At 48.8% G+C, this 144,179-nt stretch overlaps 2 protein-coding genes across 2 annotated transcripts; one reads left to right on the plus strand and one right to left on the minus strand.

Annotated features, from left to right (window-relative positions):
* Positions 1–22,204: 22,204 nt before the first annotated feature.
* LOC125431828 (ralBP1-associated Eps domain-containing protein 2-like) lies at positions 22,205–69,676 on the minus strand. The gene is made up of 6 exons (XM_048494980.1): positions 69,618–69,676; positions 66,934–67,011; positions 41,961–42,044; positions 30,013–30,158; positions 26,154–26,259; positions 22,205–25,777 (listed from the first exon to the last, which is right to left on the minus strand). Exons 3-6 carry the CDS (start codon positions 42,042–42,044, stop codon positions 25,709–25,711), a joined length of 405 nt encoding a protein of 134 aa, XP_048350937.1. The 5' UTR covers positions 66,934–67,011; positions 69,618–69,676; the 3' UTR covers positions 22,205–25,708.
* Positions 69,677–98,001: 28,325 nt separating this feature from the next.
* Positions 98,002–124,301, plus strand: LOC125431327 (ralBP1-associated Eps domain-containing protein 2-like). The gene is made up of 10 exons (XM_048494092.1): positions 98,002–98,066; positions 99,565–99,628; positions 100,352–100,494; positions 101,961–102,052; positions 104,088–104,159; positions 107,660–107,729; positions 111,380–111,454; positions 116,144–116,186; positions 118,633–118,769; positions 124,084–124,301. Exons 4-10 carry the CDS (start codon positions 101,987–101,989, stop codon positions 124,299–124,301), a joined length of 681 nt encoding a protein of 226 aa, XP_048350049.1. The 5' UTR covers positions 98,002–98,066; positions 99,565–99,628; positions 100,352–100,494; positions 101,961–101,986.
* The last annotated feature ends 19,878 nt before the right edge of the window (positions 124,302–144,179 follow it).

Raw genomic sequence — 144,179 nt, forward strand, 5'->3', positions numbered from 1 at the left:
TGTCTTATTTGTACACTACAGTAGCCATGTTAAAAGGTTGTTGAACCATGTGAGTCTGAAAAGCCTTCCATATGAGGGTTTTTCTCTGTCTTTCTCATCCCATTTCCTCATGGCCATCTTTGCATTCCTTGCTGCTGGAAGGCTTGAAAAAAATTATTAGTAAATATATCACTATTGTCAATGTTATAGCAATGTGTCTGCTACTTTAAACAATACACACAAAAGGCCCTTTGGCAGGGAAGGAGAATGGTGAATTTGAGAAGATGGGAAGGGAAAATGGCATCAGAAGTTGTTTGGGAGGTCTGATAATATGCACGTTCCTGACCAGACATGAGATCAAAGCAGGTTCTGGAAGCATCAGAACAAAGGGAGGGGAACCACAAAAGAACAATGGCATCATGTGAATGCTCCAATCTACCCCACACCCCTGCTACAGTTTGGGACTAGGTCAAAGTAAATAATCCATGTGGACTCAACCTGATTGTGTATGTGCTATATTCCTCTAATTCCATATTAGCCTGCACCAGAATGTGATGATATGTTTTGAATTTCAGTTCTACAATACTTTCTCTGTTGGCTGTTGTACAAGAGGTATCTCTTGGGTATATGTTCATGCTTTGTTTTCTGCTTTAAAGCATAGGGGGGAAAAACCGCTGAAATCTCAGCCAGCATGCTCAACATTTGTTTGAACTGTGCTTGGAAAGAGTTGTTTTTCCTATCAAATTCTTGGCCTAGTTCAAGAAACAATAACAGGTGCAGATGTGAAGAATTCTTTGTTTACTACCACTGCAGAGTGTTCTGTTGCAGGGATTTACTCACAGGCTTTTTAAAAAATCAGTTATTACCTAAATCAGAGGATGAATTCTCAGATGGCAGAGCCTGCATGGTACAGTCACTGTATGTTCAGGGACTGGGCAGAGAACTTCAAGGAAAGTTACTTTCTTGTGCAACAGGCCTGGACATAATTATGACCTCGGCTGGAAGCCATTTGCATCCCCAACTGTTCTTATAGGCCTTTCTCTCCCTCCCTCATGTAACCACAGAAGAAACAAGCAGCAGAAAACTGGCAAATGAAGTGGTGAGCCAAAGCTCCAGGCTGGTTTTGGAAAATGATTAATGGAGTGGTTTAACAAAGGCAAGATCAACAATCCAAGTGCAGCCAGCCACAGCCTTGTGGATACAGTTGTGATGCAATACAAAAGCAGGACTCTGCAACACAAAGCCTTGGGCAAGGAACCACTTGGAATAGGAGGCCTGTGCAATGTCAGTTGCTCAGTCAGCTGATGGTTTGTGAAGGAATGTGGCCTTTGAAAAACAATTAAGCATCACTGTGGATTAACCCCTCCCTAATCCCAGACACTCGCACTGGTTCCCTGTGCTAGCCTATTGTGAAGCCTCTCTCCCGACTCCTCTAAGCTTGTTGATGCCGAGTAACTTCCAGTCATTTTGGTAAAAATAATAATTAACTTGGTTATGTCCAGGCCTGTTGCACAAGAATTGGATCACCATAAGGGAGTTACACTGCAACTCTAAACAGAACTACAGTGTTCTATGTCCTTCTAAAGCAAGATCTTCAGAGTGTGTTACTCTGTTTAGGATTGTGCTGTTTGTGTTAAAATTTATGCCTAAAGTTCGTGTAGGAGTTTTATTCAGAACCACCATTCAGTTATAGAACTTCTGCAGGGGATTTGGCCTGTTGTTAGGTTTAATAAGGCACAGTGTGTCACTTTAGTGATTGTTTGGAAAAGAAGTGCAGGAAGAAGTGCAGGAGCTATTCCACATTAAAGCTGCTGTTGCATCAAAGAAATGAATACTAGCATCAAACAAGTGAAGATTGCAAGTGACGGAGCTTGAAAGGAACTATTGGGTGGGGAAAGATGGAAAACATTTGGGGAGATTATCCCTCTCACTATTTCACAAGATAGCTTGTTTTAGGGGTTTCATGCTCGCTTAAACTTGAACCTCCATAATCTGGTGCTGTGACATAATTGTGGAGGCTCAAGGCCAGGAGAGGCACAAAGTGCTCTTTGGTGTGTGCACCTCTCACCTTTCATAATAAACGGTCAAGGGCCCAAAGAAAGCCGCTGTCTTCCCTCCATCTGTTTTTCTGTGAACAATACTCAACTGCCTCTCACATTCTGCACCTCCTAAAAGGCAGACTTCATCAAGTACAATGTTTTAAAAATGTAAATGCTAATATTTTTGTATCTTTGGAAATCCTTTGAATTTGCAGAAGCTCCTACATGGTCTTGTTTTGCTGCTGCACTGAAGAGTACTTTACATTCAGCTTGCTATTGAAATATGTGATCGATAGTCAAATTCCTTATCAATAGGGCAGTGAAACAGTGTCCTTAAAATACCACATTGAACCCCCTAGACTGAAAGTTACACACATTGCCTTAAGAAATTTGTTTTAGAAAACAAAAGAAAATAGTCTCCCTTCTGCACATGCAGAATAATGCACTTTCAATCCACTTTCAATGCAGCTGTTCGGAATAGCAAAATCCACTTGCAAACCATTGTGAAAGTGAATTGAAAGTGCATTATTCTGCATGTGTGGAAGGGGCCACAGAGTAGCGGGGAGAATACGATGAAGCTATTACAAAATGCTGCTTCTCCTGAATATGCCTTTAATCAAACTGCAGATCCACTGAAATTAGATAACCAACTTTATACTACATGCTTTAGAAGCATCTAATGAACACACTGATGTGTCACTTATAACAATGCTAATTTAAATGGGATTCTTTCAGGACAGAAAAATTACATGTGCCGGACATCTTGTTTAAATTTGCCCCTCAGCTATGCATGCAATGTAAGTAAGCCAGAAGATCTGTCCCATGAACAGGTGTTATGCCAGAATGCTGGCATCATACACACACATGGACATTTTGCTCCAGTGGCAGCCAAATTGAGATATTGGAATTATGTAGGGTCATATAGATAGTTCTTCTGTACATTCATTTAAATCAGGCCAAACAATGAACAGAGCATACGTTGCAGGCGGAGGAGTGGCCCATCCTGTTTGAATCCTAATTCCCAAAATAATACATCAGACAAATATGTAGTGTGGGTAATAACAACTGGCCATAGCCAAAGAGTTTATTGACAGAAAACACAGGAAAGCAATTTTGGCGCAGCATGGGCGGTGATCCAAGCATCTGGGCAGCCCGAGTGCTGTCCCCAGGGGAAAACAATTTCTCCAGCCCGCCTGCTGGAGGAATCTAACCAAGCGGAAGGTTGGAGTGAGACATACCAGACCGGCGAAGTGCCCATGACTGGAGCCCCTTCTCCATCCCCCACTAGGGGCGCAAGCCTCTTAGCCCCCCGCGGGGCCTTCCAACCGTGGACTTGCTCCACCCCTACCTCTTAAGGGGGTGTAATAACAGGGGAGCTCGCCCAGCTCCCCCTGTCAGCGGATCACCCCCCATGCGCAACCCGCAAATGGCTATGACTAAAGTAAACAATCGACAACACGAAATGTCTGAGAAACAGGGATCGGGTGGGTGGGAAAATCCCTCGCCGTCCGGATGCAGAGTGGCCGGGAGACACGAGGCAGGGCCTTTTATAGGCCCCACTCCCGGCCCACTCTGCTGACGCGCTCTCGCCATCGCGAGAACGCGTCACCATGGCAATCCGGCCCTCTGCGCTTGCGCAGAACAGGGCCGGATCAGCCAGGCCCTCTGCGCATGCGCGGAACGGCCGCACATGCGCAGACGGGCCAGGAAGCCTCCGTCGGGCCCCCTCGTCCCGCCCGCAATGGCGGCCGCGTCTCAGGCGCGGCCGCGCTTTGCAGGCGGAGGAGTGGCCCATCCTGTTTGAATCCTAATTCCCAAAATAATACATCAGACAAATATGTAGTGTGGGTAATAACAACTGGCCATAGCCAAAGAGTTTATTGACAGAAAACACAGGAAAGCAATTTTGGCGCAGCATGGGCGGTGATCCAAGCATCTGGGCAGCCCGAGTGCTGTCCCCAGGGGAAAACAATTTCTCCAGCCCGCCTGCTGGAGGAATCTAACCAAGCGGAAGGTTGGAGTGAGACATACCAGACCGGCGAAGTGCCCATGACTGGAGCCCCTTCTCCATCCCCCACTAGGGGCGCAAGCCTCTTAGCCCCCCGCGGGGCCTTCCAACCGTGGACTTGCTCCACCCCTACCTCTTAAGGAGGTGTAATAACAGGGGAGCTCGCCCAGCTCCCCCTGTCAGCGGATCACCCCCCATGCGCAACCCGCCACAGAGCCGGGACAGAAGGGAAGACCCTTCTCCCGGTTCCCGCCAAATGCCTCCTATGCTTTCAGCCAATCACACAATGCAGTTCTAAGGCTATGCAACCACAAGTCCGTGCCCTGAGGCGATAAATGAACCCCATCCTGTCTAAACAGAGACTCAACCTTTGGTGAAATGTCCCAATGCGGAACCTCCCGCCCCCCCAAACCCCGAACAAAACGCGACGCAGCCCGGCAGATCCTTGCTCTGGCTCCATTCACCCGAAGCGGGTCCAAGGCTCCCCTCCAGACGCGTCTTCCCAACAAGTGAGACCAGCAGATCATCGTTTCCGGTAGCAGGTGGTGAATGGAGTCCAAGTCCGTTAACATTGTTTGTAGCAGCTGTACGCTCCTCACTGCGGGGATGTCGTTCTCTCCCAGCTGTAACACCAACGCGTGGGGAGGCTTGCAGGTTCCTAGCTTGTTCCGCAGGACGGGGAGGAGGTCAGACCAGTGCATGCCTCTTTTGCCAAACCAGAATATCTTGAGTTGTTGGTGCAGGCCAAGGTCCTGACCCCAACTTGAAGCGGCCGCGTGTCTGCCTGCCCAGAAGACGATGCTGTGGCCCACAACCCAAACCACTCTCCGGGACCCTAAAAAATCTGATGAAAGGCGTAGGTTAGACAAGGTTATGTGGCACCAAGACCTACTGTTGCGGAAACGGCCTGATGTATGTTTTGTAGGCTGAGGAGCGCCATCGGCCAACGTCCATGACTCTGCTGGCTGGGGCTCCCAGCCCCGCCACAGTGGACGCTGCCCCGATCCGAAATGAGTGGAGCCCGTAAGATTCAGGGGGGAGGCGCAGGGCGGACAAGCAAAGCCTCAAAACTGCTGCTAGCTGGTAGCGTGACAGATAAGTCCCATCCGCATGTACAAACAAGCCCCCCCCCTTTTGGACGGGCTGCCAAGTAGGCAGTCACATCTTTCACTGGGCAAGGGCCAGGGGCTGTGGAAGCCTGCATAGTGATGCTGGTGCCCTTTGCTTGCTGGTCTGTTTTGGACCGACGCAGCTGGATATGAATAGAGTGCTCGGAGATCCGGACATCCCTGAAGGAAAGGGGTCTGTCACTATTGCCCTCCCTGGAAGCTGAAACGATCTCTCCACTGCGGAATGCCCCAAAAAACGTCAGGCTGAAGGCCGCTTTGAAGAGGCAGGTTTCAAAAGGGGATGTGCACACCTGGGGCAGTTGTGCTGCTATCTGCGCGAGCAAATTCAGGGAAATGGGAAGGCGCCCATCCTTAGTCTTAGGCGCTGCCCGGACCCACCCTTTTATGGCCTGCCTAACCAAAAATGATCCCATGGGGTCCGAGATCCCCGAGGCTTTGCAGTAAAAGGATACCGCTGCCAGGTGCATGCGCATGGTCTTTGGGGATCGCCCTTGCGCATGAAGGAACCCAAGGTACATCAGGAGGGAGGCCTCAGTGACGGTGGGGGCTCCCCTCTCCTTTCGAGACTGCTGGAACGTGAAGAAGGCCTGGATGGCTCCCTGATAGGCTTGCCGCGTTGCAGGAGCCAGTGAGTTCAAAACCCCTTCGACGATTATGGTCTTCCAAGGGCCCAGAGCTCCTGTGGAAAGGGTTCCGGATCCAAGGATGCTCCGGGGGCCAGTTGTCGAAATCTCCCCATCTGGAACCTGGAGAGGGCATCTGCTATGCCATGTTCTACGCCTGGAATGTGCTGGGCCACAAAGGAAATGTTATTTATCAATGAAACCACCACAAACTTCCTCACCAAACGCATAACCCGCTCAGAGCGAGATGACTGCCGGTTGATCACCTTAACCACCGCTTGGTTGTCACACCAGAAGATGACCCTGCTGTTTGCAAAATGCTGACGCCAGAGGTAAAGGGCCACCACTATTGGAAAAAATTCCAGGAAAGTCAAGTCCCTCCCCAGGCCCCCCTCCACCCAGTCTGGGGGCCATCGTTGGGCACACCATTGCCCTTTGAAGTAGACCCCAAACCCAAACGTGCCCGAAGCATCCAAATGCACTTGAAGAGCGGCCTTGGGAGTTACCCGCTCTTGCCACAGTGAAATCCCATTAAAATGTGTGATGAACTCTTGCCAGACCGCCAAGTCATCCTTAATGCCTTTGGTCAGCCGGATATGGTGGTGGGGGGCGGTCACACCTCTAGTGGCATGTGCCAAGCGGGCGCAAAAGGGTCTGCCGGGTGCAACGACCTGGCATGCAAAATTTAGGTGACCCAGCAACTTCTGGATTTCCTTCAAAGTGCATTTGGAGTGTCCCTGCAAGTGAAGTAGCAATGCCCTGATGGTCACCAACTTATCGGGGGGGAGGCTGGATGTGCCCTTTATCGTATCGAATGTTATCCCCAGAAAATTAAGGGAAGTAGAGGGCCCCTCGGTTTTTTCTGCTGCAAGTGGAACTCCCAACTCCTCAGCTAAGGCTTGAAAGCTGTGAAGCCTTTGATGGCATTGCAAAGTGCCTGCCTCCCCCACCAAAAGGAAATCATCTAAATAATATGTGATGTGTGGGCTGGCTGACCGTCCCTTAGCCGCCCATTCCAGAAAGGAACTGAAGGCTTCAAAAGCTGCACAAGCCACAGAGCAGCCCATGGGCATGGCTTTGTCAACAAACCAGTGCCCTTGAAATTTGATGCCTAGCAGACAAAAATCATCTGGATGTATGGGGAGTAACCTGAAGGCGGACTGTATGTCACACTTCGCCATAAGAGCCCCCGGCCCGCATGACCTAATGAGATTGATGGCGTGATCAAAGGATGCATAGCGGACGGTGCAGAGGTCTCGCTCTATGTAATCATTTACGGAGGACCCCCTAGGGTGGGACAAGTGATGAATTAAACGAAACTCTCCTTTGGCCTTCTTGGGCACCATGCCCAAGGGGGACACCCTGAGGTTTAAGAGGGGGGGGGAAGAAAAGGGGCCCGCCATGCGGCCCGCTGCCACTTCCTTTGCTAATTTTGCCTCTACCACCAGGGGCATGTCCCGCGCTGACCTAAGGTTGTCGCAGTCAGTTGCCACCCTGGGGCCTGTGTAAGGAATGCGAAATCCCTGAGAAAACCCTACCCAAAGAAACTTGGCAGCGGGCCGGTTGGGGTAACCGGACAGCAAGATGCGGAGAGTGGGAAGTCTGACCGGGGACATAGCCAGGGTTTCCCAGGGCCCAGGTACTCCCATTTTAAGAGGTGGCAGCTGGTGTGGCTTGGCCCGACCCCCCTCCTCTGGGAGTCTGGTTGCCTGAGGGCCGGGCACCACGAAAGGGCTTTTTGCTCCTAGAGCAGGTTGACTTGGCGTGGGGGCCCAGGCAAATCTCACATGAGTGTTCGAATTTGCACTTTGCCCTGTGGCATCTGCCCATATTAAACTCCCAGCAGACTAGGCGTGCTCCCTCCCCCTTGTGCATAGGCCGTCTTTTAAAAGAGTGACCCTGGGGGCGGGCAAATGGCTGAACAAACATCATCCACGCCTCTTGATTTAGTTTGTCCCAGCGGGCATCGCTGCAGCCGGATGCATCTCTGCGGAACTCCTCATCGTAACTTAGAGCTGCAGCGTCTCCCCCTATAAGGCGAGCCCTCAGCACGTTACACTGATGGGTCGCCAGATGCCAACCCCTTAGGGGGTAAGCTGCTGAAATCAGAGCCATATATTCCCCAAAACCCAGCAAATCCTCAGTTGTCGAAAGCTTCTCATTCCACCTCGCTAATGCCCTTAGGGCTGCCGAGGGAGGGACCCTCTGTGACCCCAACTACAGGAGGCACTCATGGGCGGATAAATTTAAAAATGTCCACAAAATAACCATTGAGGGCCCTGTCCTTGAGTTTACGTGAGAGGTGCTTGCCTGGGGGATGCTTGGTGGGCTTAGCACCACTGAAAGGGACTGGTGGGGGTGGATCTCCCTGCGGGAAGCCCAGGCTACGGTCCCTACGCTCCCCCAATCCTGGGGGAAGCGCTGGGATGGCTGCCGCATCCTCCCAGAATGTCCCCTCCTCAGGAGTCCCCTCATCCCTGAGGAGAGTACCTCCACTTGAAGAAGACGACGGAGAACGGCGCCTGGATGTACGCCGGCGAGACCTCTTTTTTGGCTTCCCACGATGGCGGCCCCGGTTGCTCCCTCCTTCTTCGACTGATGAAGGGCTCGAGTCCCCTCCCTCTTCTTCCTGTGAAGAGACCTCCTCCCCCTGGTCCCCTGCTGGCTGAGATGGGCCCGCTGCTGTAGCAGCGAACGAAGCTGCCACCCCGCTAGATGACGAGCTTCTGGCCAATCTTGCAAATGTGCTCGCTAGGTCACTAAAAATTTGGGCGCTCAGATCAGAAATCCCCGGCTGACTTCCAGGGGTCGGGGCTGGGGCTGCCTCCTGCGCCTGTGGCCTGCTTGCCGATGTGCTTGCCCCCTTCCCCGGGCCTCCTGACCCTCTCTGAGAGCTTCTGGACCGGGCGCCAGAAGGCGTGGGGATGGGCTGCCTGGCCTTGGCCCCCGCTGTGCCCTGTGTGGAGGAATCTTGGTCCCGCCAGGCGGGCGCCTTCCCCGCTGTTGCTCGCCGAGGCCTGCTGTGTAAAGGGGGGTCCCTGCGAGTTCCTGGGGAAGAGCCAGGCTCTGCTCTGTTGGTGGCCACCCCCCGCTGGAGGCTGTAACTCCTGACCTTTAGGGGGCCTGTTTTGCCTGGTCTCAACCCCATGTGGGGTTTTTCTTTTAACACCCCTTCACCGGGTGCCAAGCAATGGTCTAAACAGCAGGGAAAGTGAATGTCAAGGGACTGTATGACTGCCAATCGCGTGGGTAGACCCAAAGGCCTCAGACAATTGGAGCCTGCACGGTATGATGCACTAACTCAGCCAGCTGATAAGGAAAGAGATGGAGATCCCACAAAACAAGGCAAAAGAAAGTTAGTACATAGCGAAGTGCACTGTGAAAAGAAATATTATGAACACCATGCAAAGTGTTTGGTCTGATGTAAAAGGAAATAACTCCAGCTCCCCAGATACGAGTCTGCCGTTTATGTGGAGGGGTGGGGAATCAAACCCTGTTCCCCAGATTAGAGACCACCTGCTCTAAACCACTACACCACGCTGGCTCTCCAAGTTCTGAAAGAACTGTGATTGGACCAAGGTGACCAAGCAGGCTTCCTGTGGTGAATGAGGAAGTACCCCTGACTCTCCAGGTTAGAATCTGGACTCACCTGGAAGTCACCAAAGCACCACTCCTGGATACCACAAAATAAAATTGCCCTAGCCTCCTGAATAGGCATTGGACCCGGGCTCCGTTAGAGAACCCCAATGTGCTGCCTTGTACCCTGGAATTCTGCACACCCACCCCTTTGAAAATCCTGCAGGGGTGGTTTTGCATGGCCTGCCTCTGGACTTCCTTGGTGGTCTCCCATCCAAGGCTAACCAGGGCTAGATGACCCAGCTGGAGTTGGGCTGTAGCAGCCCTAAGGGGAAAAAGGGGGGGGGGGACAGGCAACAAACCCAGTGGAAAGCCTGGTAGCAGTAACCCAGTAGCAGCCCTAAGGAAAAAGGAGGGGGCAGGCCCGTAAGCCTGCGTGGGTGCGCGGCCGCGCGGCCCATCGTCACCGCCGTGAATGCCGAGGGGGGGAGCATATGCCCCATGAAACCCGGGGGTAAAGTCACGCCTCTAAGCGAAGACAGGGTGCCCGGGCTGAGTTCGCTATGCGCCCATGAACGGCGGGGGGTGGCGGCCGCATGGGGCCAGGCAAGCCCCGTGAATCCCGGGGGAAGGCCGCTTGGGCCCCTCCCCCCTGAAAACTTGTCCCTTGCCATACCCAGAAAATCGACGTGAAGATCCCTCGCCGTCCGGATGCAGAGTGGCCGGGAGACACGAGGCAGGGCCTTTTATAGGCCCCACTCCCGGCCCACTCTGCTGACGCGCTCTCGCCATCGCGAGAACGCGTCACCATGGCAATCCGGCCCTCTGCGCTTGCGCAGAACAGGGCCGGATCAGCCAGGCCCTCTGCGCATGCGCGGAACGGCCGCACATGCGCAGACGGGCCAGGAAGCCTCCGTCGGGCCCCCTCGTCCCGCCCGCAATGGCGGCCGCGTCTCAGGCGCGGCCGCGCTTTATGGTCTGTGAAAGGCAAGTAACAGGCCCTTAAATGACAAAGATCTGGTCTACTTTATTAGAAACTGGATTTTGCTGAATGGTGTGTATGAAATCTATAGTAAAAACTCTAAAATGCTATGATTAATACACTTTTGTAAGCCATTGGCACAGTAGAAGAATAGAGCAGGAATTCACAGATCTCTCCTGATACTGAATGGATCCCATTTCACCAGGAAAAGACTAAGTCAGGTGGGGAGAACCATATGCTGTTACAAAAACATCAGATTTATAACTTGTAGGGGAGAAAATAATTTCACCCTTTTTTTTCCTCCTTTGAAATGCCCTGACCATTTACAATTGAGAAGTAGCTGTCAGGTTAGTAACCATTTTCTTTAGCCATTACTGCTGTTAACCTAATGTGGTCTGGTCAACAAAGCACACATTGAAGAGCACAGCCAGAAACAAGGATGTCTGGGATTTGTACAAACTGACAAGAATGGCCAATCAGGGTAGTCAACCCAAGCAAGGTTTTACAGGCATGTCCCATTTTTCTCCATCTCAGAAGTCTACAAGCCAATAGTTATTGCTGGCGTGGCGTTGGGTCCTATACTAAATGACCAAGAGCTGCATAGGTACCAAGAGTTTTCTACCATCTTCTGTCCGATGCAGTATCTTATGCCTCTGAAAAGACACTACAGACAGGTGATTATGTCAGCAAATAATATAGCATCCTCTTATTATTACATATGAAAGTGCTTCTGCACATACATGCTGGCTGGTTTGGATACCACCTGCCATATTTAGCCTAGTATTTTCTAACTCCTTTTCTTGCATTAAAAGTGGAGCTGAGTGTTAACAGTAAGAATTGCCAGTCTTAGCTGAACATTTCCTTTCCCTGTGTCTCTCTACAAGTAATTGATCTGGGCATTTCACTTTGTAATGTGAACAGTGAGCTGCTCTCCTTGCTTGCTGCAGAGGGCCTTCAACAACAGTGAGGATGCAATCAAGAAGCCACTGGCTCAGTCAGAGGAAAGGGGAACCACAGTCAGTTGACTGGATGAATGCAGTTGACTGGATGAATGGCACACAGGTTTATTAGGGGAGAGATGGTCCTTCAGATGCAGAGGTCTCAGGTTTTAAAGGCACAAATCATCAACGTCTTACTTGAAGCTCATAAAGAAACTGGCAACCAACGAAGTTGTTTTAACACCAATGTAGTATGTGCTCACTAACTACTCCAGACAGCAATCAGGCTGCTGCGTTTTGCCCGGGTTGACATTTCTGACATCTTTGATGGCAGCCTTCTATAGAACATCTTACAGTAGTCCAGTCACAAGGCTACAGAAGTATGGATCAGCACAGCCAGGTCAGATGAATCTAATAGAAAGAAGAGCTAATGAACAAGATGTAACTGAAAGAAGGCATTTCTGGTAAAAGCAGCAATTGACTTTTCAAACAGCAAGACTGGCTCCAAAAGAACATAAAAGCTCTTTACCTGATCTGCAAATGATGATTTAACTTCACCGAAGGTAGGCAGATCATTCAACTTGAGTAATATCAGCTTTACCAACCAGCATCCCTTTCATCTTGCCTGAACAGTTTCAGTTTCTATTGTCTTTATCACTTTACCTCAACCTCAAGGTACTCATTCAGGGTAAAGCTACAAGACTAAGGACCACAACAGCAATTTACAGGGGACTAGTTGTCATAGTATTATCAGAATATACCCAGAGCAGAAGAACCTGCCCCTATTTACTAACTGGTAGAAGGCTAGAACAGTGACTCACAAAGAGACACCATGGCCCACCGCACAGGCCCATGGAGTGGCAGGGCGCTGGTGTAAATGACACCAGTGCAGCTCCAGGGCAATTCGCATGCTTGCGTGCAAGCGGCCCAGGAGCGGCTGCAGCCCACGGGGGCACCTTTGCGCAGAGGCACTCCCATTTTTCTTTTGAACTTCCCTGCCCTTCCCTGCGTAGCTCTGCAGGGATGAAAGGACATGCCCCCGTGGCCATGGTAACACCCGGGGGTTAGAGGGTAGGTGGTGTGTCCCTTCCTCCCTGCGGAACTACACAGGGAAGGGAAAGTAAGTTCAAAAGAAAAACGGCAGCCCCTAAAAGTGGCACCGCTGACCCGGTGCCGTTCGCTTGGCACCAGGTGCACAAACGTTTCCCAAAAGACTCGCCACTTTAGCAAGTTATGGAAACACCGTTGTCCCACCGGTTGGGGGTAGAAAGCATGGTGCTGTCCTATTTCAGCGGCAACAACCATGCAAAGTTCTCCCCCAAGCTGGTGTTTTTACTGGCCCTGAACCGACATTTTTTGGCCTGTGCAGAGTGGGCCCATGATTAACATTTTAATCCCTCTTTCTCCTTCTCATATTGCATTGTTTAGTGGATGAAGTTTGTGTGTATGTTTTACTGCATTTTTATTCTATATATTTTACCAGTCTTTATTGCTCTGTAATTCACATTAAGACTGTGACTACATACATAGACAATGAAGCAAGGAAACAAACAAACAAACAAATGAGGATGTGGGGTTTATTTTACTAATCTATCATAATGCCAAAACATACTACTTCAGGAGGGGGGTGGAAAGCTTTTTAAATGGACGATACTTAAAAGCTCGCTTTTAATGGGCAGGATGTGAAATAGTAAAAAGCAGTTAAAATTGGAAATCATTGTTTAAATGAAAGCAACTGGACTCCTTTGAGGCAAAGCCGAGATAAGCAACAGACACAGAAGTGATCTTGTACATGTCATTATCATTAGTATCAATTCTACTTGTCCCCTTAAACTATAAAAGTGTTGTACCCAGCCAAGGACATATTACCAAATAGCCACACCTTAAATTTATGGAAAACCAAATGAAATGGCTGATTGTTTAAACAAACCTGGCACAAAAGCTTTGGAATATTAGGTTACAAGCCTCTTTCTGAATCTAAGAGCTAGAAGAGCATTTTTTTAAAAAAAAGCTCATTTTTGTTTGAGAGAAGTGGGGAAGACAAGGAAAGTATTGTTTGCTCCTGCGCCTGGGAAACTTGAGCACCATATCTTATCATTATTTTTACCCTCTCTTTGGTTTTCTCATAAGTATAGATGACAGAGAAGCTGCATTTTCACCTGCAGACCCTGAACATATGCACTCCATTCATGAGCACTGTAAACACCGCTTTATTGAGGCAAGCCTTTTCAGACTACTCTTTTCTCTTCTCTGACAAGAGGCAATTTGCCAAGATACTTTGCCTAATTTGCATTTCTGGGCATATTGAGAAATAAATTAATAATCTATGAAAAAGCTCATTTGTTCCCCAAGTCTCCAGGTACATTTTTTTTACTAACATCAGAAAAACTACAAGCTCACAACCTGCTCACAGGATGCTTGTGAGCTTCAAACAAATTTCAGAAAACACATTAGAGAGTAGAGATGTGTCTTCACTGGTGGGACTAGGGGGTGCTAGAGGGGGCAGATGGCTTACACACCAGTCACCTTGGTCACATGACTGTTTGCCACTGTAGAGCTGCTTCCATAAATAGGTTTGTTCCAGTTTTGTGTCTAAACTGGAATGGGGGATGGGAAATGTTGGAGCATCAGCGTATCATCTTCTAATCATCCACTGCCTGTGTCTTCTTCTGCTTGTCGTGGTCTTTCCCAAACCTGGTTTGATACAATTTTTTTCAGAAACATACACCTTTCTATGGTCCATTATGCACCATGTATCTGCTGCGTAGCAGGGGCAAATGCCCATCACGGCAAGATTTCTTATATGGATGTATTTCCCTGAGCCCCACTTTCAATTTCTGTTCTCCCCATGCCTAGTGACATCACTTTAAGCACAACTTTAATTTTCTTTGCTGCTAGAGCGAAGGAGGTTTGCCCCAGACATCTTCCCTCTGCCCACCACCAGCCCCATCCACTCCCATGCACATTTTCCCCCTTTCCTGTTTTCAGATGTTTTTACTTCAATTTTTTGTTATTTATTATATTAATATATCAATATAAACAGAGAATCACTGCAAAATCGCTGTCTTTTATTGCATTTGAAAACCAGAAAATGTATGTGTGTGGGGGGAGGAGATATCAGTTCTAGGACATGGTCCCTTTCTTCAGTAGACTGTGGTCCAGGGAATTGCTTTTCTTCTTTGTGTGAGTGTGTGTGTGTGGGGGGGGATATTTTTGGAAAAGGACAGCAATATTGATATAACTGCAATCACAGGTATATTGATATAGCTGAAACCTAAAAGGCTTTAACACAGCTCTTTATATTGCAATTACTGGGTGTGATATCTGTGCCTTTAAGGAGTTGAAGGGTGGAGTAAAGAAAACCAGGAAAAGCAGAGGCCCCTTGAGACTTCAGTGCAGCTACGGAGCAGGCAGTGAATGTCTCCTCAGGTGTAAACAGGTAAATGTGAGGAGACCACACTATAGCCCCTTGTGTAGCTAAGAGCCCTGAGGTAAGTGTTCCATGCATAATTGGCCTCGATGTCCCATTTGCATCAGCACAATTTCCTTGCTCCATTCGCCCACTAATAGAACTCCCTTGTTTTTGCCACCAGAAGGCTTTTAAAAACATCAGTAATGTATTAAGTAGAAGTAGTAAGTTTAACTTGCATTAAGTTGTAGCAGTAAGTTTAACTATTTTAGGTTATCTTAATGTATCTGACATAATACTATATTTTAAAATTGGTAACAGACATTTCATTATACCTTAATGCTTGTCATAAGGCCATACGGAGTTCCCTCCGGGACCCCTTCTGGTTGCCAACCTCGGGCTTTCCCTGCTCGGATCATTGAAACTCCCGGGCCTCACTCCCTGTCCAGGAGTGGGATCTGGCGGGCCAGCAGCTTCAGCCAGGCTTGAACCAAGGCCTACAGCTGGACTCCCAGGGCGCCGCGAGGAAGCGGGGAGGGGAGTGGTGAGCACCCCTGCCAGCCGGGCTGGACTGCTGGCTGTTTCTCCCGCCTCAGCTCCCCTGCCCTCTAATCGAACCACCAACTTCTCTTTTCCCAGTCTTTTCTCCCTAATGTCCCGTCCTTCTCCGGCCCTGGTGGACTTCCCCACTGTAGCCTCTCTCTTGTCCCTTCAATGCTTTTTTTCTCCTGTTTCTCTCCTCTCCCACACACCCACGCACACACCCTCCTTCCTCCTTTCTTCCTTCTCCTCTGTGCTCTTCCTTGTCGCCCTCTCCTCCTCTTCCCTCTTTTATCCCTTCCGCTACCAAGGTTCTGTCAACCGCGATAAAAACCCCGCCTCTGCATCTTAGAATTCTAGCCCGACAGGGCTCAGCTGGTCCCGCTTGGCAGGCTTGGCTCCTCGACGCTGGCGCTTCCTGGTTCCCGAGAGGCTCCCGCCTCGCCTGGCCAGCTGGCGTAGGGTCTCGGGAACGTTTCGGCTTCCCCATCGCCACATGGCTACCGCCCCAGCGCTCCCTGCCTCGGGCCGGGCGCTAGATCGGATTCTCCCCGCTGCACGCCATCCGGTGCGGGGAGCCGCCGGCCGCCACAGGCGTAGGGCGCTGAAGTCCTGGGCTGGACCTTGCCGGCGCCGCTGAGGGCTTTCCCCCCGCCAGCCTGGGCCGCTCCGGGTCAGCGCCGCTGGCCGGGCCGTGAGGGCGCTGAAGTCCGGGAGGGGGGTGGATAACCTCTTCGCGACTCCAGACACACACCCCCTCTCTGAGAGTTCGGATGGCGTCAGGCGAGGTGTCCCACATCGGGAAAGGAAGTCGGCATTCACTTGTTGTCCCCCCGGTCGATGGACGACGGTGAACCTGAACGGAAGCAGAGAGATGTACCACCGTAAGACGCGGGAGTTATGGTCCTTCATATGGCGCATCCATTGTAAGGGTGCATGGTCTGTGACCACGGTAAATGGGTCAGCCTGGCCCAAATAGGAAGCGCAGGTGCTAATAATAGCCCATTTGATTTTATAAAGTTTCCATGTTCACCGTGGTACATTGTTCAGCCGGGTTGCAGTTTGCGGTTAATGAACAGGGATGGGGTGTTCCCATCCCTCCCATTCCCAGCGGTACAGGACCGGCCTCTAAACCCGCCCTGAGGCATCGGGTCTGGGATCTATGAAGGGGCTTGGGGTCCGGGATTCTGCAGGACCGGGCTGTACCTGAGAGCTGCCTTTGGGATCGGTGAAAGGCCTGGTCCTGTGTGGTTCCCCAGTGCACCTGGTTAAGGGGGCGGCTGTTCGAAGTGAGGTCCTGCTATGGGTGCCTGGCGGCAAAAGCTGGCCAATGAATTTCTGCTGTAATAACCCACGCAGGCCCAAGAAGCTGCCAGTAAGCCTTTCTTTTGTCGTGGGTGGTATACTCCATCCAGGGTGCTTTCGTCTTGTCGGGTTAGGGGTTTCAAACGTCCCCAAATTCACATAGCCTAAAGAAGGAGTTCTCGTGGAAACCAACTGCTCTTTCCCCTGGTTGATGGTCAGCCCGGCGCCTGCAATGCTGTCAGTACCCGTTGTAGGTGGACCAGATGTTGGTCCCAGGAGGGGCTGGAAAATCAGAATGTCGCTACGTAAGCTGGGATTTAATCCTTACAGATTATTGGCTTCAGGGGTACCAGACCGCCCCTGCAAGGTGGCTGCGCCCTGCAAGCCAAAGGGCATCACTGGAATTGAAACAAGTCTTGAGGGAGTCGCGAAACGCTGTTTTTTTTCCTGGTCCGGATGTTCTTCATCGGATCTGCCACATCCTTTGGTCAGATCCAGGGCGAGAGGTAGCGGGCTGCTTTCCAGTTGTTGGACCAAATGGTCCTTCGGCGGCATCGGATATGCATCAAACCGAAATGCATCACAAGGACTTCCTGGTAGTCGGCGCAAAACCGATGGACTCCATCAGGGTTTTGGCACCAAGACTCCAGCGGGACTTCAGCCAGGGGACTGCGGGATCTGGTTCTAATGACCCCAACTGGGAGTATCTTGTGTCTACTCCTCCTGTCGTGACCACCTCCCACCGCTGCTGGGATGGGTCTTCCAGGTGCTGCGGCGACTGCCGCCGGGTCAGTAAATACCCCATGCTGTAATGATCGAGTCACTCTCGCCTGGCGGGTCGGTAAGAGGCCTCGAATTGCTGCTGGAGTGAGGGCCTCCAGGGCGCTTATCTGCGCTGGGGTCAATAGGCTATTGAACGGGTGGTTCTCCATTGGGCCCATGTTCGCTCGTTACAAGCCTCCGACGCCAGTTCACCGGGACAGCTCAGGAGCCCTTCCTGGGGTGGTCGGGAGCACCACTCCTTCAAGTTGTTAATATGCAAGGGTTTGCGGCTCCTACGAGAAGGGCCGCATTGCACTTTGTAGGTGAGGGGACCGAGCACGCGGGTTACCTGAAAGGGTCCCTGCCAAGGCGCTGACGTGAGAGCCTGCACCAGATGTCGTTGCACCAGCACCCAATCACCGACTGACAGTTCCCTGGGCCGACAAGAGCGGTCATACCTGCTCTTTTTGTTTTTTAAGGGCGCGATGTTGTGGTGGTTTTGGGCGTTTTCCCTGAGAGCTGCTTCTGTCATTGGTCCCTGTTAAGTTCCTGGAACCAGGGCCTGGCTGTCCCTTTCCGGGTCGGGCAGAACCTCCACCCAAGTGTCCTCCATGGCCTGCAGGATTCCCCGGAGGTTGCGACCATATATCAGTTCAAAGGGGGAAAACCCCAGAGAGGCCTGGGGCGTTTCACGCACGGGTACCAGGGATAGGATTCCACATAGACACACACAATAATAGGACACACACACACAATACTAATAATATCTTCCCACAAAGCAGTGGCTCGCTATGGGCCAATTCTATGGTGGCGGCCACTTAAGGGTTTGGTTAAAGCTGCCCACCAGCCCGGCCCTGGCCTGAGGGGTGACCGACTGCTGTGGAATATCTCACATTAATGCCCAGATTAGCCAGAGCCGCTTAGCGAGCGTGGGCTATGAAGGGGTGCTCTCGGTCAGACAACAGTTCTTTAGGCAAGCCCACATGGGAAAAAGAACTTCACCAAGGTTCTAACCCACCCCTTCGGCCTTCATGGTCCTTAAGGGTATGGCTTCCGGGTAGCGGGTGGCATAATCAACTAGCACTAGCACATAAAGCTGGCTCCCGGGGCTGTTCGAGGTAGTGGCTCCAATAAAGTCCATGGCGCATCCGGCCAAAAGGGACCCCCCTGGCTTAGGCAAGGGAGCTAATGGGAGCTCACAAGGCTGGCCAGCCGTTCACCTGCCGCTGACAGATGTCACAGGACCAGCAGTAGGCCCGGGCGTCCTTGTATAATGAGGGCCAGAAGAAGTGCGCCAGGACCCTTTTATCGTGTTGTTGGCCCCCTGGTGACCAGACCAGACATGGTCATGAGCTTGGGCCAGGACCTGCGCTCGATAGGCCTGAGGCACTAGCAATTGTTTCACTGGTCCTCCCCGACCTGCCACCACCCAGAACCAAACGGTCCCTTCCCTGCCTCTCAATATGCGTAACGGAAGGGTTCTACTGGGTGTTCAGGACCTGTCCCTCACCGCCATCAGCTGGCGCGTAGCAGCCAAGGTGGGGTCTTCCTCCTGGGCCTTCCTGAAATCGAGATCTCTTACCCAGGAAACCCTTTCATCCGGCGGGACTGGCGAACTGTTTGCGCCCGTCGTCGCCTCTGGCTCGTCCCCTTCATCGCAGGTCGGACAAGCCAAGTCGGGTCTGGTCTCCTCCGTGCCCTCCCAGGACACTGCCGCCAGCAAGCCTGCGAAGTCGGGGGCGTCCCGCCCCAGCAGCAGGGGATACGGTAATGTCGGCACGCAGGCTACTTCGAGGGGCCACACCTGGCTTCTCCATTTCAGCGGCAGCCGGATAACGGGGTACGTCTTAGAGTGTCCATGGAAACAGGCCACCCCCACCCGGCGAATGGTCGGTGAGCCGGCCGGCCGGCCGCACTTTGTCCTGAATCATGGACACCGAGCTCCCACTATCTAGGAAGGCTTGCTAGTTCTTTCCCTGCAGGGTCACCCAGAAGGTAGGGCCGGGCGGGTGGGGCTGGAGTCTGCAAGCTATCTCCCACCTCTGTGGTCGTGACTCCATCACCGGGCAATCCCATGGAAATGGCCCCAGTTCCCGCGAGCGAAGGAAGCAGGGTCCCCTTGTCGCTGGGTGGCTAGGGGCAGGCCTCGCCCTCGAGGGACCGGGCTGGGGCCCAAGGGACCAGGCGGGTGGCCCTGGCTCCCCCCCCCCCCAGGGAGGGTGCATGAAGGGCGGCCTCGGCCCCCGTCCAGCCAACCGGGCCCGCCCGGGATTCACTACCGTTCTCGTCCGACGGTCAGCCCTAGGAGTTTCTCTGTCTCCCGGGTCCCGTCCCTCGGCTGACAGGAAACCCTCCATCAGGGCAATGGCGCCCCGCTAATCGCCTTTGGGCTGGGTCCAAGACACCACCCAGGCATGCCTTTGCTTTCTTGGACCTGCAAAATCTGTATGAACTGTTCAAGAACTAGCAGCTCTACCACCCGGCCGAAACCGCTTCTGCGCATGTATTGCAGCCAATTCTGGGCTAAATCCTCCAACTGTCGCTAAGCAAGTACTGCCCAGGTATTGGTCCCTTTTCGAAGGTGTGAGAGCTCGGAAGCGCTTGGGCATGTAGGTCTCCTCGGAGAGATATTGTACCGGGTCCAGGATAGCTTCCTTCAATTTAAAGGCAGAATCGGTGGCCTCCTCGCCGGGTAGAGCCCCATTGCCGCCTGAGCCGGGCCTGTCAAATAGGGGGGTAAGTGATGAGAGCTCCATATTGGCTTTATGTCCCAGCCGGGCGGCCTCTGCCGGGCCCGCCTTCCAAACGCACTCGCCACAAAGCTATCAATATCGTCGTCAGCTGTGAGCTTTGTCATGGGTACCCAAGGGAGCTTCCCCGCTCCTACTCCTGCCCCCGAGGTGCCCAGCTTCTGAGTGAGATCCCGTAAAGCGGCCGTCTGGGCATCCTGCCGCTGTACTAATTCTTTTACTAAGCTGACCTGTGTCTCCTGCTGCAGCTGAGCCATATCTCGGGTCAGCTTGGCCTGGTGCTCAGCCAGCCACTGCCCAAACTGGGCAAAATCCATCCCTTCCATCCCCAGGGGTTCGAGGGTGGGAGCCCTTTTAGAACTTGTCCCCTCGGGAAGGCTGCTCTCCCCGGGCGAGTCATCCCCAGGAGGTCTACCCTCCAATTGCCCTGCTAACCGATGCGCCGGAGCGACCCAGCCAGCAGGACGTGGCAGGTGTGGCCGAGGGCGCAACTCGCTCAGCTGTGAGGTGCCCGCATTCTCCACCACTTTGTCAGGCGCCTCTGGGCGGAGTGCCCTCCGGGACCCTGCTGCTAACCCGGGCTTCCTGCCCGTCTCGACGCTGGAAACTCCGCTCCACTCCCAAGGTCCGGGAGTGGATTCGGCGGGTCAGCCGCTTCAGCCACAGCTTGAACTGGCTGCCCACAGCTGACCCAGGGCGTGCAGGAAGCGGGGGAGGGGGAGTGGTGAAGTTCCCCTGCCAGCCGCTGGACTGCTGGCTGCTTCTCCGCCCTCAGCTCCTGCCCCCTCTAACGAACCACCAACTCTCTCTTTTTCCCAGTCTTTTCTCCCTAATGTCCTGTCCTCTCCTGCCCCAGGACTTCCCCACTGTAGCCTCTCTTGTCCCTTCACGCTTTTTCCTCCTGTTTCTCTCCACACACCCACGCACACCCTCCTTCCCTCCTTCTCCTCTGTGCTCTCTCTCCTTGTCAGCCTCCCTCCTTCTTCCCTTCTTTTTTATCCCTTCCGGGCCAGCTTCAAGCTCTGGTCCGTGATAAAACCTCCCCCCCGCTTCTGCACTTAAGTAGTCCCCACTAGGGCTCAGCTGGTCCGCTTGGCAGGCTTGGCTCTCGACGCCAGCTCCTTGGCTGCCGAGGCTCCCGCCCGCCTCGTCAGCTGGCGAGGGCTCCGGGGAACGTTCCCCCCCCCCCATCGCCATGGCGACCGGCCCCAGAGCGCTCCCGTGCCTCGCCGGCACTGTGACGGGATTCCCCCGCCGGCACGCCGTCCCGAGGTGCGGGGGAAGCGCCGGCCGGCCACAGGCGAGGGCGCGAGTCCGGGGCGGGGGCGGGGACCTTGCCGGGCGCCGGGCTGGCTTTCCCCTCACCAGCCCGGCTGCCTGGCCGCTGGGAAGGCTGGGCTGGTCCGCCGGTGACGGGCGCTGAACTGGGAGGGGGGTGGGGACGTCCCCCGCACCCGGACAATGCTGTAGCAACATATTAATTCAAATTTTGTTTTAAAGCTTCCCCCAAGTCCTCAGGTGGTACGGGAAGGGGAAAATGGCACCAACGATTGCTGGGTCCAGGAAAGTCCAGAGGAAACTACCATCTGGATGCTCCATTGCTGTTGCAGATGTGCCTATATTTGTAGTAGCAATAAAATTAATGTGGAAAACTGTCACTGCAGATTCAGTCTAAATAGGAAACTTCCTGTCCACAGCCCCCTTAGTGGGGTTTGACTAAATGCTGTACAACTCATACTTCATCATTCAAACCCATCCATGTGGTTAATTATCCTGCAGATAAGGGTCTTCTTTTCTAAGACCCACATGAAAAACACTCTTCTTGAGGCATATTTTGTCACTATTGCAGTCACTTTAACTTACCGGAGTAAATGCAGTAAACCTGATTTTCCACTTGGCTCCCTTGTTATACATTGCAGGATGCTCTACTCTGTTTATATCAATCTGATTATATTCCATAAGTCAAGGAATTGTATCTGCAGCTTCCAATAATATCCATTGTCTATCTTGAATGCGTTACCCAATTAATCTCTCTTGGATATTAAAAGACAATTATTTATTTTTGAATGTGCAGAAATGTATATGTATATGTGCATATGTATAGTGTAGCAATATATAATAAGGTTCCAAGTACCATTTTATGAATCAAAGTCAGTAGAAAAGTAAAACATAAACATACAATTTATTTGCTTTTTATGCAAACAAGAGAACAAGGGAAACTCCAAATATATAATTTCTTTTTGTCTTTATCACTTGAGATAATCATGTTTTAACAAAATACATTTTATCTTATTTTGTAGAATACAAGAGGATTGTTATTACTAGTTCCTAATCTGTTTTATATCCCGCAAAATATTTCTTTCAGTATGTGTGAGAGCCTGTGTTGAAGACTAGAGATCTGGCAGTGTTAAATGAACGGCACTTCCTTCCTAAGGCTTTTCAAGAATTGAAGTTTTCACAAGTGCTTTCCATGTTTTGCGAAGAGGTTCACTTTTGGGGGCAAACCCCAAAGCCAGAAATTATTTTCTGTTTATTTATAAATATGACCAAAACAGTCTCATGAGCAGACATTAAATCTGCGTCCTGTGCGTTTTCTAAACACAACCCATTGTTTGTGATGGCAGCAGATGCAAGAAGACTTTACTCTGAACAAAGATAGCAAGTCTCTCCTTCCTTTAGTACAGTTTCCCATATGCTGCTCAAATACATATCAAAACAGGCTCTAAGTAGACTCTGTACGGCCAACACCAAAAATTAAGGCTTTTTAATAATATTCTTTCAACAATGGGTCCTGAATGCATAATTGGGGAACCAGTGTAATTAGGTTACTATTCAGTTCTTGGCCCTCTGGAACACTTATAACTCTTCTCCCACTAAGGAAAGAAAAGGCTTCCATTAGAACCTAATCTGATCTTAAAATTAGAGTTCTTCTTCCATCAGCACTCTCTCATACTTCAGTAGCTTAAAAATTGTGTATCACCAACTCTTTTTGACTTGCAAGAAATCAAGTGCAATCAATTTGATGAGAAGTCTCCCTAAAGTTTACGCTGTTTATACTGGAATAGGTTTCTTAATTAAAATTATGGATATTGTTCCAAAGAATTTCAAGGAATTTTAAAATATATCTAAGCTCACCAAACCTTTCTTGAGCATATTAATATCTGCAGAGGAGCTACAGTTATTGGTTTGTGATGTGTATTCCAATGCATAGGGACCCATGTTGAAACCTTGGCTACTCCCCCTATAAATTTCTGGCAGCAGGAATCGGAAAGAGCACTGCCAGCCTGTGTAGACAGAACAGAGTGACAGAGTTTCACTGAATGCCATTTAGCAGGAAAATGGGGTATAAAGATACAATAATGTTTAACTCTAACAATTACTGCAGCAATTGAATAGGATATTTGAAATATGGGCCCCTTCTGCATACGCAGAATAATGTGTTTTCAATCCACTTTCAGAACTGTTTGCAAGTGGATTTTGCTATTCTGCACAGCTTCAAAGAGCATTGAAAACAGTTTGAAAGTGCATTATTCTGCATGTGCGGAATTGGCCATAGATTCTCAATAGAGTAACTAACATAAAAATGGAATGAGATTATTTCTAAACATGATAGGTATATTATCATAGGTCATCATTATTTTTGGTACTGACTACAGAAAATGATTATAAATAGATGTGAAATACCCAACCATGTAATTTTTTTATATACCTGACTTTGAAACAGACTTAATGTGGTCATTTTAGATAGTTTTCTTTTATACTTCCAGACTTCTCTTCAAATACATTTTATAACCGTTAGCCAAAACATTGCTTCTTGCCAGCTTTAAATATTTGCATTGATGAAGTTCACACTACACATTTATGTGAAACTTTACATAAACCCCAAATTTGATATTGTTTCAGTAATGCATATCATTTTCCTTTAAAAGTCCCCATAGTTCAGCCTATAGCCATATTACAAATGCAAAATTTTTGCAACACAAGATTTAGATGCTGTGAGTCTATCCTAAAACATTTACTCTCATGGTTAAATTCAATCTCAAGTAATTATGCTTTTATCAAAACAATTAAGACTTTTGTTATATGAAAACTGAAGCAGTGAATCTCACAGGCCTTCTTTGCCAATCTAGTAGTAATTAGTAACATCTTCTGATTTCTGGATTTATACTTGCAAAAGAAGAATAGTGAAATATGGAATATTTTAAAGAAAGGGAGGAATTATGGATGATGTGATATGAATGCTACATTTTGTGATGATGCACAATAACCTATGAAGAATGCCAAACTGTATAAATGTTAAGACTAGCCAGAATATATATTTTGCTTATTATCAGAATAGTCTCCATATGCCAATAAAAAAGTATTATATATTTTGGGTAGAATCCAAAGTTAGACAAACTATTAAGGCAGTATACAAACAAAACTTTATGTCTGCTTACCCAAATGAAGTCACACTGAGTTCAGTAGGACTTCCTAGGACCAACTGTGGTAACTGAACATGGGGACTTCATAGGGAGAATTTCAGTTTTCAGGACATAAAGAAAGTACAGTTTTTCAAGTAAATATGTTTTTTACTGACAGATAGCATAGAGGGAATTCTGACTGCCAACTTTCCTTGTTGGTTATATCTTACAGAACAAGCAATCAAAAATGCAATTGTCATAACCAGTAGGTGTCTAAGGTTTAGATTTAAATTTTGCATTACTTGATAGCATTTACTCTGTAAAATATAAAATACTGCATTGGGGCACAATTCACAAAGCCAGCCATGCTGATAGAGAACACAATTGTATCAGCATGCTGTGGGGGGGAGGATGTTCTCTATCAATAGCAGCATAAGCCCTGCATTTGATCACTCTCAAGATAACAAGGTTGCATACTGCAACAGCATGGAGAGCACCAAATGAATGCCAGAGCCAAGGCATTGCAAATGCCAATGCAAACAGATTAACCCTATGAACTTAAGCTACAGGGATAAATGTGCCTCATATCACAACATGGCTTTTTAGTGTTTTAACATGCAAAACTTTGCATCCAATCAGAACAGCAACAAAGGGCCCTGATCCAGATAGTGAATCTTGAGTCACCCCATTCCTGTCAACACCAATGGCAACTAATGGAGAAGGACATAGGTGTACTGATGGATAACATAGGCAGGGAGCCAGGGAATTGGGACAGCTTTTAGAGGAAAGAATGTGTATGTCATACCTTCATAGTGAGGCACTGCACTTACGTTATCAATAAGGTACATAAAGCATACAGATTTCTGAAGATGCTACTTAAAATTATCCTAAAACTAGAGAGACCTTGAAAAACTGCAGGCATTTATGGAATGACTTTCCAGTATAAATTTATATATAAACAAATTTTCTGAAAGTCCCCTGCCAAAAAAAACCCTGCATATAAATCAAAAATAAGAGAAATAAATAACAAAATGGTAATGACAGAGATGGTTTCTGACTGTTTCATTCCTGATTTCATAGGCATGAGGTTTAACATTCAGACTGTGTACCTTTTTCCACCTGCAAGATAAACTGGTACAAAAAAATGCAAAAGAAATCTGGCCATTATTGTTCCCTCATGATGTTGCCTTTGCAAAGATATTATGCCAATATGTGACGCTGATATAGTCTAGGATTCCTGGCATAAATGTTCTGGTGCGGACTGTCATAAAACAGTGACAGGTCGGAGCTGCTCCAACTGGGTCTCCAAGGCAGTTCGTTCTTTGTGAACTTCCTAGAGAATGCAACAGATGCAAAACAATTACAGTACAGAAACAAACATGAAACTTCTCAAGTTGAAGATTTATGAATTCTGCTGATACAACTACTCTGTAGTTAATACAGAATATGTATTTTTCCCCAAAGAATATAACAGATGGCTTTGCAAAATCTTGGCTTCTTAAGTGTATCAGGATTACAATACAGTACAATCCTAAACAGAGTTACACCTGTTTAACTTCACCAGAGTTAATGGGTGTAGAAAAGAAGTGGGATTCAGTCCACTGAGATTCAGATACTTCAGAATATTAACACTGCAATACGTTAAACAGGCTCCATCAGATACTTAATAGAGAATGGAAATCTTCCATTGATTAAAGTGCATTCCTTACCTTTAGCTGCTGCTGGAGTTCACTGTTTAACCTAGCGAGAACTGCATTGGCTTCTTTGTTTTTTCGAATAGCTGTCTGAATAGCTTTCTTCTGTTTTGATGACTGTCTGCAAAGAAAACCACTTTCAGTCAGCAGGGCCATTTATTGACATAAGGACATGTGATGCCCACTTTTAACACTTTTAAAGAATGAGTAAAAATCAACACTTAAACAGTCACTACTGTGAACAGAAATGAGGACTGATGAAAACAAATGTGTGCTACTTAATATATTGGGTTTCTTTTTTAAAAAAAATCCATTTATATTCCGCCTTCCCCAGTAGGGCTCAGGGCGGCGAACAACACATAACCATAAAAACAATATAAATACACAAACCTGATAAAAACAATAAAAACAATGCACATGGAGGCCAGACGTAACATTCAGGTCAGGTCGGCTGGCCAAATGCCTGGCGGAAAAGCTCTGTCTTGCAGGTCCTGTTGACAGGGGCGTACGTAGGCAAACTGGCGCCCGGGGACAAAACCTGAGTTTGGCGCCCCCCCCCCCCCGCCTGGCGTATGGGCGGCCACCCTCCCCCACCATGACCAAACAATGATTTTTGTACCAGCTCACAAAACACCTCCCACTCCCATCAAAACATACATAGCTCTCTCCCCACCAACTGTTTTCCTAATTTCCTAATCACAACAACCCTATGAAGTAGGTTGTTAGCCTGAAAAACAACTCCAAAAAAGCCAGTGCAAGAGTGGGTATTAAGCATGTAAATCTCTCTACAAATCACCCCAGCAAAACATTTACTCAAACAAATGTCAGCATCATCTCTCACAAAACACCTCCAGTGGAATCCACCCCCCCAAAACAGCATCACTTTTCCAATGAGTGTTTTAAACTAGAGGGAGCTCAGATTCTTCTTTTTAAATCCATCTTAAAAGGGGAGAATCTGGGGACCCCATTAAAACAAATTAGAAAGTGATTAACTATTTAGTGGATTCTCCACCACCCTGAAACAACATCACTTTTTTTGAGGATTAAAGATTCAGATGAAAACAAATAGCAGATTTGGCTGGAATCTGGAGCAGAATTTGGGCACATTGAACAAAAATTGTCCAATTATTTCCTGCCCAAATATGAACATAATCGCTTGAATACAAGGTATTTGGAGTTTTTGGGGGGTATTTTTATGGTGTTTTGGCCTGGCAGGCAGCGCATTTGTAAAAGCTAAGCGGCACCATGATTTCAGGGCATCATCCAGAGACTGCCCTGATGATACCACCCTGGTTTGGCGATGTTTGGTTCAGGGGCAGCAAAGTTATGGATGCCCAAATGGAATGCCCCCCCCATCTCCCATTGTTTTCAATGGGAACTAACCTGCCTGAGATGGGGGCTACCCATTTGAGGGAACCATAACTTTGAAGTCCCTATGAAGCATCAACTTCACCAAACTTGGATGGCATCATAAGAATAGTTATCAGATGATACCCTGAATTTTTTGGTGTCACTAGCTTTAAAAATACATCCCTTCCAGGCACCCCAAGAAATTTTGCTCCTAAGATTCTTTGTTTTGCAGTGACTTTGCTCCATTGTAGCTAATAGAGGAATTTCTGAGGCAAGCTGCACATTTTTTTTGAAGATAGAGGTAATGCCAGACTTTCAAGGGTGGCTCCAAGAGGCCTTGAGTAATAGCACCCAAGCTTGCGTGAGCTTCTAGCTTCCTGGGAGTGTGGGGGGGAGTTGAGAGAGTTCTGAAGAGAACTCAGCCCACAGGCTGTCATGTACAGGAGCGAGGGAAACAAAATAAGCCTTTTGAGGCCCCATAAGGTGAACCCCAAGCAAGGTCCTACAGAACCTGGATGCTATTACCAGGAGGCCCTCCCTGGAGACACCCTGAAAGTCTGGTGCCTCTGTCTTCCAAAATGTGCAGCCTGCCTACACACACTCCAGAAATTCCCCATTGGCTACAATGGAGGCAAAATCACTGCACAAACAAAAGAATCTTGGGCAAATTTCTTGGGATGCCTGGAAGGGATGTATTTTTAAAGCTAGTGACACCAAATTTTTGGAGAGTATCATATGTTAACTATTCTTATGATGCCACCCAAGTTTTGGGTGAAGATATGTTCAGGGGGGGACCAAAGTTATGGTTCCTCAAATGGGTAACCCCATCTCCCTGTTGAGCTCCCATTGAAAACAATGAGGATGAGAGGGCACCCCTTTGAGGTCCATAAACTTTGCTGCCCCTAGACAAACATCCTGAAATTTGGGTGGCATCATCAGGATAGTCTCTGGATGGTACCCTGAAATTTTGGTGCCGCTAGCCTTAAAAACGCGCCCCCTGCAGGCCGGAACGTGAAAAAAACACTTTAAAAATTAAAAATCACACAAACGACCCTGAAATGTTGGCGCCCCCCCCACGTGACCAAATGGGGGCGCCCGGGGACAAAGGGTACCCCCTGTCCCTAGGCAGGAACGCCACTGCCTGTTGAAAACCTGTATTTACTGTAGGTTAATCCTTTTTTACAGTACTCTCCTTAAGATCAGTGTAATGGAGATTCTCTGATCCAACTGTACAGCCAAAGTAGTAGATAACATTGTACATTGTAGTTAACTTTGCATGCACTTTGCATGCAACACAGCAAGGAAAGTATAGGTGCTACGCATTTGCACTTTTCCCTTTTGCTGCTTCTTTAAAACATGCAAATGAGCCATAAATTATGGTGTCAGAAACTAAAACAGAACTTCCTACATATGATCCAGTGGACTTTGTACATCCCATCTATTCCACTTTTAAGAATCAAATGTGTTCGCAATTTTTTGTCTTTAAAGAAAATAAAGAAAAAAATGAGGAAAATACAGACTAGGTAAGCAGAATTATTTCTGAAAGAAAGCATTTTTGGCTTTTTGTAAAGTGTAAGAGGTTCTTCAATGACAAGGAGGTCCAAGACAGCTGCATTTTCTAAAAACAGTGGAAAGTCGCTCATATAAAGCTCAGTTTGCTTTTTTCTCTAAAACAACTTGATCTGTGGAGCAGAACTCCAGTGCTGTTTCTGAGTATCTCCCAAGTCCCTTCTTTTCCTTCTCCCACTTCTTTCAATACTCTACCGGGAAGAAACAAACAGAGCATGCCTTCTTGACTATTAACATTCTCAAAATAGAACTAAATTGTTATAGTAATGGTAAATAATGCCTATTTTGAAAAAGTCACCCAGCTCCCCTAGCAACAATGTTCCCCTTTCTGATCCTTGAAGAATCTTGGAGAAAGTTCCAACCTTCTACACTCTTTGCCAGAAAACACATACTTCAGGAGGGTGTGACTTCCATAATTACTTTTTAGGCTTCTGCATGGATTAGAAAGCTATTTGTTCTCTGAACAGATTCAACAGGCAGGAAGCTATTTCTGTATTGTTCTGAATTAGCTCTAAGAAAAAAAACACTTCTAACAACTGGAAATCATGGACCAAGAGACTGGGAGGGAAATGGAGTTCCTCTGTTAAGTCTCCCGCCAGAGTCTAGATCTTCTGTCCACATCCATGCCATGGATTAACCTTCATTTACAGAGCTGCCACTTAATCTTGCCAACAGAGAAGGATATTTTGAAATCGGATATTCTTTTAAATGCTCTGTGTGCTTTAAAGGAGTAGCATGAAAAATTGAGCAGGTGAGTTACACATGCTATTTCCATATCTTGTGCTTATCCAGTTATCCAGTGCTTATCCCACAACAAAATAGTGAGCAACACTACCCCACACCATTCTGTTAGAATATGTGAAACAGCCACTCTATGGCAGCACACTCTATGGCAGCACAAGGCCCAGATTTATCCCAGTTTTTTTTAATGTAACCCAAAATATTCCTTCTTTACTTTGAGATTGAGTGATGGGGCTTGATGGCAACCAAGGAAGATGCCACACTTTTAGTGGGAGAAAGTTCCGGATTCTCCAGCATCTGGCCTTCAGGTCGGAATTTTCTGCGGATTGGTTTTGAGGGTGGCTGAGTAAGCAAAACCTCCTGTGAAGAGGAAAAGAAAAGAATATTTATTCTCAATGATCTGTAAGATTCCAATCCAGAAGGTTTTACTATGGGTTTTTTTTCCTACTACAAAATTCTCCTCAGCCTGGGGGGAAGGCTTGTTTCTTGCAAATGTCCATCCATAACCAACATGACCAAAAGCATCTAAGAGCATCACCGACCAGAAAATTATTCTCTGCCAATATATTACTGTGAATAAGGATTATACCAAAAAAGTGCATTTATGAAATTAAGTCCTGTTTGGTTCAACAGACCTTGACACAGGCATGGATGGTTCTTACTAGAGTTTGTTTTTAACTGCAACAACATCCCAGTGTTGATCTAAAAGTTAGAACTAGCCATATTCGCTGTAATAATGGGGAGAAAATGGAACAGAGGTCCTATGTGAACACATAAAAAGCACATATGGATAGAAACACACATTTATGATTAAAAAACCTAGCTGTGCTGTTGGAATTATTTTAATTATGTTCTAGATTAGTCCATAATTAAAATTTATAATCCATGCATGGATAACTTTAAAAGATATGTACTCTGAACAAAAACAGCACACCAGGTCATAAAGGCCTGTGCACTAAAGGCCCTTCCTGTTTAACAGGATTGGTGCAGTGAACCTGCAGTGGTTGTGTATTTAATGTACACAGTCGAGATACCTTCCTTTGAAGTTGTGTTTCTTTTGTATAAGTATTGAGGGGTTTTCCCCCAGATGTTATGGCCCCTGACACCCCCAGAATATTATTTATATATATTTCTGCTTTAAAATCATATTGGCAAAAGCCAGTTGCCAAAAAGCACTCCTCTGGGTGTAGGTAGCCACATGATCACTTGACCACAAGCTAAAGGTCAAAACTACTTTAACAAAAGCTGAATTAAGATAATGAGTTACTCCTGGTAACCTGGAGGTCTCATTTGAGTTACTAGCATTGATTACCACACCTTGCTATAGAAACTGTTAAAGACAAAGGATATGGAAAGTCACCCAGCCAGCAGATACTGTATTCTTTGTTTCGCTTGGAAACACAGGTCAGCAGCAAATACTTACTGCTCTGCATTTCTCCTCCTTTTGTAATGGTTCTCCTAAAAGCCTTTACCTCTCCCAAGTCTAAAGGTCTCAGCCAAAATCTGAATATCTTGGGCAGTGACCCTACAGGGTTAATCTGCATGGGAGCATTGCAGCCCTCCCTCATTCAGTTTAACAATGTAATTCTGGCCCTATTGTCACGGGGTTAGCAGTAGGTGAGCTGACTCATCAAGGTCAGCACTCCAAATCCAGCACAGATGCTGCACAAGTAAAACTTGCTCTGATTGGTTCCTTTTCCTGCCAAGGAACGATCTACGTTATAAAAGTTCAGCTCACCTGGAGTACATTGCTCATTGCCATATGTTCCTCCCTTGGTCTTGTTGGTGTGAGACACGAATTCGTCCTTCATTGGGTTTCTGTGCTGGCATGGAATCCCTGCCTTCTATTTAGTCTACTCCTAAGAATCATTAAGTAACATATTACCCTGCAAAAAACCCCATTCCTCCTCTATCCTCCCAATCTATCCTTCAAACCTTTTTATATACTAGAACTTGAATGTATGTGCTCTTGTGCCTTACTGTATGTATGTATTTTTGAACCAAATTCATATAAAACGTTTAAAACTCAATTGGACTCTTGCGCTCCTCTGTGGAATATTCTTTGCCAGAATCCCTTCCCCGTAGACATAGTCCCAAAGATCCCCTCGGCCAATCTCTCGCAGCCAACGTGAGCTTTAGTTTTTATTCCCCTGTGCTACTTAAGAATTTAAACGTGTGCTGTTACACTCTTAGCAGCTGGTGGAGAATCCCTTTCCTAAATCCCCTTCCCCTGTCAAGGCCATAACACAGAACAAAATTAACCTATACACCTGACCAAACATTGTTATTTTGTCAGAAAATACTTTTATGGAAGTTACTGTGCAAAGTAGGCTTTCACAGGGTACAGGGGATTGTGATGATTACTAAGACTTAGCCATATTTTCTGCAAATAGACTGCAGCACACAAGGAGTTAAGTCAGGAATGCTTGTGATTGGCTGGCTGCAAAAGGCAGCATTCTAAAGGCTGTGTGAGGAGATTTGTGGGGGAGTCCTAAACAGAGTGCCAGTAAGAACTGGCTCATTTCTAAGTTGGGCCCTTTCCACAAGGGCCATTTACAGAGGGCCAGGGATGGCAAAAACACCGTCCCTGGGCAGCTGTTCGCACAGGAGGCACTGCTGGATCACAGCAGCGCCGTCCTGGCCGCCCAGGAGCGGCGTGAAGCCGCTCCTAATAACCTCGCTCATTGAGCGAGGTTATTCTAAAACGCCGTCTTCCCATCGGCGCGGTGCGAACTGCACTGCTGGGAAGATGGTGCTTTCCCCATCCCCTCTACTCACCTCGTTCTCCAGTGTGCTCTGTAGGCCATCAGGGACCCGCACACGCTGCCCCCCGACCTCCAGGTGTAAGCGCAGAAGGAGAAAAGAGGGGTCTAGCTCTGCTTATAATAAAAGTCTTCTTTCCCTCCATTACATTTCTTGTCATGGAGAGATGGCAACCAGAAAGCTGCTGACCAAAGAAATCATGCAGGCCTATTCTTTTACTGTTACTAGGCAAGCTTGACAACCCTGAAGAATGTCCCTTGTTCACAATTATACAGAATGTGCAAACTAAACTGTTTTTGAGGTCTTACTGTCCCCAGAAAGATACCTTGAAGCTGCCCTTTTCCTGAGACAAGAGAAAGAAACATGAAATTGTTTAGGCTCTTTGTCTAGTGAAAGGGGGCAACAAGAACAATACCGATAAGAAAGAAACAGGGCTTTAGTTCACACAACGTCAAAGGACAAAATGCTGACATCTTCCAATAAGGATTATGGACAACCCCAATTGTTTTGGGGAAAGGAAAGATCTCCACCTTTTTGTATGATTGATTGATGATGTGGGCATTTTGGGGTGTATTCTTTTCTGCCATTTTGATGTAACCTGTCTTAATACTATAAAAGTAAGAACGCACTGCCATTTTGTGTGATCCCTTGATACTATCTAGCCCATTGTTGGCCGAATAAAATTCTCTCTGATTTTATTCTGTATTGGCTTGAGCTTTCTTAAGCTTATTTAGTTTTCAACCTGTTTCTTCATGGTTACACAGGGGTTGGAGGGCAGCGTGGGCTGATCCCTGACGGTCTCCAGAGCGATGCTGGAGGACGAAGTGAGTGGGGGGGACGCAGAAGAGGCGGCTCTGTGCAAAGCCACCTCTTCTGCGCCAGCTTCTGCGGGGCTGCTCGCACGCTCCCGGGCAAATGGCCCCCACCCCTCCACCGGCATAATTTCTGCCAGTGGAGAGGCGCCCTTTCCACTGTGCGGAAAGGGCCTTAGTTAAGCTACGCTGTTTAAGGGACTGGAGGGTCAGACTACACCAGTGATGGCGAACCTATGGCATGGGTGCCAGAGGTGGCACTCGGAGCCCTCTCTGTGGGCATGCACACAGAGAATTCATCATGTGTGGGGCGGAAAATCACCCTTTCCATAAAAAAAGCATACAATGGCAGAATAACTGTTGATAGTAGCTGCAATAGCAGCTTTTTTGTGGGGTAACCAGGAGAGGTTATAGGAGAAAATTATTCCAAGATATTTATATCGATTAACCTGCTCCACTGGTGCATTATTAATTGCCCAGTTATGTTTTTTATATTGTTTGGCAAAGACCAAGATCTTGGTCTTATTTTATTTATTTATTTATTTATTTATTTATTTATTTATTTATTTATTTATTAGATTTATAGGCCACCTCTTCCCCGGAGGGCTCCAGGCGGCTCAACAACATGGCTGTTATTAACAGCAACTCAACAACATAACTTAAAAACTCCGGCAGCTGTTACATCTAATTTAAATAATCCAAGCCATTCAAACAGTATAAAACAGTTCAAACAGGCGCCCGTTCCTAAGGCTAAAAGCAAGGAAAAGATGAAAGAAGAAAGGGAGGGAACAGGTGGGCCCAGATGGAGTCACAGCAGGCCCAACCAAGATGACAAAGATGGAAATTCAGCAGAGTTTCAGTGGGGGGCAGTAGAACCGCAGCCAGCCTCTCCAAAGGCCCGGTGGAATAATACTGTCTACAGGCCCTCGCTTGGAACTTCGCCAAGATCCCGCAGGGCCTGGACAGCTGGAGGAAGAGAGTGTTCCAACTGGCTGGGGCCAGAGCCGTAAAGGCCCTGGCCCGAGGTCAAGGAACCAGCCGCATCGTCGGGGAGCTAGGGGTCACCAACGAATTCACCCGCACTGCCGAGCGCAGGTGGCCTATGTGAGACCTTATAAGGGGTGATGCTTGATCCCGTGAATATGAGGGGCCATGCCGCGTAAGGCCTTAAAGGTTATTACCAGCTGCCAGAAGGCGATCCAGAACTCCACTGGGAGCCAGTTACCCGAACTGACGTAGCACAGGGGTGATATGGTCTGAGTAATCACCACCTGTCAAAAGCCGTGCCGCTGCGTCTGGACCAGCTTCAACTTCCGGATCAATCACAAGGGAAGGCCGGCGTAAAAGCGAGTTACAGTAATCTAACCGCTGAGGTGACTGTCGCATGGATCACAGTGGCCGAATTGATCTGGGAGAGATGGGAACCCAACGCGCCATGCCTGGCGAAGATGAAAGAACGCATAACCTGGGTAACGCCGGGCCACCTGGCTCTCCATTGACAAGGCAGAGTCCAGGCGGACCCCCAGGCTACGAGCCAGGGATGCCGGGGCCAAAACGACCCCCTCCAATATAGGCGGCTGGAATTCCCTTGGTCTCTCCCCCTGGCCCAGCCAGAGGACCTCCGTCTTTGTTGGATTGAGTTTTAACCTACTCTGCTTCAACCAACCAGCGACTGACTCCAGACAATGCTGTAGAGCTGCAGGGGCAGAGGCCGCCACCCTCTCCATCAACAGAACGAGCTGGGTGTCATCCGCATATTGGTGACAGACCAGCCCAAAGCTCCGCACCAGCTGAGCAAGGGGGTGCATGTAGATGTTAAATAAAAGCGGGGAAAGCAAGGCCCCCTGAGGAACCCCACAACTAAGTGGGGCTCTCTGGGAGGCCTCAACCCCGCACCATACCTGCTGACCCCGACCCTGGAGAAACGAGGCAATCCATTGAAGGACAATGCCCCGCACTCCAGAGGCTGCCAGTGATTGGATCAAAAGGTGAAGTGATGCGACCACATCAAGCAGCTGCTGTGAGATCCAAGTAACACAAACTTGGCATGATCCGCCTTGGTCTAGCTGCATGCGGAGCATATCTGTGATGGCAATGAGGACGGTCTCCGTCCCATGCCCAGCACGGAAGCCGGACTGGAAGGGATCGAGCACCGATGCGTCCTCCTTATGATAGTTTATGGCTAGTCCATTGTCTATACAATACTCCCCACACCTATTCAGCAGTCGACTAAGTCCAACTTTTGAACGAGATAGAAGAACGGTTTCATCAGCATATAAAAGTATTGGGATATGCCTTGTGCCTAATTTAGGGGCATGGCTGTTAATTTCTGATAAAGCTGATGGTAGGTCACTCAAAAATAAATTGAAAAGGGTTGGTGCTAACACACAGCCTTGCCTCACACCTTTATAGGTTGGAATAGAATCAGTCATGAGACCTTCTCACAAGCACTTAACTCTGCAGTTTGTGCCGGTATAGAGTTGCCTTATTAGATAGAGGAGTTTATTATCTATTCCTTGTATAGCCAATTTGGTCCAAAGACGTTCTCTAGAGACTGTCAAAAACTGCCTTCAAATCAATGAAGGCAGCATAAAGTTTGCTTCTTGGACTTCTGGAATATTTATTAACCAGATGCATGAGAAGCATAGCATGGTCTAACGTGGATTTCCCCCTCGTGAAGTCTATTTTCTCTGGGCCAATAATGTTCTGTTGAATCGTCCAGGCCTGTCTAAAAGTGTCTTAGCATATATTTTCCCAATGACTGATATTAGACTATTGGGCGGAAATTAGCAGGATCCGATGGGTCACCTTTTTTATAAATAGGTACAATGACTGCAGATAACCAAGACTTGGGAATGAAGCCTGAGTCATTGATTTGGTTAAATATCAAACAGATTCAAACAGTAGCGCCGCCGCACACACGCACCTCCAATCCCTATTGGGCAGGGAGGTTGCTTTAGTAACCCCTTCTCGGCACTCAGAAAAAATTAGTAACCACTTCTAGAGAAGTGGTGAGAAATTATTGGATCCCACCTCTGGATAAAGGGTCATTTTTGGTATTTCCTCAAAGCTGTTTCTTTGCCTGACTGTGAGGTGCCTCAAGCTGAACAATTTAAGAGATTTTTTACGGATTATAATTATAAAGTTGGGAAATCACAAAGTAAAAAGAAATAAAGCAAGATCACCACATTCAAGCTACTGCATCACAATAATAACAGACCACAGGGTTGCTCAGGCAAAGCATAGGTGATAGTTGGAATTTTTAGAAGGAAAATCTCCTAAGGGGGCACAGAGAAGGTGCTTGGCACAAGAAGGATACTTCTCATGATGTGATCGCAACCTGACTAAAACACTCTCATTTACACACACCTTCTGCTATTATGTGCAGTTTCAAGCTTCATTCATTATTTTTTAATATTTATCACTTTGAAAGAGGTAGCAATTAAAAAAGCAATACTTATTTCCTGGAAAATAGCAACAAGAATTTTCTGTATTTAAGAAAAAAAGTTATTTAAGAAGAGAAGAAATTAGTACATTTGTTGTATTTAAGGTTCTGATACTTCTTCTGCAGGCTGAATATTAGTTCACAGCCTTGTCAGTTGAAAAGAGGCAAGCACTAGACTCAGCAAGTACATCTCAAAACTATTTTTCCTTAATTGCCAATGCTTGTAGTCCTTTGGCAGCACCTCTTACTCTTTTAGTTCTTTCTGCACTGCCACACTGCTGCTTTATAACAGACAATTGAAGTTCCCATCACTTTACTATACTAACAAAGTCTCAAGTGTCATCTGAATTCTAACTCATGACAGTGGTAGACAACAGTCATCAAAGAATAGGCATGCTACTGGGCACTTAATGGATGCCAATTTTATTGAAAGTTTGATTGGTATTGTGAGCAGGAGTATTAGCAATTTATGACAAGTCATCTCAGTCATTTCAAAGACAGAACCATACAATAGTTATTATTCTTCACAAAACATATTTGTTAAGATTCCCCATCTCTAATATTTCTTGGGTATCCTCTCAAAGTCTCTTAGCGCTGAAATGAGTGATCATATTTAACTCTTTCTCTGTTTCCAGTTCAATGAAGCAGTGGAAGCAGTGGTGGCTGAGGCTTTTTCTTCTCCTCCCGCCTGCCCGCCTGCCTACCCGTCTGGTCTCTGCTGGGTCTTTGCCAGGCCTGGTTTCTGATGGACCCGACTTAAATGACTTGAGCAAACACCTGGGTCAGATTGGAATGGTCGATATAGATCATTTCAGCTTGAAGATCAAAGGGAGAGGTCGGTGGCAGGGGCCTCCTCCGCTGCTGCCCAGTCACCTGGTACCACTATTGGATAGTGGAGATTGTGTTTACTGGCCTTTGTATGGGTCCAGTGGCAGTGGGCCCGGGTCTTTGCTTCAGATGATACTTCTATTGCTTGGACTTTTTGTAAACTGCCGGGTGGCCGGTGGCAGCGGTCCCCCTATTTCCTGTGGCAATATCGGACTGGGACATTGGCATCATTGGTGGGGAGGAGTGGCAGTGACTCCCGACTGATGTAAATTGCATCATATGTAGCCTGGTCCATTAACTAATTAATGTGTTGGCCTCCAGCACTTGCCATCAGGGTACTTGTGTTGCGTTGCACCTGCACTTTATTAGGCTATTATTTATTTATCCTATTTCATCTTATACTATGGTGTATGATGCTTTGGATTCAGTAGTAGTAGGGTAGGATAGTTAGTGTGTTAGGTGTCAGTAGGTAGTTAGTTTATTAATGGGTATCTAGCTGGGGGGATTTGTTGCCCTATATTAGGTGGTAGGTTAGTGGGGGGAGGTGGTCTGTTATAGGATTAGAAGGTTTTACTAGGCCTCTGCTATGGGAGGGAATGGCAGCAGGGGGGCAATCTATCAAGGCCAGGGGATCCCAGCGATATGGGGGCGGGGTAGATATGACGGTAGGCGAAGGTCTTATGAGAGAAGGGGGAGGAGATGTTTTCATGCTCGTCCCCTTCTGACCTCCGACCTATCCCAAGGAATGCAGGCTGTGGGACTCAGGCATACTCTGCTTTGAGCCTGGTGTTGATCAACACCAGGTCCATTAACAACAAGGCTGCAATGCTCCTGGATTTTCTCGGGGCGTAGCAGATGGACCTGGCTTGCATCACTGAGACCTGGGTGCGAGAAGGCAAAACGGTCACCTAGGGCGGTCTCGCCCCCAGGTTTCGTGTGTGTCTACCAGCCTCAAATACAGGGCCGGAGGGAGTGGCAATGTTCATCCGGGATTCCATCGCCATCAGGGCAATCCCTGTCCCTCAGATCTCTGAGTGTGCCAGCCTGGAGTGGCTGTCCCGGGAGAGGTTGGCCTTCTTCCTGGTGTGCCAGTCGCCTAGCGCTCTAGGGGACGGACTGCCACAGCTGCTGGAGGCAGTGGCTGAGTGGGCATTGCGATTCCCTCGACTGATTGTTTTGGGGGACTTCAACGTCCATGTGGACGCCGCCTCGTGTTCAGCGGCAGTGGATCTAGTGTCATCCATGGCGACGTTAGGACTCTCCCTATTAAATTCTGGTGCCACCCATGAGGCTGGTCACACTCTGGATCTGATTTTTGGGTCAGGAGTGGATATGGTCGTATCCTCTATTAGTAGAGTGCCATGGTCCGATCATTTTTGCCTTGAAGGTCCGGATGGACCTCCCGCGCCAACCCTATCTAGGCGACGGACCTATTTATGTCCACCTGCGGAGACTTATGGAACCAATTGGTTTCCTGAATGCTCTGTGGGATCCTGAGCCCCCTGGCACCCTCGATGAGCAGGTGATAGACTGGAATGCCAGACTTTCCGATGCCATTGAGATGATTGCTCCCAAGCGCCCTCTGCGTCCCCGTTTACGGCAAGCTTCTTGGTACACTGAGGAGCTATGCCAAATGAAGTGAGAACTCAGGCGGCTAGAGCGAGCGTGGAGGAAGTCTCGTGGTGAAGTAGCGCGAACAACTTATAGGATGTTTATGAAAGCCTAAGAGTTGGCGACGAAGAGGGCGAAGAAGGCCTATTTCTCGTCCTCTCTCGTGTCTGCTAGCTCTCGCCTGGCACAACTTTTTCGGATTGTTCAGTCCCTCACTTCGTTAGTAGAGGGTTCCACAAATTCTCAATTGGCTATTGGCTGTGAGGCATTTCAGAGCTTTTTTGCAGACAAAGTCATGCTACTCCGTCAGGACCTTCCAGCCACATTTGATACAGTTAGAGAACTCGAGGCTCCTTCGCCGTCTTTGGGTCTTACTTTAGACCAGTTTTCCCTGCTCTGCGAGTCCGATGTTGACAGGTTCCTGGCTGCTGTTAGACCTACTACCTGCCCTCTGGATCCGTGCCACCCCTGGCTGATTAAAGCCTGCCAGGAGGAGTTACGATCCCACCTGTAGAATATAGTCAACGGCTCCCTTGAGCAAGGAGTGTTTCCAGGTGGGTTGAAGGAGGCGGTGTCTAAGGAGGTGATGATCTAAGACCATCCTTAGATCCTGGTGATCTGGCCAATTATCGCCCCATTTCGAACATTTTGTTTCTGGGGAAGGTAATTGAGAGAGTGGTGTTGGAGCAGCTTCAGGACTTCCTGGAGGATGCATCAGTGCTCTATCCCTTCCAGTCTGGTTTCCGTGCTGAGTATGTGACGGAGACCGTTCTCATTGCCATCACAGATACACTCCGCATGCAGCTTGATCAAGGCGGATCAGTGCTGCTAGTGTTACTTGACCTGACTGCAGCGTTTGATATGGTCGATCACGATCTTTTTATCCACCGCCTGGCTGCATCTGGGGTGAGGGGCACTGTCCTTCAGTGGATTGGCTTGTTTCTCCAGGGGGGGGGGTCAGCAGGTATGGTGTGGGGATCAGGCCTCTCGTAGGGCCCCACTTAGTTGTGGGGTCCTGCAGGGGGCCTTGCTCTCCCCGCTCTTATTTAATATCTACATGCGACCCCTTGTTCAGCTGGTGTGGAGTTTGGGGCTAGTTGTCACCAATATGCAGATGACACCCAGCTCATTCTGTTGATGGAGGGAGGTGGCCTCTGCTCCTGTAGCTCTATAGCATTGTTTGGAGTTGGTTGCTGCTTGGTTGAGGCAGAGCAGGTTAAAACTTAATCCAACAAAGACAGAGGTCCTCTGGTTAGGCCGGGGGGAGAGACCAGGGGATTTCCAGCCACCTGTTTTGGACGGGGTCATGCTGGCCCCGACGTCGCAGGCCTGAAGCCTGGGGGTCCGCCTGGAATCCTCTTTATCTATGGAGGGCCAGGTGGCCCATGTTGCCCATGTTGCGTTTTTCCATTTTCGCCAGGCTCGGTGGCTGGCCCCCTATTTCTCCCAGTCGGATCTGGCCACTGTGATCCATGCGACGGTCACCTCGAGGTTGGATTACTGTAACTTGCTTTACGTGGACCTTCCCTTGCGACTGATCCAGAAGTTGAAACTGGTCCAGAATGCAGTGGCTCAGCTTTTGACGGGTGGTGGCTATGTAGACTATATCACCCTCGTGCTTCGCCGCTTGCACTGGCTCCCAGTGGAGTTCCGGATCGTTTTCAAGGTGTTGGTTTTGACCTTTAAGGCCTTACGCGGCATGGGGCCCTCATATCTGCAGGACCGCATCACCCCTTATGCCCCAAATAGGCTGCTGCGTTCGGCAGCAGCAAATCTGCTGCAGACCCCCAGCCCTTCAATGATGCGGCTGGCCGCAACCCGGGCCAGGGCTTTTATGGCTCTGGCCTCTGCCTGGTGGAACGCTCTTCTTCCAGCTGTCCAGGCCCTGCGGGACCTTGGTGAGTTCCACAGGGCCTGTAAGACGGAGCTGTTCCACCAGGCCTTTGGTGGGGCTGGCCATGGATTTATTGCCCCCCAATGAGGCTGCCATTTTCCATTCTGGCAGGGCCGTGATTCCGTTTTGGGTCCTGCCTTTCCCCTCCCGGCCTTTTGGATCGGGCACTGTTCTTCTTATGTTTTTATCTTCTTATTTTTGTTTTATTCATTTTAAAGTACTTGCTGCTGTATTATTGTTTGTTTAATGGGGTTAATCTATGTTTTATATGCTGCGGTATTGGATATTGCCATACCTGTGAACCGCCTTGAGCCCTTCGGGGGTGAGGCGGCCTATAAATATAAATAAATAAATAACAACCACAACAACTAAGGGTTAAATAAGGAGGTCTATACCCATTAGTATATGGTAGGAGATATCAGTAAGCACTAGGTGTTCATGGTTTATACCAGGAAAGATTCTTTGTTTTGGCCTTCATGCTCTGGTCTACAGGGACAAAAAAAATCTCTGGGAAGAGAGAATATCCACTATGTTTTGGGACTCCTCGTGAATACAGTCATTATTCTCTACAATCACAAAATCTATATTTCAGGTTTTCTGTGAAAACAAGTTATACCCAGAATGTAAAGCATCTGAAATCCAAATGGTGCTACAGAAATCATTGACTACATCTGTGCAAAAAATCATACAGAACATCCCTGAAGTCCATTTTTGTGTCAAAACCTTCAGGAGAAAACGAGGCAGACCTATCTAAACACTACTTTATAATGGGAAGCAAATCAACCTTAGTTGAGGAAGAACAGCTTTACCTTTTTTACTGGGCTGCTTTCTTCTCCCTGCGATGAAGTTCTGGTGGTTAGCAAATGTAATTCGGTCTCAGATTCTTGCTCCATCTGTAGCAATATACAAATAATAAATACATAAATAAGAATAATCTATATAAAAGTCAGTTCCTAACATTTCATCAGTTGTTAGGATGACCAAGAAACAGGACAGGGCTTTACAGACAAGATCAAGTTTGATTTTTCAAAGACTTGAGTATTAATAGTAGTTTTTCTCTTCCCCTACATTAGAGAGACCATGGAAGTACCTTTCTCCCATTGAAGTAAATAATTACCATTCACTTCAAAGTAAAAAAACCCAAAATAATTCTGCCACTGGAAGACTTGCCCCCCTGTATGAATGGGATCCCTAAGGGAAACAAACAAAAAGAAGGGTCTATGTGTTAAGTATACAGAATCTTTTTTTCCTAGGGTTCCATAGTCTCTAGCATTTTGTAGATGAAAATGAGTTCATTTCAGATGGTGGGCAGCCCAATCAAGAATGGGGGATGCACCCCTCTCTGCAGCAGGCACAACCTTGTGCACCGGTGGAAGGGCAACTTACTTGGAGACCAGTGTTGCTGGGGAAAGGGAAGGGGGGTGCAGCCAACCTTAATTTCCACTGCTCACCCAGCCCCTGTGCACCGGCAGAGCTGGCATTGGAGATACACCACTTTTTTGTGGCATATCTCTGTTATCTCCTATGGGTGATTTTTGGAAAGGTTTTTCTTTTTTGGGCTTACTCACACCATGAGAAAGCTTTTTGGAGAGGGTGGGGCAGCACTGGAGTAGTGCCGCCCCTGTCTGCCAGCCTGCTCTGAATTGGGCTGTTAGTCTGCCAGCCTCAGGAGGAGGTCTAGTGGATAACATTGGGGTCAGTACAAGCCAGATCCTTAAGAAGAAATCAGGTACTCAAAGTGAATGAAGCAGGCGGCTTCAGAGGCAAGCCACAGGTTACAAGATTATTCAAATACATAATAAACATATGCATTAGATTGCATTTATACTGTTCAGAAGGCATTAGCTCCATTTTGCACATGGGTTACAGTAACACCAAGATCAGTCAGAAAATTCAAAATGAGGAATTAGCAGAAACAACAATAAATAAGAATGGTTCTCTGTTGCCTTTACCACTAAGAAGTTTTACTTTTTGACCTAGTGTTATGTAGAGTTCTAGGGAGCAGTCCGAGAATGGGCTATGGACAGTTTCACATTTTGGGGTTTTTGTTACAATTTTGTTAGGTTTTGTTACAATTTATGACTGAATTAATTAAATAAAAATAATAAGTTAGGGTTAGGGTTAAGACAAGGGCAGCGGTTCAGGCTTGCCTTAGTGTTACGTTGAGTTCTAGGGCACAGTCCGAGAATAGGGCTATGGTCAGTTTTATGTTTCAGGTTTTTGTAACGCCATTGTAATGCTGTTTTAACGCTGTTGCAAACCCATTACAACGCCATTACAACGCCGTTACAACATCATTGTAACGCCCTTTTAAGGGTTAGGGTGAAGGCAAGGGGAGCGGCTCAGGCTTGCCTTAGTGTTACGTTGAGTTGTAGGGCAGAGTACAATATTAGCGCAATGGTTAGTTTTAGTTTTTGGGTTCTTTCCTTTTTTGGGGAACAATTTTTGACTGAATAAATTAAATAAAAATAATAAATTAGGGTTAGGGTTAAGGCAAGGGCAGCGGGACAGCATTGCCTTAATGTTATGTAGAGTTCTGGGCGCAGTCTGAGAATGGGGTATGGTCAGTTTTAGGTTTCGAGTTTTTCTTACAATTCTGAGAACAATTTATGACTGAATAAATTAAATAAAAATAATAAGTTAGGGTTAGGGCTAAGGCAAAGGCAGCAGGTCAGCATTGTCTTAGTGTTACGTGGAGTTCTAGGGCGCAGTCTGAAAATAGGACTAAGGTCAGTTTTAGGTTTTGGGTTTTTGTTACAATTTTGGGAACAATTTATGACTAAATAAATTAAATAAAAATAATAAGTTAGGGTTAGGATTAAGGCAAGGCAGGGGCTCAGGCATGCCTTAGTGTTACTTTGAGTTCGAGGGTGCAGTCTGAGAATGAGGCTACGGTCAGTTTCACATTTCGGGTTTTTGTTACAATTTTGGGAACAATTTATAACTGAATAAATTAAATAAAAATATTAAGTTAGGGTTAAGGTTAAGGCAAGGGCAGCGGTTCAGGCTTGTCTTAGTGTTACGTTGAGTTCTAGGGCACAGTCAGAAAATACGGCTATGGTCAGTTTCAGGTTTCAAGTTTTTGTAACTCCGTTGTTACGCCGTTATAACAACGTTATAACACCATTGTTTTTGTAACTCCATTGCTACGCCATTGCTACGCAGTTATAAAGCCGTTGTAACGCCGTTATAACACCGTTATGAGTGTTAGGGTTAAGGCAAGGACTGGGGCTCAGGCTTGCCTTAGTGGTTAAAATAGTTCTAGGGCATAGTCAGAGAATAGGGCTATGGACAGTTTCACCTTTCAGGGTTTTGTTACAATTTTGGGAACAATTTATGACTGAATAAATTAAATAAAAATAATAAATTAGGGTTAGGGTTAAGGCAAGGGCAGTGGTTCAGGCTTGCCTTATTGTTATGTTGAGTTCTAGGGCACAGTCCGAGAATAGGGCTATGGTCAGTTTTAGGTTTCGAATTTTTGTAACTCCGTGGCTACGCCGTGGCTATGCCGTTGTAACGCCGTTGTAACACAGTTATAATGCCGTTGTAATGCCATTATAACGCCGTTGTAACGCTGTTGTAATACCATTATAAGTGTTAGGGTTAAGGCAAGGACAGGAGCTCAAGCATGCCTTAGTGGTTCGAATTTTTGGTGGTTTCGAATTTTTGTAAATCCATTGCTACGCCGTTATAACGCTGTTGTAATGCCATTGTAACGCCGTTGTAACACCGTTATAAGTATTAGGGTTAAGGCAAGGGCAGCGGTTCAGGCTTGCCTTAGTGTTTCGTGGAGTTCTAGGTCGTACTCAGAGAATAGGGCTATGGTCAGTTTCACATTTAAGGGTTTTGTTACAATTTTGGGAACAATTTATGACTGAATAAATTAAATAAAAATAATAAGTTAGGGTTAAGGCAAGGGCAGTGGTTCAGGCTTGCCTTATTGTTATGTTGAGTTCTAGGGCACAGTCCGAGAATAGGGCTATGGTCAGTTTTAGGTTTCGAATTTTTGTAAATCTGTTGCTACGCCGTTGTAACGCAGTTGTAACACCATTGTAACGCCGTTGGAACACCGTTGTAATGCCGTTACAACACCGTTGTAACAGCGTTATAAGTGTTAGGGTTAAGGCAAGGACAGGGGCTCAGGCTTGCCTCAGTGGTTCATGGAGTTCTAGGGCATACTCAGAGAATAGGGCTATGGCCAGTTTCACGTTTCAGGGTTTTCTTACAATTTTGGGAAAAATTTATGACTGAATAAATTAAGTAAAAATAATAAGTTAGGGTTAATGCAAGGGAAGCAGTTCAGGCTTGCCTTATTGTTACGTTGAGTTCTAGGGCTCAGTCCGAGAATAGGGCTATGGTCAGTTTTAGGTTTCGAATTTTTGTAACTCCGTTGCTACGCTGTTATAACACAGTTGTAACGCAGTTGTAATGCTATTGAAACGTCGTTGTAACGCCGTTGTAACGCCGTTGTAATGCCGTTGTAACGCTGTTACAATGCTGTTGTAACAGCGTTATATGTGTTAGGGTTAAGGAAAGGACAGGGGCTCAGGCTTGCCTTAGTGGTTCGTGGAGTTCTAGGGCGTAGTCAGAGAATAAGACTATGGTCAGTTTTCGTTTCGGGATTATGTTACAATTTTGGGAACAATTTATGACTGAATAAATTAAATAAAAATAATAAGTTAGGGTTAAGGCAAGGGCAGCGGTTCAGGCTTGCCTTAGTGTTACGTTGAGTTTTAGGGCACAGTCTGAGAATAGGGCTATGGTCAGTTTTAGGTTTTGAATTTTTGTAAATCCGTTGCTACGCCATTATAACGCAGTTGTAACACCGTCGTAACACAGTTGCAACAGCGTTATAAGTGTTAGGGTTAAGGCAAGGACAGGGGCTCAGGCTTGCTTTAGTGTGACGTTGTGTTCTATGGCACAGCCCGAGAATAGGTCTATGGTCCGTTTTAGGTTTTGAATTTTTGTAACTCCGTTGCTACGCCATTGCCACGCCGTTGCCACGCCGTAGCTATGCCGTTGCTACGCTGTTGTAACACCATTGTAATGCCGTTTTAAGTGTTAGGGTTAAGGAAAGGAAAGGGGCTCAGGCTTGCCTTAGTGTTACGTTGTGTTCTACGGCACAGCCTGAGAATAGGGCTATGGTCCGTTTTAGGTTTCAAATTTTTGTAACTCCGTTGCTACGCCATTGTAATGCCATTGCTATAATGTTGTAACGCCGTTACAACACTGTTGTAACACTGTTTTAAGTGTTAGGGTTAAGGCAAGGAAAGGGGCTCAGGCTTGCCTTAGTGTTACGTTGTGTTCTAGGGCACAGCCCGAGAATAGGGCTATGGTCCGTTTTAGGTTTCGAATTTTTATAACTCCATTGCTACGCTGTTGCTACGCCGTTGCAATGCCGTGGTAACGCCATTGTAACGCCATTGTAACACCGTTGTAACGCTGTTGTAACGCCGTTGTAACACAGTTATAATGCCGTTGTAACGCTGTTGTAACACCATTATAACGCCGTTGTAACTCTGTTATAACTCCGTTATAACGCTGTTACAATGTAACGCCGTTGTAACACAGTTGTAACACAGTTATAATGCTGTTGTAACCCCGTTTTAAGTGTTAGGGTTAAGGCAAGGAAAGGGGCTCAGGCTTGCCTTATTGTTACGTTGTGTTCTACGGCACAGCCTGAGAATAGGGCTATGGTCCGTTTTAGGTTTCGAATTTTTGTAACTCCGTTGCTACGCTGTTGCTACGCCGTTGTAACGTCGTTGCTATGCCGTTGTAACGCTGTTACAATGCCGTTAGGGTTAGGGTTAAGGCAAGGGCAGTGGTTCAGGCTTGCCTTTGTGGTTCGTGGAGTTCTAGGTCGTACTCAGAGAATAGGGCTATGGTCAGTTTCACGTTTCGGGGTTTTGTTACAACTTTGGGAACAATTTATGACTGAATAAATTAAATAAAAATAATAAGGTCAGGTTAGGGTTAAGACAAGGGCAGCGGTTCAGGCTTGCCTTAGTGTTACATTGAGTTCTAGGGCACAGTCTGAGAATAGGGCTATGTTCCGTTTTAGGTTTGAATTTTTGTAACTCTGGTGTAACACCGTGGTAACGCCGTTGTAACACAGTTATAACGCTGTTGTAATGCTGTTGTAACGCTGTTGTAATGCCATTGTAACGCCGTTGTAACACCATTATAAGTGTTAGGGTTAAGGCAAGGCCAGGGGCTCAGGCTTGCCTTAGTGGTTCATGGAGTTCTAGGGCATAGTCAGAGAATAAGGCTATGGTCAGTTTTCGTTTCGGGATTATGTTACAATTTTGGGAACGATGTATGACTGAATAAATTAAATAAAAATAATAAGTAAGGGTTAGGGTTTAGGCAAGGAAAGCGGTTCAGGCTTGCCTTAGTGTGACGTTGTGTTCTAGGGCACAGCCCGAGAATAGGGCTATGGTCCGTTTTAGGTTTCGAATTTTTGTAACGCTCCCAAATTTCTTTAAGCCATTTGCTATGCCGTTGCTACTTCATTGTATACGTTATCTTAGCGTTTCAAGTCGTACAGAGTTAGAGCAAGGAAAGGAAAGGTGCTCAGGCTTGCCTTAGTGTTACGTTGTGTTCTAGGGCACAGCCCAAGAATAGGGCTATGGTCCGTTTTAGGTTTCGAATTTTTTATAACTCCATTGCTACGCTGTTGCTACGCCGTTGCAATGCCATTGTAACACCATTTTAATGCCGTTGTAACACAGTTGTAACACAGTTATAACGCTGTTGTAACGCCATTGTAACTCCATTATAATGCTGTTGTAACGCCGTAATAAGAGTTAGGGTAAAGGCAAGGACAGGGGCTCAGGCTTGCCTTAGTGGTTCGTGGAGTTCTAGGTCGTACTCAGAGAATAGGGCTATGGTCAGTTTCACGTTTCGGGGTTTTGATACAATTTTGGGAACAATTTATGACTGAATAAATTAAATAAAAATAGTAAGTTAGGGTTAGGGTTAAGGCAAGGGCAGTGGTTCAGGCTTGCCTTAGTGTTACATTGTGTTCTGGGGCACAGCCCGAGAATAGGGCTATGGTCCGTTTTAGGTTTCGAATTTTTGTAACTCTGTTGCTATGCCGTTATAATGCCATTGTAACGCCGTTGTAATGCCATTGTAACGGCGTTGTAACGGCGTTGTAACACTGTTGTTACGCCATTATGATGCCGTTACAATGCCGTTACAATGCCATTGTAACGCCATTGTAACACCGTTGTAAGTGTTAGGGTTAAGGCAAGGACAGGGGCTCAGGCTTGCCTTAGTGGTTTGTCGAGTTCTAGGGCGCAGTCAGAGAATAGGGCTATGGTCAGTTTCACGTTTCGGGGTTTTGTTACAATTTTGGAAACAATTTATGACTGAATAAATTAAATAAAAATAATAAGTTAGGGTTATGGTAAAGGCAAGGGCAGTGGGTCAGCACTGCCTTAGTGTTATGTAAAGTTCTAGGGTGCAATCCAAAAAAAGGGCTTAGGTCAGTTTATGGTTTTGGGGGTTTGTGACAATTTTTGATTAAGGCAAGGGCAACGGTTCAGGCTTGTAACTCCGTTGTAACGCCGTTGTAACGCCATTGTAACGCCATCATAAGGCAAGGACAGAGGCTCAGGCCTGGCTTACTATTACGTGGAGTTCTAGGGCGTAGTCAGAGAATAGGGCTATGGTCAGTTTCACGTTTCAGGGTTTTCTTACAATTTTGAGAACAATTTATGACTGAATAAAAATAATAAGTTAGGGTTAGGGTTAAGGCAAGGGCAGCGACTCAGGCTTGCCTTAGTGTTGCGTTGAGTTCTAGGGCACAGTCCAAGAAGAGGGCTATGGTCACTTTTAGGTTTCAAGTTTTTGTAATTTTGTTACGCCGTATTGTTATGCCGTATTCACGCAATTGTCACACCATTATAATGCCATTATAAGTGTTAGGTTTAAGGCAAGGACAGGGGCTTAGGCTTGCCTTCGTGTTACTTGGAGTTCTAGGGCATAGTCGGAGAATTGGGCTATGGTTAGTTTCACGTTTCAGGGTTTTGTTACAATTTTGGGAACAATTTATGACTGAATAAATTATATTGAAACCATAAGTTAGGGTTAGGTTTAGGGCAAGGACAGGGGCTCAGGCTTGCCTTAGTGTTACATGGAGTTCTAGGGCGGAGTTAAATATTAGCACAATGGTCAGTTTTAGGTTTCGGGTTCTTTCCTTTTTTCCGAACAATTTTTGACTGAATAAATTAAATAAAAATCATAAGTTAGGGTTGGGCTTCAAGCAAGGGCAAGGGTTACGGCAAAATCGTGAAACCTGAAACTGACCACAACCCTATTCTTGGAGTGCATCCTATAACTCAATATAACATTAAAGCAAGCGGAACCCCTGTCCTTGTCCTAAACCTAACTTGAACTTATTATTTCTATTTAATTTATTCAGTCATAAATTGTTCCCAAAATTGTAACAAAAAATAAATTAAACAACAAAATTGGTTACGGTTAGGGGTTAAGGCATGGGCAGGGGCTCAGGCTTTCCTTAGTATTAAGTGGAGTTCTGGGGCGCAGGTCAGTTTCACGTTACAGGGTTTTATTACAATTTTGGGCACCATTTATGACTGAATAAATTAAATAAAAGTAATAAGTTAGGGTTAGGGTGAAGGCAAGGGCAGCGGGTTAGCATTGCCTTAGTTAAATACTCAGAATTAAGAAGTAGAGTTTGGAGTGACAGCAATATCACCTATACAGATTTAAGTTTCAGTACCACTGTCTAAAACGTAAGTGCTAATCCTCCATTACCAAACATTAATTAGAAGACACATGTATTGTTCACCAGCTATTTTGATTTCATTTTTGTCTTCTACCAACTTTGCACAAAAACTCATCTGCCAACCTTGCCTCTCCCCCTTCTTAAAAAGGCAAGCACTCTATCTCTCAGCATACATAACGTCCTCAATTCCATCACAGGGACAGAGTCACAGTCACTTCCATACATACACAACTGTCCATCTGGTTTTCTTCCTTCTCTTCAACCAGTACGCCCCATGCAAATTTAATAAAATAAAAAATGTGTGGTGGTTTGGAAAAAATTACTAGCACAGTAGGAAATTTAGTATCTATTTTTAAGTTATGCATCTTAACCATTAATTGAAAATGTAGGTAGAAGACCGAACCAACTATTTCCAAAAAAATTGCCTGCCTTCCATTCTCCACTCCTGTCAGTACAGAATAGTGATTAGCCTGTCACTCTAGGACCGAGAAAACTCTAGTTCAAATAGCCACTTTGCTTGCTTGCTGGGGACCTTGCGGACCCTCTCAGCCTAACCTATCTCACAGAGTTGTTGTAAGTTTACAAATCAAGGAGAGGAGAATTATGAAAGTCACTTTTGGTCCCCATTGGGCATAATTAAAGTAAATAAATAAATACAATTTCAGTTGGAACTTACTTGGCTATTCTTCAGATTCAGTGTACTAGGAAAGGTAGAGGGAAGTAATGCATATTAAAAGGATTTAATTTTCATTTAACATTAAGGTTTTGAGGAGAGAAAAATCAGCAGCTACATTTTAAGGAATACATTTTATAGAGTTGATTTGATTGCCTCTAGGGGGTCAGTGATTACGGCATTCCCTTGAGAGACCTGTTCTATGGACTTCAGCCTTAACTGCCATTGGAATGTAAAGTATGTAGCAACTAAATAGCTTCTTCTTTAAATCAGGACAGATTCAAAGTTGTCCAACAGAATTGGGACAGTTGGCAGGTAGAGGGTTCTTGCTACATACAAGCCTTCTTTCCACATACACCAGTCAAAGAAAGTAATTTGGCTGTAGAATCATAAAGACAATAAATATAATCCAAACACTATTGTTATACTTCCCTCTCTCCCCGCCTTTGTAAAGCAGCTTGTGTAGAGTAAATGTTGCATAACAGAAATGCTTGGTTGATTGTGCCTGATAGAAATAAACAGTGAACATGAAATTACTATAGCAATTTTAACTATTTATTTCTGAGTATAAGTTTCTAATTGTTTCTGAGCATAATTTTTTTCCTTCATCAGATTATTTTCTTCATCAGATTATTTTCAGTAACAATTTGAATGTCTGATGTTTGTAGACTCCACTGACTTAGGGCTAAGAACTTATGCATAGCCACTGAATTCCATGATGGGATTTGCTTGTGGATGACTAATACAAAACAGCTAGAGTAATCAAAATATGTAGGAAGGAGCATGGTAGGGAGAAATAATTCACTATGTGAAAAAGTTTTCAGCAAACATGCCACAAATGAAATTTTTTTTGAAGCGCTAGAAAGCTACAGTATAATTTCCTCTTCCTTATATAAAGAAAGAATGAAAAATATAGGAGAGAAAGTTTATAAAGTCCAACAAGACATAGGAGACAAAGTTTATAAAGTCAGGAATAGCTTATTGATATACATAAGACATCAGTAACCACTGTGGGTATTACTAGGGACCACAACAGCATTGCCAGCCTTTAAACCTCCATTCAACTTGTGCAACTTGGCCAGGTCTGGAACTGTTCCCTACACAACTCACTTAGCAACTCACTCTTACTGGATCCTACACAACTCACTTACCACATGACTTTTGTACCTTAACCAGATTTTCCCAGGGAGAGTCTGCCAAGGGGAGGGGAGAGTCTGCCAAGGAAAGCTGAAAACCACTGTGGTGGAATGGTTAGACCAGGGGTCGGCAACCTTTAATACCCAAAGAGCCATTTGGTCCCATTTTCCACGGAAAAGAAAACACTTGGAGCCGCAAATACTTTTTGATATTTAAAATGAAGATAACTCTGTGTGTGTGTGTGTGTGTGTGTGTGTATTACCTTTACGCTTTGTATAAATAATTATAGTGTGTTGCTTATGAAATCCATGAAGTGCTACAGAGAAAATTATAATTTATTTATGTAAAGAACACATTTTGAACATTTTGAACTCTTAAAAAATAATAACAGACTTCCATGTCTGCCATGGAGGGTGGACTCGACAGCCATATTCCTCACTGAGCATGGCCCCCACTCTGGTCCCAAAAGCTACAGCTTCTGAGAATCTACCCCCAAATGTCCTGGGAATTACCTGCCGGGAGTTGGCAAACCCGTGACAATCATGGCTGAGAATGATCCCAGCCTTCCTCCCTTCCACGATCTACAAGCTTACCCTCCACTGGCTTACTCTGAAGTAAACCTTCCAAGATCCATGTGCAAGGTTTCCCCCATGTGCTCCTGCCCACCTTGGCAATGCAGAAGCAAACAATTCCCACCAACCCCCACCTCCCCATCAAACAGCCCTGATGAGTGCAACCTTGCAGGGCTGCAGGTAATAACTCCTTTAAAACCTGACATTGTCTTTCTCACCTGGACTCAGCCAGGCTGCCATCCACCAGGAAAGCCCCTGGAGCTTAGCGGGGCTGCTGGGGAGTCTGCAACACAAGGTGGTGCTGCTGGGGTCTCCAATGGGGTCCTGCCCCCAGAGAAGGACCCGGGGAGGGGGAAATGAGGCCACCCAAAGTAGGGTCGACCCCTGACCCCCCCATTCAAGGGGGCGGATTGAGGTTAGGATTGCGCTGAAAATCTGCGCTCCTGCAACTCTCTCCTGTTTCCCGCCCTTCACCGCTCACCTGTTCAAGAGGATCCACCAGCGGTGCTCCACCCCACCCCGCGCCGTCATCACCGGCATCAGCCAACCAGGCAACTGGGACAGGGAAGCCGGAAGTGGCTTGGGATAGCTGTCTTGGGCTGTGCCTCTCTAGGAATGGGGACTCTTTCCCATTAACCCTTAGGGCGACTCTCCAAAGGAGGCTGAGAGGACCCAAGCCACGCGGAGCCACAGTACAAGGACGAAAGAGTCGCATGCGGCTCCAGAGCTGCGGGTTGCAGACCCCTGTTAGACCAATAAATTGCCTGCCTTCCTAAGAGACTTAGGTTCAAATCCCCACTCTGCCACAGAAGCTTGTTGGATCAGTCACTTTTTCTCGGCCTAATCTAATCTACTTGATAATCTACCTGATATAAATAAAATACAGGAGAGAAGAATAATGTAAGCTACTTTGGATCCACAATAGGGAGAAAGATGGGGATAAATGAAGTGAATAAATATTAAATAAACCTGAAAGGAGATAGATAAAAGAAAGATTGGTTGGTAAGGAAGAAGAAGAGAAAGAAGCAGCAAAAGAGAAAAGCATACGGGAGCTGCCAGGAGGTCAGAAAAAGGACACAATGTGGGGAAAAGCATACAGGGGAAAATTTAAGTGATCATGGAAATGGGGGCTGCAGGAGGCTAGAAAGAGAACACAATATATGGAAAGGGATACGGAGGAAAATTAAATTACCATGGAAATTCTTTTCCATATAATAGGGGTTTGGGAAGCAGGAAACTAATTATTGTTTAGCAAGATAACATAACATAGCAAGATAACATAAAGATAAAGGATGTAATTTCTAAACTTTATGTAGTTTAGGGTTGAGACAAAAAGCTGAAAAAGAAAATTTTTCAGACAAGTACTGATTTTTATGTTTCTTTCCAGTATTTGTCACGTATTCTAATAATAGGAGTTATAACAAAAACTTACCTTTGTTTTGTGTTGCAGTTTATGTTATTGTCTAAAATATGTGTCATACTTATATTATTATTATACATATAAAGTGCCATCAAGTCACAGCCGATTAATGGCAACCCAGAAGGGCTTCCAAGCCAAGAGACTAATGGGGTAGTTTGCCATTGCCTTCCCCTGCATAATGACCTTTATTATTATAGGTATCGTCAAGTCAGATCAAAAAAGCACAATCTACATCCAGTATGAGGCCATTACAGATACATAAAGTCTAAATGAAGAATGTACTTCAACAGATGAATACATCAGGATGTTATAATAAATTAAGGTTTGCTTCAAAACAAAGCCCAGTCATTGGCAAATCACTCACTCATTCAGTTTCCCCAACACATATAAAGGGTAGGGAAGAAAGATTTACGGACATCTGGGCATTGTCATACCAGTTTAAAAACAACAAATTGAGTAAAGTCTCCTTCAGTGTGATGTCTGGATCAGGGCTTCCCGTCAAACTGTGATTCTTTTGTTTGGATATGAACTGAGGATTCTAAACATCTGAACTCACCAATCCCACTATGATCAAAATAATGATACAATCTGTACCTGATGCGAAAGAGAAACCCTGATTTACAAGAGTGGAAAAGAGGATTGGCCTGAGCTATTTGAAATCTCTGTTGTAAATAAAAATTGAACAATAGTTGAACCAACAATATAACCACTACTGAAAAAACCTCTCCTGTGAAATAAGTTCTGGTTAAAAAGAAATGAATGATATGTTACTATTCTAGAGTGGCTCAGCAGAGGCACTGGTGTCACGATTTACACTTGTCTGCAATACAGAATGCATTGTCAGTTATGCAAACATCAGAAGTGTAAATTGCACGCCCAGCCATGCATCTGTAATAAAGCTAGTATGTACTGATACAAAACATACAAGAAAGCACTGTTCACCTGACAATATCTTCAGCATCACAGTACAGAGTCTGGATGATTAACAGAGAACTGCTGCTGACAGTCCCAGAGAGCTTTTTGAGGTATATTCTTTTGTGCAAAATAAAAGGTCAGAAAAAAGGATATGGATTGCAGTGAAAAGGCAAGTCAGGGAAAGTGGATAAATGGTTCTAAAAGTGAGATTCCCCAGAGTTGGGCATGTTTCTGCCTTTAGATTCTGGCCAAGTTTAACAAGCTAACACATTGCAGCCACACTCTTCCTCTCCTTTCTATCTAAAAAGCATCCAGCACTTATACAACACTGGTTTTTTTGAAAACAAATGGCAAAACATCCAAGTTCCTTTTAAAAGTATCACCCCAGACCCCTTCCTTACAAAACAGAATAACAAGAAGAAACATATTTTGTTTCTAATTGGCAGGTTGCATGAGATGATGTATAGTGTGAATATCAAGAATGCCATAAATGATGCTGCCTAAGAAACACAGCACCCTATTCAGAATGTTTCTCGAACTTTTCCATTTTGAGTACCTCAATAAAAACTCTATTGAACTCTATGTATTTTGTGCACCTTAACGTTCTCTCTTTAGGTCTCATGTCCTAATGAGAAAATTAACTGTTGTGACAAATGTGATACTTCTTGGATCCCTTGCCTGGGCTGTCTACATATATGAAAAAAGAAAATTAAGTGATGGAAGTCTCCCCATCCCCCCCACCTGTGTAAAAAGATACAAACAGGTGGGGAAATTATAAGAATGAGTAAGAATGTGTCATTGATTACACAATTAGATACTCATAGATATGTGAGATTCAAGGGAACAACTCATTAGTATTTGAGAGTTATTCTTCCAGTTTGAAAATCTCCTGAATTTGTTACTATTTATTTATTTTTTGCATAGCCCACTTTTCTTACTAAAACTTAAGGAAGATCACAAAATTTAGCAATGCAACATGAACGTTATCAGTTATAATAAACATTGCAATAAGACTGAAATCCAAAGCTAGAAAACAATATAATGAAATAATGTAAGACATGACATAAGACATATAAAAACTGGACTACAGAAATTAAAAAGACAAGTAATAATAAGAAATGCCTGGAATAAATTGCCATAAACTACAGCCTTCGTCTCCTTATAAAAATGCCCTCCTGAAGAATTCTGTTTGACACATTCTGGGAGTGAAAATAAAAGTCTTCCTGACCTCCGCAGCCACACATAGTGGGAACCACAACACAGAATGTTATCAAAGAGTACTAAATGCAGAACTAAGGCCCTTCCGCACATGCAGAATAAGGCACTTTTAATCCACTTTCACAAGAGTTTGTAAGTGTTTGCAAGTATAGGCAGTTGCTATACTGCCTTCTGTAACTAGTATGAGAAATGTACTCTACTGTGGAACACAGAGTTCAAATTCATACCAGATTCCACTACACATAGAATCTCATGCAAAAAATATTATTGTAATGAAAAAAGATAGATGAGAAATATGAAGAACATGGTTTGACTGGTTGCAATGTCCTTAAAGTGCCACCTAGTGGAAACTGCCACAACACTTTAAATTAGAATATGCACGAACAGCATATACATACGTGCACATCACACACCCCTAAAACTGTTTGCCTGAAGCTGGCAATTCCAAAGACGTCAGTTACAAGTTTAGCCAGTTCAGGAGTACATGTGCTGGAATAACTTCATCTGAACACTCTACTGGCTGTGACACATTTAATACTGAAAGATATAAGGCCAGCCAAGCCTAAAAAACAAGGACTGTATATATAGGGATACAAGGCAATGTGGTATAAGCAGTTATTTTGAGTGTAATTTCAACAGATACTTCATAAACCGTTCATAAAGATTATTCATACAGATATATTGTGGTTATTTAACTGGATAGAAAGGTAATAAACACACATATAATGAGAGCATGTCATAAACATTGTCCATGAGGCATGAAACCTGCAATAGTCATATTAAGGCTCCAGTAGAAAGAGTCAGTATCTCCAAAATTCAACGAATCAAAAAATATTTAGATGAGTTGTGGTAGTTATAAGCAACAGCTCCAGCAAGTGATGAAGAAACTAATGGCCATGGTAGCCACATTCGTAGAACGCTAAAGGCGCGTGTTAGTCCACGCGCTTTCAATAGAAATTTCTTCTATGCCTGTGGCAATTCTATTAGAAATAACTGCATAAATATAAACTGTCATTTTAGATGTTATTTCAAATTGTGTTGGACATTATATATGTTACATCTTTGTAGCAATATGGTAACAGTTGCTTTCATAAAAGCAGCGAAATCAAACAATTTAATGTCATCAATAAGTTAACATTTTAACAGATATAATTTTGTTCAACTTAAACATGCTGATGATCAGTTACAGTAAATGATACAGTTACTTACAGATTGAATTCTCTTTATGTGTTTAGCTAAGTAAAGCAGCATACAGCTTCTACCTTCAGTGAATCATCTAGTTACAAAGTAATGTATAACTGCCTCAGCAGACTTCCAACGGTTACAGTTGCAGTAACTGTCATCTGCAGTTTGAATTTGCTGCATTCCTAGCTTAGTGAAACAGACCCTAGCTTCAACGCTCAGCAAATCAGCAAGTTGCATAACAATGTACAACAGATGTGTTACATTATAAATCGCGCCCGAGGCTTCAGCCGGGAGGCGCAATTGCGTGGGGGGAGGAACGAATGGAAGGTATTATTCCCGCCGGCCGGCCGAGGCTGTCACGTGGCCGGGTGCCGGCACGTGACAGGGGCCTTCAAGCAGCCTATAAAAGGCGGCGTCGGCGGGAACCGGCCTCTTTCGAGGCTGGCTGCTTTCACAGCTGTTCTGTGGGGTTGCTTATGATTTCTGGGTCTTCCTGCAGAACATTTTGGTTCCCACTTCTTCTGGATGGGAGCGGCAACCTCAGCCTCTCAAGAGGGCCACCACGCAGACTAGACTCAGGCTACAGACCGGTCAGGCTGGAGGCTGCTGGAAATCTTTGGCCTACCGTAGTAACGTCTGGCCTCACCTTTTGTTGTAACTCTGTTCTCTTTATAGTTCTGGCGGTGCGTCGTTACTGAGTTTGGCTGGTGGGCCACAGCGTTGTGTCCTGGGCTAGTCGTTACGCAGCGAAGTCCATGAGGTGGTATTCCCTACTCCCCTGGTTATGGATTCCGTCCTTCAATCTCGGCTTCCCTGATGGAGTTATGCTACAATTGGGAGAGAATGGCATTCCTGGCCTGAAGGGAGTGGCCTTGCAGATCCTCATGGGAGACTGGACTCCGAGCTTTCTGTCATGTTGTACGCATGCCAAAAACCAAGCTGTTTGGTCGCGGCTTACTAGAACGGAGGACTTGGAGGGATCCTCATGGAGCCTGACCTGAGCTGGTTGCATTGTAAGACGCTACAGACCAAGCTGTCGAAGTCGCGGCTTATGCTGGAACAGAGGAATTGGAGGGATGTAGCTGTTCCCACCAGGGAAAAAACAAAGCCAAGGTTAAGGCTTGTCGCACGCGAGTCCGGGTTGCGGTTGCGATATAGGGGGGACGCTATTCCTCATAGTGATATATCCTATACGCTCGGTGCTTGTCTTTGCCCGGCCAGAGTACACTTATCAGATTGACGCCAGGACATCTGGTGAAATGATGTCGGTTATGCTCTGATATGCTCTGTTGCAGCGGCTTCATTGCGCATTTCGCACTGAGCTGCTCTAAGGTAAATGGCTTTACGGCATGCACTGAGGGAAACTGAGCTGCTCTGCTGCAGTGACTTCACGCGCACGACCGGAGCAAAATGACGCCTGATGTGCTCTGTTGCAGTGGCTTTGGGCGGCACGCACTGAGCCAGGTGACTCTGGGCCGCTGAAGTTAGCGGGAGCTGTTGGTTTAACAGCTCGGTGGCTAGTTTTAAAGTATTAAGAGCACATCCTATTCGGGGAAGGCAGAAGCTTGCATGCCGGACCTTCCCATGGGGGCCTCCATATGAGGTCTGTGGTATGCGATAGAGTCCTTGAAGACAAGCCTGGGGGGGCCGTGCCAAGAGCTCGCCGTCTCGGCAGGGAGGGGTGTCACAAATTGGGTTTGCGCCCATGTGGCACCTAGTAACTTCCTGTTCCAGTTCCCTCAGGGATGTGCCGGACAGGGGTTCTGGTCCGGAAGGCCTATATCAGCTAGGCTGCCCTATAACCAGGATCAGCAGCTCATTGCCCAGCCAGGATGTACTCTGTTGCGTCTCCTCGCCCAGCTTCAATGTTTTTGGATATATGTTAAATAAATTTGGGCTGCGGCCGACTTCTTTTCCAACAAGTATGTGTCAGTGTATTTGTTGGAATGAGTCTCCACACATCCCCATGCAAATAACAGCGGAAATCTAGGTCCTTATTCAAACCAGTTTGGCAACTGTTTAGCAAGTGGATCCACCAAGCCTCCTGTCTAAGTAATACACGTTTGACCGTGTTCACATCTTCAACATTGCCCCTATATAAGAATAAAACCATAAATTTGAAATTTCTCTCAGTATGCTGTTTTTCTAAAAAGTGTTTAGTTAATGGTGCCTCTTCTTTCTTAGTACGCAAAGCACTAATATGCTCATACAATCTTTGTTTCAAAAATCTGGTGGTCATCCCCACATATGAGAGCTTGCAAATGACACCGTCGCCGTAGTTTCTTCATCACTTGCTGGAGCTGTTGCTGCCAACTACCACAACTCATCTAAATATTTTTGATTCTGTAATGTATTGTATTGATTGTGAGGTACTGTATTGTTTTAAGAGTCTGCAGCTGTTGCACTGGAATTGGTAATCAGTAGGTGTGTTATATTGAGCACAGCTGCAGAGTGATTTTAGGCTATGTGTGAGTAGCAGCTTTGAAATAAAGCACCATGTTTTGTTCCTCCGACTCCTGATTCTTTGAGACATAACATATTGGCGACGAGGATAAACTTATGACGAGTCTAGCAAGTTTTTGTGAAGCAAGGACTGTGAGTAAATTATGGCTTTTCAAGGGCAGCTGGAACAGTTTAATTTGGAGTTTCCTTTGAAGTGGCAGAGTTATGAGGCCCGATTGGAATTTTATCTTCTGGCAAATGGCATAACAGACCCAGAAAGGAAAAGAGCCGTGTTTTTTGAGCCTCTGTGGTGAAGGGGTGTTTGACCTCGCCTCAGCATTGATAGCTTAAGAGACTTATCAGCAACACCGCTTTGTAGAGATATTACTGACTGCATTAAGGAACCATTTTCATTTCCCCAACCGGCCGTGAAATAGCTAGACGGAGTGTTTTTTATAAACGTGATCAGGAGGGGACTGGAAAGCATTGCAGATTATGTTGCAGTCTTAATGGGCGGGTTATACAACAATGTAATTTCTCCAATTTGGAAGAAATGTTAAGGGATCGCCTGGTCTGTGGCCTGAGAGAGGCACCATTGCAAAAGCTAAGCTGCTGGCAAAGACAGACTTGACTTTTCAAACGGCATACCAAGAAGCCTTGAATTTTGAACTTGCTGCAGCCTCTACTCGGGAGGTGCGACAGGCCAGGGAGCCCACAGAAATTGCAAACAGCTGGCAGTGGGACTGTGGTAGACCCGGGTAATGGTGAAATTCAGAGACTGCAGCATGGTGCAATGAAGATGGGAAGACCACCACAACAGAGGGGGAGGATTTTAACAGAGAAATGTATGAGTTGTGGTGGGCCCCATGAGAGAGAAAGGTGTAAATTTAAAGAGGCACAATGTTTCTAAGCAAACGCGGGGCATATTGGGAGAGTGTGCAGAGAAAAAAGGCATCAGGGACCAAGAAGAGCGTCTCCCTGCCCATTCGGGTTGGCCATTAATTTGTGGATGCACTTTGTCGTCCCCATGTAGCTGGTTTGATTCGCCAACCCCCCACATGAGCAGGTGTGATGGTAAGCTTACGCAGCTGATGTAATTAACCACGCAGCAACCCGAGATCCAGCGTAAGTTGTCGGTGACTGTGAAGATCCAAGATGTCCCTTGTGTGATGGAAGTGGATTCTGGGTCAGCATTCTCCATCGTTTCAAGGGACACTTATAAAACATTTTGCCCACAGGATGATTTGGACATTCAATCTTGTGACTTACCACTTAATGGATTATCACAATATAGAGTACCTGTGGTTTATATGTGTAATGTCCATGTGCAGTCATCATATGTTTGATGGATGTTTGAAATTACAATAGTGGAAGGAAGGCGGACGAGCCTATTGGGGTTGGACTGGTTTGGGAGGTTGGGAATTGTAATTACTGGAATTCATGAGGTTAGCAAGTTGACATGGGAGGTGCTAGTGGGAGAATTTAAGAGTGTGTTTGCTGAGGGACTGGGGCAGTATAAGGGTCCACCTATATCATTGCATCTTGATCCTTTAGTACCCCCAATACGTCTAAAATCACGGCGTATTCCATTTGCTTTGCGCTCTAAAGTGGATGCAGAACCAGGAACAAACACAGACTCAGGAGCCAGAGCGGGAGCTGAGACGATCTCAGCGAAAGAGAATCCCACCAGATTATTACAGGAGTTAGGGGGAAGGGGTGTAATGTATTGTATTGATTGTGAGGTACTGTATTGTTTTAAGAGTCTGCAGCTGTTGCACTGGAATTGGTAATCAGTAGGTGTGTTATATTGAGCACAGCTGCAGACTGATTTTAGGCTATGCGTGAGTAGCAGCTTTGAAATAAAGCACCATGTTTTGTTCCTCCGACTCCTGATTCTTTGAGACATAACAGATTCATTGAATTTTGGAGATACTGACTCTTTCTACTGACTGGAACGCAATATGACTATTGCAGGTTTCGTGCCTCATGGACAATGTTTATGACATGCTCTCATTATATGTGTGTTTATTACCTTTCTATCCAGTTAAATAACCACAATATATCTGTATGAATAATCTTTATGAACGGTTTATGAAGTATCTGTTGAAATTACACTCAAAATAACTGCTTATACCACATTGCCTTGTATCCCTATATATACAGTCCTTGTTTTTTAGGCTTGGCTGGCCTTATATCTTTCAGTATTGGTTTGACTGTATATATTTGCTATTCTGTTTAATGTGACACATTTAATACACCAGTAATCTTGTACCCACCAATATTTGGCACGTGAAACAAGAATAGACATTGGATCAGAGAAACAATGGGCACAACTCCAAGACTGATTACAATAAACTTTTTTACTTCTACTGGAGGATGCTTAGCACATTAAAAATTAATACATGTTGTCACAATGATTTGCCATAGCTTCTTGGTGTACGTGCAGTGTAAATTCTTCTATACACATATACTGTGAAGCCACAATCATGACTTCATAAAGGAATCTGTCATGAGCCAGCCCCTGGGTACCTCCAGGACACAGAAGACTCTGAGGCAGAACTTGAGGACACAGTGTAGCCAAAGTTGGTTGCTCCAGAGCAGGGGTAGGGAACCTGCGGCTCTCCAGATGTTCAGGAACTACAATTCCCATCAGCCTCTGTCAGCATGGCCAATTGGCCAATTGGCCATGCTGGTAGGGGCTGATGGGAATTGTAGTTCCTGAACATCTGGAGAGCCGCAGGTTCCCTACCCCTGCTCCAGAGGAAGACCTGGCAGCAGAGCCAACTCTCAGCCCTTCCCTGCTTGATGAGGAGCCTGCAGATCCTTCTAGGGAACCCAGTGATGAGCCATAAGCAGCTCCTTCAGAAGCAAAGAAGTGCTCATCTGGCAGCAAGATATAGGAGAATAGAAGTATCTCCAGCTGATGAGGATTAACTCCTTGCAGAATCCCAACCCCTGAGACAAGGTTCTCTGTATAAGCCTTGCTGTGAGCCTGCTTCTGCCTGGCTGCCACAAGTGTGGTTCCTGTTGCTTCTGTGTGCCTGGTCTGTGTGCCTGGTCTGTGTGCCTGGTCTGCTGCTGAGCTCCAGCCTGTTTGCCTGATCTCCTGTGCCATGACCTGTTGGACTGTGACCTGACTATGCCTCACCTGCCACCTGCCTTGACCTGTTGGATTGGACCTGACAATGCCCTGCCTGCCTACAAAACAGAATCTTCTAAAGTACAAAGTGATCCAGCTGTTCGGGAGTCCTATGGTCTTGGTGAGCTCCTACAAATTTGTAAGACGGAGCTGTTCCGCCGGGCCTTTGGAGAGTCCAGCCGCTGATGGTGCCCCCTTCCGCTGGCCCCTTTCGCTGGCCCTTCCGCCGGCCTCTACATCTGGGCCTATAACATCTATCTAGACCTACCGTTCTCCCTGGGGGTGGAAGAATTTAATATTAGGCACCGGGCGCCACCTACACCTATGCCTATATTTATTTTACATTTAAATGCTAATGTTTAGCTAGTTTTCGCTGCTTTTATAAGTTTTAGCCTATTTATGATGTTTTAAAATTGTATTTATTATCTGCTGTACACCGCCCAGAGCCCCTCGGGGATGGGGCGGTCTAGAAGCCCAAAGTATAAATAAATAAATAAATAAATAAGTGATTAAGAAATCCTGCTAAGGATTAAGAAGGAAATCCTCATAATTTAACAGGAAAATCTTAGGGGATAATAGTAACTCTATCCTTATACCTTGAGATATCTCCTTGACACATATTCCAGTATTGTACCACTCTACTGAATTCCCAGTATATATGTATAAAATGTGCCTTGACAGCAACAATGCCCTTTAGCCTCTGGATATAATTTTGTCCATTTAAGAGGTGTGTTAAGTGACTATATTGCTGCAAAATACTTTGTAGCAATCCAGCAGCATCAGGTTTATAGGAACTGAAGGGCAATATTTATGTAAGTAAAAGAACAACAAAGGAATAGATGAGGGACAGAATAGAAATTTGGCAAAACATTTATTCATTTATTAAATAGGCAGAGTTTCCGCCTTAATATTCCTAATGTAGGTTCTTCACAAACCCATTTTTCTTCCCAAGTCAGTTTCCCGATGAAATCAAGCCTCTTTTCTTTAGTTTGAGAACTAGGTATGTAGCACAGAGAAATGCCCATTTCTTTTTCAAACTTGCCCTAGAAGCTGACAGTGACAACACAGAAAGGAAACCTATAGGGATGCAAATGCGACAAGCTGCCAAAAAGCCCCTGCACTGACTCTCTGCAAGCCTCATATTTAGATAAGCTTTTTCTCTTAGAGCTGTCTGAGAGTTTGTGATAAGGTTTGGGGCAAAAACAATAACGTATGTAAATTGCAAGGTGTTTGGTGCTTTTCAAAGTAATGAATAGGCCCTTAATGGAAATTCTGTGGCTTTGCAAAATTAGATAAAAATTAAGATAGAAGGCAGAATGTGTATTCTTCTAGGGCTAAATTAATAGAATCGTCATTTAAGAAATATATGTTGAAAAGAGTGAAAAAAAGGTTTTTTGGTGTACCAGAACAAACTACTATGACTTGCTAGGAAATAGATGGCCTTCCCCGCCTTCAAATCTATTTTATGATGCCCTTGTGTATTTATTTTTTAGAATAAATTAAAACAATATAATAAAAATATTAATAGATGCATGTCCTCTCAAGACAATTCAGTCAAATAGTGTGAGGTGTACAGAACAATCTTTGATTTCAAAGGGATTTTATTACATTGAACACAACAGACTGCTTCAGAGAACAAGTTCTGTATGATTCTCATGGCATTATTCAGTGATTTATCTAATGAGAGACTCCTGCTTTTGCTGCAAGCCATAGTTAAATGCCCTGACTTAAACAGGGTTATAATAGTCTACAGCAAGAGATTGAGATGCAGAGCTTCAGACATTTAAAAAAGCCTCATAAAAACAGAATTATTGTGTAAACATGCTTAAAGACCTACTAGGAGAATGAGTCCCTGCTTCTCTTAGGCAAATCTGGCAAAAACATAAAGCTAATGCATCCATTATGAATCAGCTTTAATGGGTACAAATAGCTGCTTGTGCAAGTATTTTACTGGGTGAGCTGCATCTGAAAAACTCATTCACAGAAGATGTAGTAGCAGCTTTTATTAGAAATGCACTGTAAGGAGTACAGAAGCTTCTGGTTACAGAAGTTGCTGCAAAGGACTGTGCTCCAGTCTCTGTGTAACCAAAAGGCCCCAAATCTTCCACGCAAAATTTGAACCCTCAGAATAAAGTGATGTTTAACCATACAGTGGGTACAAATAAAGCACAGCAACTCTAGATAGTCAGTAATACTTAAAAGGACAAGGTAAGCATTATATGAATATAGAAAAATAGTTACTATTCAAAGAGAGAGAGATAAAAATGTATCATGCGAGGATTTTTCTTTCTCTTTGATTCATTTCCATAATTCTCCTAGTCTGAAAACAGATCTCTTCCACTTGTATACATGTATGTTCTTTTAAGCCTAGGCCCCCATTAAGTAATGCAGTCCATATGCTTATTATAACTGTGATGGCTATACTGAAGAACAGCAATGGTGAATTATAAGATTTAAGCAGTTTGTATTATCTTGACCACTTTAAAGCACATTCTGATGGCCAGGCACATAAGGGATGGGAGAAAGGGAGAGGGATAAGAATTATGCTCAGTCATAGCCAAAATGTCAAGATTTTATAGATCCATAAAAAAATCAAAAGAAGCAGTGAATACTTGGATACAAAACATTATTTTTTCCCATTGTTTCCAAGTGGAAATGGTCAGAGTTTTTTTCAGCAATTCAAGAAGGGATCTTTGCATAGCAATTCGAAAAGGGATCTTTGCACAGCTAGTCCACCATGAACTAGGTCAAGGTGGAACCTGTTAGGGCATTATCGGTATAGCCACCATGGAACTTTTGCTTCATTTCACTAAAACAAAACCTATGGTTGTTCCCAAAGAAGCGTTTAGGGAACAGAATTTGTACACATAAGTTTTTCACAATTTTCAGAAATTACAATACATTCCTTGCTCTTTTTCCTAAGACCAGGCATTACTACATAATCCTAGATGGCTGCTGCAAGGTATGATGGGAGGCTAATACTTTCACCACTGCTACCAAGAAAATCCCTAAGCCTTGGCTATACAACCATTGAAATTATTATATATGATTTTAATCAAGATGTTTGAAATGCAAGAGAAATTAAAACTGGAAAAATCGCTCCAGGATACTAGTGGACTGTTCCCATAAATCCCACACATGTATGGTTATTTAACTGTGTTATATATTCCTAATAATATACTTATACATTTCTAAAACCATGCAAGTGTCAGTGCGGGGTGGGGAGGAGTGAGGAAGTCAGTGAGCCAGAGCCAGATGAAGCAGTGGGAAGGCAAGGCAGTGAACCAGGACCATGTGAGTGTGGTGGGGAGATAGACGGAGAAGGCAGGCTGGGCAAGTCGGGGCCAGGCAAGTATTGTGGGGGGCAGGGGGAGAGAAAGGGAGGGGTGAGCCATATGAGCCAGGGCTCTTCAAGGCAGCAGGCAAGTTGAGGTTGGTGGGTCGGATGGGGCAGCCAAATGCACCTCCCATGTGATCATGGTCAGTGGCACCTGAGTTGCAAGAGACCCTCCAAGATACGCCCCTGCTCAGTAAATTGAAATACTATTAGTCTTGTACTATCTCTGTTATGAATCAATCCCTGGGTGTCAAAGACTCTGACATAGAGCCTGACATAGATAGTACAAGATACCATGGATCCAGAGCCAGCTCCTCATGAGGAGATACAGACAACACTCAGCTCTAAGCCCATCCCTGCCAGCTGAGGCAGAGCCTAATGCTGTGCACCTGGGAGAGCCATTAGTAAATTTAGACAAGCTGAGTAACGAGCCAGTTGCACAAAGGAGCCAGACAGAGGCTTCAGCTGCACAGCAAAAGGTGACGCTCATCTGACTGGCAAAAGGTTCTGTGAGCTAGAGGTATCTGCTTCTGATGAGGACTAAGTCCTTGCAGAAGCCTGGCCCATTAGCAGGGCATCTTACCTAAGCCTTTTCTTGGGCTTGCCTCGGCCTGGGTGTAAGTGTATGATTTCCTGAAAAGTACCAGGCTCTTCCTTGGCCTTTGACTCTGGTTTGTGCCTTGACCTCTGCCTACAAATGCCACCTGCCTTGACCCCTGGACTGCCTGACGTCTGCCTACATACCTTACTTGCCTGACCACTGCATTGTTGGATCTGTGCTACTTTGCACCATCTGACTTGGCACTTGAGCTGCTTAACCTGTGCAACCATCTTCTGGCTGCCTCAGTCATCTGCTAGCAGCCTAAATTTGAGTTTGTTTACTTTTAGTCAGGATAATAAATAAACAAACTAAGCATCTGTGCAATCCCTGAATAAGAGACACAGAGAAACTTGCCTGCCAATTCTATGCTTACAGTTTAAAGCTGTACCTGTTCTTCAAGTCTGAAGTCTTGGTAGCTTGATTTAAGAGGAGCATTTGGTTCAGCATTTGTGATGTGATGGGAAACCTGCAAGACAAAAGCACACACATACATATATCTGCAGAGATTCCACCTTATCATGAGCCTGAGCAGAAGATAGGAGGAAAGGAGTTATGAAGTTCATTTTGATCTTTACTTGCAAAAAATAAACCTGGGGTTTGTTTTCTTTTTGGAGGGGCTGTAATTAAAACTTCAAAGAACAATAATGTGAGAAGCTGAGGAACTATGGAATATCCTGTGGCTAGCATCTCACTGAGTTTGGTCTCTGCTCTGCTTACAAGACCTAAAGTGTGCAGGGACATAAGTCAAAGGGGTCTTGTCCTTCAGTGCTTAGCACTATGGTGATAGCCTTAAGTTGGGCAGAAAACTGCCTAGCAGAGAGATGGAAGATCTGTCTGGCACAGAAGCTCTCTCCTTTTCCTTTTTGTATTTTCCTTTTCTGTTGTATTTTTTTTTCTGTATTGTAAGCTGCTTTGGGCCCCCATTGAGAAGAAAGCAGGAGACAGACAAAGACCGATGGAAATAATAAACAGATATGATAAAGTAATAACCAGGAAAAAGTCCTTTAGAGCTGACAGAAGTCTTGGAAGAAATACTCCTGTACATTGAGAATGGGAGATAGAACAAGAATTTCACAGATGTACATGGAGGAGAGGTCAGTGTAGTATGCTTAAGTTCTACTTTTATAATTTAATAATTTTGTCTTTTTTCTGTTTAATAAGAGGGCAAAAGGTAAGAAACAGAAGGAGCTGAAATGAATGTAACAGCCAACTAATAGCAAACTATATCCTAATCTGTGGAGACTCTGGGTTGGGGCCAGATGGAGAGCCAAAAGGTGCTCCTGCATACTGACGGGTGGGAAGGATCACAAAAAAAAGAAAAGAAAAAGTTTTAAGTCAGAAAAGTAGGGGGGCTTGAAAATTCCCCAAACAGTCCACAGTAACCTGGAAGCACTGACACTAAGGAGGCAGGGAGCTGTAGCCATGGTAAAGGTGGGTTGGATAGGATGGGGTAAGCTATCATTGCTGCCATTGAGGTGGTGAAACTGGGACCAAGAGGGATGGCAGGGAATCCTTACCCTGCATTATGTGTGGGTCCCCACTTATTAATACATAATAACTTTGAATATCCTATAACACAACATACTCCCTCATGTAGTTCTTGTTTAAAATGAAACTTGGAGCTATACAGTGCAGCACTTTGCATCACTATCCACTTGTTTGTACTCAAAGATTACATGCTTTGTTGATCAAATAAGTATTATTATGCAACATGTTATGCAATCAAAGCTATTCAGCATAATTCTGTTCTCATACATAAATTAGGTATGTCTGTCAATTATGAACTACATACAATGACATGTACACATTTCCTTCTCTAAATATGAAGAGTGATGTGTTGCTGACATTTACAAATGGAAGGAATAGTTGGGGGAAAAACCCTGTCAGCCAGAGGTCTGTCAAGTATACTACCACCTGATATATTATAAATTGCTGCATTTCAGTGAATTGGCTAAAACCAACCGAAAATAATTCTACAGTACTGGGCAGCCAGAACTACACCAATAAAGGATCTATAGGATGTACTAGAAATTAAACACTAGCTCAGGTCTACCTTTCTTAAATGATCACATACAGGGCAATCCTAAGGAAAAATACACCATCCTAAATGTTAATGGAATTAGAAAGATGCAAATCTTTTTAGAATTGCATTCTTAGAATTCTATCCTTCAAATACAGTGAAATATCAAAACATTAATGCATTTGATGCATCAATAACAAGCAGTGTTTTTTAATATCTATTTTTGTACAATAGAATTGGGGTCACCCAGGTGACAGTGGAACCAATGGTGCTTAGGCTGTACTCTTCACCAAAATAGTTAAAATATGGAAAGAGAAGTCTGTTCTACCCATGCAATAGAATGATGTAGTAGAATGCTGAAGATACAGAATGGAAAATTCTACTTGATATAGGAGTGGTCTTGTGTTATCTGGGAAAATAATATTTTGTAGTACCACTCTGCATGTATGCGTGTGTGTGTGTGTGCGTGCACGCAAGCACCCCCCCCACACACACACGCACACGCGCACACACAAAACCCACGTACACACAGCCTTCCTAAAAGCAGAAAATGGAAATGCCAGGAATGGGCTGGCTGGAACTTATCCCACTAATTTCCTACTTTAGACTTTGTGAGGACTTGTTGGTTCTTCACAGTATTTTCCATCAACAGGTAGGGTGCATGGAATACTTTTTTGTGTTGGTCACAGTTTACTCTAGTTAAATGCCAAATAATGTTAACATATTCAATTTAGCAGAATACTTTTACCCTGCCATTATCTGCCATTCCATATTTCCTCCGTTAGCCATGGCAAAACTGTTGCATCTGGTCAGAATAACCTGTACTCTCTTAACTGGAATGTTGTTAATCACTAGATTAAAGCCTGTGACATATGTAATTGACATTAAAGAAACTCAGGTTAACAGTACTTATGTTTTCCTCCAAAGAGAGGAAGAGAGAATACCACAAAAGATTGTGGTATTCGCCCATATGGCAAAATCTCCTAATGACCACTGGCCATTTTAAAAGAAACACTATGTCCAATATTCTCCTGCTCAAGTTCTTCACCTACCTGTGAACCAGGAGGCCTGGGAGGCAGAGCAGGGGGCAGTGGTAGCCAGCCGGCCCTAGCTGATGAAATAAAGGGACAAAATAAACACATTTAATCAATGGAGCCCTCAGATGAAATGCACTGTTAGAGCCTTTTGGTTTGTGAACAATTCAAATCGAACAAATTCTGTCATTGTTGAAAGCAATGTTAAGTGAACAACATATGCTGTAGGTCATTGTACATAGCCCAGCCTATTTATATATTCAGTAAGAATACACCAAATACAGACAATAGATCATCTTTAGTGAAAGTTTAGTAGTGTGGTGCAAGAAAATGAAGCTTCCCTCAAGATTTCTGTTCTGTCACTAACACCCCACCATAAAAAACTGCAGCAATATCATGTGTGTATCTTAGAAAGCATACAAAATAAAATGTGATGTGAAAAAGTGCAGTTATACGGAAAACATCTGTGGATGGAATTGGATATTCTGGTTCTGGATGAGCTAGCTGTAGCTTTTAAATATTTTTGGCAGGAACTGAAGAGGGAAGAAACTCAACAACTGTCTTGTTTAGGCTATATAGTAACAAAAATAATTTAATCTTCTGTTCTGAGCCAATGATCTGAAATGCTAACATCCATGGTGGGACCATCTATTATATTTCTCAATCTGGATTCATTTAAATCCATAAACCTATGGGACCAAAACAGCAGAGAATATGAAGCTTTGTAAAGCAATTATGACACACAGATGATACATAAGTGGGGGACACACAAAGACTTGCAGCAGGCATCTAATTTCCCCTTCCCTCATATTCTTCCTTTTCTTGAAAGCCCCCACTTACCTGCTACCTTCTCTCCTTTCCACCCATTAGCCACCCTACCTTTATCTACAGAGGCTTTCCTCCCATTGGGCAAAGTGGGTAGTTGCCCAGGGCGCCCCCTTATGGGACGTTTGCAGGTTCATTTGTGGGATTTTTTTGTATTTTCAGTGTTTTTTCTGTTTTTGGCCTGCAGGGGGCACAGTTTTTAGTCTAGCAGCACCAAAAATTCAGGGATTTTTCAGGGGACTCTTCTGATGATATCACCCAGGTTTGGTGAGGTTTGGTTTAGGGAGTCCAAAGTTATGGACTCCCAAAAGGAGTGCCCCCATCTCCCATTGTTTCCAATGGGAGCTAATAGGAGATGGGGGCTACACCTTTGAGGGTCCATAACTTTGGACTCCCTGAATCAAACTTCACCAAACCTGGGTGGTATCATCAGTAGGGTCTCACGAAGATACTCTGAAATTTTGGTGCTGCTATCTTAATAATTGCACCTCTGACAGCAGGCACCCCCTAAATTTACCCAGATTCTCCTTTTAAATCCACCCCCTTCCTGACAGTGCTTGTTTTCTTTCTTTTGTTCTCTCAATGCCAAATAAAGGTTGTTGTTGTTGTTGTTGTTGTTGTTAAATCCACCCCCTTCGGCATGGATTTAAAGGGAGAATCTGAGGTCCCCAGTTTAAACACTGAAAGTGATGCTGTTTCAGGGTGGGGGAGAATCCACCCCAAAATAGCATCACTTTCAATGTTGTCTAAACTGGGGACCCCAGATTCTCCCTTTATGGTGGATTTAAAAGGAGAATCTGGGCTCCCTAGTTAAAACACCATTGAAAATGATGCTATTTGGGGGTGGATTCCAGCATCACTTGTTTAAACTAGGGAGCCCAGATTCTTCTTTTAAATCCACCTTAAAGGGAGAATCTGAGGTCCCCAGTTTAAATAACATTGAAAGTGATGCTGTTTCTCCCAATTGGGGGGAATTGGATACAACACCATAAAATGTTTTCATAGCAGTAATAAAACATTTTGAAAGCATTTTGAAAATGTTTTCCAAAAAATATTTCTGCTGTGTGGCATGGCCCATTGCTGTGTTCAGATTTGTGAGTTGGGGCATGTTCTATAATGTGATGGTGACTTTGAAACGACCTGGTGTAAAAAATCATTGTTTGGTCATGGTGGGGGAGGGTGGCCGCCCATGTGGGGGCATCAAACTCAGGTTTTGTCCAGGGCTCCAGTTTGCCTAGGTACGCCACTGTTTATCTACTTAACTTTTCCCTCCCTCTGGCAGCCTTTCCTTGGTAAAACTCTCTATGGTTCAAGCCACTGGGCTGTTGTGGGCCCAGCTGTGCAGCACTGGTTGCCAGGCCAGACCCAAGAGAGCACAAGGATTTACAAGGGAATTTTACCTTACAGGGTATGGTAAATTTCCTTTCCTCATGCCATTTTCCTTTTCTTCCTCCTGGCAATCTTCTTCTAGTTTGGTCACCATGGATTTTGAGTCTCTATACATCAACATTCCCTACAAAGACTGACTACAAGCCTTCATGAATAGCATCTTTGACAACACAACAGCTGACCTTTATTTATTTGTTTTATAGGCCGCCCTTTTCTGAAAGAGCTCAGAGCAGCTACCACATACCATTACAGTAGTGAACATCAATAGAATCAATAACAGGTCCAAAAACAGGGCATAGAGACCAAGGCTTCTCCTGATGTTGCCTTTTGGTACTGGCATTCAGAGGGTGGCTGAACATGGAGGTTCCCTTTGCCACTGTGCCTAACAAAGACCTCTATGAATCGGTCTAATCCCTTTTAAAGCTTTCTATGACTGTGGCCATTACTACATACTCTGGAAGTGAATTTCACATTTTACTTACTAAGTAAAACGTATTTTGTTTTGTGTTTCCTGAATCTACTGCTTGTCAGGTTCATTGTATATCCTTGAGTTCCAGTTTTCGGTGAGAGGGAGAAAATTCTTTTTCATCAACTCTTTCCATCTTGAGGATAATGTTATAAACCTTTATCATGTCCCCTCTTAGTTGTGTCTTTTCTAAATTGAAAACTCCAAGACTTTTAAATCTTTCCTCTTAGGAGCAGCAGTGGCGTAGTGGTTAAGAGCAGGTGTACTCTAATCTGGAGGAATCGGGTTTGATTCCCAGCTCTGCTGCCTGAGCTGTGGTGGCTTATCTGGGGAATTCAGATTAGCCTGTACATTCCAACAAATGCCAGCTGGGTAACCTTGAGCTAGTCACAGTTCTTCTGAGCTCTCTCAGCCCCACCCACCTCACAGGGTGTCTGTTGTGAGGGGGGGGGGAAAGGTAAGGAGTTTGTAAGCCCCTTTAAGTCTCCTATAGGAGAGAAAGGGGGGATATAAATCCAACTCTTCTTCTTCTTCTTAGGGGAAATGCTCCATCCTTCATACTGGAATAAGAGGATCCAGTATCTCCATTTCTTCTTGTATTTGCCAAAGGGAACTATGATTCTCAAAAGCTCCTACCCTGAAAATCCTGTTGGTTTCTAAGGTGCCACTGGAATTGAACCTAACTGTTCTACTGTAGACCAACTTGGTTACTTTCTGAAACTAAACAGATAAATGTATATTACACCACAATTATTACTGCACATGCCTTTATTAAAACATATGAAAACTGTTTTTAAAAGTTACATGTTCTCTTGTTAAAGAATTGTTTAGGTATGTACATTTATAAACTATAATGGAATAATAGAGATTTCTGGTTTTAAGGATTTATGGACAAGCTGCTGAATACAATTACTCTAACTCAATTCTGCTGAATACAATTCTAACAAACACACGTTAGGGATCTGTGTAACATGTGGGGAGGTGGAATCAAATATATTGAGATTTGTAAATGGCCAATAAAATCTGGCATCCGAAATATATTGTGCCTGGAATTGTCAGCTATTGGAATTCAGGTCAAGTTACCCATAAAAGCAACAAAAACATCTGTAGCATAAAAGGATTAATCATAGTAATCAAATATAAGAAAAATTTGTATTCTGTTACTGATGATATACTTTGTACAATTAGATAGGTTTTAAATGAAAACAGTATGAGTATAATGCTTTCACCCCTTGTTCTTTGTTCAAAATATACCTAATGAGAAACCTTTTTTCTGTTCATGTATATTTCATCAAATAACATGAGGCATTGATGTTAGGACTGGACATCAGCATTTGGAAGAGAAAGTTTAAGAGTATGGATATGTGCAAAACATTGAGGGGTCTGACTCACATGTTTGAAGTGCTTTTCATTACATGAAAACACACATTTGTGACATGTATTCTGTGAGAACCCAATGCTAGAGATATTAACTTACCCAGGTAGAAGCCAGCTTGGTATAGTACAGTGATGGCGAACCTTTTCGAGACCGAGTGCCCAAACTGCAACCCAAAACCCACTTATTTATTACAAAGTGCCAATGCGGCAATTTAACCTGAATAACCCCCTTGAGCAGGGGCCAGCCTAGATGTGGAAAGGGGAAATCACCCCCCCCACACACACACACATCTAGGCTGGCCTGGGCCGCTGGACTTGATGTGTGTGCACCTTAGCAAGCAGGGAGGACTCGGCTGGCGGGCCTGGTGCCTGTGCTCCACAAGACGAACTCTGTGCGCGCGTGTCCACAGAGAGGGCTCTGAGTGCCACCTCTGGCACCGGTGCCGTAGGTTCGCCACCACTGGTATAGTAGCTAAGAGCAGCAGACTGTAATACGGAGAACCAGGTTTGATTTCCTACTCTACCACATGAAATCTACTGGGTGAACTTGTTCTCACCACAGTTCTGTCAGAACGCTCTCTCAGCACTACCTATTGTGGGAGTTGGGAGGCAATTGTAAGTTGCTTCAAGACTCTTTATGATAGAGAAGATAGCGCGGAGCATAAAAACCAACTCTTCTATTAACTAGTATTTTTGTTCCACTCTTCCCTTAAGAAATTCAGGGTGGTGTGAATGACTTTTCCATATTTTTCTCAACAGCATTTTAAAGCAGTAGCATAATGTCCATTGGGCAATATGGGCAGCTGCCCAGGGCTCAGGAATTTTGCAGGGCATGCTCCTGCGTTTTATTTGTTTGTGTTTTTCACATGTCGGCCTGCAGGGGGTGCACCTTTAGAGATATTGGCACCAAAATTTCAGGGTATCATAAGGAGACTGTCCTGATGATGCCTCCCAAGTCTGGTACAGTTTAGTTCAGGGAGTCTAAAGTTATGGACCCCCAAACGGTGGGGTCCCTGAAATTTCGGTGAAATACCCTGAAATTTCGGTGTCACTAGCTTAACAATTGCTTCCCTAACAGGCACCCCCAGAAATTTGCACAAGAATCTTACTTCTGCATTGATTTTTTTCCATTGATGTCAATGGGGAATTTCTGGTGCAGCCTGTGGGGTGAACATTTCTGAAGGCACAGTCACAGAACTTTCAGGGTATCTTCAGGAGACTGTCCTGATGACACCCCCCAAGTTTGGTGAAGTTTGATTCAGGGGGGCTAAAGTTATGGACCCTCAAAGGGGCAGCCTCTATCTTCTATTAGCTCCCATTGGAAACAATGAGGGATGGGGCACCCCTTTTAGGAGTCCATTAACTTTGTGCCCCCTGAACCAAACTTCACCAAACTTGGGGAGTGTCATCAGGACGGTCTCCTGAAGATACCCTGAAATTGTGGTATCACTAGCTTTAAAAATGCTATTTTTTGTGGAACCCAGCAGGCTTCATGTGCTGGAGCAATGATACCCTGAAATTTTGGTGCCAATATCTCTAAAAATACGCCCCCTGCAGGCCCAAATGCGAAAAACACCAAAAAATAAAAACGCATCCGAGAATCTTGGATGTTACCGCAAGTTCAGATCACGCAGAGTTCGGAGGGGGCGGGCTCGGGCCCTTGGCCCTCCAAGCACCTCCGAACCAGCTCAGCTCGGCCTGATCCATGGATTGGACCAAGCTGAGCCAAACTGCCAAGCCTGTACTCTGCCTCTTGTCAGCCCTGCTGCTTCCTTGAGTGGATCTTTGTGTGGTGGCAGGACTAGCACCTGGCCGACCCACCGACCATGCCACTCTCCCCTGGATGCCGCTGCTGCCCGCCACCGCACACCCGCCCCCTGCATCTCATGCCCTTTCGCCGGTAAGGGGGGCACCTAAGTTCAGCCGGCAGGAAGGCGGAAGCCACAAGCCACCAGGGAAGGAAGATAATCCAGTTAACTTCCTGTCTGAATGGGAACTGTCAGGACATAATATCAGCCTAACCACTACACCACACAAGCTTGAGACATTTAGACAGATCAGTATTATGTGTCGATGAGTCTTGGCTAATGGTAGCTCCTAGGTGTGATTCACCCATCCACAAAAGATCACCATTTCATATACTAGTGTTCATTACGGGGACATGCTGTTAACATGATCAAGTTTACTTCCCTATCAAGCAATTTTTCTGAGAGTTGTTCACATTTGGTGTTGTTGTTTTTTTGCATTACAATGTCTCCTCAGTTGCTTTTAATAGGTACAGCCTGATTGTAAGTAAAGGCAATTGCCACTCATAATCCATAAATATAAACATCCACCATACAGTAACATCCTCTGTACCCTCGTTTCTAATGGAAAACCATGGCAGTTTTATCAGGGGAATTGCCTTCATTCTGCCTGCTCTTTAATACAACTGACAGAAAAAAAGCCAGGCAATTTCAGCAGGGGTGTGAATTTCCTTCTTCAAAGAATGACCCTACAATAGTTTTGCTAGTATGCACACTGATACCCTTTTGAATAAAAATAATGTTCTAAATAAGTTAAGAAAGATAATCTGGGTTTGTGTATGGTTTTGCCTGTTATGAAGCCTCAAGTACCAATACTCCAAGGATTGGTTCACACATACACCTATGCCAAAGACATTATGGTGTTTGAATTATCTGATGCAATGACTATAACTCAATGACAACACATGTCAGTGTTCCATGATGGTTACACACAAATCATACATGTGCCAGGAACCAACAACTCCCTGATACATGCAATGGAGACAGGGAACCAGATACGAATCATCATGTTACAGTTTGCATGTAAATTATACTGTCATTTCAGCGCAAAAGCTTTCTGCAAAGAAGCTTTGAAACGTGTGAAGCAGTGTCTAAATTAACGGAGTGACATCAAGAGAGCCTAAAGGTGCTTTGAATGAGGGATTACCAATACAGGTGCAACTTTTATTTTCCTAAATGAATTAGAATCCTTTCTTAGTTAACTAGGATAAAATTTCAAAACTTCATTCATTGCCCTTATTGCTAAGAACTTGCTATAAGCACAATGACACATTTCTTGCATAGTCTGTATCTTAAGTGATAACTTTGCATCTGTACTCAACAATCTCCTGGGAAAGAACAGTAATTTGCAGGTTTTTAAAAGTAGAGTAAGCTAGGATTACATCCAAGTCCCAAATATCATATGCATTATGCTTGCAGCTGTGCCAAACTACAGAACGTTTCACTTCAATTTCAACTGGCAGTATTCCGCTTTCCCTTTAATAGACTATATTTTGAGGGGGAAATCTCCAAAACATCTTGTTCAGCTTTGAAAAATATGCTGTAACTGGGAGTTAGCATTTTATGCAAACAAAATACTCAGACCAGGCATGTTTGACCCAGTTTCCTGCTTTTTAATCCTAAAATTTTAATTCAAGCTACTCATGAAATATGCATTAAGCCCTGCTGTTTCAAAATATCTTTGACATATTTGAAAGAAGTCATGCTTATGCAAGTACTGTTCCCAAAGAAAATCCAGAGCTCTCAGGACATGATATCAGCAAAAGCTCTTTTCAAAGGGGAAATGGCAACACCACAATCACAGAGGTCCTTCTCCAATACTGCAGCCCACAAAAAAAGAGTCCATTACAAAACACGTGACTTAGGGATACAGAGAAATGAACACTGTCTTTCTGTGTAATCTGCAAGTTAATGACAAGAACTGCATGAAGATATAAATTTTGGAACTATAATATATTCAGCTTGCAGATTTTATTCCATTGTCTTTTAGTCAGATTTCAGAGGGGGACTATAGAGAGCTAGAGAGATAGCTAGGTCAGGACCGTAAACATTTCTACTGGACTGCTGCTATCCCACTCATGTGTAGACTGCAACTCTTGGGAAGTCTTCTTTCCTTCTGGTTAACAGCTTCTTTCTCTCTTGGGCCATTTCTGCACGGCGTTGATGGGGGCTGGGTCGGCGCATTCCGCGCCGACCCAACCCCCCTGGGACCGTTTGCACGAACAGTCCCAGAAACAGCCGGGCAGACTGCGCCGCGGAGCACCGTCGCCCGGCCGACCCGGCGTGTCCCTGTCCCTGGCATGTCGCCGAGGCCTGGGGACACCCCCCCCCGGCCCTGCGCACCTACTTCAGCGTTGCAGGGCAGGGGGGCATGTCCCCAGGCCTCGGAGATGCCCCGGAGGACCGGAGACAAGGTAAGTGCAGGGTGGGAGTGGGGGAAGGAGGTGCCTGGAAGCTGCTGCCGGCTCCAAGCCGGCGTTTCCAAGAAACCTCACTTGCCCAGCGAGGTTTGGAAACGCTGGCTTTGCGCCGGTCGGGAGGCGTGAGGGCGGCATGGCTGCGCAGCTGCTGCGCCCCCTGTGCGAATGGCTCCCTGGGGACAGCGTTTTTGCCGTCTCCAGGCCGCCATAAAACGCCCGTGCGGAAAGGGCCTTGGTCTTCTCCATATCTTGCAAATATTAGATATGGATGCTAGAGATGTTTCTTGCACCTTCATCCATCCTAGTTAATTAGACTAGAATCCTATCTATTTCCCCAGCCTGTCTAGAATTGAGTTCTCACAACGAAGGACTCATATTAACCTTATATCGGATAAATCTGCTGAGATAGGCACATATTTAACTACCACAAAAATGTGGCTTAATACTAATTCTAATTGTTTCCAATTCAGTAGTAGTGAAGGAGCTCTAATTTCTAAAGATATGTTCATTTCTGGTCTGTGTTGACAGCCTTTTGTTTCAGATTCTTGACAGCCTTTAGTTTCAGCTTCTTGACAGCCTTTAGTTTCAGATTAAAAAGTACCTCACTTCAAAACAGCATGGCCAGGCAATTAAAGAATTGCAACAACAGGCAATTTGCAGAGATCCAAAAAATTCCTCCTTGGCCCCTGAAGGCATCTGGCTACTCTGCTCTGGGCAGCTGCATCAAAGTTACAAGCGACTGCAACCAGCTCCAACAGCTGAGACCAGTGGAGTACAACAAATGACACCCAATGTCTCATTTGAAATATAGGATCTGGAACAACGACATCCGCAAACATGATCAACTCTTCTTTAATGCAGATCTATATTAGATATTGCTGTTTCAGAATAAGTACACATACATATTTTCCTAATAAGGTTTGAAAACTTTTCTCCAGATCATCACATTCTGTGGTATCAAGGTTTTAAGAATATCAGTTTTAATTTGTTTGGTCCAGAACTTTTCAGGACACATTTATAAACGCTGCTCAGAAAAAATAAAAAGGGAAGGTCAATGTTAGTTCAATATTAACTGTTTAGCTGAGAACTTTACATTTTTAAGAGTGGGGATTGTCATATTACATAATGATACTGTGTCTGTTCAAATTGATCAACATTGCCCAAACAAAAATAAAACGCTTCTGAATATACTTGTACCAGTAATTTCATGTGCCACTGTTAGATCATGTTAGTATCCAGGCACAGAATATCAAAATATACTAAGCTAATGCCCAAGATGATAAGCTATATTTCTCACAACACAGTTATTTCTTCTTCTTTTTTTGCCTAGAAACAGGACATTATGTTGCTGCTTTCCTATCAGTGTATTCTCATTACTGTGTTTTGGTTTTCTGACTTTTCTCCCAAATTCTATTTTGTTTGCAACACTGGAATTTGAATTTCAACACTGTCTTCAGTGTTCAACTTCCAGTATCTTTTAAAAATGCAACGTCTATCTGAAATGTTTAAAAGGTCTATGATAGGACAAGCAGTCCCTCAGATATGTGATCCCAGGTCATGAAGGGCTTATTACTTTTAAAGTAATGAATTAAATGAATAAGCAAACTGGAAGCCAGTGCAACCACTTAAAAAATTATTCTCAAATCAGCAGATACCCACAAGCAATTTCATTCTGCAGTAGCTTAAGCTTTTACATTGAGAGCATATGCATATACTCAGAACATGTACAAGTTCTCAAGAGGAAAGAGGAAGGTATTGTACTGGGATATCCAGTATTTTTCCATCAACAGCACTCTCGCCAGTCAAGTATGTTAAACAAAACTGTACATTTAACTCTTCTTTATACCTGTAGAGGTAGAAGCTTACTGTGCATTCCCCTTGCTATTACAAAAAGTCAAAGGAAAACCGCAGGTGCTACTGAGCTCCCATTTCATGTGCATTTGTGAGCTTCAGGAAAGAGCTAACTCTGCTTTGCAAAAAGCACTACTTATGTAGATAGCAAAATGAACAAGGGTTAAATGTATACACTTTCAAAAGATGTTTGTATGCATGCAAAACATTATGTATGTGGTTATGCCTCCACAGTCACATGCAGCAAGGGAGCTATACATTATTTCACTTGATTCTCTGCAATTATGCATTGATCCAGTGCAATGCTTGGCTTCATTCTATATGATCCTCAGGTTCACTAATATTAGAGCCACCCATTCATCTCAATCCGTTTACTGCAATATTTTCCAGTGCCAAAACTTTCTACATGAATGGGGTCTTGCCATTTAGGGCTCGGGGTTGCCATAAAGAAGCGCAGAGAAAGAACCCGGGCCTGTCTCCAGCACCATGCTTTCACTTCCCATGGCTCCCAGCAATTTGCTTCATTTAGACCTAGTCTGAGTAACTAAATATTGTTTCCAATATCTTAATTTAAGCAAAGCCTTCAGTGTTCTGTGGGTAGGCTTTCTTGATTTTCATCCAGCCACGCTAATACTTTTAAGATTAGTTTGGGTCACCACCTTTCTTAACCCAATCTACCGATCAGACTATTAAACACAGCATGATTAGCAAGAACACAGCATTCGAATTCAGCATGAGGCAAATTGTTGGCACCTAACGGCTGTTATGTTCAAGAAATTAACAGCCATTGCACAGCCTGCTGCAGAAGGAGCAGCACAAGGCTAGCCCAGTTGGGAAAAAAACAAGAGTGATCTAAAAAAAAGCATCCATGAATCCCTGCAGTTTTCTGTGTTCCTGCTTTACGTTCCACAATGCCACCCCCCCCCCCCCCCCCCCCCCCCCCCCCCCCCCCCCCCCCCCCCCCCCCCCCCCCCCCCCCCCCCCCCCCCCCCCCCCCCCCCCCCCCCCCCCTCCCCCCCCCCCCCCCCCCCCCCCCCCCCCCCAACCCCCCCCCCCCCCCCCCCCCCACCGCCCCACCCCCGCCCCCCCCCCCCCCCACCCCCCCACCCCCTCTCCCCCCAGCCCCCCACCCCCCCCACCCCGCCCCTCCGCCCAGCCCCGCCCCACCCACCCGCCCCCCCGCCCACCCCCCTCCCCCCCCTCCCCCCCCCCCCCCCACCCCCCCCCCCCCCCACCCCCCCCCCCCCCCACCCCCCCCCCCCCCCACCCCCCCCCCCCCCCACCCCCCCCCCCCCCCACCCCCCCCCCCCCCCACCCCCCCCCCCCCCCACCCCCCCCCCCCCCCACCCCCCCCCCCCCCCACCCCCCCCCCCCCCCACCCCCCCCCCCCCCCACCCCCCCCCCCCCCCACCCCCCCCCCCCCCCACCCCCCCCCCCCCCCACCCCCCCCCCCCCCCACCCCCCCCCCCCCCCACCCCCCCCCCCCCCCACCCCCCCCCCCCCCCACCCCCCCCCCCCCCCACCCCCCCCCCCCCCCACCCCCCCCCCCCCCCACCCCCCCCCCCCCCCACCCCCCCCCCCCCCCACCCCCCCCCCCCCCCACCCCCCCCCCCCCCCACCCCCCCCCCCCCCCACCCCCCCCCCCCCCCACCCCCCCCCCCCCCCACCCCCCCCCCCCCCCACCCCCCCCCCCCCCCACCCCCCCCCCCCCCCACCCCCCCCCCCCCCCACCCCCCCCCCCCCCCACCCCCCCCCCCCCCCACCCCCCCCCCCCCCCACCCCCCCCCCCCCCCACCCCCCCCCCCCCCCACCCCCCCCCCCCCCCACCCCCCCCCCCCCCCACCCCCCCCCCCCCCCACCCCCCCCCCCCCCCACCCCCCCCCCCCCCCACCCCCCCCCCCCCCCACCCCCCCCCCCCCCCACCCCCCCCCCCCCCCACCCCCCCCCCCCCCCACCCCCCCCCCCCCCCACCCCCCCCCCCCCCCACCCCCCCCCCCCCCCACCCCCCCCCCCCCCCACCCCCCCCCCCCCCCACCCCCCCCCCCCCCCACCCCCCCCCCCCCCCACCCCCCCCCCCCCCCACCCCCCCCCCCCCCCACCCCCCCCCCCCCCCACCCCCCCCCCCCCCCACCCCCCCCCCCCCCCACCCCCCCCCCCCCCCACCCCCCCCCCCCCCCACCCCCCCCCCCCCCCACCCCCCCCCCCCCCCACCCCCCCCCCCCCCCACCCCCCCCCCCCCCCACCCCCCCCCCCCCCCACCCCCCCCCCCCCCCACCCCCCCCCCCCCCCACCCCCCCCCCCCCCCACCCCCCCCCCCCCCCACCCCCCCCCCCCCCCACCCCCCCCCCCCCCCACCCCCCCCCCCCCCCACCCCCCCCCCCCCCCACCCCCCCCCCCCCCCACCCCCCCCCCCCCCCACCCCCCCCCCCCCCCACCCCCCCCCCCCCCCACCCCCCCCCCCCCCCACCCCCCCCCCCCCCCACCCCCCCCCCCCCCCACCCCCCCCCCCCCCCACCCCCCCCCCCCCCCACCCCCCCCCCCCCCCACCCCCCCCCCCCCCCACCCCCCCCCCCCCCCACCCCCCCCCCCCCCCACCCCCCCCCCCCCCCACCCCCCCCCCCCCCCACCCCCCCCCCCCCCCACCCCCCCCCCCCCCCACCCCCCCCCCCCCCCACCCCCCCCCCCCCCCACCCCCCCCCCCCCCCACCCCCCCCCCCCCCCACCCCCCCCCCCCCCCACCCCCCCCCCCCCCCACCCCCCCCCCCCCCCACCCCCCCCCCCCCCCACCCCCCCCCCCCCCCACCCCCCCCCCCCCCCACCCCCCCCCCCCCCCACCCCCCCCCCCCCCCACCCCCCCCCCCCCCCACCCCCCCCCCCCCCCACCCCCCCCCCCCCCCACCCCCCCCCCCCCCCACCCCCCCCCCCCCCCACCCCCCCCCCCCCCCACCCCCCCCCCCCCCCACCCCCCCCCCCCCCCACCCCCCCCCCCCCCCACCCCCCCCCCCCCCCACCCCCCCCCCCCCCCACCCCCCCCCCCCCCCACCCCCCCCCCCCCCCACCCCCCCCCCCCCCCACCCCCCCCCCCCCCCACCCCCCCCCCCCCCCACCCCCCCCCCCCCCCACCCCCCCCCCCCCCCACCCCCCCCCCCCCCCACCCCCCCCCCCCCCCACCCCCCCCCCCCCCCACCCCCCCCCCCCCCCACCCCCCCCCCCCCCCACCCCCCCCCCCCCCCACCCCCCCCCCCCCCCACCCCCCCCCCCCCCCACCCCCCCCCCCCCCCACCCCCCCCCCCCCCCACCCCCCCCCCCCCCCACCCCCCCCCCCCCCCACCCCCCCCCCCCCCCACCCCCCCCCCCCCCCACCCCCCCCCCCCCCCACCCCCCCCCCCCCCCACCCCCCCCCCCCCCCACCCCCCCCCCCCCCCACCCCCCCCCCCCCCCACCCCCCCCCCCCCCCACCCCCCCCCCCCCCCACCCCCCCCCCCCCCCACCCCCCCCCCCCCCCACCCCCCCCCCCCCCCACCCCCCCCCCCCCCCACCCCCCCCCCCCCCCACCCCCCCCCCCCCCCACCCCCCCCCCCCCCCACCCCCCCCCCCCCCCACCCCCCCCCCCCCCCACCCCCCCCCCCCCCCACCCCCCCCCCCCCCCACCCCCCCCCCCCCCCACCCCCCCCCCCCCCCACCCCCCCCCCCCCCCACCCCCCCCCCCCCCCACCCCCCCCCCCCCCCACCCCCCCCCCCCCCCACCCCCCCCCCCCCCCACCCCCCCCCCCCCCCACCCCCCCCCCCCCCCACCCCCCCCCCCCCCCACCCCCCCCCCCCCCCACCCCCCCCCCCCCCCACCCCCCCCCCCCCCCACCCCCCCCCCCCCCCACCCCCCCCCCCCCCCACCCCCCCCCCCCCCCACCCCCCCCCCCCCCCACCCCCCCCCCCCCCCACCCCCCCCCCCCCCCACCCCCCCCCCCCCCCACCCCCCCCCCCCCCCACCCCCCCCCCCCCCCACCCCCCCCCCCCCCCACCCCCCCCCCCCCCCACCCCCCCCCCCCCCCACCCCCCCCCCCCCCCACCCCCCCCCCCCCCCACCCCCCCCCCCCCCCACCCCCCCCCCCCCCCACCCCCCCCCCCCCCCACCCCCCCCCCCCCCCACCCCCCCCCCCCCCCACCCCCCCCCCCCCCCACCCCCCCCCCCCCCCACCCCCCCCCCCCCCCACCCCCCCCCCCCCCCACCCCCCCCCCCCCCCACCCCCCCCCCCCCCCACCCCCCCCCCCCCCCACCCCCCCCCCCCCCCACCCCCCCCCCCCCCCACCCCCCCCCCCCCCCACCCCCCCCCCCCCCCACCCCCCCCCCCCCCCACCCCCCCCCCCCCCCACCCCCCCCCCCCCCCACCCCCCCCCCCCCCCACCCCCCCCCCCCCCCACCCCCCCCCCCCCCCACCCCCCCCCCCCCCCACCCCCCCCCCCCCCCACCCCCCCCCCCCCCCACCCCCCCCCCCCCCCACCCCCCCCCCCCCCCACCCCCCCCCCCCCCCACCCCCCCCCCCCCCCACCCCCCCCCCCCCCCACCCCCCCCCCCCCCCACCCCCCCCCCCCCCCACCCCCCCCCCCCCCCACCCCCCCCCCCCCCCACCCCCCCCCCCCCCCACCCCCCCCCCCCCCCACCCCCCCCCCCCCCCACCCCCCCCCCCCCCCACCCCCCCCCCCCCCCACCCCCCCCCCCCCCCACCCCCCCCCCCCCCCACCCCCCCCCCCCCCCACCCCCCCCCCCCCCCACCCCCCCCCCCCCCCACCCCCCCCCCCCCCCACCCCCCCCCCCCCCCACCCCCCCCCCCCCCCACCCCCCCCCCCCCCCACCCCCCCCCCCCCCCACCCCCCCCCCCCCCCACCCCCCCCCCCCCCCACCCCCCCCCCCCCCCACCCCCCCCCCCCCCCACCCCCCCCCCCCCCCACCCCCCCCCCCCCCCACCCCCCCCCCCCCCCACCCCCCCCCCCCCCCACCCCCCCCCCCCCCCACCCCCCCCCCCCCCCACCCCCCCCCCCCCCCACCCCCCCCCCCCCCCACCCCCCCCCCCCCCCACCCCCCCCCCCCCCCACCCCCCCCCCCCCCCACCCCCCCCCCCCCCCACCCCCCCCCCCCCCCACCCCCCCCCCCCCCCACCCCCCCCCCCCCCCACCCCCCCCCCCCCCCACCCCCCCCCCCCCCCACCCCCCCCCCCCCCCACCCCCCCCCCCCCCCACCCCCCCCCCCCCCCACCCCCCCCCCCCCCCACCCCCCCCCCCCCCCACCCCCCCCCCCCCCCACCCCCCCCCCCCCCCACCCCCCCCCCCCCCCACCCCCCCCCCCCCCCACCCCCCCCCCCCCCCACCCCCCCCCCCCCCCACCCCCCCCCCCCCCCACCCCCCCCCCCCCCCACCCCCCCCCCCCCCCACCCCCCCCCCCCCCCACCCCCCCCCCCCCCCACCCCCCCCCCCCCCCACCCCCCCCCCCCCCCACCCCCCCCCCCCCCCACCCCCCCCCCCCCCCACCCCCCCCCCCCCCCACCCCCCCCCCCCCCCACCCCCCCCCCCCCCCACCCCCCCCCCCCCCCACCCCCCCCCCCCCCCACCCCCCCCCCCCCCCACCCCCCCCCCCCCCCACCCCCCCCCCCCCCCACCCCCCCCCCCCCCCACCCCCCCCCCCCCCCACCCCCCCCCCCCCCCACCCCCCCCCCCCCCCACCCCCCCCCCCCCCCACCCCCCCCCCCCCCCACCCCCCCCCCCCCCCACCCCCCCCCCCCCCCACCCCCCCCCCCCCCCACCCCCCCCCCCCCCCACCCCCCCCCCCCCCCACCCCCCCCCCCCCCCACCCCCCCCCCCCCCCACCCCCCCCCCCCCCCACCCCCCCCCCCCCCCACCCCCCCCCCCCCCCACCCCCCCCCCCCCCCACCCCCCCCCCCCCCCACCCCCCCCCCCCCCCACCCCCCCCCCCCCCCACCCCCCCCCCCCCCCACCCCCCCCCCCCCCCACCCCCCCCCCCCCCCACCCCCCCCCCCCCCCACCCCCCCCCCCCCCCACCCCCCCCCCCCCCCACCCCCCCCCCCCCCCACCCCCCCCCCCCCCCACCCCCCCCCCCCCCCACCCCCCCCCCCCCCCACCCCCCCCCCCCCCCACCCCCCCCCCCCCCCACCCCCCCCCCCCCCCACCCCCCCCCCCCCCCACCCCCCCCCCCCCCCACCCCCCCCCCCCCCCACCCCCCCCCCCCCCCACCCCCCCCCCCCCCCACCCCCCCCCCCCCCCACCCCCCCCCCCCCCCACCCCCCCCCCCCCCCACCCCCCCCCCCCCCCACCCCCCCCCCCCCCCACCCCCCCCCCCCCCCACCCCCCCCCCCCCCCACCCCCCCCCCCCCCCACCCCCCCCCCCCCCCACCCCCCCCCCCCCCCACCCCCCCCCCCCCCCACCCCCCCCCCCCCCCACCCCCCCCCCCCCCCACCCCCCCCCCCCCCCACCCCCCCCCCCCCCCACCCCCCCCCCCCCCCACCCCCCCCCCCCCCCACCCCCCCCCCCCCCCACCCCCCCCCCCCCCCACCCCCCCCCCCCCCCACCCCCCCCCCCCCCCACCCCCCCCCCCCCCCACCCCCCCCCCCCCCCACCCCCCCCCCCCCCCACCCCCCCCCCCCCCCACCCCCCCCCCCCCCCACCCCCCCCCCCCCCCACCCCCCCCCCCCCCCACCCCCCCCCCCCCCCACCCCCCCCCCCCCCCACCCCCCCCCCCCCCCACCCCCCCCCCCCCCCACCCCCCCCCCCCCCCACCCCCCCCCCCCCCCACCCCCCCCCCCCCCCACCCCCCCCCCCCCCCACCCCCCCCCCCCCCCACCCCCCCCCCCCCCCACCCCCCCCCCCCCCCACCCCCCCCCCCCCCCACCCCCCCCCCCCCCCACCCCCCCCCCCCCCCACCCCCCCCCCCCCCCACCCCCCCCCCCCCCCACCCCCCCCCCCCCCCACCCCCCCCCCCCCCCACCCCCCCCCCCCCCCACCCCCCCCCCCCCCCACCCCCCCCCCCCCCCACCCCCCCCCCCCCCCACCCCCCCCCCCCCCCACCCCCCCCCCCCCCCACCCCCCCCCCCCCCCACCCCCCCCCCCCCCCACCCCCCCCCCCCCCCACCCCCCCCCCCCCCCACCCCCCCCCCCCCCCACCCCCCCCCCCCCCCACCCCCCCCCCCCCCCACCCCCCCCCCCCCCCACCCCCCCCCCCCCCCACCCCCCCCCCCCCCCACCCCCCCCCCCCCCCACCCCCCCCCCCCCCCACCCCCCCCCCCCCCCACCCCCCCCCCCCCCCACCCCCCCCCCCCCCCACCCCCCCCCCCCCCCACCCCCCCCCCCCCCCACCCCCCCCCCCCCCCACCCCCCCCCCCCCCCACCCCCCCCCCCCCCCACCCCCCCCCCCCCCCACCCCCCCCCCCCCCCACCCCCCCCCCCCCCCACCCCCCCCCCCCCCCACCCCCCCCCCCCCCCACCCCCCCCCCCCCCCACCCCCCCCCCCCCCCACCCCCCCCCCCCCCCACCCCCCCCCCCCCCCACCCCCCCCCCCCCCCACCCCCCCCCCCCCCCACCCCCCCCCCCCCCCACCCCCCCCCCCCCCCACCCCCCCCCCCCCCCACCCCCCCCCCCCCCCACCCCCCCCCCCCCCCACCCCCCCCCCCCCCCACCCCCCCCCCCCCCCACCCCCCCCCCCCCCCACCCCCCCCCCCCCCCACCCCCCCCCCCCCCCACCCCCCCCCCCCCCCACCCCCCCCCCCCCCCACCCCCCCCCCCCCCCACCCCCCCCCCCCCCCACCCCCCCCCCCCCCCACCCCCCCCCCCCCCCACCCCCCCCCCCCCCCACCCCCCCCCCCCCCCACCCCCCCCCCCCCCCACCCCCCCCCCCCCCCACCCCCCCCCCCCCCCACCCCCCCCCCCCCCCACCCCCCCCCCCCCCCACCCCCCCCCCCCCCCACCCCCCCCCCCCCCCACCCCCCCCCCCCCCCACCCCCCCCCCCCCCCACCCCCCCCCCCCCCCACCCCCCCCCCCCCCCACCCCCCCCCCCCCCCACCCCCCCCCCCCCCCACCCCCCCCCCCCCCCACCCCCCCCCCCCCCCACCCCCCCCCCCCCCCACCCCCCCCCCCCCCCACCCCCCCCCCCCCCCACCCCCCCCCCCCCCCACCCCCCCCCCCCCCCACCCCCCCCCCCCCCCACCCCCCCCCCCCCCCACCCCCCCCCCCCCCCACCCCCCCCCCCCCCCACCCCCCCCCCCCCCCACCCCCCCCCCCCCCCACCCCCCCCCCCCCCCACCCCCCCCCCCCCCCACCCCCCCCCCCCCCCACCCCCCCCCCCCCCCACCCCCCCCCCCCCCCACCCCCCCCCCCCCCCACCCCCCCCCCCCCCCACCCCCCCCCCCCCCCACCCCCCCCCCCCCCCACCCCCCCCCCCCCCCACCCCCCCCCCCCCCCACCCCCCCCCCCCCCCACCCCCCCCCCCCCCCACCCCCCCCCCCCCCCACCCCCCCCCCCCCCCACCCCCCCCCCCCCCCACCCCCCCCCCCCCCCACCCCCCCCCCCCCCCACCCCCCCCCCCCCCCACCCCCCCCCCCCCCCACCCCCCCCCCCCCCCACCCCCCCCCCCCCCCACCCCCCCCCCCCCCCACCCCCCCCCCCCCCCACCCCCCCCCCCCCCCACCCCCCCCCCCCCCCACCCCCCCCCCCCCCCACCCCCCCCCCCCCCCACCCCCCCCCCCCCCCACCCCCCCCCCCCCCCACCCCCCCCCCCCCCCACCCCCCCCCCCCCCCACCCCCCCCCCCCCCCACCCCCCCCCCCCCCCACCCCCCCCCCCCCCCACCCCCCCCCCCCCCCACCCCCCCCCCCCCCCACCCCCCCCCCCCCCCACCCCCCCCCCCCCCCACCCCCCCCCCCCCCCACCCCCCCCCCCCCCCACCCCCCCCCCCCCCCACCCCCCCCCCCCCCCACCCCCCCCCCCCCCCACCCCCCCCCCCCCCCACCCCCCCCCCCCCCCACCCCCCCCCCCCCCCACCCCCCCCCCCCCCCACCCCCCCCCCCCCCCACCCCCCCCCCCCCCCACCCCCCCCCCCCCCCACCCCCCCCCCCCCCCACCCCCCCCCCCCCCCACCCCCCCCCCCCCCCACCCCCCCCCCCCCCCACCCCCCCCCCCCCCCACCCCCCCCCCCCCCCACCCCCCCCCCCCCCCACCCCCCCCCCCCCCCACCCCCCCCCCCCCCCACCCCCCCCCCCCCCCACCCCCCCCCCCCCCCACCCCCCCCCCCCCCCACCCCCCCCCCCCCCCACCCCCCCCCCCCCCCACCCCCCCCCCCCCCCACCCCCCCCCCCCCCCACCCCCCCCCCCCCCCACCCCCCCCCCCCCCCACCCCCCCCCCCCCCCACCCCCCCCCCCCCCCACCCCCCCCCCCCCCCACCCCCCCCCCCCCCCACCCCCCCCCCCCCCCACCCCCCCCCCCCCCCACCCCCCCCCCCCCCCACCCCCCCCCCCCCCCACCCCCCCCCCCCCCCACCCCCCCCCCCCCCCACCCCCCCCCCCCCCCACCCCCCCCCCCCCCCACCCCCCCCCCCCCCCACCCCCCCCCCCCCCCACCCCCCCCCCCCCCCACCCCCCCCCCCCCCCACCCCCCCCCCCCCCCACCCCCCCCCCCCCCCACCCCCCCCCCCCCCCACCCCCCCCCCCCCCCACCCCCCCCCCCCCCCACCCCCCCCCCCCCCCACCCCCCCCCCCCCCCACCCCCCCCCCCCCCCACCCCCCCCCCCCCCCACCCCCCCCCCCCCCCACCCCCCCCCCCCCCCACCCCCCCCCCCCCCCACCCCCCCCCCCCCCCACCCCCCCCCCCCCCCACCCCCCCCCCCCCCCACCCCCCCCCCCCCCCACCCCCCCCCCCCCCCACCCCCCCCCCCCCCCACCCCCCCCCCCCCCCACCCCCCCCCCCCCCCACCCCCCCCCCCCCCCACCCCCCCCCCCCCCCACCCCCCCCCCCCCCCACCCCCCCCCCCCCCCACCCCCCCCCCCCCCCACCCCCCCCCCCCCCCACCCCCCCCCCCCCCCACCCCCCCCCCCCCCCACCCCCCCCCCCCCCCACCCCCCCCCCCCCCCACCCCCCCCCCCCCCCACCCCCCCCCCCCCCCACCCCCCCCCCCCCCCACCCCCCCCCCCCCCCACCCCCCCCCCCCCCCACCCCCCCCCCCCCCCACCCCCCCCCCCCCCCACCCCCCCCCCCCCCCACCCCCCCCCCCCCCCACCCCCCCCCCCCCCCACCCCCCCCCCCCCCCACCCCCCCCCCCCCCCACCCCCCCCCCCCCCCACCCCCCCCCCCCCCCACCCCCCCCCCCCCCCACCCCCCCCCCCCCCCACCCCCCCCCCCCCCCACCCCCCCCCCCCCCCACCCCCCCCCCCCCCCACCCCCCCCCCCCCCCACCCCCCCCCCCCCCCACCCCCCCCCCCCCCCACCCCCCCCCCCCCCCACCCCCCCCCCCCCCCACCCCCCCCCCCCCCCACCCCCCCCCCCCCCCACCCCCCCCCCCCCCCACCCCCCCCCCCCCCCACCCCCCCCCCCCCCCACCCCCCCCCCCCCCCACCCCCCCCCCCCCCCACCCCCCCCCCCCCCCACCCCCCCCCCCCCCCACCCCCCCCCCCCCCCACCCCCCCCCCCCCCCACCCCCCCCCCCCCCCACCCCCCCCCCCCCCCACCCCCCCCCCCCCCCACCCCCCCCCCCCCCCACCCCCCCCCCCCCCCACCCCCCCCCCCCCCCACCCCCCCCCCCCCCCACCCCCCCCCCCCCCCACCCCCCCCCCCCCCCACCCCCCCCCCCCCCCACCCCCCCCCCCCCCCACCCCCCCCCCCCCCCACCCCCCCCCCCCCCCACCCCCCCCCCCCCCCACCCCCCCCCCCCCCCACCCCCCCCCCCCCCCACCCCCCCCCCCCCCCACCCCCCCCCCCCCCCACCCCCCCCCCCCCCCACCCCCCCCCCCCCCCACCCCCCCCCCCCCCCACCCCCCCCCCCCCCCACCCCCCCCCCCCCCCACCCCCCCCCCCCCCCACCCCCCCCCCCCCCCACCCCCCCCCCCCCCCACCCCCCCCCCCCCCCACCCCCCCCCCCCCCCACCCCCCCCCCCCCCCACCCCCCCCCCCCCCCACCCCCCCCCCCCCCCACCCCCCCCCCCCCCCACCCCCCCCCCCCCCCACCCCCCCCCCCCCCCACCCCCCCCCCCCCCCACCCCCCCCCCCCCCCACCCCCCCCCCCCCCCACCCCCCCCCCCCCCCACCCCCCCCCCCCCCCACCCCCCCCCCCCCCCACCCCCCCCCCCCCCCACCCCCCCCCCCCCCCACCCCCCCCCCCCCCCACCCCCCCCCCCCCCCACCCCCCCCCCCCCCCACCCCCCCCCCCCCCCACCCCCCCCCCCCCCCACCCCCCCCCCCCCCCACCCCCCCCCCCCCCCACCCCCCCCCCCCCCCACCCCCCCCCCCCCCCACCCCCCCCCCCCCCCACCCCCCCCCCCCCCCACCCCCCCCCCCCCCCACCCCCCCCCCCCCCCACCCCCCCCCCCCCCCACCCCCCCCCCCCCCCACCCCCCCCCCCCCCCACCCCCCCCCCCCCCCACCCCCCCCCCCCCCCACCCCCCCCCCCCCCCACCCCCCCCCCCCCCCACCCCCCCCCCCCCCCACCCCCCCCCCCCCCCACCCCCCCCCCCCCCCACCCCCCCCCCCCCCCACCCCCCCCCCCCCCCACCCCCCCCCCCCCCCACCCCCCCCCCCCCCCACCCCCCCCCCCCCCCACCCCCCCCCCCCCCCACCCCCCCCCCCCCCCACCCCCCCCCCCCCCCACCCCCCCCCCCCCCCACCCCCCCCCCCCCCCACCCCCCCCCCCCCCCACCCCCCCCCCCCCCCACCCCCCCCCCCCCCCACCCCCCCCCCCCCCCACCCCCCCCCCCCCCCACCCCCCCCCCCCCCCACCCCCCCCCCCCCCCACCCCCCCCCCCCCCCACCCCCCCCCCCCCCCACCCCCCCCCCCCCCCACCCCCCCCCCCCCCCACCCCCCCCCCCCCCCACCCCCCCCCCCCCCCACCCCCCCCCCCCCCCACCCCCCCCCCCCCCCACCCCCCCCCCCCCCCACCCCCCCCCCCCCCCACCCCCCCCCCCCCCCACCCCCCCCCCCCCCCACCCCCCCCCCCCCCCACCCCCCCCCCCCCCCACCCCCCCCCCCCCCCACCCCCCCCCCCCCCCACCCCCCCCCCCCCCCACCCCCCCCCCCCCCCACCCCCCCCCCCCCCCACCCCCCCCCCCCCCCACCCCCCCCCCCCCCCACCCCCCCCCCCCCCCACCCCCCCCCCCCCCCACCCCCCCCCCCCCCCACCCCCCCCCCCCCCCACCCCCCCCCCCCCCCACCCCCCCCCCCCCCCACCCCCCCCCCCCCCCACCCCCCCCCCCCCCCACCCCCCCCCCCCCCCACCCCCCCCCCCCCCCACCCCCCCCCCCCCCCACCCCCCCCCCCCCCCACCCCCCCCCCCCCCCACCCCCCCCCCCCCCCACCCCCCCCCCCCCCCACCCCCCCCCCCCCCCACCCCCCCCCCCCCCCACCCCCCCCCCCCCCCACCCCCCCCCCCCCCCACCCCCCCCCCCCCCCACCCCCCCCCCCCCCCACCCCCCCCCCCCCCCACCCCCCCCCCCCCCCACCCCCCCCCCCCCCCACCCCCCCCCCCCCCCACCCCCCCCCCCCCCCACCCCCCCCCCCCCCCACCCCCCCCCCCCCCCACCCCCCCCCCCCCCCACCCCCCCCCCCCCCCACCCCCCCCCCCCCCCACCCCCCCCCCCCCCCACCCCCCCCCCCCCCCACCCCCCCCCCCCCCCACCCCCCCCCCCCCCCACCCCCCCCCCCCCCCACCCCCCCCCCCCCCCACCCCCCCCCCCCCCCACCCCCCCCCCCCCCCACCCCCCCCCCCCCCCACCCCCCCCCCCCCCCACCCCCCCCCCCCCCCACCCCCCCCCCCCCCCACCCCCCCCCCCCCCCACCCCCCCCCCCCCCCACCCCCCCCCCCCCCCACCCCCCCCCCCCCCCACCCCCCCCCCCCCCCACCCCCCCCCCCCCCCACCCCCCCCCCCCCCCACCCCCCCCCCCCCCCACCCCCCCCCCCCCCCACCCCCCCCCCCCCCCACCCCCCCCCCCCCCCACCCCCCCCCCCCCCCACCCCCCCCCCCCCCCACCCCCCCCCCCCCCCACCCCCCCCCCCCCCCACCCCCCCCCCCCCCCACCCCCCCCCCCCCCCACCCCCCCCCCCCCCCACCCCCCCCCCCCCCCACCCCCCCCCCCCCCCACCCCCCCCCCCCCCCACCCCCCCCCCCCCCCACCCCCCCCCCCCCCCACCCCCCCCCCCCCCCACCCCCCCCCCCCCCCACCCCCCCCCCCCCCCACCCCCCCCCCCCCCCACCCCCCCCCCCCCCCACCCCCCCCCCCCCCCACCCCCCCCCCCCCCCACCCCCCCCCCCCCCCACCCCCCCCCCCCCCCACCCCCCCCCCCCCCCACCCCCCCCCCCCCCCACCCCCCCCCCCCCCCACCCCCCCCCCCCCCCACCCCCCCCCCCCCCCACCCCCCCCCCCCCCCACCCCCCCCCCCCCCCACCCCCCCCCCCCCCCACCCCCCCCCCCCCCCACCCCCCCCCCCCCCCACCCCCCCCCCCCCCCACCCCCCCCCCCCCCCACCCCCCCCCCCCCCCACCCCCCCCCCCCCCCACCCCCCCCCCCCCCCACCCCCCCCCCCCCCCACCCCCCCCCCCCCCCACCCCCCCCCCCCCCCACCCCCCCCCCCCCCCACCCCCCCCCCCCCCCACCCCCCCCCCCCCCCACCCCCCCCCCCCCCCACCCCCCCCCCCCCCCACCCCCCCCCCCCCCCACCCCCCCCCCCCCCCACCCCCCCCCCCCCCCACCCCCCCCCCCCCCCACCCCCCCCCCCCCCCACCCCCCCCCCCCCCCACCCCCCCCCCCCCCCACCCCCCCCCCCCCCCACCCCCCCCCCCCCCCACCCCCCCCCCCCCCCACCCCCCCCCCCCCCCACCCCCCCCCCCCCCCACCCCCCCCCCCCCCCACCCCCCCCCCCCCCCACCCCCCCCCCCCCCCACCCCCCCCCCCCCCCACCCCCCCCCCCCCCCACCCCCCCCCCCCCCCACCCCCCCCCCCCCCCACCCCCCCCCCCCCCCACCCCCCCCCCCCCCCACCCCCCCCCCCCCCCACCCCCCCCCCCCCCCACCCCCCCCCCCCCCCACCCCCCCCCCCCCCCACCCCCCCCCCCCCCCACCCCCCCCCCCCCCCACCCCCCCCCCCCCCCACCCCCCCCCCCCCCCACCCCCCCCCCCCCCCACCCCCCCCCCCCCCCACCCCCCCCCCCCCCCACCCCCCCCCCCCCCCACCCCCCCCCCCCCCCACCCCCCCCCCCCCCCACCCCCCCCCCCCCCCACCCCCCCCCCCCCCCACCCCCCCCCCCCCCCACCCCCCCCCCCCCCCACCCCCCCCCCCCCCCACCCCCCCCCCCCCCCACCCCCCCCCCCCCCCACCCCCCCCCCCCCCCACCCCCCCCCCCCCCCACCCCCCCCCCCCCCCACCCCCCCCCCCCCCCACCCCCCCCCCCCCCCACCCCCCCCCCCCCCCACCCCCCCCCCCCCCCACCCCCCCCCCCCCCCACCCCCCCCCCCCCCCACCCCCCCCCCCCCCCACCCCCCCCCCCCCCCACCCCCCCCCCCCCCCACCCCCCCCCCCCCCCACCCCCCCCCCCCCCCACCCCCCCCCCCCCCCACCCCCCCCCCCCCCCACCCCCCCCCCCCCCCACCCCCCCCCCCCCCCACCCCCCCCCCCCCCCACCCCCCCCCCCCCCCACCCCCCCCCCCCCCCACCCCCCCCCCCCCCCACCCCCCCCCCCCCCCACCCCCCCCCCCCCCCACCCCCCCCCCCCCCCACCCCCCCCCCCCCCCACCCCCCCCCCCCCCCACCCCCCCCCCCCCCCACCCCCCCCCCCCCCCACCCCCCCCCCCCCCCACCCCCCCCCCCCCCCACCCCCCCCCCCCCCCACCCCCCCCCCCCCCCACCCCCCCCCCCCCCCACCCCCCCCCCCCCCCACCCCCCCCCCCCCCCACCCCCCCCCCCCCCCACCCCCCCCCCCCCCCACCCCCCCCCCCCCCCACCCCCCCCCCCCCCCACCCCCCCCCCCCCCCACCCCCCCCCCCCCCCACCCCCCCCCCCCCCCACCCCCCCCCCCCCCCACCCCCCCCCCCCCCCACCCCCCCCCCCCCCCACCCCCCCCCCCCCCCACCCCCCCCCCCCCCCACCCCCCCCCCCCCCCACCCCCCCCCCCCCCCACCCCCCCCCCCCCCCACCCCCCCCCCCCCCCACCCCCCCCCCCCCCCACCCCCCCCCCCCCCCACCCCCCCCCCCCCCCACCCCCCCCCCCCCCCACCCCCCCCCCCCCCCACCCCCCCCCCCCCCCACCCCCCCCCCCCCCCACCCCCCCCCCCCCCCACCCCCCCCCCCCCCCACCCCCCCCCCCCCCCACCCCCCCCCCCCCCCACCCCCCCCCCCCCCCACCCCCCCCCCCCCCCACCCCCCCCCCCCCCCACCCCCCCCCCCCCCCACCCCCCCCCCCCCCCACCCCCCCCCCCCCCCACCCCCCCCCCCCCCCACCCCCCCCCCCCCCCACCCCCCCCCCCCCCCACCCCCCCCCCCCCCCACCCCCCCCCCCCCCCACCCCCCCCCCCCCCCACCCCCCCCCCCCCCCACCCCCCCCCCCCCCCACCCCCCCCCCCCCCCACCCCCCCCCCCCCCCACCCCCCCCCCCCCCCACCCCCCCCCCCCCCCACCCCCCCCCCCCCCCACCCCCCCCCCCCCCCACCCCCCAGGGGAAAGGCAAGGAGATTGTAAGCCCCTTTGAGTCTCCTACAGGAGAGAAAAAGGGGATATAAATCCAAACTCTTCTCTTCTTCTTCTTCTATACCGCCCTATCCCCGAGGGGCTCTGGGCGGTGTACAACACAAATTCTATCATAAGATGATCAGAAGAAGGGAGCAGGGATTAAATACATAGTTAAACTTCAAATTGCACGGCTCCATCAATTTTAAAACATGACTGCTAAATCCCTTTAAAAACAGCAGATAAATAAAAATAAATAAAATAAAGATAAATAAAATAAAAGGCGTCCAGCAAAGCCCGTATTTAACACCCTTCCCAAGGGGGGGGGGGGGGAACGGCGGGCCCTATTAATATAAAGGGACCCTGATGTAAAGGAGCAAGAACAAAAAGGAGGCACCTCATCAGCGGCTGGTCACTCCAAAGGCCCGGTGGAAAGGAGACCTTTCCCCAAATGGGCTCAGGGCAGCCTGCAACATATTAATAGCAAATTCATGAAATCATAAAATCAACATTTTAAATCAATTCCCCAATATAACGCCCAATGGTGCCTTAATCAATTCTAAATAAAGTAAAAAGGGGGGGGGAGTAGAGAGAGAAGGGAAGCAGAGGGAGATCAGTTTGGTTGGAATGTCGTTGCTGCCATCAACCGTAGATAAAACGCTATTGTTTTCTCTGTTGTTTTTTCTCCGTGCATGGAGCCCATGTGGTGTAGTGGTTTCGAGCAGGTGGATTCTAATCTGGAGAACCGGGTTTGATTCCCCACTCCTCCACTTGAGTGGCAGAGGCTTATCTGATGAACCAGATGTGTTTCCACACTCCTACATTCCTGCTGGGTGACCTGGGGCTAGTCACATTTCTTCGGAACTCTCTCAGCCCCACCTACCTCACAGGTGTCTGAAGTGGGGAGAGGGAGGGAAAGGAGCTTGTAAGCCACCTTGAGTCTCCTTACATAAATCCAAACTCTTCTTCAAACTCTTTTTCTTACTCAACTATATTTATTTATTTACTTGATTTGTAGCCCACCTTTCTTCACAATGGGAACTCAAAGCACCTGTCCTCAATTTTATTCCCAGGAGTAGACTGGAAGTGAAAAACCCTGGAGAAAGGTCCCTCCCTCAGCCCCCACTAGCCCCATACCTAAAGGCCATGGTGGCGAACCTTTGGCACTCCAGATGTTATGGACTACAATTTCCATTAGCCCCTGCCAGCATGGCCAATTGACCCTCCCAAAACAGTAATGGATGAAAGAAAGAGACAGCCTGCCTAACCAATTAGCTGGGTGCTGCTTTCCTAACCTCATCAGATCTTGCAGGGATTGTGCACTGCCTCCCTAATCTCACTGGTCATTTCCTTCACCTTGCATGGGGCCCAGCTGGACCAAGCCAAACTGCTACTTTCTATCTCCTTGGATGGAGCTCAACCCTATTGGGCTGGGTGATGCCCTCTGCCCTACCTTGCCTCATGCCACCCTCTGCCCTGCCCCATTTCAGGCTAGGCACTACCAACTGCACTGCTTTCTCTCAAGCCAGTCCTACTGCTATCTGCCCCACCTCACAAGTGGTCTGTTTGGGCCAGGAACTATTATCTGTCTGCACGGCTTGGGAGTAACCAGGCCAGGTGCTATGCCTCACCTCGCACTAGGCAATTCTATCTTAAACATGCAGCAAATGCTGAACTAACTGACCTGTAATTCGCCGAGTCCTCTCTGGCTCCCTATTTTAAAACCAGTGTAACATTTCCAGTCCCCCAGCATTGTAAATGTGAAGAATTCTACTAATGTCTCCAGAATCCCTGTGTTATGATTTCTAATTTGAAGTCTCCTGCCACAATTTGCAGAGCTCAGTAGATTTGAACCCTTAGCTATAATTAAGTGTTTTTTTATATATTTTTTACAGTAAGCCTCTTTGAGCTCCTCAAGGGAGAAAGGTGGTGATTAATAAATGTGGTTATTAATAAATGTTTTAAATAAATAAGTCGTGTAAACCAAAGCATGGCAGATGAAGGTCCAGTTAACACTATTTTTCTGGTGACGCTAGCATCACCAAGGATGGCTCATGGTTTGATGTTACCCATTGCAAAAAGAAAACAATTGCAGCTCTTCTGGCCTGCCCCTCTCCACAGCAGCAGCCTGTGTCCTCTGATGCTGGGATTGGGGAAGCCTTGTTGACAAAATGCCACAAAACACTGCGGAGTTGCTACAAGAAGAGAGAACTGGGTAAAGTATTCCCTTCTCCATGATGCATTGAATGGAAATTGTGCTCACCTGTGTTTTCACCACCACCACCAGTGGAAGGTAGAAGTGATTTCACATAATTTCTCTTTTGCACTGCAGGTTCCCATGCAGTGTGGAATTTTATCCACAATATCCTCCCAAATCCAGCATCAGATTTTTGAAGAGAGGGGGCAAGTGGTAAAGTTCTACAATTTCTCCTCACTTGCAATTGTAATTACTGTTTGGAGGAATGAAGTTGTGAAATTTTAACCGCAAGGCAATATGATGTGGTCTTCAGCATTTTATTGTTATACTGTATTACGTACTGGAGTTTAAATATTATGCTCTAAAATAATAATGGATAAAATAATAGCTAAAAATAGTTCAGAGGATTTTGTGGTTCAGACTTTTGGGGCACACGGATATGCATGCTGCAGTTCTATTAATTGTAAAGATTATGCATCTGGATTTTTTTTTTCATTCCAAGAACTGTCTTTAGGCATGGTATTTCATGTTTTCAATGCTCTGAGCAGCAGAAATGCTATTTCTGTTCTTCAGTTTTTCCTTCCTAAATGCAAGAAAGGACAAATAACCTTTATGGAATTATGCTTCTTGGCTAGGTCAACAGTTAACCTTAGGAATATGTTACAAATATGCACACTTAACAAGAGTTCCTTTCACTATTGCCAAGAGAATGTTCAGAAAGTTAAATCATTGGTGGAAGATGATAATATATGATAGTCAGTTTTTTGGATGCAATTATTTATCGTGTTGAAAAGGAAAAACCAAGCTTGAAATTGGAGTATATTCTGTTGACAAATGCAGGAGGTGGCTTTTGTGGTTGAGGGCCATGTGGGAATCTGCACTGACTTTAGGAGATACAGGACAAGTTAAAATGAATTATCTGTACAGGATTCTATGAAATCCATTATCTTCCTTAAAAGAGTCCTAAAACATGCTGGAGACTTTGTATGTTAGCATTTCTTTGTTTGCACAGATATTAAATCTGTCTTGAAAGCCTGGACCATTGTAGATCTATCAATTAATTCCAGTTAACCCTGTGTTTTGTTCCCTTAACTCCTATTAAAATCCAAGACATCCCTTAAAGCTCTGACAAGCTAAGCCCCTTTCTCAAATGGCCTTTTCCAGGATCCACTGTAATTCTTAGAGAGCAGGGGAAATTGCCTTAACCAAGGTTTGCTCAGGGTAAATACAAACTTAACAATAGTTAATGCAAAACATTGTTTGGCAAACTATCTCCAAATCACATCCCAATTTGCAGTCAATCTTGAATAATGGTTTTGGTGGTTAGACACAATGCTTAACCATGCTTAAGGAAAACATGTGTGGATGGTTAAGCATAAGATGCCTGTAACTCTGGGTCAGTTGTGAATGTTTAAATATTTGTCAGGCTGTGGATCTTCTTTTCAGAGCAGTTCTTTCCATAAATATCTGAAAGTCATTAAATTTACTTGACTCTAATCTATCAGAAATCATATGGATATTCTCACCAAGTAGGAAAAAACTGGTAGTAACAGATGATTTCACATTTGCCGGTCTACTGTGGCAAGAACTGCACAATTTTCCGGGCTCAAGAGTGTTTTTAAAAATAATCAGTTACTGGTACTAAAAAATCATGGAAATTGCTAGCAATAGTCTATTATTTCCTTGTCTGATGAGCCTTTATTCTTGATAGGTTCAGTGGCTAAGAACTTCTTCACAAAATCTAAGCTGCCCATCCCTGAACTTTCACATATATGGTAATTATTATTTTACAATTCACAATAATTTCGTTGGATCTTTTAAAAACTGCTGTGGTGTTGATAAAGAAATCTTTATCAATCGCTCTCATTAAAATCACTTTGAGGTTCAGGTATGTTGTCTTTCCTTTCGTCTTATCTTTATAGACATATTATGCCTTCTCAGGACTACAGAGATTTGAACATAATGTAAATTTGGATTATTTCTGAATGCTGTCTTAAATAATATAATTAACACAACAGGTTGCTAGATAGTTTTGCAAAGAGAGTTCAGATAAACACACATTTGGATTAATTAAGAACTTCTAATGGTTCAGTTCTGGCTATCCTCATTAGATAGAAGTTGATTAGTTCGAAACTTTCCAAATAAGCACAGCTACATAATTCATCAACCCTTTACTAATGAGATCTCACCCTGATTTTAATTGATCTGTTTAGCAAACTTAGCAGATGACCTGCTACAGCAATTTATTTTCAGAAATATTTCTGCATTTGTAAGGCGAAGCAGCTTGTAAATAAGTTGAACTTGTATGAATGTACCACAAAATGTCTTGGAATAAAATTGCACTAGTTTCATGAAGTAGATTTTAAAGATGCGACTTAACAAAATCTATGCTGTAAAAACCCATCTATCCCACAAGATATATATAATATATAAAGAGAAGGTAGATTTATTTCAGGATGCTCTGCAATAAAAGTCAGTAACAGCTGTCTCATTTACAGGGAACTTAGTGATGTAGACTGTGATGGAGCATTGACATTATTGGAATTCTGCGCGGCCTTTCACCTTGTGGTTGCTCGGAAAAATGGTTATCTTTTGCCAGACACTTTGCCAGAGACTCTACTGCCTGATTATCTTCAAACAGGTGATACCTCAATCCTTTGAGAAATTTAGCCGCAGTTGATTAAAATGGCCTGTTAACAAAAGTCTAGTTTTTGCTGAAAAATGAACTTTGAAATTTCTTTCTTACCTTTCACACTATTTATCTTTCGATCTTCTGCACTCCAATTATTTCTTAACTTTCTTCAAAACCAATAAAACAAGTAGTAAGAAGACAAAGACAAATAAAATAAATGCCATGGCAAGAGAACCATGCTACAATTGTAAGCTGTACCTGGAACCGGAACTTCGAATAAACAAACTTTTGAAAAAATAGAATATTTTTCTATTGCCTCAATCCCGCTGTCCCACCCTTTTCTTTTATCTTCCCTTTCCTTTTGTCCTCTTCCCCATCCATGACTTACTCCATCCTATGCCTGCATGAAGTCCAGTTGCACAGCATAATGCTGATCATAGGGAAGTGAGGATCTTTCCACACAAGTCACCTAGAACATTTCCAGAACATTTTCCCTTCTCCCTTTTACTTTGATGTTTGTCCACACTTACCCCCTCCAAAATGTTTCACGGCCACATGGGGTTTTTTTTAACTTCTTTGTTGAAATGATACTTCATTGAGTCATTTCTTTGATTCCCTGTAGCTCCATTTAATTGATGCTTCATTGATTCAACCAAAACAGGAAAAACCCCTTACACACAAATTGTGGAAATAGAGGTGAGAGGGAACAGAATGAGATGAGGGACATGAAAAAATGGCACTGAGAGGAAAGTTGGACAACTGCACAGAGGCGTGGAAAACGGCAGTGGGAAAGATAAAACTAACAAAATATAGTGCCTTTTGGAACTTGCAGCAGCTGTATGGAAGTCAGTTTTGGTGGATCTATTTCTTATTGCCACTATAACTTTTAAAGCCCTCCTCCCATCCTATAGGCTTGTCTAATTGCAGACTTTCTTATCATGCGTTGCTAGAATCAAAGGCAATTGTCAAGACTTCTTTGATTAATTTACTGCCAGCTGTCAATTTATTCTAGAGTTGGATACACAAAAACAAAAGGTTTTATAGTTACATTGTCCACTTTGACAAAGAGATTATAGTTTAAGATTAAGATCTTCAGAGAACATCCAGAGAGAGCTTTCCAGATTTTCATTTTAGTGCTGTTGTAGGTGTTTGGGAAGGCATTTTCTTCTCAGGATGCTGTAGAAGAAGAATAATTGAATAATGCAGAGTGCATCCAATCCCCTGCCAACTGGTTGTTCTTTAATTCTTTCTCTCTTCCCTGTACACTGTGTTTTAATGTTTAACAAATATGAACAGTATATCAAAATACAAAGTATTAAAAAGTATGAGTCCAGTGCGCTTCTATGAACATAAAACGATGTGTATATATGGTTGTAATGATGGCACATGCAACGTGAAGGCTGGGAATTTGTAAAATGAGGCTGTATGGAAAATTTTGTTACAAAGATTTGCATGCATCTCTGTCTTTTTTGCAGCTTCCCTCAAGACTCAGTGTGACTGTATGTTGAATTCTTATTCAGAAACATTGTCAGTAGGTCAACAAACCAGAGATTTCAGCAGGACTGAGGTAAAAACTTGATCTAGTAGGTGATAGGAATTCTGTTGTTTGCATACCATTTGTTCTGCTGTGGAAGTGTTATTCATTGTATTTCAATATCAGCTTCAAAAGGAGCAGCTCTATTTGGCAAACAAATACGTTAAATGGACATACAAAGACCAGTGCTTGGCATTGTCTACTATGAACTTCTGTAGCATTTCAGAATTTCTAGAAAACAGAGGTCTAGGTATTTAATATCCTTTTAAAAAATGGGCACAGACCCAGGTGTCCTGTATACAAATAATATATACTGAACCACAGCAGTGATATGCAGGCTGAGGGTAACATTGTGGTGGACTCATTTTGGTATCTTTGAGTCAGGAGTAGTACCAGTTTACCAGTAGGGTACCAAACAGTTGCCTTTGCCAAGTTGCACTCCACCTTCTAGTTTGTTGTTCAATGTATGCATAAAAGTAAACTATCAGCAGCTATATAGCAACCCCTAGTGTGCCTTCCAAAAGGTGGCCCACCTTTTTTTGCTTGGTATTTTATATTTATTAATTAATTAATTAATTAATTAATTAATTAATTAATTGTTGGGTTTTTTATACCACCCTACCCCCGAAGGGCTCTGGGCGGTGAACAACATAAATCACATGTACAGTAACCCTTGAATACATTAAAAGTTTAAAACGCAGCGATCAGTAAAACAATGTCTGCAATAACCCTCATTAAAAACCTCCCAAAAGGGGGAAGAAAATGGGTCTTATAGATGGTAGGAGACCCAAAAATAAAGAAGAAGAGAAGGAGGAGGAAGCAGGGGGCACCTATCTTCCTTGCTGTATTCCAAAAGCAGGGCTGCATTTGTACATGGATAAGATAGACCACAATTCTGGGGCTTCTTTCAAATCTATACAGCGAGGTCATTCACCAGAATTCCTTCTGACCCCATTACCAATGACTGCCAGCAGCCACACACCAGCAGTTAGTGCTGTATTGTGCACAAGCACAGCCTTGCTCTCAGTGCAGTCAAGCCAGGAAGCAGACATGGGAAGTTGCCAGCTTCATGTATGGCGCTGTGGTCTGAAGAGCAGGATCTGCCTCTCCTCCTCTCTATTAGAAGCACCTGTAGCCAGCAGAGATCTGGGCCACCTGGAACAGTAATAGACAGTGCAAAAGAAATAAGACCCTATAAGATGATACACTGGTGTCATCTTACTTTTAAAGGTGCTTTTATCCTGCAAGCAGACTCAAGGTGACATGTAGATGTAGCAGGTTTTTAGGCAGTTGGCCAGAAAGGTTGCCTACCTCTGCTATGGAGGAACTTTTATTTGTCCTCATCCAGGAGAACTGCTGTGTACTTGGAGGACTTTAGTTCACATAGATAATCACTTGCCACGGAAACAGCTAGGAAACAGTGAAACGGGTGGGGATAAGCTTCCGAGCAGTATTCTGGACTATTTGAGCCCAAGCATCTGTGCATCTGTAAACTGAAGCAGGATAGAGAAATTGCTTTAGATCTTCCTCTGGCAGGAGATGGAGAGGTGACAATTTAGATGGGTGTAATTGCTGGGTCCCATGAACAGGACACACTTCATAGCTGAGAGTGGGGAAGCAGGAGTATGAGTAGAAGGCCGACATGAAGAAAACTGAAAGAGTTCCTAATTGGGGTGAGTGGGAGAATTTGGCAAATGCAGCTTCAGGGAAGGTCTGGGATTGATGGTTTCTTAGCACGTCTCAAACAGTATGTATTGCTTACCTGTCATACATCAGCGGGGTGAGGAGGAGAGTCTTTTACATTTTTATGTTTGCCAAGAAACAATTTTCATTCAATGTAAAGATAAATATAAAACTGTAGGTCTCAGAAGTGTTCTATCAGTCATAATTAGTGATAAATGTTACCTTAAAATTCATCAGAAACTGCTTAACTTTCTACTAAGTATGTCTACACTGAAGATTGGAGTTGCCTCTAGTCTTTGAAATACTGCTGATGTGTTTTTTCCACTAAAAAGACAAATCTGTAATTTATTCTCCCTCTCTCTTTGTCCTTTCTAAAAATAATCAGCTGGAAACTGTCCGGGAGCATCCAAACAACTCAGAGCCATTGATTCTCCTCAAGACAACTTCTGTTGAACCGGTTGGTGACCATTTATTTCTTAATATTCATATGTTGTATTGAGCTATCATGTGATCTGGGTCTTGTCTCATTATGTCCTCTTGAGTTGGGTCATCTTTTTCAGTTTTGGCATTCTGAGTCTCATGTCACAGCATTGAACAAACATTACAGTGATTGAGATTTTAAAGTTATGATGCTCTTAATTGTCAAAATCAATGGTGGCATAGATAGAACAATGGTTGGTTGGTAGGGATAGTTATTTAAATTGACTCTTGGTTCTGCTGGTCATCTGCACATTGCATTTGGTTCTTCTGGACTTGCAAAAGTGTCCCCCACCTTGAGTTTCCACCGCAGAAAGTCTGTGGTTTTACATTACTTTTATTGAACTTGCACTGTCGGAGTGGCACTGGTTTTTTCCTGTGCATACTGTTAACCGGTTCTGTTGGGTCTGCAAAAGTGCAGTCCCTTCAGTTTCTACTGTAGAGATTATCTCATTTTACATTGGTTCTGTTGGGCTTGCACTGCCAGTGTGACCCTGGGTACTGTTGGGTATTTATACATTGCAGTTGGCTCTGCTGGGCTTGCAAAAGTTTACCCAGATGGAGATTCCAATGTAGAGATTCTCTTGTTAGATTTTAGTTCTGCTTGTCTTGGCGCATCCGCTTAAGGTTCTACTGGGCTTAGTGGAATCTGCAGTGGTTCTATTGGGCTTGTTATGTTGGTTCTTTCATGGGAGAAATTTGACCAATGATTGCTGCTTGCAAGTTAGCTTTTGCCCTAGAAGTTGCTTGGATGGTCTCTTTCCTTCAGGAAATAATGGAAAATGGCTCGGTCCACCCTGTGCAAAAGCCAATATATATGAAATTTAGAGGTTATTTAAAGGACAGGTACCAGCAACTCCCCTGCAATTTTGGCACCTACAACTTTTAAAACAACTCCCACAGCCATCTGAAACATTTCTACTTAGGGAATAATGGACCTGAAAAATTCAGATCCCCTCCTCCCCCCTGAATCTGACTACCATATCAGTGTTGGAATATCAGGAATACTGATACTTTTCAGGTCCAATATACACAGATCAGAAAAATATTGATTTTTTTTACATACCCCAATGCTAACTGAGCAGTTGTGAAGGTGTCATCGCTAGTTTGTCATTCAAATGTATGTCACACAATCATGACTCTGGGGAAATGTTCCTTCACCAATAAGCTTGATGTTCTGCCCATGTACTGGAAATGTAAAAAAACTAACATACTGTATAAATTTAGCTGTGACTGATTTTATCTGAACTCTGACCCGTCCTTAACCATGGAAATGAATAAGCTAAGCAACCTGTTGCAGGGAAGAATCTGGACATAAGCATAAGCATAAGCATTTATTGTCATTGTGCACGCACAACGAAATTTACAGCAGCATTCCTCAATGCACACAATTTCAGACTCATACATCATACTCATACAATTTCATACAATACATCATACTCATACACTTTCAGACTCATACATCATCCTCACTTCCCCCTTCCTCCACCCAACCCTACACAGCCCCAAACATATCAACATGAAGCCACGGAGTTTAGCATAGCCACAGCTCTAGAGTAAAAAGCTGTCTCTAAGCTCTCTTTTGTCCTAGAGGATTTGATAGGTCTCCTGTATCGCCTACCAGATGGTAGCAGTTCAAAAAGAGAGTGTGCTGGATGAGACGGGTCCTTCAGAATATTTTGGGCTTTTTTAGGATTCGGGAATTATAGAGTTCTTCCAAGGAGGAGAGAGGGCAGCCGATAATCCTTTGTGCAGTAGTGATCAAACCCTTTGAGCCGCCTTCCCATCTGCCACACTGTGCAACTGGGAGAACCATACACAGATGCAGTAGGGTTAAGACACTCTCTATAGGCACAGTGGTAAAAGGACACCAGGACGTTTTCCATCCAGTTGTTAAGCTTCCTTAAAAGTCTCAGATAGTACAGTCTTTGCTGGGCCTTCTTAACCACCGCGGCAGTCTGTATGCCCCAGGTTAAGTCCTCTTTAATCACAACGCCCAGAAATTTAAAACTAGCCACCCACTCTACTTGATCTCCATTTATAGTCAAGGGCTGAATTTCTGAACTATTCCTTCTATAGTCCACTATAAGCTCTTTTGTCTTGTTAGTATTAAGAACCAGGTTATTTTCCCTGCACCATGAGAGCAGTCGGTCCACCTCACTCCTATAAGCAGACTCATCCCCTCCAGAGATGAGCCCCACCACCGTTGTGTCATCGGCAAATTTGATAATGGTGTTACTAAGATAGACAGGAGTACAATCATATGTATAAAGGGAGAACAATAAAGGGCTCAACACATAACCCTGTGGCGTTCCCATATTTAGAGTAAGAACTGAGGAAACCCGATTTCCCAGTCTAACCCTCTGGGAACGTCCAGACAAGAAGTCCCTAATCCACAAACAGATTGAATGTGAGAGTCCAAGATCCACATGCATGCTATGTGGAATATAGTCTGCTTCTCAGGCTTTCAGAGTTTTAGAGTGTTGTGTAATATGAATGTCAGTCAAATTGCCTATTACAAATGGGAGGGGTCGCAACTCACAATGATTCAGTTTTACTAGTTTTAGATTTTTAACATATTTATTTCAAATATCAAATCAATCTTGAGTCACATTAAACATATGAGCAGCACAGTTGCCTACTCCAAGCCTGAACTGTCTTGAAAATGTTTTGAACATTTTAAAATATTATGTCTGTTACTATTTCAAAGCTTTATTATACCACTCACATGCAACTTTATTATACCACTCACATACCACTCACTCTATTATTATTATTATTATTATTATTATTATTATTATTATTATTATTATTATTATTATTATTATTATTATTATTATTATTATTATTATACTTGTGTACCGCCCTCCCCCGGAGGGCTCAGGGCAGTGTTATTATACCACTCACATGCAAATATTTGCATAGAGCAATGGTAGTCCCCCACCATTTTTTCTCCTTAATTGTAGATTGCAAGATCTCTTCTTCTAACACTGCATAACGTATCTATGCACTTTTTCAATAAAAATATTAAGAGAATGAAACAGTGCACAGGCAAACAGTGCATCTGGCCTCCCGTGGGTTCATAAAAGGGGGAATAGATTAGCTGAAGCCATCTTTAGTCTAATATTTTATGTATTTTAATTAATTTATATATATGATGTTTTAACTTTTTATTTTGTTGGAAACCGCCCTGAGGGCGGTATACAAATACAATAATAAATAAATAAATAAATAAATAAATAAACCTCAACAAGTCTACCCACTTATTCATTCTGTTAGGTCAGGATGTTGTACTGCTAGTGTTGGATTCCAAATGATATGTTATTTTTCAGAATCTGCTCATTTGCTTGTATGTTTTGCAGGAGATAGCTTAGCTGTCCATTTCTGTCAGCCTGTAAACTCAAAACTTCTTCAAGTATTCTTTGTTTTTATTGGTTTATATGTCCTCACAAACTGCTGCTCTTCTCTTCTCTGTGTAAGGAGACTTCTCTTGAAGATGCACCTGATAAAATTGCCCTGACACAGGATGCAGTTAATGATGACAAACAAGGTACAATACCAAGCTGTTGTCTCTTAATTAATTAGGTTTCAGGTCATAGGCGATATTTTATACAGTTCCCTTTGGCTGAGAAGATCAATATTGTCTGAGTCAGTTATGCAGCAGTATCACTTTGAATGGGCAAAACAAATGAGGAGGCTTCTCACTAGTCAGACAGAAGAACAAAATTGATGGGAACCATAATATTGATAGATAGATATGTACATAACTTTGGTCATTCAAACCCATATTTTAACAATACAATGCTTCCAAGTTGGGAATCACATTTCATTTCTTCTATAGAGCAGAATTTCTACAAATGCCTTTTGACATTGGTACACTTGGTATAAAATTGTATGGTATACTTCTAAACATCTCTTCATACTTGTCTGCCTGATAACATGAATGCAGAAATGGAACATCTATCAGTGGATCAAAACAGTTCTTAATTGGAACTGCAAACCTTTCATCATTGATATGGAAAAAAATCATTTTATGTGGTCTGTTTGCTAGGTAGGGTTATAGTAATAGTCTTTTGCTTCTTCCCAAATAGTATAGTCCTTTGCTCCTTCCCAAATAGCAAATTTAAATAAAAAGAAAATTTAAATAGCAAATTTAAAGCTTTCTCCCCATTAGATTCATGTACTCCTGTTGTTAGATGAGTATCCTGTTTTCAAAAATTATATACGATGACTCTAAATAAACGTTTACTTCTTCAGAATGTAAAAATTAGGAAAATGGACACCATTCTCTGTTGGAGAGGTAAAATCATATATTAGCCAGCAGAAAAATGCTAAAGCTCCTGGCCTTAATGGAACTACTCTGGAAATATTAAAAGCAAATAAATATTGGTGGGTACTCCTTGTTCAAAATTATTATTTTTATTTTTTTCTACAAATTGGGTTTGCCACTCTACAAGGAACCAGAAAAAACACACATAAAACATACAAGTGTCAACTTTTGTTCCCTGAAAAAATTAGCTCCAAACCCATATAAAGACCATAAGTATATAAAAAAACCAGAATCCAGAATAGAAAAAATACCTACATGGCTCCCACCTTGCCTTCTCTATACATAACAGATCTAGAAAACATTTACCCCTTTACTTATATATCAGCTACTTCAAAGTTACTCTTCTCTCTCTTTCAACTCTATCTCATTTTTGTATTTCATGCATTTAAATTATGAGTAACAATAATTGACTACTACTTATTTTTGTATGCTCCATACCCTTTCCAGCCATTTTTATATTTCAAATCTTTTAACTCTATATCAATTTTCCTATTTATCCATTTTCTTTCCTGCTTGATGCCTTAGTATTTCATATTTCGTATATCATACACTACTATCCCTCCTCCCACCTTATCTCTTTATTTAATCTCTTGGTATTTCTTTAATAAAACAATAAGAGAAAGAAGATAGCACTTCCATACTGTTTAAAGTTCTTTTTTATTCTTGTTGAAGAATTTTCTTGCTTCTTGGACATCAGTGATCTTCTGATAAATTTCATCAAATGTGAAACCTAATTCTTCCATCATAAGCCATTTGAATGGTATCTTTTTCTTCTTGAATGCATCTGTAAGATACTTGTAATCCTTCCTTTCCGCTAATATCTTGTGTGGTAATTCTCATAATTATGAGCTCCTGACCTTGATAATAGCATCTCCCTTTTAAAATGCGTGTGAAGGATATCTTCTTTCAGTGATTTTAATGTCAGATAGAGCACATAGTCCTGTGGTGAATTTTTACCCTTGGCCGCTGCTGATCTTACATGGTAGATTTTAACTACTTAAGATTCCATTCCTGTGACCTTAAGAGACATTAACTTCTCCAGCTCCAGAATAAATTCCTTCGAAAGGTTTTCTCCCTCTTTTTCTGAAATACCTCTGATTCTTAAAGCACATTCTTTTTGCCTCATCTGCACACAGATTGTTTTTGCTTGGTGATGTATTTCTTTCTGGTCCACCTATACCTTTATTTCTGCCATTTTAGAGTGTAATTTTTTTTCCAGATCAGCAGTTAATCCTCTAATTTCTGTCTTCATTTCTCCTACCTCTCTCATAGCCTATGTGTTCCACCTTATGCTTTAATTCTACCATATCCTTTTGCATGGCAGTTGGTAGTAGCTCAATTCTTTGTAGTGGTTCTGGGGTCAGAGAACCTGATTCCATCCGCCCCTTTCTTCTTGTGTCTGCCATTATCAACATGTTTTTGCAATTTTAATGATTTTAATTTTACACGTTCGCCACTAGATGTCTTATATCGCTCCATCTATTCAGTTTCTCCATGCTCCCTATTTTTTCCACCCAATGTTAACATTCATCAAGGTAACTTTTCTTTTATTGGATATTATATAAACTTTTTAATGAGCCTTTAAGCCTTTATAACTCTTTCATTCACTCTTTAAGAGTGGCTGCATAGGGCAGTTTTACAGCTCCAATTAAAGCCTCTCAGCCATAAAATGGTGGCTTCAAAGTTATGACACATTCATTCTGAGTACACTTAATACAAAGTGTTTATTAGAATTTTTTGGTTAGAAAAGGAGGATATTCTGGCATAAGAACAAGCAGGATTTAGAGCAGGTAGGTCAACTCTAGACCATTGCCTAACAATGCAACTTCTGGTAGAAAAATATGTATCAGGAGGTCACTCATTATTATATGTTGTCTTCATAGATTTAAAAGCAGTTTTTATATGATCTCAAGACCAAGACTATGGGGAAAAAATTAAAAACCACCTCTACTGATAAAAGGTTGCTCTATGTTATTCAGGCATCACATGCACATACTGCTATTAGAACCAGATGCAGTTGGGATGGATATTTTAACAGACTCCGTTAAAACATATAATGGTATCAGATAGGGTAGTATTCTGGCACCCAAACTGTATGTTTATTTTATTAAAAACATGGTAAATTTTTTGCTTTGTCTAGAATATCCCCCAAAATTAACACAGTGACATATATCAGTATCAGTTGGTCTCCTGAATTCCTGTGAGGATGTAAAGGGCATTAAAAGATTTGCTCTATATTGTGAATATTAATTAGTGATTAACTGTAAAAAAAACCCTCTAAGGTTATAAACCTTCAGGAAAACCCCAAAAAGTAGACATTGGGAGTTGCAAGGAAATAAATTAGAACAGTTATTAAATTTTAAATATCTTGGAGTAACATTACAGGCTTCAGGTGCAAAAACCATCCACAATTCCTCAGTTGCTGATTCGGGGAAGAAGACTGCAAATGACATTTTGACATTTTATAGACCACAAGGTGGGCATTATATCCACAATTATATGAATTGATTTATTTGCCAGATAACTGGGCTATCAAGCCAGCTCTAGAAGAACACCCTTTAAATAACAATTGGATTAAAATATAACACTCACACACATTCCTATTTACCATTTTCTGCCATTCATTCACAGCCAGAATACAAAAATGCCCCCTCAAATCACACTTTGGTAACAATGTATGTTTTCTCCCAAAGGCTATACGCAAAGCACAGAAACTTTTCAAAATGGGTGGGTAGAAAACATGACTCAGTGCACTGAGTTGTCATCTTTATAGAATGTATACTCTTTTTATAATAATAAGTGCTTTGTGGGATCTCTGTACATATTGATAATCAATACCAAATAACTTGTCACTTCTTATTTCAATTAAGGTCTGAAAATTAGCACATCAGTCCAAACAATACCAAAGGAATGTAAAGCATCTCAGCACTTGGCTGTCAAAACAGGTATGGAAATACACCCTGTTAAAAACAACCATTGTCCTGTTAGGATTAACAGCAACACACTAAGCCTTCCTACCAAAGGGCAAATTCCATTTAACTCAAGTACTTCCAAATAAAACTTTGTTTGGTATCAGGCTGTGTGTTATTGGAAATGTGAACAACATAACTTGATTTGAAATCCAGTTTATCTGAATAGTTTCTTATGTGAGCAATTAAAAAGTGCTTATATATTTAAACACAGTAGAATAATATAGAGGAGAGGAATTGTCAATAGAAATACATTGTGTATTAGTTATATAGCCAAAGCCAGCACCTGCCTAGCCACCAACGTGTCTAATATTTCCTGCTATTCCTCTAAACATGTGTTGCTATTCTGTCCCTGCAACGTTCCACATAGTGAAAATTCATATCTTGCCCAGCTGCAGAAAGCAGCATATGGCTGAAAATAGTCATCTCAAAAACATATTGTATTTTTTATGTTTTTGTTACTTTTGTATATCTCAGTTGCTCAAAAAAGCTCTGGATGGTGCATATTCTTAATCAGGTACTGGCTAAGCCAAGAATTCATAAGTGCAAACTATAGTTTTTGTTTTTGTTATGATGTAAGAATTGACATTGGTTAATTTGGAATCTAGGAACAGGGGATGACCAAGGGGGAGGTGTTGCTGCTCCTAGGCATATCTTGTAGTAACAAACCACAACCTGTCACTACACCCAAATCATGCCAGTATAAGAATCAGTGCCTTCTCAGCAGCAGAAGTCAAATAAGCAAAAGACTTCAATTATATATACAATATCTTGCAAGTGCTGTTTATGAACTTCCTTCCAAGTGAGCAGACATAGCTGTAGACTGCTAATTATTTTAAATATACTATCACTTTTTCTTAACTGGGATGTAGATATGGTAACTAGAATAGGTATGGGCCTAGGCTTACTTATTTCAGCATCTTTTCCTTTACTAACTTGTGAAAAAGGCTGGCTTTGCCCATCTGTTCTTATGAATAAGCATACTGTGTCTGGCACCACTTGTAATGATTTTGATCATAATTTTGAAGACCATTTGCAAATATGAGAAGCAATTTTTATGTACACAACTTGCGTAAAGGGAAAAAACAGAAAAATGGTGCTGTTTCTGAAACAATTTACATAGCCAAACTAAGTGCATAAAACTAAATTAATTTTGGAATTTTATTTTTTTAATGGCTAAAATTGTGACCTTAGGGTTCAACTGCAGTTATCCAGGAAAACTGTATCTTGTTTGTTTCCAGTTAAAAATTAACTACCTCCATCATAAGGAAGTATATAGCTATCTTTATATAGATAGCTATATTCTTTATATAGCTATCTGTTCAATATGACTCATCAGTGCAACTGAAGAGAGAAATGCTCCTAGAAATACTCCCAGAACTGAGATATCATTAGGAATCTTTGGATACCAATTTAAAGACTGAAGTTAGAGTGGTTGTACTCTTTGGTTGTTTGTCATATTTTTCATATTTACTAAGGTCCGTTAGGCAAGGAACACTTACCTCGGGACGCTATGCTGTGCAGTTCAGTTATATTGGGATCTCCTCGTGTTTCTCTGTTTACACACTGCTATTGTACAGCTTGCTTGCTAAAGTCTTCCAGGCCTCTGCTTTTCCTGGTTCTCTTAACTCCGCCCACCAACTCACTCTTAATTGCCTGAAGGAGTTGTTTACTGCTATTTAGAACAGAGATAAAAATAAAACGGAGAGTAGTGAAAGACCCAAGTAGCGCCATTAATAGACAACAGATTTTTACAATTATTCATAACCAGTGGCATATCTGCCTAGGGACAGGGGGTACCCTATGTCCCCGGACGCCTTCCATTTGGTCACGTGGGGGGGGGCGCCACCATTTCAGGGTCGTTTGTGTGTTTTTAAATTTTTTTAGTGTTTTTTACATTTTGGCCTGCAGGGGGCGCATTTTGTAATTAGGCCGCGGCACCAAAATTTTAAATTATCATCCAGAGATCTGTCTCTCGATGATACCACCTGGAGTTTGGTTATGTTTGTTCAGGGGCAGCAAAGTTATGAACCCCTGTAAAGTGTTTATCTCTCATTGTTTAATGGGAGCTAACAGGAAATGGGGGCTACCCGTTTGAGGGGACTGATCAACTTTGGTCCCCTGAACTCTACCCTCACTCAAACTCTGCGGTGGCATCATAAGAATCAGTTACCAGATGATATCGCCGAAATTTTGGTAAAGTCACTATTCTTGTGTAAATACACACTTACAGTAATCTCTGAAGAATTTGCTCCAGATTCTTCCAGTTTGCAGTGACTTTGCTCCACATTGCAGCCAATGGGGAATTTCTCAATGTAATTTAGGCTGCACATTTTTGAAGATATAACCAGATTTCTTCACAGGTGACTCAGGAGGGCCTCTTGGCAATAAAGCATCCAGTTTGAGATCTTTGCTTCTGGGGGTTCAATTTTATGTCTTCTCAATAAGCTTATTTTGTTTCTCTCCTCGCCTCCTCAGCATGAAAGCCTGTTGAGCTGAGTTCTCTCAGAACTCTTCTCAAACTCCCTCTCTCTTCATCACCAAAGCTTGAATGTTATTACTCAAGACCTCTTGAGCCACCTTGAAAGTCTGGCTTCAAAATATCTTCAAAAATGTAGAAAGCCAGTGCTTACATCTCCAGAAATTCTCAGAAGCTGCCAGACCGTTGAGATTTTCAGCAGTGGGAAAAATTACTTTTCCCACCATAGACTTCAGTAGGGTTTTCTGTTACATGCCCAGATGGCTCTGTGGTAGAGGTTCTCCAATGGAGGCACTGTGGTAGGGGTCTTGCTGTGGGGCATTTCCTGTAGGGCTGGGCTGGTGTGAGTCTCCTGAAAGGAACCGCCAACCAAATTTTGCTAAAATGTGTGGAAGAGGAAAATGCTGTGGGCACCAAGTTGAAGGTGAACCTGATGCCCACAGCATTCGGCCATCCCAGGCAAACTTTAGCAAAGTTGGCTGGTTCCTTTCAGGAGACTCACACCAGCAGCCCTGCAGGAAATAAGTTCCCCCACCCAGAGCAAGACCACTACCACAGTGCCTCCTGCTGAAACCTCTACCACAGTGCTAGCTGGGCATAACAGAAAGCCCCATTGAAGTCTATGGTGGGAAAAATAATGTTTCCCACCATAGAACTTGCTGAAGAGCTTGGCAGATTATGGGGAATTTTTGAGTGTGTAAGCACTAACCACACATTTTTGAAGATAGAGGCGCCAGACTTTCAAGGTGGCTCCAAGAGGCCTTGGGTAATAGCATCCAAGCTTGGTGAGCTTTAATTTTGGGGATGGGGGGGCATGAGTTGAGAAGTTCTGAGAGAACTCAGCCAGCAGGCTTCATGGGCAGGAGCATGAAAACAAAATAAGCCTTTCAGGGGCCCATAAAATTGAACCCTCAGAAGCAAAGGTCTCTAAGTCTGGATTCTATTACCAGGAGGGCTTCCTGGAGCCACCTTGAAAGTCTGGTGCCTCTATCTTCAAAAATGTGCAGCCTGCCTCAGAAATTCCCCATTGGCTACAATGGAGCAAAGTCACTGCAAAACAAAGAATCTTGGGCAAATTTCCCCTTTTGGTGCTCTGTAAGGGGTGTATTTTTAAAACTAGTGACACCAAAATTTCAGGGTATCATCTGGTAACTATTCTTATGATGCCACCCAAGTTTGGTGAAGTTAGGTTCAGGAGGACCAACATTATGGTCCCTCAAATGGGCAGCCCCCATCTCCTGTTAGCTCCCATTGAAAACAATGGGGATGGGGGCATTCCATTTGGGGGTCCATAACTTTGCTGTCCCTGAACCAAACATAACCAAACTCAGGTGGTATCATCAGGGCAGTCTCTGGATGATGCCCTGAAATCATGGTGCCGCTAGCTTTAAAAATCCCCTCCCTGCAGTCCGAAAAACACCAAAAATATTTCAAAAGCCCAAATACCTTGTGCATCTTCACGATTTGTTCTGAGATTTGGGTAGGGACATTACAATCCGGAAACTTTTTGTCTAAATGTGCCCACCAGCCTTAGCCCAGGATTCCTCGCTTGAATCTTGGTATTTGTTTCATCTGGAATCTCCAACCCCTCAAAAAAAAAAGTGATGTGCTGTTTCAGGGTGGGGGAGAGTCCACCCCCAAACAGCATCACCTTTCAATTTTTTTTTAATTGGGACCCCAGATTCTCCCTTTCAGGTGGATTTAAAAGAAGAATCTGAGCTCCTAGTTCAAACACCATTGAAAGTGATGCTGTTTGGGGGTGGATTCCACTGGAGGTGTTTTGTGAGAGATGATGCTGACATTTGTTTGGTAAATGTTTTGCTGGGGGTGATTTGTGAGAGATTTACATGCTTAATACCCACTTGCACTGGCTTGGAGTTGTTTCTCAGGCTAACAACCTACCTCATAGGGTTGTTGTGATTAGGAAATTAGGAAAAGAGTTGGTGGGGAGAGAGCCTTTTATGTTTTGATGGGAGTGGGAGGTGTTTTGTGAGCTGGTGCAAAAAATCATTGTTTGGTCATGGTGGGGGAGGGTGGCTGCCCATACACCGGGTGGGGGGGGGGGCGCGGCAAACTCAGGTTTTGTCCCCGGGTGCCAGTTTGCCTAGGTACACCCCTGTTCATAATTAAACATCATTGGTAAAGAAGACTTAGAAATGACTTTGACAAGTGATCTTTTGTTACAGTTTCTCAGGAATCAAACACTCTTAAAGCAAGACCAAGGTCCAGGTAAGCAACTCAAGAATTATGAATTATTTTTCTTACTGTTGTCTGTTTTTGCCCATAATCTTTTACATGTTCTATAAGTTGTCTCTTTAGAAGCAGTAAGGAGGTTTTTTGCATTTTATGAACCCAGGTGCAAAAATAACTTTGCCTTATATATAAGATTTACTACTGTTCTCGTTCATGACAGGTTTTATTGCTATGTATAATGGAAGTCTCATTAATAGTCATGTTAGATGTGAGCCAATTGCATACGATATTGGAGTACAGCTAGTTCAGACCTAGGCAAATGTTTTGATGAACATAACACAATAGAGTGTTAGAGATTTTTGCAGCATTATGAAGAGCTAATGTAATTTCAAGGATGTTAATTGTAAAATACCTTTTTAATATCAAGCCTAATATAAGACATGTTTTGTGTTCTATTAAAATGAAAATTACATTTATTGTAAAATTCTTCCAAATTAGTGACCATTCTTTCCAGAGTAATTTTGATTGTCATCAGAATTACTTTGGTGCTCAGGATAGATATAATTAGGATTTCATATAAAGTACTTAAATATGTATGAGTAACTTTGTATCAAAATATAAGGCAGCCTGCTTTTCTGATGAGCCAAGTCCTTGTGTTCTCAGTCTTGCTCTTGCTTCCTGTTTGGCAATGGCTGCTGGACACTTTCCCCGTCTATTGGAAGCTTTGATCTTCTGCTTCAATTTTTTCTTGTTCTCATCTGTCATACATTATGCATTAGAGGGAATATGGCACCTCCATGTTGCTTGTGCTCATTTGAGTAAAGACGGCAATCTTCCAGGAGAAAAGTTATGATTGCAACAACAGACAATATGTTCTTTCCTTACAGCCTTATCCTTTCATTTCATGTTAGTACACAGGATAACAATACAGAAGTTATTTAGTTCCATTCTGAGCAGAGTGCTAAAGTCTTATTCAGTGGTGGGATTCAGCAGGTTCGCACCACTTCGGCAGAACCGGTTGTTAAAATGGTGCTTGTAAACAACCAGTTGTTAAATTATTTGAATCCCACCACAGGAACTGGTTGTTAAATTATTTGAATCCCACCACTGGACTTATTGCATTATTGCAGTATTTTATTTAAAAATATGTGGAGGGGAGGGAGGGCGGACACAGATGGATCCATAGAGTCATTCATAAAGGGCAGCAGATCTGCTCTCTCAAATCAGATCCCCAGTGAGGATCAAACTGTACATTACATTGTGGGGCAAGTGTGGTTGGAATTCCAGACCTGCCTCACTTTTCCAGTAATCAAACATTAACTCCAAGAAAAGAATAGGTAACGTTCTGAAGAGTCCAGTTCTGCACAAAAAGAATCCCACACTGTCTTCTCTAACTGTAGTGGCCTTGGTAGAGCATTATTTGCATAACTTTGGAGATGTGCAAATACTGTGCCGCTCTAAAGTTATGCAAATAGGCTGTTTCAGCTTAGGAAAACTGCAGGTGCTGGCAGGAAGCCCTTCCTCCATGCCACAGTTCTGAGCAGAACCCGTGGACTTCAAAAATTCGTTTTCATGCACCTGCTGTGTGATTGCACACACAAAGCTTCATCCCTTCATATAGGCGGGAAGCTCACCTCTTTTAAATCCTGATGGGTGGGTGCTTCATTCAAAGAATTTCCTGGTGCTTAAGCCCTTTTGAGCAAGTATCAATGGTTATGAAGACTTACAGCCCAATCAAGATCCCCAGGTGGTCACAGATGGAGCTGCCCTGCCACCTCCAGAGGGCTTTCTTTCAGGACACCAGCACAGATCCTTGGTGGCCTGGACATTCAGCAGTGGCGTAGGAGGTTAAGAACTCGTGCATCTAATCTGGAGGAACCGGGTTTGATTCTCCGCTCTGCCGCCTGAGCTGTGGAGGCTTATCTGGGGAATTCAGATTAGCCTGTACACTCCCACACTCGCCAGCTGGGTGACCTTGGGCTAGTCACAGCTTCTCGGACCTCTCTCAGCCCCACCTACCTCACAGGGTGTTTGTTGTGAGGGGGGAAGGGCAAGGAGATTGTAAGCCCCTTTGAGTCTCCTACAGGAGAGAAAGGAGGGATATAAATCCAAACTCTTCTTCTTTTCTTTCACCACCCCACACCTGAGAGGTGGCCAGCCACCTGTGCCTTTGTTCCTTTCTCTGGCATATGTGCTGTTCTGCCAGCAGAGGTGGCAAATGTCTTGGCACGCCCCTCCACTGCTTCCTAAGGACATTCGTTCTCTCCTCCCCGAATGGACTCAGCATACCCCTTTTTTGTCTTATAGAATAGACTGATCCATGGAGCAGCCACTTGCCTCCAAATAGGAAGCACTATGCACAATAAAAAGAAAATATTTCTCTATCAAACTAATTCTCCAGAACCTATTTACATCAGTGATTACATTGGGTATTAAAGCACTAGTAATTTTCCCCCTTTAATTTTGTGTTCTTTTCCCGGAGGTCTTATTCTAGCACATCTATTGAAGATGCAATGAAGAAAGGGGGAGAACCTCCAACTCCCCCTCCAAGACCACAGAAATCACATTCCAGAGCATCCTCTTTGGATCTAAATAGAATGTTCCAACAAAACACACAAGGTAAAGTTGTACAAGTCCTTCAAACCTGGACTTTGCTTCCTCTTCAGAATGTTTTGTGATAATGTTTGTATGCAACCGAAGAAGCTATAAACCAAATATCTTCCCTCACAGAAAATTAGGGTTTGTTCATGCACATAGTATTATTTCTTGACTGTTACATTGAATGTGTGAATAAGTTGTTTCATACCTAACACAGAGAAAGTTACCATATTGTTACCTAGATGCATTACTTTTTAAAGGATTTGGCTCATGAATTCATTTAACAGGAAGAGAAATCAAACAGGAAGAAAAGGAGAAAGCAAACAATGTATTCAGTACGCAAAGATGTGAAATCAGGATTTAGTTCTTGATGTTTCTAGTGGTATATTGTTGGGCTTCTCTAGACTCCATAAAATTTCTGTTGACTGACTAGAAGCCTGTCTTACTTCTAGTTTAGCTGCATGGTGACTATATACTGTGGTTTTCTGGATACTTGGTATCCCTCATGCTTTTGCCTTCCATTTATTGAGCATCTTCTAGATCGTAATATCTAAGAGTCATGGTGTTTGTGTGATAAATAAATTATTATTATTATTATTATTATTATTATTATTATTATTATTATTATTATTATTATTATTAACGTTTATATAGCGCCCTCCCCCGAAGGGCTCAGGACGGTGAACATAAAGTATACAAGCAGAGCACAAAATAAAATCAACAGACAACCAGAAATAATTAAATTATGGCTCTGCACATATTAAAACTAAGCCCCATTAAAACACAGTGTTCTAGTTACAAAACACAATAACACAATAGATGGCGTCTCGCGGCTAAACCCCCTAAGAGGGGGGGACGGCTGGGTCCACTGATGTTATAAAAAAGGGGGGGCAATCAGCGGGGCAATCATTAAATGAACTCGAACAACCCCCCCCCCTTTCCTCCCATTTTTTCCCACCAGAACTTTTAGAATCAATGAAAAAATCCCTTAGAACATAAGAACATAAGAACAAGCCAGCTGGATCAGACCAAAGTCCATCTAGTCCAGCTCTCTGCTACTCGCAGTGGCCCACCAGGTGCCTTTGGGAGCTCACATGTAGGATGTGAACGCAATGGCCTTCTGCGGCTGTTGCTCCCAATCACCTGGTCTGTTAAGGCATTTGCAATCTCAGATCAAGGAGGATCAAGATTGGTAGCCATAAATCGACTTCTCCTCCATAAATCTGTCCAAGCCCCTTTTAAAGCTATCCAGGTTAGTGGCCATCACCACCTCCTGTGGCAGCATATTCCAAACACCAATCACACGTTGCGTGAAGAAGTGTTTCTTTTTATTAGTCCTAATTCTTCCCCCCAGCATTTTCAATGGATGCCCCCTGGTTCTAGTATTGTGAGAAAGAGAGAAAAATTTCTCTCTGTCAACATTTTCTACATCTGACACTTGGCTGTTTGAGCATTAGATATCATCTGATGGATCTGGTGAAGATTCAGGGGTGGATTAGGTTCACTTCACAACCTTCCATAGCTGCTAAAAAAGCTGTTCATCAGCATATTTTTCCAAGCTAAACCAAGAGAATTTTGTGAGGTTTTTTTTTTCCTTTTTAGTGGAAGCACTTAGATCAGTTAAGTGATATGCAACCATAAAAGTCAACTTGGGTGTTTTTGGGTTTTGTTGCTAAACTGGCTTTCACTCTGTTTTCTAAGATTGCAGCTTGGGGGTGTGGTCCTACTCTGTATTCCTACTCAATAAGAGCCAAATAGTTTTCAACTGAACACCAAAAGGCAAGTTTTGTTCTGATGGTGTTATCCCCCCCCCCCAATAACCAGCGCAGAAAGTTTATCTATGCCCTTTTCCTATGCCCTGTTAATATGCATTCTGGCTAGAAATTAATAACCAATAAGGAAGTTTTCTACTGTCTCCAGTGCAGAAAGTCTCTTCCAATCGAGTGCTTAGGTTGATTAGAGTGGGAGGAGAGACATTTTGAGTTGTGGTCCTATAGATTGAGCTACTTTTTAAGTCTGATCTTGTAGGCAGGGGACCCCAACATGGCACACATGGACTCCATGGTGCCTGCCAACACCCTCCCTGGCACTTGCTAACAACTTTTAGAAAGGGATGAGTCTTTTGCCCAGTAGGGAATCTGATAGGCTATCATAGCACTAGGGACATTGAGTTAGGCCTGTACAAGAAAACATATTATTTTTAATCAGTATATCCATTTTAAAAGGCATCCTGTTACATAGAGCTTCTGCCTGACATGTCGAAGAGTTATGCATAATTTCACTCCATGACACCTTTTGGGTTGTCCACAATCTTGTGTCAGAACTCCAAATGTGCCTGTGGGTTCAAAAAGGTTGAGAACCCTGTTGTAGGCCATATCAGGACAGTAAAATGTTTGTTTTCTACAGTGTAGCTGTTAGAAGTTTCACTGCATTATTTAGAGATTGTGAGACAGCAGAAGCCTCTGTGGGGATTGCCACTCATGCTTTGCAAAGGGATCTGTATTTGCTGTGATAAATGAACATGGCTACTCCTGTGTTCTACAGATTTAGATGTCATGTGCCATTCATAAATATGAACGCTAACATATATATCCATCACCTGTGAAAGAATTTGGAGTAGTAGAGCTGAGAAACTTAAATAGGATCCCGAGAAGCTGATTGGAGGCAGGATGACTAGATGGCTAGCTGGATCTTTGTTAAATGGAGTTTCTTTACTGGATATATTCAGTGAATATGTACCCTTATTGATTGATTGATTGATTGATTGATTGATTGATTGATTGATTGATTGATTGATTGATTGATTGATTGATTGATTGATTAAATTCATAGGCTGCCTCATCCTCGAAGGGCTCGAGGCGGCTCACAACACGGCTGTTTCAACAGCAAATTGATACAACATAAAAATTAACCCATTAAAACTCAGCAGCAATTAATAATAATAAATAATTAAAACAGCAAGATTGTGTAACACATATACACAGGCGCCCGATCTAAAGGCCAAAGAAAAAAGAAAAGAAGAAGAAAGAAGGGGAGGAGATAGGCAGGGCCCAAGATGGAATTAGGGCCCAACCAAGATGGTTCAGACAGGTAGCTTTGATTTCAGTTTCAGTGAGGGCAGTGGAACCGCGGCCGCCCCTCCAAAAGCCCAGTGGAATAGCTCTGTCTTACAGGCCCTGTGGAACTTGCCAAGATCCCACAGGGCCCGGACAGCTGGAGGTAGAGCATTCCACCAGGCAGGGGCCAGAGCGGTAAGGCCCTGGCCTGGGTCTAGGCCAGCCGCATCTTCACAGGGCCTGGGATCACCAGTAGTTCTGCCGCCGTTGATCGTAGTGGCCTATGTGAGACATAAGGGGTGATGCAGTCCCGTAGGTATGTGGGCCCCAGGCCGCGTAAGACCTTAAAGGTCAATATCAACACCTTGAAAATGATCCGGAACTCCACTGGGAGCCAGTGCAGGTGGCGCAGCACAGGGGTGATATGATCTGAATAATCACCACCTGTCAAAAGCCGAGCCGCCGCGTTCTGGACCAGCTTCAGCTTCCGGATCAGTCGCAAAGGAAGGCCCGCGTAGAGCGAGTTACAGTAATCCAACCTTGAGATGACCGTCGCATGGATCACCGTGGCCAGGTCGGACTGGGAGAGATAGGGAGCCAGCCGCAGTGCCTGGCGAAGATGAAAGAACGCAACCTGGGTAACATTGGCCTCCTGGGTCTCCATTGATAATGAAGAGTCCAGGCGGACCCCCAGGCTGTGCGCCAGGGATGTCGGGGCCAGCATGACCCCTTCCAAAACAGGCGGCTGAAATTCCCTCGGTCTCTCACCCCGGCCCAGCCAAAGGACCTCCGTCTTCGCTGGATTAAATTTTAACCTACTTTGCCTCAACCACCCAGCGACCGACTCCAGACAGTGCTGCAGAGCCGCAGGGGCAGAGGCCAGCCCCCTCTCCATCAACAGAATGAGATACCAGAAGATTCCTGTGGTGGCAGTTTCCAGCACAACTGGCAACAACATGGCCTAACACTGCATACCTGGTTCTCACAGAGATCCTAAACCTATGTTTAGGCTGCATCACTATAGAGAACAGGTAGGGGTTCACATGGCTGAATGCTCTACGTACATGCCAACTCTTATTTACATACCAATTCCTATAGAATACAGGATGTCAGAAAGATGGCTAGACTAGAACCCTGCTCCGTGATTTCCCCTCCTCTCTGGTTTTTAGGTATAGACAATTGTTATTTTTTAATAGAAGAACATTCAAGTATGTGAATGTTCTGCAGCTGAAATCTATTCATGGATGAGGTTTATTTCCAATTTTAAAAAATGAGATTTTATTTCCAATTGCTGCAGCTTTCTTTCCTTCCAATGATATGTACTGTAAATTTCTACTGAATGCTCTTATAACACTGACTCAAATTTGAGGGTTTCCCCCAACTTGCTGAGGAAAAAGACTGGAGCTGTATGACTAAGTGAAAACTTCCTCATACATACAGCTATGATTAGGATTTTAAAAAGCAGCAATAAAAGTTAGAAACATTACTCATTTATTCCACGGAAAGGGCACAGGTTTCCAAAGATAGCAGCAATTAGTGCCATTTTGAAATATGAAAGGATTACAGCAAATTAAGTGGAAGTACTGAGCATTGTTCCAGTCACAAAAAAATCTGTATCATTTCCAGATGAAGCATCTGGAAAATCTATGCATCTTTTGACTCACAGTGTTCACGCAGTCAACAGGAACTCTTATTAAATGAGCCTGGTGTAGGGTTGTGCTTCCTGATATAGATAGGGAGATCTTCTGCCCCCAGCTCTCCCTGTCCACTGCTGCTCAGTTGGGTGGCAGGAGAAAATTTCCAGGTGAAATTGGTGGTGATGATGTGCAAATGGCAACCTGGTGTGATGACATCACTTCTGGTATGACCTGGAAGACACCATCGTGCCAGGTGGTACACCAGTATTTGCCCCTTTAAGCAGTTCCTGGAGTTCAAACCAACACCGTTTTAAGCTAAAATCCCTTCGAGAGTCCGTGGCATATCAATAGAAAATGGAGCCCAGGGCAAAAACTGAGTTCCCCCGACCCCTCAATCTCGGGCAGATCACCTATCTGTCTGTGATAGCACTGACCTTGTGGTGAAGGAGGCACAGGGATGGATGGGTCAGGGAAGTCTTCTGCTTGGCCCTCTGACACTGCTCTCAGGGAGGGTGGTGGGGCGCCCTAGCTTTGGGCAACCTTCCTGGTTGATGGGTCGGTTGCAGAAGGAGCGGCTGAGGATTCGCAACTTTTTGGACAGCACAGACTAAGAAGGGAGGCAGCGTGGATGGCTCCCCGAAGGGGGAAACAGCCACCCAGGAGGCTGCAGTAGCCGGGAGAAGGAGCAGTTGAGGAAGGGGCAGCCCAGCCTGGCTACTGGCTGTCTTGGGCCGGGGCTAGGAGCTGGCAGCCGGAATGCCCAGTCTGGCAGTAGCAGGGCGTCTGCCCACACAGGAGGAGGGTGGCAGCAGCTGCAGCAGCTGAAGGGACTGTGGGGCGCCAGAAAAGCCGCCCACTAAAGAGCCTGCAACCCCTGGACATGCCCCCGACAGACACGCTGGACCAGAGAGTTTCGCCCAGAGAAAGGAAGCAATGGAAAGAAGCACAGTCGGAAGCACATCGATCACGGTGCTTGGCCTGCCAGGGCTGGAGCACACTTCCCAGCTCACCCACTGGACTCTTGGGGCCCGCTGAGCCCTTTTGGATTAAGCTGTCCACCACTGCTGGTGGGCACGCCCAATGCCCGGCCGTCCTCAGTGGCTTCTCCTGGGACTCTTACCTCAGCCCGCCACCGCCCTCAGGACTGTAAGTGCATACATGAACGGGGGGGGGGGGCGCCTGCTGGGCTGGTGGGGAGAGGGAGAAAGGGACCCTAGCCGGGGGCACACGGGCACTCTCCACTGGGCAGAAGGAGACCGAGGTGACCCGCCAAGGAGCGTGCCTCCTCTGGCCTTCCCAAATGCCTCATGTCTGCAGATTGCGGGCCCTTCCTTCCCAAGAGAGCACTGGCCATGCAGAATCCAGGGGGAAGGAGGGGTGTGACTAAATGGGCACTGTCTAGGGATATTTGACTCATATGTGCCCCTGGAGGGTACACCTCTGATTCCTGGTGTGATTACATCACTTGTTAGTCACTCTGGAAGTGAAGTCATTGCACAAGGGATATTAATGCACACCTCCCCACTAGTGGTGGGATTCAAATATTTAACAACTGTTTGTTTACAAGTACCATTTTAACAACTGGTTCTGCTGAAGTGGTGTGAACCTGCTGAATCCCACCACTGCCCCCTCCCCCCATGGAAGTCCCCACGTTCTCACCTTTTGTACACATTCTAGCCTGGTGGTCTGAAATGATATAGCAAAATATTCTGGTGGAACAGTGACAAACATATGGATCTCAATACATATAGTCATACTGGAAAGACCTGATCACTTTTACAGGGAAATTTTCAAAACTTTCAAAATTCGCCCATCACAAATCTTCACTGAAGTCCAGCCTTAGAAGTATGTAGGTTTAGCTAGTCGCCAATCTCACCTGGGGTGGCAACATTTCCACACTTTCTTAAAAGCTGTTCTGTCTTACTGCAGTAGCAATTGCTCAAGTTTTTGCAGACCACTGTGGTCTGTTACGTAACCATCAGCAACCGCTCCCTTGTAGCTATTGCTTCTGCACTTCTATTCTGTCCTCCTTCTTTCAAAGGTACTCTTTTGTATTTGCTGGTTGCACAAAGAAAACAATACCCCTAAACCAATTCTGTATGCTTTTGAGGAAATGCGGTCCTTTAATTAGGAGATAGGAGATGTGCAATGTATGGCATAGCTTGCTCTCAGCATATCTTGGGAGCTAAGCACTCGGATGGAGCCCTCCAACAAATACTCTACAAAGGAACACCAACTCTGCTTGTCACTTGCCTTAAAAGTCCTCGTGCTGGGGTTGCCATCAGTTAGTTGTGACTTGATAGTACATACACACATAATTGGGTGACAAAAATGTAAGTGGAATAACCCCAAATCCTATTTTACCTTTTAACCCATTATCTGTCACTGGAAACATCTTTATCCTACCTTTTTAGCTGCTGCAAATTCAGCTCCACACATACAAGATACTGGGATAATGTTTTTGCTTGCCCGAGGGTCTGGATTGGGCTGTAAATCAAGCTCAGGGAATATAATGGGACACACTGTTGCTAAAGCCTTCACTCAAGGCATGTAGAACGTTACTCAGATGAGCCTCCTATCCTTAGCAAAAGTTTTACAGGGAGATAAAAGATCTGCTTACAGAATGATCTCCTTTCACAAGAATCTGGGTCCAATCCATAGTTTCCTTGGGTGTGCTTTAGCTTTACATTGATGAGTTCTTTTTTCATATGCTGTTATTTTTTTAGTTCAACATATGAAAAAAAGATTTATTTTTAAATTCATAAACTGATTAAGTCAAAACTCACTTTTGACCTTCCACATTACTGTTATAGGACTGTTTTCACAGAAAGCATTCAGACTCACATGAATACAATTTAACTGGCTGCAAATATTAATATCAGAAAAGACCATATAAAGATGACAGAAACAAGTTTCTAACAACCACACACAGTTCATCAGTTACTTTTATCATGACCTGGTCATCTGCATGGCTTAGTCATCATTAGTCCAATCATGGTGTGTTTCCTTTGCTATATGAACCCAAATATACAGTGAAACTAATATTTGTCTTAGCAAGCAAAACATGCCCGCAGAATAAGACATTAATGACATCTGCATGTTACTTTTTAGCAAAGGTGCTGCAGGGAAGGGGAAATTGCCTTAACTGTGTTTTGCTCTGTGCATATGGAACAAGGCTTGCTAACTCACTTCAAATCATAGATTTACAGGTTAGTTTGCAGCTTATCTTTAGCCATGGTACAGGTCACGGTCCCTTTTTGAAGAGGGGCTCTTATAAATTTACTTTAACATTGAAAGCAAGTATCCTCTAGTTCCACATCTTTAGTACAAAACACAAATTTCACATTGATTAACATTCAACAAATATATATTTATTTTTTAGTATTTATAAACATGTAGCAATATTGAACAACAGATTGCATGGACACTTCATAACCATTCGTCAGAGTATACAGAGGCAAATTCAAATTTACCACTGAGTATAGCTATTGTTCTTGCAGCCAGCAATGAGATAAGCACCTCTGGAGCCCCTGCTGGTAGCTTCACCTGCCAGAATTCAGCTTGTACCCAACTGCTACTAATGGAGTTCCCGGTAGGGAATGGACACAAGCTATGTCCATTGCTCCCAGGGCCTGGATTAGACTTGGTCAGAGAACCTGTACATGGAATGCTCACCTTGCATGCAGCAGCCAGCAAGCTGAACCTCAGTATTCCTCTTGTATGGAATGAATGAGACCGCAAGGAAAAGGAAGAAACACTGCAACTCTGTCCTTTTTCCCCTAGATGGGTGAAGGCAAGGCCAAAATGCATCCAGTTCCTCCTCCTCCTCCTCCTCCTCCTCCTCCTTGTGACTCATTTGTGAAAGAAGAGTGACCCACTTTTGAACCACAACTCATAGTTTGAGAATCACTGCTTTAAATATTCAGATGAAGTGCATAACTACCGTAGCAAATCATGATGTATTATTTCTGCATAGTGTCATAATTTACAGTTGAAGTAACAGTTTCCCATGCATTAGCTTGCAACCATTGCAACCTTTTCACTTCTTATAACAATTACCATCTCTGATAGGATATAGCTATGCCCTCAGTTTGGATCAAACACAAAATCATAAATTATCAATCAATTAAGCCTCGCAAGTTACCTACCATTCTGAATACTTTCTATTCGTATAGGAATACCAGACTGTGCAGCTGCAATGAGCTTCAAAGCAGCATAAAACTGAGGACGCCCAAAATATCCAATACGCTTAGCACCACACAATTCCGTAATCTGAAAAAAGAGAGATGAGGGCCATACCATTAAAATGCTTCATGCTTTCGATTCTGAATAAACATCTGAAATATTGAAATCATTAAGATGCATATTACAGAATAAATATCAACTCCAGTTTTATTATACTTTAGAGAAACTGCCATTGCAGATTGCTGGCCCACCCCTTCCTCCTAAAGAGATTGCAACATAGAAAACATTCTACTTCCTGACCATTTCCCCCATATTCTCCTAAACTAGATTCTACTACATGTAATGTATGTTTACGCATGTAATGTACTTTTCGCCATACTCAAAGAGGACAATTTTCCATATCTGTGGAAAAAAATCCAAACTGGTACTAACTGGGGCATATCTTTACCTAGATAATTCGCTAATGTTGTGACGATGAATCCCTCACCAATGGGCATGCAGGAGACTGTCCTGCATGCCCACTGACTGGAAATTCATTATCAAGCTCAAAAACAAAGCCCGCCTGGCAGCACTCAAAAATGTAGCTGGACCAGCAGCACAGCAATACCTTGCCACTCGCTGCTCTATCAGACTTGCCGCCAGCCTCTTGCTTCCCCCCACCTCCTACCTTCCCCCACCTCCAAAGAACAAGCTGGCCCTGCTATTCTACTGGGCCTGCCACCAACCTCCCGGTTCCCCTCTCCCACTACACCAAAAAAAACCCATTTCCCTCCCCTCTCCTTCCACCAGCCTTCCACACTTTCCAGACTCCAGAGACCACAGCATTAACAATAGGTTGGTGGTAAGTAGCCAAGCCGGGGGTAGGGGCAGGATAAAGTGCCACTAAAGCCCATTGCAAGGAAGAATGCTTGCCCCCCCCTTCTCTATGGCCCATTGCATTTCCCCCATTTACAATGGAAGAATGAAAGGTGGAAAAAGCAACCATGAGCAAGAACTGGTGCAGGGTTATCTAAATTCCTTCTCTCATTCAATGTAATAAACTGTGTTCTTAAGTCTTAAGAATTAAGAGCAGAACAAGTATTTTATTATCAAATACAAAGACTCAACTTCTAAGAGGTACAGTTTCTTCTCAGCTTTTTAAAAGCCTGCCATTCTTCCTCCAAATGCTTATACATCACAATAACACACAAGGCAACTCACTAAAAGCATGACATTAAATCAATTACTCTGTAGATTCTAGTCAAGATAGAGTTATTAACAAAACAAGATTCTCAGTTGCTGCCTGCGAATACCATCAAAAACGGACTGCTTAAAGCAGGGATGTCATAAAGATGTGAAAATGAGAGGAGACCTCAACAATTCATGGAAAAAACTGAATTGTACCCCCAGGAATTTTTTTTTTCAAATTTTCTTATTGAAAATTGTGGAGAATACTGGAAAACCTTATGCAATTTTTTTCCATTTCTTTCAGAAGGAATGAAATGCTTTAAATGTCATGGTTATATTCACTCAAGACGTCTGCTGAGTATCCCTACTGAACTAAAAAAACTATTTCAACTCGGGCATTAATAAAATGACCAGCTGCCATACTAAAGGGGTTTCCAGCCAGTAAGGGAGCATAATCATGGTCAAATTGTGTTTTTTGCTGCTGCTATCTCATCTTCTACCAATTAGGTAACACTTTTTGTATTCAACTCAAAGCATGGTTTTGAACCATGGGCAGTACTTCTGATTGGTTTAGATTGTAACCTCTACAAGTAATCATATTTAAAATGTCTTATGTTTTTATGTTCTTATGCCAAACCCTGTCACAAGTTCCTCACTAACAGATGGACTAGGAATTTGGCAAACAAGTTAAAGCACCTTTAAGAAAAGTCACCTTGAAAAACATCAAGGAAGTCTCAGTAACTTTTGTGACTGCTAATATAAACACTGCCGAGATAAGAAGAGCACAATGTTTAGTCCCAAAATACAGAATGTCAATTCCAGTGCACTATACAAATTATTAACTTAACAGTTACAAGTGATCTGGCTGTTCACACGCCTCGGAAAGAAACAGAGTCTGCCCGATTCTTGTGAGCCTCTCTTTCTACTTAGTCCTCTTCAGCTGTAGCCAGAAAGTTTGCTTGACTAAAATTCTTTGCTTTATTGTATTTCATTGTGGCTTCAAAACCACAGAGAGGAAAGTTATCATCAGCATATCCCAATGTTCTCATCAGCAGGGCTACTGAGGGTAGATAGACTTTGGGTGGGCTATTACTGCTTGCCAAATTTGCCTAGGGGATTTCCTTTCTCTCCTAAACCATAGTAGTATGAAAGAAAGCTCTGGAGTGCACTAGAAGCAGTGGTTTCGAAAGTGAAAAAGGACTGATTGCCCTAATTAATTCTGCATGAGAAACCTGAAAAGTTTTACCTCATCCTCAAATGAAATGGTAATAGTCATAGAGTATTCATTTACACCATCATCTCATCTACATTTAATAGACATCAGGGATTTTCCAACCTTGCTTGTATCTCAAAGATCCTTCATATTTTATGAGCAACAAATCTCTGGAAGTTATCTTCCTCTTACCCAATTCTTTACTCATTATTAAATTGTGTGGCATTAGAAAAAATTAATTAGGCATGCACTTGAAGGTGCATACACTGAGGATGAAGGACACCAGTCTTGAAAAGACCCTCAAATGTCCAAACATGGAAATACCTCAGAATTGGTCTACACAAACAGTAGATGCGGTCTATACAACCTGAGCCAAGCTTGTAGCACTTGGGATGAAAGATGCTGTAATATCGTGTACATAGTAACCACTCAATACCTGCTTCTTGTTTATTTGCCAAAATCAGTTTTCTGTGATGTCAAGGTCAGGGAAGAAGTTGTTTGGGAGAAACCTGGGGAGATTAATCAGGGGGACTTTAAATTGACATCAAAGGAAAAGGGATGACCAACATTAGGATTTAAATGAAGGGCAGCAAACAGCAGAGGTCCACTGGGATGGCAGGGTCTAATGGAGAAGAAGGTATGGGGCTTCAGAAATTCTGGAGGAAGAGGGTAATAGCACAGCGGAAAATATCTGGGTGAGGATAAGTGTTCTAGAAAACAACACATTCTCATCTCTGCCCTATTATTTACTCAATTTATCACAACACTACAAAAGGTTAAAGGCACAGAAGTTTCCACTAGATATACTTTTTCCTTTGATGCAAAGTGAGTTGCTTATATAAAAGAATCTCCTCAAGAAGCAAAATGTCAGATGAAGAAGCCTCAGTGAGCACCTCTAACCCAGCAATGACTGTTTCTGCAAATGTGAGTGCAGTACAACCCAAAGCCAATATGTCCTGGCAAGCAGTCCTTCTCTACCTACTCTCCATCGGTTGGATGAGCAAAAGTTTTGATCTGGCAATTTCACATGAAGCATGCTCTTGCTATTCAGAATCTCTCTCATGTGACTGAGCAAGAAATGTCCCCAAATTCCCATGAGTTGAAACTTTAAAATGGATGATTCCAAAGCATGCTGTCTATTGACTTCAACAATAGGTGATGAGGGGAGTGCCCTCAATATGAACTGCAATCTGCCCACAATCTTTGGAAAGGATTGAAAGAAAAATACTGTGGAAAGTCAGTTAAGAAAATAAGACTTCTAAAAAGGAAGTTCTACAGTGCAAGAATGAAAGAAGGAGGAATTTGAATGAGCATTTAAATGCATGATTGATATGGTTATGCAAATCAGGGTAGCTGAAAACATTTTGGAGGATGAAGATGTGATTTCTGTAATCCTGGGGTCTCTGCCTGTAAGTTCTGAAAACCAAGTGTCTGTGCTTGAGGCCAAACAGTCATTGGACATGAATGTTCTGGATTATCTAAGAGGTACAGATGCAGAAAGTAAAGCAACAAATGCAATGGGAGAGGCAGAGGGGAAGAATCAAGAAATGCTTATAAAAGAGGTGGTATTAATAAAACCTTAGCTATAAAGACTGACAAAGAAAAACACAAAATCACTTCAGTTAAAGAAAAGGGCAAATGAAGAAAAGATGTGCATACATGACTGCAAATGACTGCAACAGTAAAGTGAATTTATTTCTTTGGGACTCTGGATCTTTATCCCATATTTGCAATAATGAAAAATATTATATTCAATTAAAAGAAAGTGAAGAAGAGAAACATTTGCAGGCTGATGGTAAACCATTGAAAGCATATGGAAAAGGTACTTTGAGAGTTGACGTTTTAAGTTCTACTGGAGAGACAGTACAGCATGACCTAATAGAGACACTGTATACCCTGAAGCTAGTGAAAATTTAATATAACTGCCTAGATTGCTGAATGGCAGAAACAAGATTATAATGGATGGAGAAATATGTAGCATTTATAACCCAAAACTTGATATGGAGTTCAAAGCTGAAGACTGAAACCTTTTTCTATCTAAGGCCTCTTCCACACATGCAGAATAATGCACTTTCAATCCACTTTCACAATTGTTTGCAAGTGGATTTTGCTATTCCGCACAGTAAAATCCAGCTGTAAAGTGCATTGGAAGTGGATTGAAAGGGAGGCATGGCGTCAGTGGCGTGTGCCGAAGGAGTCTGCAAGACTAGATAGATGGGGCAGCCCCTGTGGAGGTGCCTGACAAAGTGCCCAATGTGAGGTAGGGTGGCTTTGCATTTTTTTCTGGTTGTGTATGGGCCTGTGTGAGGCAGAGAACCTTTGGAAGCATGAGAAGCTGTCAGGCAGGAAGGGAGATGGGTGCCCCGGGCTGTAGTGGAGGCAGGGTACCAAGTTTGGGTCTCTCAGTTCAGCAATGGTGAGCTCCTTGCATGCTCCTTTGGTGTCACCTTAAAAGTGTGCCAAAGGAATCCACAGGGAAGCTCAACGGAGAAGCCTGACCAGAGTGTCCAGCCTCCGTTGCAACCCAGGTGCACCCATTAACCGACAGCCTGTCACAGGATTTGGGGCTCTTAGCTTATCCCTGTCTTACTCAATGCCATGCAGGACGCTGTTTGGTGGGGAGGGGGTGGAGCTGGCAGAATCTCTCTCTCTTCCTGTTTCTCTCTTTCTCTCAGCTTCCTGTTCCTCTCGTCTCTTTCTGCCTCTCTGTTTCTCCCCCCATTTTCAAATATAGCTGGGGATCAGGTACTCATCTTTGCATGTGATATGGATTTAGCACTTTGTACAGTTTTGCTACCTCATTTTTTTAATATGTTCCTTCTAGACTTGGGAAACAATGTAAACTGAAAAGCTGAGTTCTATTAAATTATGTTCCAGAGAACTAGCAGTAGTAGGTTGTGCTAGTCTTAAAGTCTGTTGTCGAGTATTCTGGGAGGCTGAATTGGTTTCCCACTGCATTTTAGCATTTGTATTTTCAATGTTTGGTTTGTGCCCATTAGGGAAATGGGTTGCCAAGGGGTAAACAAGTGAAAAAAGATTGGGAACCACTGCTCTAGACTGATCCTACATTGAGCAGGAGGTTGGACTAGAATAGATGGTTTGTACGGCCCCTTCCAGCTCTATGATTCCATGGTTCTAAGAATTCATTAAATGCTTAACAACCACTTAAAAGTTTCCAGAAAGACTGTTGTTACAAATACCAAAAACTGTGGACCATAAAACAAATACTTAGATTGATATTATATCCCTCATAATGCACCTCCAGAAAATACTGTATATGAACAAAATATGAACAAAATCAGAGAAAAACACTTGGAAAAACAGTCTTTATTCAGATGAAAAATGCAAGTACAAAGATCAATATGTATAGCAAACCAGAAAGATATTATACAGCAAGAAAAAAAATGCAAGGGGAATGTTTTCCGACTGTATTGACCTCAAAAACTTTTGACACAATGCAGAGGAAATTGATTTTCTACAAACACTATGAAAGGGATTAGTCTCGGATTTAGGCCAGTAAGAGATTTATACTCTATTTGGACCTAAATCTGTAACATGATGCACAAGTGAGAGCACCAAGTATGGAGGAATATTTACACTGGCATTTAATTGTTGAGAGCTGAGGTTTATGATACAAGATGTGTAAGTTAAAGAAAAACATTATTATGTTATGTCAATCCATTATCATATCATACAAAAAAGACTTCCACAGTAATAGTCCATTGTTTCCAAGATAAAAACTGCACCAGCCTTTCCCCTTAGGGGAGGGGCTTTACCTCAGTGGAAGAGCCTCTGTTTTGCATGCAAGAGGTCTCAGATTCCATTCCTGGCATCTCCAATTAAAGGGACTAGCTGGTGATACGAATGACCTCCACCTGAGTCCCTGGAGAGCTGCTATCCATCTGGGTAGACAACACTGACCAAAATGGACAGATGGCCTGATTCAGTATAAAGGACCTTCACATGTGTTCACACTTGTGAATTTTAAATATTATTCATTTAGCCCAGGGATCTGCAACCTGCAGCTCTCCAGATGTTCATGGACTACAATTCCCATCAGCCCCTGCCAGCATTTAGTTTAGTTTAGTTTCTTTAAAAAATGAAAGAATTCTATTGTCACTTTATAGTATTAGAGGAAGAGCAATACTGCAACACATTTTCACCATTTTCAGCTATAGATCTTTTAATCTTAGCCTATAATGATAAAAGCTGCAGTATTGTTTCTGGATTGCAGCCAAAATTGGCTTTAGGGTAAGCACCACATGACTACAGAAAAGAAACTGCTAGAAGCAGCCATGACCCTTTCTTTGACTTGGAAAAAAAACAAATCTGGAAACACTTTCCAGATGTTCCATTGTTCTGCTAGATTTATGTGACATATCACAAGTAAAAATGTTAACAGACTGAAGCTAAGGAAATAAGAAACAGCATATTTCATACCTGGGTAGTGGGGATACTATTTTAAAATTATGTACATTATCCTCTACGCATAAAATATGAAGATAGAGCAGATATGATTTGCATGCCCCTGGTGATCTGAAATCATACATATTTTCATCTGCTGTGCATATTTCTATAATTCTGTGTTATGGACAAGCAGATAAAGACTGCCGCTTGGCCAGCATCTTGTCATGGTTAGCCACAGCATGCATTTCTTAGAACATCCATGATTTATTTATTTGTATTTTCAATTGAAATCCCACTTGCCCCCCCACCTAATCAATTAAAACGGAATATATACTATTAAAACATCCCAATATACAATTTAAAACCATTCAGCAATCAATAATAGTGGCATACTAAAATCCCATTGTTATATTACCCTGCCCTAATAGGCACATAGCCATCTACTAACAACAGGAAGCCCAATGGGAGTATGGGGGGGTGCTATCTGGTGTCCAGTATACATTGCAGAGCATATGCTAAGTCCTCACCTGTACACCAGCACAACAACTCCATCTTGCAAGCCTTGTGAAACTGTGAGAGACCCTGCAGAGAGTTCCATTTGGTCGGGGCCACAACTGAAAAGGCCCATGCTCTGGTCAAAGATGAGCAGACTGGAGTGTTGTGGGTTTTCCGGACTGTATGGCTGTGTTTCAGGATCCTCTGAAGATGCCAGCCACAGATGCAGGCGAAACATCAGGCGAAAATGCTACTGGAACACAGCCATACAGCCCGGAAAATTCGCAACACTCCAGTGATTCCAGCCGTGAAAGCCTTTGGCAATACGATGAGTAGACTGCTCTTAGGCCAGGGACCCTCAGCAGATTTTGGGAGTTTGGGAATGCAATGTCCGGGGGTGGGGGCGGGGGATATAGAGGAAGAGACAGTCCTGCAGACATGATGTCCTAATGACTGTTTTTTGAAGATTTAAAAGGTTCTACTGGGTATTGCTCATTACTTCTGAAAATACAAAATGTGAAGTTTGGGAATCACACTGTTCCTGTCTAAAGGAGCTAATCTTGCCTGCTGAAATTGTTTATGCAAATGGATTCACAATATCCTATATTTAAAGGGGGGGGATGCCATCCAGTCACAGCTGTCTTATAGCAACCCCATAGGGTTGCCCAGGCCGGAGACATTCGGAAGTGGGTTGTCATTGCCTCTATCTGTGTCATGACTGTGGTGTTCCTCAGAGGTCGCCCATCCAAATACCAGCCAGACTCTGCTTAGCAGATGAGGCTAGACTTGAGCTATCCAGGTCAGGTTAGTTAAAGCAAAGTGACAACCAAATTCAAACCCCAGGTGAAGAATCTATTGTGACCATTCTAAATATCACATTTCTCTTGTCTTATTGACACAGAGAAGGATGGTGTACACTGCTGGAACTGTACAAGTCAAGGCTATAACATGACAATCATACAATTATTTCGACCCATAGACCATTACTTCCTTCATATTCCTGCTCCAACCTTTCAAAAAAAAGGTCAGTGTCAAGAAAATCATTGCCAAGCTAAATGCCAGTCCTGCACTGAGTCTTAAATCATCTCAACAAACTCAAAAAGTGGCTTCCTTGTTGAAAATAGATTTGAGAATTCCTGCTATTAATTAATACTCATTTCCAGTTATATGATGCAATATTTCCTTCCTCTCTTCTATAAACAAAACAAAACCCCTTCCGGTATAATTTTAGTCTGATAAAAGAATTCTGAAAAATGTTACGGAGAGTCACGACTCCAAAGTCATGTGAGAAAAGAAGGGGTTGTTCTTATAGTCTAAGCACAGCCAGTTTACAGTACATGCCTGGGATATATGACAATGGAAGTGAACATTTCGTACCATCTGTCCCAAGTTTGCTCAGCTTTTTTGATGCTGTTCTCCTCTCTGTAATCAGAAGAGATTTCTTTGGATTTGCTGGCAAGTACTGCCCTGCTGTGCCTTCTCTTACGTGGCTGCTGCTGTACCAGCGGTCTGGTAGAGGCTGTAGAGAGGCTTATTCTGCAGCTCACCTTGATCCTCAATGGCAGTGACATGGGCGAAGGTGTAAACCTCCTCTCATGCCACCCCTTCATACAAAGTGCTTTGAATTCTTCTGTAACACCCTGTGTTGCTGTCACTGCCTTAAGATATTGGCTCCTGGTGGAGTGAGAGAAGAAGATGCCTTCTTCTGTCCTGCCGAAGGTCTAAGGCAGACAGCAGAGGAAGCATCTCCGCAGCCTACCTTAAACCCACAGCAGCAACAGTAACACAGGAGGTGGCGTGTGCTTCTTCTGCCACCTCAGCAGAGTACAACGAAGCAGAATTGCCGTTTATGTGTCTTGGAGCTTGTGGGGGTGGTGATATAATCCAACCTCTGCACTCCATGTTGTAGCCCAGGGGTGTGGTCTGGAAGGAGGCCACTTGGATGGTGCAATGCCTTGAGCTAGCCCTGAGGCCAAGGTCCTAGGGTTACCAACACCTTTCCGGGAGCAGCAGTGGTGTAGGAGGTTGAGAGCTCGTGTATCTAATCTGGAGGAACCGGGTTTGATTCCCAGTGCTGCTGCCTGAGCTGTGGAGGCTTATCTGGGGGATTCAGATTAGCCTGTACACTCCCACACATTCCAGCTGGGTGACCTTGGGCTAGTCACAGCTTCTCGGAGCTCTCTCAGCCCCACCTACCTCACAGGGTGTTTGTTGTGAGGGGGGAAGGGCAAGGAGATTGTAAGCTCCTTTGAGTCTCCTACAGGAGAGAAAGGGGGGATATAAATCCAAACTCTTCTTATTATTATTGAAAAAGGAAGAGGGAGATGAACAAGATGCTGTTGGCCAGGATGGAGCAAAGGTTTACCATCTAGCACCTCAGACAGAATATCATATCAAAACATTACATACTGGAAAAGCCCAAAGGTTAGGTTGTTTCTGTTCTTCATGGATCAGGAAAGTCCCAAGGGCAAACTACAAATTTGTAGGAGATGAAAGGGAAAGGGCTTATTCTCTTGGCTCATTTTTCTTAAATGGGCACAAACCATGAAGGACTATGCTTTTACATAGTGACTCGATCATGACCATGTACTGAGGGACGATGGGTAGAAACCACAAAACTATTAACCAAGTTAGTGGAAGACTTTTCAATGGCCATAACCTCAAAATTTGATAAATAGCCTATCCCAACACCAACGTATTTTGGGTACATCTAAAGGGAAGGCTAGAAGACTATCAGCCTCATCCAAAGGGGGGGGGGGCAAAAGAGCCCTAGGAAGCGCCACAGTCTTGCACTAGTATGTTTGCCCACCCTGGGACACTTATTTTGGTGGAGGAGACAGATGCACTGGCAGCCACCCGTTCCACAGTCCCACTGCCTCAGAAACCACAAGTCCGGGCTGCAAAGGCTTCTTGCTCAGATGCCAGTGTGTGTGTGTGTGGGGGGGGGGGTTTGAGGCATTCCTAGGATTCCCAGGAATGCCTCAATCGGCACCCCCCCCACACACACACACAAACAGGGTTTAGGGTGCCAACTTATGCCACCCTTTTGGTATAAATCCTGTAAGGTCTATGGGGCTTTTTGGAGGTGGGTGGTGGTGGTTCTGGGCCTTTTTTGAGCTCCCAATGCCACTGGAAAGCCCTCTTGGAGGTGGTGTCATGACGCCACATCCTACCACCTCCAGGTCTGGATGGGACTGCCCAGTTTTTAGCCTTTTGTTTATAAGTTTGCTCAGGTCTGGTGTTTGTACAGTTCCTGTGTGATATTTTTATTATATTCTTATAATCTGAGCATTCAAACCTGATCTCTGTGTTCAAACCATGTCAAATTCAGTAACCTTTTCCAAAGAGCAGTAAAGGAGAGAGACTGTGGACAAGCATGCAAAATTATAATAGACCATCTCTGCTTTAGATAGTACAAGCACAACAGAAGGTGCAGCAACTAGGCAGAACCTTCAAATGACAACGCTGTAATAGAGTGCTGGAAGTACAAACCCTTCCAAGCTGGAGATACTCTTTCAGATTTGTTGGGGGCAGGACTTACTACCCAGAGAGAAGTTGGGCAAACACCATTTGTAAGTAAGGAAAGAAGGAATGGTAGCGAATCACCAGGCAGAGACTTATGAAAGCCACAGACCTTGCTGAGTTCCCAGAACCCATATAGTTTGTGACTCCATTTCCTCACATGTGGTATAAACTGTGGCAAATAAAAGTGAAGCATACAAAAAGCTTCCTTGCAACCTATAGATTAATTAGATTGGATACAAATCAAGGTGCTGATGTAACATCAGATTAATTTTGTTATATCCTGTTACTCTAAGCTCAGGCTTAGAGTAACTTGTGTTGTAGAATGACAGGCAGATATTGGGTACAGATCCATGCATAACATGTTCCACTTCCACCTTGAACTCATTGCTGAGTATGTAAAAATGACAGACCTTCTCTGGTTCTCCCAGCCTGTTTCTAATCTACAGAATGGAAATACCAGTAACGCAACACAGAGCTATGTATCCAAGTGATTACAAGGGTGACTACAACACTGTCAAAGCACTCTGCAAATAAACAAACACAACTCAGCTGACGCTAGTACAAGCTTACATACAAGTAAAAGCGCAATATGAAATCTCTTGAGCACAATGAGATATTTTCCCCAGTACCTAAATATGTGTCCTAAATATGTGTACCTAAATATGTGATAGGGACTGTAGGAGGAAAGCAAGGTAGAATATAAAAATAATTAAATCTATCTTTCCCCAACTAATGTATTTCCTCTACTAATGTATTAGCAGAATCATGCCGCATCAGTTCCTCCTTGTGGGCTGCCAGCAGAAGCAGCTGTAATTAGGCAAGACAAGGAGCCCTGGGGAAGCTGATAAGGTGGTGAAATGGGAAAGACAACAAGGAGTGAACACAGAAAATGAGCTTATCTAGGACAGCATGGCAATCTTATTACTTCACGTGTCACTTAATTTTGTTTTATGCTGCATGTTATCATACATGATAAATATAGTGTTCTTTACAAAGTGGGAAGGTAATCTCCCATATGGCTAACTGGTCTTAATCCACAGCTGAAAATAATGCATCTCACGACTGCAGTTATTTTCCTTTCAGGAAAGATTTTTCTCTGTGGCGTTTTAATTCTCCTTATCATTTGTATGTTTGATTTCAAATACTTCCATAGTGGCATATTCTACAGAGAGAATTTTCCTCATTTGAGCCACTCAACTCATGGCATTTTTTTCTTGTTTCTACATACCATTTTACATTCCTGCACAAGTCATGCACAGTCTGTCCTTTTTGCAATAAGTACATAAATTACATATAAATTTGATTACCCTAAAGGAGGAAAAAATCCACTCCACCATGTCTCCCACCATGATATTTCTGGGACAATTTTCTTCTTGTGTTGGAAAGGGAAAGTAGTTTGTGGCTGAATGGAAGGAAACACCCCTTTCCTCTACACTCCCAGTGATTTGCCAGTCTAAGGTTGGTTGGTTTGTTTTTAAATTCAGTGCTGCAATTCAATTTTTAAAGGTGTTTAGAAGTGCACTATTCCCAAGAATCATTTTTGAGAATTTTTATTTATTTTACACATCTGGATAACACATACAGAGAAAGATAAAGGAAAAAAATCCCGATCTAGTATCCTTCCCACCCTAGAAGAGTAATACTGCAGAATCATGATGGCAGAGGAGTGGGAGGAGGAATGCAATGCGCTTCTTGTGTAAAGGGAAACTCTGGATAATAATGGTGAATAAACAGATTACCCTGTGCCATCTGCAATCTCCGCTGCAAGTGACAAGTGGCCATCAGTCACACTGGCAACATGGCCACCACAAAAAAACATAGTCATGCAGAATCAACCAGTGAAAGAAACAAACAGGCTCATGATTCTGAAAGGATACAGTCACTTACTAAGATAGGTAAACAAATGACCAAACAGAGCAGTCTTCAGAGAAATACTTGGGCTTCTGCCTTCTTCAGTAACAGTTGGAGTGCTGAGAGTAGAATTCTCAGGAAAGTCATATAAACTAAGAGTAAGAAGACTGGATAAAAATTATGCGTGGTTTTCAAATGAATACCATATCTTCAAAGTTACATTTTTGCATGTTTGCATGTGCGTATATGTGTAACATATGGTGCTACGTGGCATTTTCAATGTATGTAGTAAAGAGGTTGCCCTGAACGGGATAGCCCAGGATAGTCGAATCTCATTAGATCATGGAAGCTAAGCACAGTAAGCCCTGTTTAGTATTTGGGTGGGAGATCATCAAGGAATACCAGAGTCATTGCACAGAAGAAGGAAACGGCAAACACCTCTGAACACCTCTTGTCTTGAAAACCCCATAGGTTTGTCATAAGTTGGTTGTAACTTGATGGCCAAAAAAAAAAAAAAAAGTACAATTTACTCCTGCCATGCATATAAAGAACAGACACAGATGTCCAGTAATAAGAAGAACAGTTTGGATTTATACCCCACTTTTCTCAACTGTAAGGAGTCTCAAAGTGGCTTACAATTGCCTTCCGCCACAGCAGATGCCTTGCGAGGTAGGTGAGGCTGAGAGAGTTCTGAGAAAACTGTGACTAGCTCAAGGTCACCCAGAAGACTTCATGTGCAGGAATGGGGAAACAAACCCAGCTCACCAGATTAGAGTCCATCACTCTCCTTCCCCTCCCTCCCTTGCATGCCTCCCCTCCCTCTCCCTCTCCCTCTGCTAGGGTGGGTGGGTCATGTCCAGATGCCAGGCCCCCTCACTCCCCTCCCTCCCCTTCCCTTGCATGCTTCCCCACTACACCATGCTGATTATACATAATCAGCTAGATTTTTTTAATCTAAGGGAGGGTTTTTTTGTTTTAACTGCTCCACTGCCAATGTGAAGGCAATGCTACTGAACATGTTTTAGAATCACCCCAATTTTTTTTCAAATAATTTCTAAAAGTACTATTTATTTAAAAATCACAGAAAACATTTTACTGATAACATGTACCTTGTATATAACAAGCCTTAAAATTCTAACTAGAAAAATGGGTGTGAGAGAAACTCCTGGTTATCCTTTAACCTCATAAGCATGTAAGCACCTTGAATAAAAATCTAGCTGTAACTGGTATCCTCAGTGTTTGGGAACATCATAAAGGCCCTGTGCATTACATCAGGCCAGTTAAGAGTGCTGTGATCCTGGCAGCACTTCAAGTAACCTCTTGTTTGTTTAACCCAGTGAATGGGGAAACATACTGGTCCAATTCAGATGTCACGTAAGAAATCCTATAAGTCATTATCTGGAGAACTGGGAATATGCTGGGGAAGGGGACTTGCATATTTCCCCTTTCCTTGTATTCTGTGAATGTCTGCCTTTTTTCCTAATGGACATAGTTTGCAGAGACATCTTTATCTGGCAGCTGCAGTTAATGGTTGATAGGTTGCTTCCAAAACATGGTTTCAAGTGGGTGTGCTCTCTCACTTTGCAGAAAAAAGTTAGCTGTAACCAAAAATAAAAACCAGTGCTTATAGTGTGAGCTAAGACAGATTCCACATGGGCCAAAAACAACTGTGTAAAAATGGTGTGAAAACAGTGTTTGTAAATCCTTTTATACCGTTTTAAGCCATTTTACACAGTTTTCACACCGCTGCTTTTTGTCCATGCGGAATCTGCCTTAGAGACAGCCAACCATAACCCTCAGATTAAATTCATTCTTCCATACTCTTCTAATTGGGCTTACCTAATATCATGCCAGTCACCATAAACAGTTTGGCCACAACCTCTGATAAGGAAAATAACAAAGGTTTCAAGCTGTTAGAAAGAGATATTCAGTATTTCATGCCATGTATCTGTTCTACTTTGTATGAATGTTACAAAGAACACATAGGTGTATGTTTAATTGTATTAATTAGCTTAACACAGATCACTGTGTAGATTTTATATAACTGTGAAACAGTTATTGAGAGATGAAGCAACTTTATTAAGAATTCAGTTTGTGTTGGGGTCACAAATTCTCAGGGTCTGGCCTTAAGTCTCAGGTTTTGAAGTTTATTTTGAAATCAGCAAATTGAAGTCTCGAGTTCACTGAAGGTGGGAGGCCAGACAGTCAGGCTGACAGGAATAAGGGAGACAATTTGCACAAATTTCTCACCCTTGAAACCCCAATACATTGCATTCCATGCTGCTCCTGCAGGTAGTATTTTGTGGGGTGAAGTGAGCTACAAAGGGAGATAAAATACTTCTATGAGCAAAGCTTATGGTTTGTTGCATCCATTCCTATGCCATTATATGTCTGGGAGTGTGATGAGTAGTTCATGTCTTCCAAAGTGACATGATAATGCTGGAGTACATTCATTGATACAATCTGACAATTCAGGGGGTGCATATAGTACAGTACTACAATTAGTACTTCTGTTCAATGAGTCATTAACAGATCCCATGAGACTTTCAACCCAAGGTTTTGGAATGCTGAGAACCTGGCAACCTGTTTGTACAACACCACAGACATTTCAAAATGTCTATTTCAAAAATGGGGTTATTCCTGAGAAGAAGCTGAACATCTCCTGGGGATGTGTGTGAGTCACAGAAAGGGGTGGGGTGGGGGGTATATAAAGGCTATATATATTCCATTCTGGTTGGAGTCTAGTTTGCCAGTCAACCGATTTTTAGTTTGCTATTTAATTACGATCAAATATAGACTAGTATTCCACACAATCATGAATAACACTGCGTAGGATGCAGTTTAACTTTTCAAATATTTCACTGTAAAGTCATTTTATAGACAAGCCAGAAATCGAAACTATAGGTATCTCCAAAAAAGCATACCAGCAGTCTAAGACTCCATCTCTCTTGCACAGAACATGGGAGAACCTCCTCCATGTTACTTAATTCCTACTCTTAAAATTAAAATAACGCAATATAGAGTAACTTTGACGTTCCAGGATAAAAGCCAAGTATCTGCTCAGTAAATTAGTCACATTGATAACAATCTTGCCTTATGTTCTTGCAAGTTAGATGAATAGATCCTATGCTCCACTAAAAGAGGCACTTTTTTCCAACCCAAGAAGAGTTCTGTGAACAGCGTCCCTTCCACTGGCAGAAAAGCTTCTCGGGTGAAAGGAAAGCACCACCATTAGAAAAACAGAACTGCAAGATTCAATACAATTGTAATGCATTCTTTTTTAAAAAGATGATATGAAATGTAGTTGTTTTTGTGATTATCATAGATATCAAACCTATTGATTCCAATATGTATATTGTTTTAAGAAGGTGAATGCTTAAGATATATTTCGATCATTATTTATCCATTTTTGACCGGTCAAAACACTTGACCCTAATTCCTTTCTTGGCATTCTCCAAGTATGCCATTTTTAAAATGACATCCTTTAGTGGTGCTTTTGGACCAGATTTTAAGGCGTCATTATCAATTCTTTGGCTACATCAGACATTGGTAGATAACAGGCTAAAGTAATAATTTTTCTATGTGGACTTGAAGATGCCAGCCACAGATGCAGGCGAAACGTCAGGAGAGAATGCTGCTAGAACACGGCCATACAGCCCGGAAACCACACAGCACCCCAGTGATTCCAGCTGTGAAAGCATTCAACAATACAAAGAGAAGTTTGATGATGATGATGATGATGATGATGATGATGATGATGATGATGATGATGATGATGATGATGATGATGATGATGATGATGATGATGATGATGATGATGGTAAAAATAAAAAGGAAGGAGAGGAAGGAGGTATTAGTCAAGTTTACCCTTGGAACTCTGGATTATAAATAAGTC

This window comes from Sphaerodactylus townsendi, linkage group LG04 (genome assembly GCF_021028975.2).
Source record: "Sphaerodactylus townsendi isolate TG3544 linkage group LG04, MPM_Stown_v2.3, whole genome shotgun sequence".
Taxonomy (NCBI): domain Eukaryota; kingdom Metazoa; phylum Chordata; class Lepidosauria; order Squamata; family Sphaerodactylidae; genus Sphaerodactylus; species Sphaerodactylus townsendi.

Coding starts and splice junctions, on each gene's coding strand:
- LOC125431327 (XM_048494092.1), top strand. CDS start 101,987: ATGTTGAATTCTTATTCAGAAACATTGTCAGTAGGTCAACAAACCAGA. Junction 102,053..104,087: donor GAGATTTCAGCAGGACTGAG/GTAAAAACTTGA, acceptor AAAAATAATCAG/CTGGAAACTGTCCGGGAGCA. Junction 104,160..107,659: donor AGACAACTTCTGTTGAACCG/GTTGGTGACCAT, acceptor TCTCTGTGTAAG/GAGACTTCTCTTGAAGATGC.
- LOC125431828 (XM_048494980.1), bottom strand. CDS start 42,044: ATGGAGCAAGAATCTGAGACCGAATTACATTTGCTAACCACCAGAACT. Junction 26,260..30,012: donor CCCCATCACTCAATCTCAAA/GTAAAGAAGGAA, acceptor TTTTCTTTGCAG/ACAGTCATCAAAACAGAAGA. Junction 25,778..26,153: donor AACTCCAGCAGCAGCTAAAG/GTAAGGAATGCA, acceptor TGCATTCTCTAG/GAAGTTCACAAAGAACGAAC.